The sequence below is a fragment of the Podarcis filfolensis genome (assembly GCF_964270895.1).
Source record: "Podarcis filfolensis genome assembly, chromosome: Z".
NCBI lineage: Eukaryota > Metazoa > Chordata > Lepidosauria > Squamata > Lacertidae > Podarcis > Podarcis filfolensis.
In genome coordinates, this window is record NC_139617.1 from 38,022,824 (window position 1) to 38,163,848 (window position 141,025).

The following is a 141,025-nucleotide window of genomic DNA, read 5'->3' on the forward strand; positions in this document are numbered from 1 at the left end:
TAAGGATCTACCTTTGGGAGAGGGCTTTTTTCATCATCCACCTGCCCTGCTTTCTCTTTTTCTTTTCTTTCTCTCTTTTTTGTTTTTTGCTTTTACTTTTATTTAGATTAGTTTGATTACTTTGTTTTTTATTATAGTGTATGTTGAAAAATTTCAATGATGATGATGATGTAGCACAGCTTACTAGGAGGCGGAAATGTGCCAACCAGCGTGGATGTGGCCGTGCACCATGGATCCTCGCTTCCTCACCTCTAGTTTACTGCTGTTACTGCTTCCCTGAACACTCTAAACAAATTTTTTTGAGCATTGCCACATGTTTGCTTACTTACTGCACATGCCTACTCACAAAATTTAATCAAGTTAGCCCCCCGCCCAAAGCAGCACTAAATCATCTCATTTGTTGCTCTCTGTGCTTTCTAGGAATTGTCAGATGAGATTGAAGACTACACCCACCGCTTCAACACAGAAGACCAAGTGGAGTGGAATCTGGTTCTCCAAGAGGTGGCTGCATTTGTCGAGGTGAGGACTTAAAAGTGAATCGCTGCATTTTCCTTTCTTTCTGAAAGAGCGCAGTGTCTTCCCAGATCTTGACTCATATCCTACATCTTCTGCGATAATCCTCAGGCAAAAGGGGCATTTAGCTCAGTGTTCTATCTTCTACAGTAGCTAGGCAAATCCCCTAAGAAATTGGCAAGCAAAGGATGATGGAGGGTTCCCATTTGTTCCCAACATTGGATAGTTAAAGGCTGCTGCGGAATATGTAGACCCTTAATTCTTACAACTAATACCTCTTGTCTTCTCTGTTAATTGGTATTTTTAGCAAGCCATCTGAGCTAGTTACCATTATTGTAGTTTGCTATTCTGGGAAGCAGAGTTTTTGTTTAAAAGGCAAACCACACACCCATGCTTCTAGTTCTCATTATTTTAGTGAGAAGCTTTTAAACACTGAAAGAAACGGGAGGGCATCGTCTTCCTTCTGTGGCTTCAAGTCATCTCCTACTACTCATTCCCCCTCCTAGTAACTCACCCCCTGCTTCTATATTGTCCTTTGCCTTTTCCAAATAGGAACAATTGCTTTCATAGTGTTAGAAAAAGTAAATTGAGCAACATTATACAAGGGAAGCAACATCACTCAGTGGTAGAAGATCTGCTTTGCATGCAAAACATCCCAGATTCAATCCCCAATATGGCATTTCCAGGGATGTCCCCTGTCTGAGACCATAGGGAGTCATGACCAAAGAGTGTTGGCAATACTGAGTTTGATGAGCTAATGGTCTGACTTGGTATAAGGTAGCTTCCAGTGTTCCTAAGATAATATAAATTTTGCCAGCATGTATGTGTATATATACAAAAAGCAGAATTATTTATTCCTAAGTGGGAAGGAATAGAATGCAAGAGCCGTACTCATAAGCCAAATCTTGTGAGGGAAATATGTATAATTAAGACTAGAATCTTGCAGGGAGCATTCCTTTGATCACAGCTGCTCTTATTACTCCTGGACTTTCCAAAGCTCGCAGTAATACATCAGAGGCTGATTTGCAGTTCACCTGGTGCTGCTCCATCCTCATGGTAAAGCGAGTCTTCTCCAAAAGAAACAAGCTTAGTACAGGATAATTGGCAAACAGAATCCCAAATCACAGTGGCAGTTAGCATTAGTGTTAACCTGCTCCATTGCCCCTTTCATCCAGCTTAATGTAGTTGGCTTTATGGGAAAGAGCTTCTGAATTTCTGCACACCCACACTCACACACTCAGCAGCAGAATATTTGGGAAAATACGAGGCTTGCTAATTGCTTGTTCTTTTGTTGCTGTGTTTTTATTACTTCCAGCAAGGCTTAACCTGAGTCCAGATAATTCATGCCAGGGACCCTCATTCTCATGCCTGTCTCCCTTTCTTTCCAGGCAGACCCTGTGATGGTGTTGAATGATGACAACACCCTTGTGATCCTCTCCAACCGCCTCTCTGAAACGGGAGCTCCTCTGCTGGAGCAGGGGATGATCGTAGGGCAGCTGACTCTCGCAGACGCGCTTATTATTGGCAACTGCAACAATCAGGTGGGATCCTGTACACAAGCCTTTCGTCCCATGTCACAAGTGGGGTCATTTTATATCAAGCAATCCAACTTTTTTACCTCATGTCATCCAGTTTTCTTAATACTTTGTACTCTTGTTGAATGATCAAAACTAAATTTAAATCCAAAATTTTAGCTTTTTATTTCATCCCTTTTTTGAGTTATGAGGGTTTGAAATTAAAAAAATAAATGACAATTTTGGCTTTGTCGGACTACACAAAAACCTTAAAAGCTCAGTCCAGCATTGAGAAACTGAAAACACCAATCTCTTCAGAACTTCATATGAAAGGTCACAAGATGGACTTATTTTAAATTTAAGTTACAGAATTTAAAATTTTAAAAAGTGATTGAAAAAATTAATGTGCATCACACCTGGCACACACTCACCAGATCTTGTGGAGAACATGCACATAAGCTGTCTGTGAAGAGGGAGTTGTGCATATTTCCCAGTCAGTATACATAATCTCCAGCAGGACTTGGGAAATGTATATATATCGCCTAACTGTGTGTGCGTGTGTGCGCACACACATGTGTGCGCATGCATACACACACATACACACTATAGGAGATTTATCAAACTGGAAAACTTTGGCCACTGAGAGTACTTCTACTCTTGCCAGCTTGGACATCATGCTGAATCGTGGTTCATTTTCCATAAGCATGGCTCAGTGTTAGGTCTGAATTGAACCAATCTTTGTCCCCAGGGATGAACGTGGTCATCCAGGCTGCACAGAGTGTAGAGCACAGGTGCATAAAGCAGCCCTTGACACTTCCTACCACCCACATTTCTTTTAAACAAACTAGGAGGAAAATCTCTGCTCAAGGCCCTGGAGAGAGTCATTGCAGGTCAGAAACGGATGGCACCGGGCTGAAAGAACCATTGATCAGGCTCTGTAAAGAGATGCTGATTAATTTATAAAAGTCACACATGTCAAAATCACAACTTGAGCTTTAAAAAGCCTGTTGCCATGTTGCAAGCTGCATTATCCATATGAACAGGCTTTAAAAAATAATGAGACAAAGGTTATACCTATTTGACAAACATAATTGGCTTTCTAATATAGCAGAGGTAGCCAACAAGGCACTCTCCATATGTTGCTGGACCCCAACTCCCATCATCCCCAACCAGCATGGCCAGTGGTAAGGGATGATGGGAGTTGGGGTCCAGCAACATATGGAGAGTGCCTTGTTGGCTACCCCTGTACTATAGCATAAAGTATCTATGGCTCCCCCAAAGAATTCTGGGAATAGTAGTTTCATGAGGGTGCTATGAAGTATACTGAAGATCCCTAACACACACACACACACACACACACACACACACACACACTTATAATTTTTAGAATTATCTATGAAGAGAGAGTGGTAATGATATAGGCCCTCAACAGTAATTTTAAGCATAATTTTTGAAAAGGGCTCTGGGCTTCTCCCTGCATTACCTTTATGACTGTGTTCTGCAAGTTTTCTAGACTTTTTAGAGGGTGAATGTTTTGCTCCTTTATATGGCTTTATGATTTGACTTTTAAATACGTATATTCTAGTACTATTTTTAGTATTTTGCACTGCATTGTGTTTCTATTGTAATAATTGTAAAGTGGTATGCAAGGTTTCATTTTTTGTTTTTTGTTTTTTTTTTGTTTTTAAAAGCTGGTACAGACACATACTTACTTGGTAGCTCAAAAGACTTTCATTTCCAGCACTAATGGATGAAATTACACATAATTTGAGCTTTCAACAAGGACTAGAAGTTCCAGACCTTTTTTTATATACGACTTGACATTTCTTGATTACATATACAGCAGAGCCATCATTTTCAAGGCAGCCATTGTCACAAGCCTGACCCATCTGGAACTATACTTGACAGTCAAATAATGCTTAATATTCTTTCTTTATGTGAGGACACATTTTATTCTTACTCCCCACCCCCACTCCAATGACCTGGACCTCATTACTTAAAAAACCTATATGTAACTGTACTTATTCTATGTGCTTATTTTATGGTTTGGCTTTTTATGTTTTAATTTCCGTCTGTTATGTAATTATTCTTGCCTATTTATATACAATAAAAAAATCAAAAAAATCTTTACCCACCAGAAATGGCTTTCATTATCCTAAAAACCTTTAATTTGCAACTGTGTCTCTGGTAGGTGAAGTTCAGCGAGCTGACAATCGACATGTTCCGGATGCTGCAAGCTCTGGAGAGGGAACCTATGAACTTGGCATCACAAATGAGCAAGCCAGGGCTGCAGGCAAGTCCCCTCGTCTTTCAGCCCTGCACTCACCAGGCGAGGCAGTAGAAATTTATTTTAACTTTGGTTTGAGATCAGTTGGAATTCCATGTTGAGCTAATTGTATAGATCTGAGGAGCAGCTGTGCTGAGATGAAAAATCTATAACCTCCTTTCTTTTAGTGACATGCGCTGCTTGTTTCTTTCTTTTTTTATATAGGAGACAACCGAAAAGCCAGCAAGAAGGGAAAACCCTCACAAGTACTTGCTGTACAAGCCAACCTTCAGTCAGCTGTACACCTTCTTGGCTGCGTCGTTTAAGGTTTGTGCCAAAGGAGGAGGTGCCTCTTTCTAGTGATAGAATATCCCAAATAGTGAAGGCTCATCCAATAGGTTGCCCCAACAACCTCAGTCTGCCATGAGTCAGCCAGCATCTTCCTGTCTTCTTACTTGCAACCACTCGGGGGGGGGGGGGGGCTGTCAGCTCCTTCATCTGTCTCAGTGTAGTCACTTGTATAACTCAGCAGGGATGAGAATGGGAGCGAAACTAGGATTAGGAGGTTCTACCTATTGTTGGCTCTGGCACTATCTACTGTTGGCTTCCATGCCTTCCGCCCCGCCAGCCACCACTGCTCCTAAAATACCATTTTGCCGAGTCAAAATGCAAGTGAGCAGGTGTGTCTCCTGAGAACAAAAGGTGTTTATGGAGCGCAATTGAAATGAATAATGACAAATTTAAAAAATACCATCATTGCTGTGAATTGAATTTTATTCATCTGTTTAAACTGTTTTATACACCTTTGCTTTGGAGAGCTCAAGGCAGCAAGCAACAGCAATTTAATTTTCAAATTACCCTGCAGTGAACGCTTAAAGCAGCAGTGGAAGACAATTGAATACAGCAGCAATAAAAAATTAGGCAGTTTCAAATTGGGGGGGGGGGGAGACAACCACTACCACCACCACCATTAGATAAGGGAGCAGTTTCCAGTCCAAAGAGAGATTTTTTTTATACCAGCCTATTGAAGGCTGCTGCAAGAGGAGCTGAGGTAGGTTTCCCTCAGAGTTTGTACAGTTGGACACAAATTTAGAATTAGGAAGAGGAGAGAGAAAGAGAGGCTGTTTTGCCTCTTCCAGAGATGGGTGGGTTGGTTTATATACAGTCATCCTGACTTGAACAGGTTCTTGTAATAATTTTAAAAAGACTGTCAAACCTATTTGAACAGAAGCAACAGCAAGACAAAAGAGGTTTCTTTGTGCATTGCCTGGAGGTTGGCAATGATTTTTTTAAATAAAAAAGTTGAAAGCGGCATATGACTGCGTCACTTCTGTGTTGCTCTGCCCCCTCCCAAGCATTCATTCATTCATTTAGCAGTATATGCCGCTTGGTTGTAACGAAACCTCTGTTTACAGGAACCATTAAAAAGACCGATAGGAAACCCAACTGTTTTGTGTTGATCATTTTAATGGAAAAACATCAAGACTTACTGCCCCTGGGGTTTGCCAACACTACTCCAGCGCCCCTCCTGGACAGCACGGATGGGGTGCTGCTGTGTAACGGGGTGGACAATAGACCACAGCATCCCCTGTCTGTCTCTCTGGCCCATCACCAGATGCTGATCTCCTAATCCCATTCCAAGATCAATAGGTTTTCTGGTAAAGGAGATAGTATTTTTACAGACAATAGCAACACCTGCCCTTTGTCCTCCTCCGCCCAAGTCTAACCTAGCGCTGTAACAAGTACCCAGAGGGACACGGCTGAGTTAGGTCAGGCCCACCCAACTCACCCATCCAAGTCTTGGTAATGCGTACCACATCTGCCCTTTTATCCACCACCAGTTTGTGGGTGAGCATGGTCTTATTGTGGACTGACCTGGCATTCAATAACAGCACCATTGGACCAGAGGGCTAAGAAGTAAGCTATCAGCAACTTCCAGATGGGTGAAAGGCGGACAAGAGCCTCTGCCCCAGTTGTGTGGAAACAGGAGAGGAGTCTCAATGGAGCTAGCAGTGGGAAGGACACTAGAACTCAAAGATATCCAGTGAAGCTGAATGTTGGAAGATTCAGGACAAATAAAAGGAAGTGTTTCTACACCACATAGTTAAACTATGGAACTCACTCCTGCAGGAGGCAACAATGGCCCACCAATTTGGATGGCTTTGAAAGAGTATTAGAGAAGTTCATGGAGGATAAGACCATTGAGGTCTCCTAGCCACAAAAGCTATGCTGTTTCTTGATGGTCAGAGGCAGTAAATGCTTCTGAATAAAAAGGTAAAGGACCCCTGGACAGTTAAGTCCAGCCAAAGGCGACTATGGGGTTGCAGCACTCACCTCGCTTTCAGGCCAAGGGAGCCGGCATTTGTCTACAGACAGCTTTCCGGGTCATGTGACCAGCACGACTAAACCGCTTCTGGTGCAACAGAACACCGTGCTGGAAACCAGAGCGCATGGAAATGCCGTTTACCTTCCCACCGCAGTGGTATACCTATTTATCTACTCACACTGGTGTGCTTTTGAACTGCTAGGTTGGCAGAAGCTGGGACAGAGCAATGGGAGCTCACCCCGTCGCGGGGATTTGAATTGCCAACCTTCTGATCAGCAACCTTCTGCATACTAGTTGCTGGAAGCCACATGAGGGGCGAGTGCTTCTAGCAGGGCTCTTATTATCTTATTAAGGATGGAATATTCCTTCAATCCAGTGCAAGTCCTACTGCTACATTTATTTTAAAAAACATTTTTAATATTCATATTGGGTTATCCTTGATACAGACAGCTTAAAATAAATGATATGTATCTGTATTGTGCATTAATAAACAAATGCCTACCTCCCCCCTCTCCAATATTCCCTCACCAACTCCCCTCCCCCCCCCTTCTCCTGTCAAACTTTCAGGAGCTGCCTGCAAATAGTGTCCTGCTCATCTACCTGTCAGCCACTGGCGTGTTTCCTTCAGGTCGTTCGGATAGTGAAGGTACAAATAAAGGAATGCTCCCTGTCATGAGCAGGGCCTGAATTCTCTTTATGATCCACAATCTGACGGGGGAAGCCTCCAAATGCTTTTTCTCTTGGAGAATAAGCTATGGGCCAGCATTGTCTTTGCTGGGTATGGCTGCCCAACAGGAAGTGGCGTTTGGATTTTCTTCTCATGTGCCACACCTTAAGATTTTTCAGGTGTTGGAAGGGTTAGCACCTGGTTCAGGTGCTTTACTGGGCTGGAAGATCTTCTTTGTGTGGTGAAGAAGTGGGGTGTACGGACCCCTATGCCATGCACACTGCGTGATGCTCAGCAGATGTGTATCCCATACATCTCCATTAGTTTCTCTCTCACCTTTTTCTCCAAGGAGCTCAAGGTGGTTTACATGGTTCTCCCTCTCATCATTTTATCCTCACAGCAACCCTGTGAGGTAGGTTAAGCTTAGTGGGGATTTGAGCCCTGGCCTCCCAGGTCCTAGTCTGACAAACGCTCTAGCCACTACACTACACTGGTTCTCCTTTCATGCCCCAGGGAGAAAAGAGTGGACAACAAAGACATTTTTCAGCCTGAGGGCCACATTCCCTTCTTTGAAGGCTTCAAGGGGCCACATGCCATTGGTGGGTGGAACAATGATTGTGAATTTTTACCTTTGTGCAGTAGACTAGTTTCTATGAATAAATGATACACACAAACACCCAGCCTCCATCCACACAAGCAAGAGGCATTATCAGGGTTTAAGGACACATTCCAGCCAGCCAAAACCATTCACAGTGTGAAGTAGAGCCAGTGAGGGTGAGGGTTATGGCCTGGAGAGAGGGAGAAAGTCTTAAGGGCCAGATAAAGAGCCCTGGAGGGTTCCCCACCTCTGCTGTCCAACCAGGTCTTAAAAGTGTTACGAGGCTCCATATGGAGCACATCACAGTACTGGGGAGTGGCGTGTGCTTGATCTTCACTACACGAAGATGATAACCAGCCTTGTAAGTGTTTGGTAAATGGTGTCTCCTGAATGCTTCTGGGGCTCATTGTCCCTTTTATTTAAAAAACAAAACAAAGCAGTATGAACACAAAGCCGTCTTGATAGTACTCAAGTGCAGCCAAAGGATGACTGCTGGGGGAGGGGGGGGCGTGCTGTAGAGATGGTGGATATTTCCTCACAATTCAAGCCCTTGTCATGACTTTGGTAATTTCCCTCCACCCCACCTCCACCCCACCTATCCGACCCGTAAGAATATTGGGATGCAGCTGCCATCTGTGCTTTGTTTGTTGTTTTGTTTTTTAAGACAACTCCCCACCCCCCTCAAAAAATACAATCATGAAGATGATCCATTCCAAAAATTGGCTGAAGCTGAATGAATGGATCATACAAAGTGAAAGAATTTGGTTCTCATGGTACCATGTTTGCATTCAACAACAACAAAAATTCCTCCTAGTAGATGTTGTATTAAATCTGCTCCATTCACTTAAAAGACTTGCATTCCTTTATAAAATGCATGCTTGTTTCATCTTTCCTTGCATGATTCATAAACCTTTCCAGATACTTATATTTAAAAAAACCCACAAAAACACCTGTAACAAAAAGTTTACAGGGTCTTTTTTGCTGTGTACTTTGGTGCCAAATCTTTGTCCTCTCGCTTGACTCTGGTTTTTGTGGGTGGGTGGGTCTTATGCCTGCTGCATGAGCTTTTGTTGTTCCCAACATACGGTAGGACAAATGTCCATCTCCACCCTTTGTAGAGCTTTCTAGATTTTCTGTTAACGCTTCTGGCTCAAAGTGGGAGGTGAGCCTTGGGGACCATCTGTGCAAAATGTCAACCTCCTCCATTCTGCCCCAGAGATGACATTAATGCAGCTGGGACTCTAGAAGGGAAAGAGAGCTGGCCTGATTAAGTCATTGACATGGGGGGAAAGCAGAAGGGGTAAAAATAATTAGGGATAATTTGAGGACGGGGTAAATTGATAGTTGGTAAGAATAGGTTTGTCTTCTGTAATTGAACAGAGTTTGAGGAATGGGACCTGCCTCTTGAGGCACAACAAGGCAGATAATCTTAGAGCGCTTGAACCATGGAAGGATGGAGTATCAGACAAAGAGAAAGGGAGCATAGGTCTAAGGAAAAAGAGAAGGAGGATAGGCTCTGCCTCACCCATGAAACTGCCCTGTAATCTTCTGAGCTCAGTAAGGCCAAGTTGCAATGGCAATATTCCTGATACTTGCTTTTGCACAACAAATTATTATTTTTTAATCAATGTTTCCTTTTGTTAGCTGCTTTGGTCTTTCCTTGGGAAGCTAAAACTGGTTATTAATCAGCAAGTGAAATTTGGGAAGTAAATGAAGAACCAGGATTGTTGTCTCAGCCTTTCCAATTGTTTCCAATATTGGACTTGCACATAGCTACCTGCAGTCCACATGATTGGCTTTCTGAGCTGAACGTACAGGGAAGGGCAAACAGTATCACTTGTTCCCTAGAATGTTACAGCTTCAGGAGCATGGGAAGCAGCATTTGAGGGAGGCACCATCTGCATTGTATCTTTAAAGCAGTACCATACCACTTTAATAACTCATGGCTTCCCCACCAAGCATCCTGGGAGCTGCAATTTATTAAAGGTTGTGAGACTTGCTAGGAGACCCCCCCCCTATTCTTCGCACAGAACTTCCATTCCGAGAGTACCCCAGGTAGAGGAAACTGTTAAACCACTCTGGGAATGGTAGCTTTGTGAGGGGAATAGGGGGTCTCCTAACAAGTCTCATCACCTTAACAAACGGCAGTTCCCAGGATCCTTTGGGGGAGCCCTGAGTGTTTAAAGTGGTTTGATGCTGCTTTAAATGTATAGTGCAGATGGAGCCTGATTCTAAAGACCGCATTTGACACCTGTCGAGTTTGCTATGTGAAATGAGTAACTGCGTCTCCAGGAGAAGGAGTAAAATCTTAGGGCCAAACTAGACAAATTATACTGTCTCCACTGGGAAGAGATGGTTAAGCGCAAAGACCATTTGGAAAATCCCATTGTCTTGTTGTGGAAAATGCTTGAATTCCCACTAGGCAGTTGTGAAGCTGGTAGTGAAGCATGTTGTGTAAGTGGCTGTTGCCCAGAGTTTGGTAAAAAAACCAGCTTTTCCTTTTTTAAGCTACCCTTGGCATTCTCCCATCAGCGTTCTCTCTCTCTCTCTCTCTCTCTCTCTCTCTCTCTCTCTTTATCACTATGCTGGTGGCTGGTATCCACAGCAAATCTGGAAAGGTTCTTCCTGACCTACTAAGGTGGAAGGATGGATTTCTAGTTCTTGGTTGTATTGATTTTGATTGTGGTGTGTGGGTTTAAACATGGCGTATATTGATCCTTCCTGTATATATGTGAAATAAACACGGTTTTAGTTAGAGAGGTCTCTAATGAAAAGGGCACAATACTTTTGGCCCTACACAATCTAAAACAGGGATAGTCAGCTGGCAGCCCTCAATTCCACCTATGGCAGCTGTACCAAATTCTAATCAAGATCATAGTAAGTTATATTGGGACGAAATGAATCTGTGTTGTGTTTTGAATTCATAGGCTAAAATGAATCAAAAGCTAAAGGACATCTTGTATTGTCAAGATGGGGGGCAGACATTGGCCAAGTGAACTTCCAAACCCATAATCCATTAGTAATCTGCAAGCTCTCCCAGATTCTCCTTTTTCTCCCAAATGGGGGCTGCTGTCCATATCCCGTGTTTGTTTCATTGCCAACATGTAGCTGTGTAGCTGCTGTTCATTCTGGCCTCCTGTTTGCATTTTCTGCAGGTCCCTATGATTTTGGGGGTGTCCTGACAAACAGCAACCGGGACATCATAAATGGGGATGGCATCCACAAGCGGAACCAGTCGTACAAAGAGATGCACTGGTGAGTACCATGTACCTGGAAGAGCAGGTGGCAGGAGCCCTCAGCCCTTGGAATTTAGTTTTGCTGCCCCATGGTTTCAGTATTTGTACTGGCTTCTTCCAAGTGGCATTTTGAGGCTGATGCTTCTCCCACAACTCATACACATTTCCTATAAAGCCCTAACCTCAAGGGCAGGGTTGGGGGGTATTTTTCAACCTGCGCATCACATTCCTTCAATAGTAACATTTTTGGGTGGCTGCATGCTGGTGGTGAGTGGGCCCAAAGGCAGTAGGGGGAGCAGTGGAGATGACACCTTCGTGCTGTAGGCACACACCTTCATCACTCCATCCAGGCAAGCAAGAAGCATTATCTAGCAGCTCTTCTTATGTTCTTGTGACCATGAACTCAGGCCTCTCTGTTTAAACTGGTGGGTGGAGGGTCCTGTTTAGGTTTGCTTAGTTTCCCTTAAGCGCTTTTATAAATAAGTACAGTAAATGGAAGGTTGTGACGGGAGGTGGGGAGACCCCTGGAATGATGTTATATTACTGAGGAAGCAACAATCTCTTCCCAGGTTCCAAGCGTACTTTTGAACCATTTCTGTTCTCTCTTTTAGTCTACACCCTGGTGATCTCTATCCTTTCACGAGGAAGCCTCTGTTTATCATAGTGGACTCCTCTAACAGCGTTGCCTACAAGGTAACAACTTTTCTCCATCATTATCACCATCGTTATTTATTTATATGCCTCCTTTCCATAGTTAAGGTGTGCTCTAGATGACTTACAACCCCAGAAAATTGACATAATTTGCTCTAGTAGGTACAAAAATGCAACCAAATCTTAAATGATAAAAAATGAAAACCTCTCAGTAAGTATACAGCAAAATTTAACAATTGTTAGTAGATCATAAGATCTGAGAATAAAAACTAAGCAATTTAATCCCAATAACAGGTAAAAATAATGTATGTCAGAATTAAATCTTGACTCCAGCATTAACTCCTAAACAACACCCCCCCATGCCAATAGTTTCTAGACATACTGGACAGCAGGACTTACTGGCCTCACAGGTCAGATAGTCTCTGGCCTCTCCAGCACCAGCTGGTTTTGCAGCTGGAATCAGGGTGCTGGCCCCCACCCCACCCCAGCCCAGCAAAGCAGGGAGGAGGCTCTTGCAGGACTCACAGATAAGATGATTTTTAAGATGTCTGTGTTTTGAGTGCTTCTAAAGTCAGCCCCTCTCCCTACACCAAAGTAATTTTTTAAAATGCATTTTACGTGTGCCATTTGTTGTAAATAGAACATTCTTGTAATGTGTATACACAAAATTTATTTAAGGGAACAAAGCAAAAAACCAAACAAAATTTTAAAAAACATAATGCCTTGGTAGTAATAACTGACTTTTATAAAACACTAAAATGTCCTCTATGAAACAGTGAAATACCCAACACATTTGGGATTTTGTACTGAGCTTACTTCTGAGATTTAAAGCACAATTGCAACTGGCCTTTTTAGAGTTCTCTAAGGTGGTGTGATGTGTTAACCCATGGATAACTGCAGCCCCTTTGGAGAGACATAGCCATGTTCATGTGCCAGCAGCTGTGCTGTAACTTCCTTCCTTCCTTGTTTTGACTATTTCAGTTGTATTTTGCTCTTGCTAATTCTAGTTACCTTATTGCACATAATATATATATGAGTGTCTGTATCGCATGCCCTGTGTAGAGTAGCACAGAGCTCTGTGCTTAATCATCACTTTGACATTGAGAGGGAGAGAAGGGGGGTGACTATTACTCTGATTAGACCCAGCTGCTCTTTAATATGTTAACAAGCTTAGTAGGAATTAACTTAATGAATTTTAGTGGAATTAACACATTTAGAAGAGCGCTTGCTGTCTTAACAGGCTGAGTCCTGGATAGAAACTAGAAGGATGCTTTCCTTCCTTTCCCTGCCTAAATTTCCAACTTTCCCCAGCATCTCTTTTCTACCACGTGTTAGAAAATACTCATTTGGCTGGAAAAACTGAGCAGTCATCCGCCTCAAAAAAAACATTTGCTTTGTCTCATTAGCTGTTGCATACAGAAAGTTAAATTTCATGTTGGGTTGTCCACATGACATCCCCTGGTGCACTGCATAGACTTCTGTTACTTATTTAGAACATTTGTAGTCCACTCTTCTGCCAAAAAGGCTCTCACAGTGGCTTACGGACAAAAACATGACACACAAGGGGAAAGTGACAGGGAAGTGAAAGAGGTGGGTGGGGAATCAAACTCAGGCATTAATTCTTAATGTTGACATCCTTCTGTCTCTTGAAACATTGGAGGAGTTCGCCTTTGAGGGTGAAGTCAAGCTGTTGGAAGGTTACAGTATCTGCTGTGGCTGTAGAGACTGAGATGGGAGAGACATGTTTTGTTGCATCTGGAGCAGATAAAGGCGTCCAGTTGTGCTGCTGCAGACGTGCCATGGCTCTTTTTTTATCTCTGTGCTTCTCCCAGTAGTCATTCCACCTCTGGTCACTGCTAGGGATACACAACTTGACTTTCTGCAGGCACTGCAGTCATCTGTAACTGATTCCCACTCCAAGGGGTTGATGTTGCCAGCCTTCATGTCTCATTTGCAGACATCTTTGAAATGCAGATTTGGTCTGCCAATAGGCCTAGTGCCTGAAACCAGGTCCCCATAGAGCACGTTCTTGGGGATCCTGCCATCTTCCATTCTGTGGACGTGGCCAAAGCAGCATAGATGTCTGAGACAGGAGTGTGAACATGCTGGGAATGTGGATTTGGGAGAGCATGTCTTTGTTTGAAACTTTGTCCTCCCATGTGATAACCAAAGTCTTTCTGACACAGCACATGTGGAAGGCATTGAGGTGTTGCTCCTGGTGGATGTAAGTTGCCCACGTCTCAAAATTATGCAGCAATCCCTTCCACCCAATTAAGTTCTTGCCTTGTTATCCTTAGACTCAAGTTTAAATAATAACTTTAAATACGGAGACTTAGTAATTTTTCTATTATCAGCAGCCTGATTAACAGTAGCTGACAATACTGGAAACCTATTGAAATCTCGGTAAATAATATTTGGAATGTGGCTCTGTCGGGACACCTTACTCATCATAGAAGGGTAATTAAAGGCATTTCGAAGATAGACACTTTTGGCGAGACTTGGCTTCCATTCTTTTCCTTTGTAAATGAGAAAGAAGATACTTTTATTCCACACACAACACAAGAATCTCTGTGGAGAGGATACTTGAATGGACAGTGCATATATAAACGTATTGCCTGTGTACTGTGTACTGCCTATGAAACTTAATAAGAAGGTACCACTGGACAAAGTTACTGTATTTATATGCTGTTCTTGTATTTACCTGAAAACCAATAAAAATATTTGGATATTTTAAAAAAAGAGGGAAGCGTTCACAAAGTTCAGGTATGACTGTTCTGGTGGTGTTGATTCAAGGCCACTCTTTCTGCTTTGTACTATGGGCCCTTTTTGACTAGAGATGGATCTTGCTCGCCACCAGGGAGTAATCCAGGTTGCAAGCAGCACTGTGGTAGTTCTGAGTGACGCAAACACATTTTAGTGCTGATCGCCTGGTGACAGTCAAGTCCCTCTGGTGCCAGTGGCCTGACCTTGGGTGTCTCCAGAACACCCTGTGTTTAGCCATGGCAGAGAAGAACATGTTTGTGATGCAGAGGCGTAGACATATTGCTAGGGAATTTTCCTTTTATACTGAACATCCCACTCTTTCTTTTGAAAGAAAGGGGTTTGTATGGGGCTCCCAGTGGCCCTCCTCTTCAACCAACTGATCGGGTTTACCTTTCCGTTAGCTTTCTATTGCTGTATGTGTTCTCAAACCAAACTGCTGAGATCTCTCTCTTTCTCTCACTCCTCTTCCAGAATTTCACAAACTTATTCGGACAACCACTGGTGTGCCTACTTTCACCAACAGCATATCCAAAAGCATTGCAAGGTATGAAGGTGTTTTTCCTCTGTAACAGGAGTTGAGGTGTTGCACTGTGTTCCTGTATTTTACAGCAACAACAAAAGTCAGTGGAAAGGGGGTATTAGCTTCCCAGCTTAAAAAGCTGCAGTGACACCTCCCCATCTCCCGACCCTCATTTGATCCCCTGAACCACAGTGAGCAGTTCTTTCTTTTTTTGCAAGAACAGGGCATTTGTCGTCTGGAAGTTTACAGTAAATATTTCACTAACATACTTGTTGAGCCTTGAAATTGGCTGTCCTGGATGCTTGGAGAAGCTCTGGTGCTTAGTCCTGTTGTTGCTGTTGCATTGTTCATTCCACTGCTGGGTAAACAAAAAGCTCTTAGCCTGGTGCCTAGGGATTGATAAGAATGGCACCAGGCATGAGTCTGGGGAGAGCATTCCACAGGTGGTACTACTGAAAAGTGTTGCCAGCCTCCTCACTTCTCTCAGATGCTCAGGTGGGGCACATTGAAAGGGACTTCAAATGAACACTGCAGGGACTGGGCTGGTTTGTATGAGGAGAGGCAGTCCCTGAATTATTGTGCTCCTGAGCCTTGTAGGGCTTTAAAGGTCAAGGTGCAATCAGGCTCTTTATTTTCTAGGGGGATAGGACCATAGTCCAGCGGGTTGAGCACTTTCTTTGCATGCACAAAGTTCCAGATTCAATCCCTGGCATCTCTAGGTACAGCTGGGAGAGACTCCAGCCTGACTCCCTAGAGAGCTGCTGTCAGTCGATGTCTACAGTACCAATCTAGATGGACCAGTAAGGACCCCTCTGCACTATACATTTACAGCAGTAGTATATTGCTTCAAACAATCAGTTTCCCCCAGAGAATTCTGGGAACTGTAGTTTGTTACTGGTGCTGACAGTTGCTAGGAGATTCCTATTCATGTCACAAATCTACAATTCCTAGAGTTACTGTTTTTATTTATTATATTTATTAGTCACTTTTCGCAAAATAAATAAATAAAGTGAGTTCCCTGGGAAGAATAATTGATTGTTAAACCACACTGAGAATTGTATCTCTGTGAGGGGAATAAGTCCAATGACTTTCAACACCCTAAGAAACTGCAGTTCCCAGGATGCTTTGGGGGAAGCCATGATTGTTTATAGTGGTATGATACCGATTTAAATATATAGTGCAAACAGAGCATATGACAGCTCCTTTTCTCCTTAACGTCTGCTGTCCTTTTGCTTCGTGCAGATAAAATGTGGGGCGGGGGGGCGGTATTATCTCCTCTTCCTTTGCAGCGGTAACTGTGGTGGGCACTCTCTCTTAGGGTTTCTTCCTTGCCTGGACTAACGTTAACGGAAGTCTTTTTGGAGTGCCTTGTAATCTAATTAGGGAGCGAAATATTTGATCAATTCGAAAGCTCTCTATTAACTTTCCAACCCATTTTTCCAGTCCCCATAACTGTAAGTGGTTCTCTGGTGTGTCGCTCTCTGAGAGAGCAGCCCCTTTACTGCTACTGGTTCCCAGCATGAAGTCCAGTCTGGTGACATAATTTGTGGCACAGGAAGGTGGTGGTCAGCAGTGAATGCATGAAAGGAGCTGGAGACTTCACCCTTTGGCCTTGTTGAGGTAAGTTCTATTATGTGCCAAGAGGTTTTGAGTAAAAATAAATAAATATTGTTCCTGTGAAAAGAACACTAAATGAGGCTGAGTACACATCATACATTTTTTTAAAAACAACAACAACATTAAATCTCCCCCCAAAAGAAACCTGGGAACTGTAGTTCGCTGTGGGTACTTGAAATTTTAGCCCCTGGATACTTTTTCTTTCTTCCCAGAGAAGGGTGTGCTTTAAGTGTATAATATGTACATAGCCTCAGTCAAAGGAATGATGAAAATAATAGAACTTACCCTTTTTCAAGCAGAAAACACCTACCAACTGGTGAATGTCTCCAGCGGGAGAGGGGAGGATAATCGTATCTTGTTTAGTGTAATGTTCCTGCTGATCAAAACCTTAAATCTCTCCTTTTTCTCATTTTACTTAGTTGTACAAATTTGAAACAGAGCTAAGAGCTAGTCAAGTTTGAAGGATCAGCTTTCATTCTGGTGAATAATTGGGATGGTGATTGCTGGCAAAATAATTCTTCATATGTGTGTTTTGGGGATTGGGTTGGGGATAGTTTTTTTCAAGGTATTGTACTTCCTCTCCCCACTGGGGTAATAGTGCCTCTTTGTATTGGATGACGCTTTGGAGAAACGTTTTGCATTGGGTAACAGATAATCAAATAATATAGTTATCAGTGGGTACATCATAATTAGGAAACACTCCTTGATCGCCACAGCCAGGGTGTCTGCAGTGCTTAGTAGGATAGAATAGAAATGGGGAACCTTTTTGCAGCCCAAGGACCACATTCCCTTCTGAGAAATCTTCTAGGGTCCATATGCCAGTGGCAGTGGCAACAAATGTAAACTTTACCTTTGTACAGCAGAACATTTTCCTGACATGCTCACACACACCCCTTCTTTTTCCTCCATCCATACAAGCAAAAGGTGGTGTCAGAAATCAAGGGCATATTCCAGCAAGGCATATTGAGATGCGAAGCAGGGTCACTGAGGGTTGTGAATTAGGGAGATTTCCCTAAGCCAGGTATATTTGGCTCCTGGGCCTAAGGTTCCATATCTTTGGATAGACAGATTTCTGCTGGTACCTTGCAGAATGATAGTTCACATCATAGAATGGCTTTTGGTCCCCCACCCCCCTTCCATTTGTCAACAGTCGAAGCCTGAACACCTTTCGGCAGTGTAAAATCTACCTTGAAATAAATCTGAGGGTTGTAGCCAATCCTACTCAGATTAGGTAAATTGAAATTTATGAGCATCGTTAATTTAGGCATGTTCATTTCAGTGGGTCTGCTCTGAGTACAACTTCTTTTGATACAACCTTGGGTTTATCGGGAACCTGTTAGACCCTTGACATAAATTTGCTGCTGCTCACTGCTAAGCAAAGTTTGTGAGACTTGAATAGGAGGGCATCTTTGGTGCATTTATAATAGTGCCTCCCTATTTATGTGTCATGGTAGAGGGTTGTATGGCTGTTAACAGTGGGCAACCACCTCTCCTGTTTCGTATGCTAAGTGCATTTTGTGTTCATTTCCTTCCAGATCAGTCTCAGCGAGGCAGCCTCTTCACCTTCTTCCTGAACAATCCTTTAATGGCATTCCTATTTGTCTCTGGATTATCAAGCATGCGCAAAGGATTGTGGGACAAGTGTCATGATTACCTTCGCAAAATCAACCGGGATATTGCACAATTGCTGACTCATTCCCGTTCCATAGGTATGTACTGTAGGTATGCTTAGACCAAGGGAACCATGCAGCTGAAAATGAACAAAGAGGATGTGTTTGTTATTTTTACTATAAAGGGCCGCATCTGAGGTTGTATCCTCAGATGAGTAGACAGATTGATGTTACGGAGCCTGACTAGCATTAGATGCAACTCAGAGTCTCCTTTCCACTCCAGAAATTTAAAAAATAACTTTCTGAATTCAGCTTTTCTTTAAGAGCTGCCTTCTTACTTTCTGCAGATCAGGCCTTTCTCCAGTTTTTTGGAGATGAATTCCTTCGCTTACTTCTAACAAGATTCATCTTTTGCTCAGCTACCATGAGGATGCACAAAATATTCCGGGTATTTATCTATTATTTATTTTATTAAAAAAATCATACTGCTTGAAAATCTCAAAGCAGCATTGAACTCTTCCCTTCTTGTTGTCGAAACAGCTCTTTGATAGATGCTGACTGTGGATTGTATCCAACCAAGCTCTACTTTGAGTAGACCCAGTGAAATCAAAGCAGCCGTCAAGTTTTTAGCAACGTTGGGCCCAGTCCTGTAGGAATGCTCTCCCTAAGGAGGCTCAGCAGGCACCTTCTATTTTAACCTTTCAAAATTTGCCATAAACTTTTCTATGCCACCAAGCACAGACAGTTAAGAAAACATCTATGATAGTTATGCTGATTATTATATTAATTTTTTACACAGCTTTCTTCATACGTGTGTGTGTGTGTGTGTGTGTGTGTGTTTAAAAAAAATAAGGCAAAATTTAAAATCACAGATCATCAGCATAAATATATCTTGTTTGTCCCTCTCTTCCTCCCAAAGGAGCTCAGGGGTAGCAAACAATAAAACAATAATAATACATTTAAAACAATTCCAGATACAAACTGGAAAAGAATTTCTACTTAAAAGGCTTCTTGGAAGAAGGAGGTCTTCAGTAGAAGCTGAAAAGAGGACCACTTAGATATTTTTATGAAATTGCAATGATTACTGTACTGGAAAATTAAAATTCTATTTTTTCTCTCCTCCTCTTCCCCACTTCCTATAGCAGGAAACTAGAAATTATCCAGAATCCTACCCCCAGTTGCCAAGGGACGAAACTGTGGAGAATCCACACCTCCAAAAGCATATTTTGGAGTTGGCTTCCATGCTGGATGTTCGAAATGTGTTCCTGGAAACCACGCTTGATGATTATTAAAATGGAAATACACATTCTGGCTTTCTTACTGCAATGGGGTGTTTCCCAGCCACAGATTTTTGAAATGGTGCAGTTTTCTAATGTGAAGATCCACAAAAGGAATTTACTTGATTTTTATTTTTAAACTTAATGATTATTTTTTTAAACAAATGGAATGGCTGTGGGCACGGCTGTTCCATTCTGTATGGGGTCAATTTTATAAACTAATCCCTCCTGCATCTTTTTAAAAAAATTAAAGACTTAAAGGAATCCCTTGGGTTTAAAATTTTGGTTTGTGGTGGTTGAAAACCAGCGACACATCATAAATGAGCCTAAGTATTTAGGGAAAAAATGCTATTGGTTACTTTTCGCCCTTGTATGTGGAAATTCTTTATTTTTGTACGATTTTTAAAAATTTGGAAGCAAAAACAAAACACAAACAAACCAAGAAGAAGACCTCTTCTGTCCCCAAAGATTCTGGATTTGAAATGTGAAACATGGGATCACTCATTGCAAAGGAGCAATAGCAATAATAAAGTCTTTCAAAACAAGATATGTATGGCCAACTCAAGAAGGAGCATCACTTTTGAAGGGATCGCAGAAAATGTAGTGTTCCCTACTCCCATAAATCCCCTTATCCAGATGTTAAAGCTATGTTGCATGTTGATTAAGAATGCAGGACTTTTACCCCATCTCAGCCTGTGAAGGAATCGCCTCCTGACATAGGAATCACATCAAGAGACTGGCCCCCATCTCTTTATTGGACCACCCTCCGTGCCTCTTGCAGAGCCATGACGAACTTCCTGCCCTGGGAGGAAGGTCAGAACCAGTCAGTTTTTGGGTTCTGAAACCTCAGAAGGAGACAATCTGCCTTCCTCCACCACACAATGAAGTATCATTCCTCAGCTTCTGCCCAGAGACTTGTATCTAGGGATGGAAAATGCCAGCCTCTCTCTCTGCACATGAACACATGGCAAGGAACTGCTTCAAACTACCACTGCCACACTTGGACTGTGAATAAACCCTTAACCTGTTTGTGGTGTTCCCCAGATCCAAGAGAGCCACTTTTCTTACCCCCCACTCCTACCCTGTCTTTTGTGATTTGACAACACGTTGATGCTGTGTAGTGGGGGAAAGATCACTGCCTTGCCTCTGTGGCTGAGCTGCTCAAAATAAAACCTTGTTTATAGTTGTGGGAAAGGCACGTCCCTCCCCTCACTGCCTGTGTAAAACATGAATCTTCCCTACCATAGCTGTGTTTAGATGAGAAGGTGTGGGGGAACATACTGACTTTTCATTTGAGCCCTTAAGTATTTATTCTGTCTACAGCAGGTGCAGGGGACCTTTAGCCCACCAGGTGTTGCTGGATACAACTCCCATCAGCCTTGGCAAGCATATGGCCTTTGGCCAAGGATGATGGGAGTTGTAGTCCAGCAGCAATCTAGTGGGCCAATCTACAGGAATCTGAAGGCTGCTGCCAGAGGGTTTTTGTTGGGGTGTCAAGGGGAGGGGAGCAATGCAAGGGAAGCTAAACTGCCTGAAGGCAGCCTGTCTGTTTTCAACATAGGAAGATACTAGTATATAATTATAATCAAATAGGAATGCTGCAGCAGAAGGAAAGGGTTGCTGGGGAAGGGTGCTGCTCTCAAATTGTCCTCAGCACCCAGCTTTTTAAGGCAAGTTGTGGCTCAAGAGGTCTACCCCCACTCCTATACAACCATCTTGGAAAAGACCTCAGTGGGGTTTTTTTGCCCACCAAGGAATATGTTCATCTTTGAGTACAGCAACAGGCTTTGAAAGACTTAGAATGTAAAGAACACATTCCGTTTCATTTGAAAATGGATAGGAAGTCCTGGCAAAATTACACAGCATAGGTTTGTGTGTTAAGTGTCTTCCAGATGGTCCTGGAAGGGCTGCTGATAAAGACTCCTTTGGTGGTCATCTTGCAAATGGGGGCGTATTGTGGGGAGTTGTTGGCCAGTACATTCAGGATTTACCCACCAAACACAGCACACATTTCAGGCTTTATTTTTTTAAGCTTATTGAGTGTTTTCTGTAATTCTGCAGTTGTGGGGTATCTTTGAGTTGTCAGATAGGAAAAACAAGAGTTTTGTTGTTGCAGCTTGGGTTTCATGGAGGCCAAGGAGAGAACAATGGAGTAAGTGTTTCTTTTTCATCTTTTTCTTCCTGAATCTGTTTTGTCCGCATAAAATATTGCTTCCTTCGTATCTCTTCCAGCAGGCTGCCATGTACGCCGCTGCCCAAAGTATGATGCAATAGCCAACAAGCTGGGCACAACAGCAGAACTGAGATGCATTCCAGACTCTGAGAAGGCAATGCTTGGGAGGTGTAGCGAGAGGTGCCTTAGGTCGGGCAAAAAAAGTGCAATGGGGCATGGGCAAATAGATACAGAGTTTTTGCAGAGATGTTGTTCTCTTCCCTGCTCCCCAGTGAGCTTGCTTCTAAAATGCCTTCACTTTTGACAGGCAATTGGAAAGAACAGTTTAATTGCCAAGTTGTTTCCATCAAGTTAGGTTTGGTAACTGGCACTGTTGCATTTTTTTCCCTGGGGTGCTCCCATTTTCCTGATTTTTTAAAAAGTAAAATAACAACGGTGTAGGTGAAAGGTGTTTGTTATATGTATTATATGCACAGTCTGCTAGCTTGTGGAGGGTGCTTCTTGTAAATTGTGTGTGTGTGTGTGTGTGTGTGTGTGTGTGTGTGTGATAGTTTGAGAACCATGTGAATACGGAATTTTTTAAAAAAAAAATCTAAGCATAGGTGCTGAGCAGAATTTGTTCTATTGCAAGAGAGCATAATTAAGAGTGCCGTTGCTCAAGACGGTGGTTTCATGGGTCCATAATTCAGAAGCATAGTTTCAGCAATGTGAATTTCTTCTTGGAGGACTTCACTGTCCAAAAACAGATTAGGGATTTGTGTAGGCCTTAAACTTGGGACAAGTATTTCATCTAATTCTTACTGAACTGTGACCTTGTAATGTTTGCAAACCAAAGGTTTGTGATGATGGACACACACTGACGTCCCTGAAACATTCTGGTGCCAATACGTCTCCCTGTACCGCCGATGTACCTCTGAGTAGTCTTTAAATGGCAAATGGTTCTTAGGGGAAATTTACTAAGAATATGGAACACTTGTGTTCATTTTGGAAGCCAAGGTTTCCATCAAGGAGATTCTTCCTTTTCAAGGTCCAAAGGTTTCTCTGGTCACCTGTGGTGATCATACGTCAGTTTCCACAGTTGGCTCTGACTTACCTTACTCCATGTTGCCTCATTTTAGCTGAAATAGCTTGTGTCCACAAGCTTGGAAATGAGATTTCTGTTTTAGAGTTTGCATTTTGTATTCTGTTCAAGTTTTGCTTTAACTGTAGATTTAGGTTAAAACTGGATCCCAGCCATACATAGTCCAGCATAACAGATATGCAAAGTTCAAATAATTAAAGGACTATATTTTTAAAAGCAAATAAGGACAGATACTACAATTTTGTTTTAAGAATATCCAGTCTACCACATTGATGTAATCTTATCTTGATATTTTCTGCTGCAGCTTCTTTTCTGTAACAAGCCTGATGGTTTGCCTGCAAAGATCTGCAGGCTTGATATAGAATCAAACCAAATTAAGAGTTGAGGAAAGTATTTTCTGGCCCTGTTACGTATAGGACAATCAAATGAATAGTGAGGAACACCCTTCACTGTACCAACTACACAAATACAGGATATTCCTATCATTGTGGCCACAAGGATGTGGCAAGGAATGTTTACTGAAATCAAAGGCAGGCAACCATTCTCCTTTTCCATACCACATATTGCTCAAGGAAATGCTCAAGTGATCATGTGGTACTATTTGGGCTGATCTCCACATCAAGCAAAGGGAACAAATCTGCTGGATGAAGACATTATCCATTTTTGAAATTATGCTACTAGCTTTAAATTTAGAAAAATATGATGGAGAGATACTGAAAGACCTTACCAGATGAATTGGTCTTTGTATCCAGATCCCCCCTTTCATATATTCTACAAAAGTACTACATTCTATTTGAACAGCTTCTTTTTTAAAAACAACAACCAACAACTTAGATTTAAGTGCATAAGTAAGTCTGGCATTGTAGTTTATGTTTCTAGCTGAAATTGGGTAAAGAAAAGTTGGCTTCTCTAATGCCTACATAAGGCACAGGTTGTAAACAGGAACATTTTGTCTCAGTTTTGCTTGTACAATCGACTCTCAACTTATGTAGAGATTATGTTGCGGGTATAGCACACAAAGCCAAAATCATTTATAGTAAAAAAAAAACAACAACCCTCCACACACAACCCATTCCTCCTGTACCTCCAAATGCCATCCCAAGGCCACCTGTACTCTCCCAAGGCCTCTGAAAACTCTCCCTGCCCCTCTGACCACTCTCTCAAGGTGAGTGCAATGGCAGGTGGGATTGCCAACATATTTTCCCCAAAACACCTGCCCCCTTTATAATTTATTTTTGGGGTTTTTTGGCCAAGTGCTTAAAACTCTGTGTGCGTAAGTTGTGAGTCAACTGTTTATTATGTTGGTGCAGTCAACTTTAAAATCCAGAAAGACAAATTAAGGCAGTGAAAATGCTTTGTCAGAGATGGGGAAGGTGTGGGAATCCAGTTGTTGTTGTTGGGCTCCAACTTCCATCAGCCCCAGCCAACCTGGCCAGTGATCATCTGAAGGGCGAAATGATCACAGTCAAATAGTTTCAAGGATTTAAAAGACTCTGGAGACTTATCTGCTGATTTTCAATATGGGCCAATACACTAGTTGTTTTTGAGCCAGCATTGTTGGGTTGAAGTTTCCAGCAACACCTTGTCTAGGAGGAGTATGTTCTCAGCACATGGTACAGCTCTTTATGGACATGAAGTATAGAATCAGTATTACATAAACCACCAATATTTCCCTCCCATGGTGTGTTTGCACATACACGAAATACACCACAGAGCAAAAAATGTAGGTAGTTCATGTAATACTAAACAAGCCCTGATACCGGAGAGGCGAAACAGTACTGTTGGCCAAAGCAGAGATGTAAGAATGAAGAGTCTAGTAATAAGTCTTCCTTATCCTGCAGCCTAAGTCTTGGCACTTCTTGATATCTCTCTGCCTCTCCTTGACGTCCTTGATGATATTGCTCTGCATATGCAGAGCCCACCCTGCATAGGCATAGCCAAGGGGGGCAGTGAGGGGCAGCTGCCCCCCAATCAATAACAATAAAAATACATAGCTGCCCCCCAACAAAAGGTCTGCCCCCCAAAAAAATTCCTGCTACGCCCATGCAACCCTACTTTCAAATATGCAAACCTGACTAGCACCTGTTACATAGATTTTTTGCTTCCAGTGTGGGAATAGCCTTTGGTCAAGTGAGCTTTTCCTTCAACATAGATTGATATTGTAATACTTCACAGATTTGAACCCAGGAAAAAGGGAAGCTCTCCCACCTTCTTGCTTTAGTGGTTCTGGTGGAAAGTGAGCAGTAGGTTTTAGAGTTTGTTGGGGCTTCAAGCACTTAACTGTATTGTTCTGAATATATTACAGCACTGCTATATGCTGGCATGGCAATAATAAATTAGCTCTGGTTGAGACCCTTAAAGCCATAACTTGCTTTTTGCAGTGTATTTTAGTAATGGTTTCCAAATAGAAAAACTGCTCTTTTGTGAGTGTGGAGAGAAATGATATTTTGATCTGAAATGGCTGCTTGGACACGTCTTGGAGACTAGAAAGGCAAAAGGAAAAGCTGAGAGTAGTCTTGAATTTAGGTGGATCTCCAAAAATAGAAATTGATGTTCATGTCCCCCTGTGAACTTGCTTTGAATCCAGGTTGTTGTCTTATGCTTAGTGGAAGGGGGGGGGGGAATTAGGGATTGGACAAGACTTCCTGCTGTGTTAGGGTTTGATTCCCTTTTTCATTTAATGAGCTTCACATTAAAAAAAAAAAAGTAGGCACTTCCAAAGCATACTCTCTTATGCATACTGTTTCAAAGTCTGCTTTTTCCTCTTAGGTCTTTTCATCATATAATACTCAGTGGTCTTGCCACATAAATTTATGCAGCTGGGTGAACCCTTGTATTGTAATTCGATCACCAGACACAGGCAGCCTTTCTGTGCTGCATCTCCTGCAGTGCCATCATCCAGAGAGGAGTGGAGGGCATTCAGTTAATAGGATGGCTCCAAGGCATTTCAAGTCTTTCAAGTCTTTTGCCTCCTCTTCCAGAGTGAAGGACCCTCTCACCCTCCAGTCCTGCGCTGCTTCTGTCAGGTTTCTTTTCTTTTGGAGGAATTTATTGGGACTGGTAAAAGAGTTACTGTCTCTTTAAGAACTCAGTTGCAGAGGGAATTCTAGGAAATTGGGGGGGGGGAGTGGACTACAACGGGGACCCACCATTTTTGTTTTGTTGCTTCTGCCAATTGTGACAGAAATGAAATCCTTTAAAGGGCCCCTAAAGAGGGTGGCGCTGTGGTCTAAACCACAGAGCCTAGGACTTGCCAATCAGAAGTTGTTTGGTCCCGGCTCCTGCCCACCTAGCAGTTTGAAAGCATGTCAAAGTGCAAGTAGATAAAGAGGTACCGCTCTGGCGGGAAGGTAAACGGCGTTTCCGTGCACTGCTCTGGTTCACCAGAAGCAGCTTAGTCGTGCTGGCCACATGACCCGGAAGCTGTACGCCGGCTCCCTTGGCCAATAAAGCGAGATGAGGGCCTCAACCCCAGAGTCATCCGCAACTCGAGCTAACAGTCAGGGGTCCCTTTACCTTTTAATGAGCTGCCAAAACCATCTCTTGATGGTGTTATACAGTGGTACCTCAGGTTAAGAACTTAATTCGTTCCGGAGGTCTGTTCTTAACCTAAAGCACCACTGTAGCTAATGGGGCCTCCCACTGCCGCCACACCGCCGCACAATTCTCATCCTGAAGCAAAGTTCTTAACCCGAGGTACTGTTTCTGGGTTAGCAGAGTCTGTAACCTGAAGTGTCTGTAACCCGAGGTACCAGTGTATAAGTCGTTTTGGTCTGGAGAAGAACTTCTGCAGGGCCTGTTGGGCTCCTCACACAGTAACAGAGGGGAAAAATCAGGCAAGTAAATGCTGGATATGCAGGCCCAGTACTTGCCAGTACATCCCTACTCCTCAGGACTTAAGGCAAAGTGGCCCTTTCTCTCCACAGACTTCCTGGTGACCACGCTAGTCCAAAATACACACTCTCCCCTCCCCCACTTCCTACATGTCTTCCCAGAAATGGCTGTCTTCATGGTTGAATCTCTCTGGATTTTGGGCAGGGCTTGAGGTTTGTCTCCTCACACTTTTCTCAGACAGAAGGAGCCTGGGATGGGCTGTGTCTGGATCCACAGTGACATTTGCTGTCTGAAGATTTCTGAATTAACATATCTTCCTGAAAATTTTACATTCACTTCCTGCTTTAGCATCTCTCTCTCTCTCTCTCCCCTTTCCTCTCTAATCCCAGTTTATTATATTTGTATTAATAAAAGTATTGTTACTTTATTATTATTGCCAGTGTCCATCTAGCCCAAAGGCTACTGCATTACTGGCGGTGGGGGAGGTGGGATGCTGACGCCCACTGGCAGTCCCTTGACCGTTTGCAAAGCTATTGCTGGTAGCAAAATCTCTACAATGAAGGATGAGGCTAAGTGCTCTGGACACCCAAACTGGGCCGACTTGTGACCACAACATGCAATCAACTTAAGTGGTTATTGCTGTTGGTGTTGCTGAATATGCTAGTGGTTCAGGAAACTTCAAGGTACAGATCATTTAACTCTAATCAGTTTTAAATCTTCCACTTGCTGATCGTCTTACCTATCAGACAAAGTTAATTTTCAGCCTTGCCTTGTGATCCTCTGGAATACAAATCTCTACACTTCCTATGTTAAAGAGAATCCTGAACGAATGCTTTGAGAATAAGGCTGACTTTCATTCACTCTTTCTGCTCTGCTGTGCTAGCACCCAATGATATGTAAATGTAATGCACTAAGGTACCCATTTAATCTTATTTGTTAGAATAGTTCTCGCATCTAAAGTGGGTCTTCGTTTTCTTCCAAGGGTAACCTAGCCAGCACTTCACTCTGAAGTTTCAGAAACAAAGTTTGTCCTGGAATCTGTGTGGTTTCTCATTTAGAATCTATTTTGTATTTAGCCATGTCTAAAGTTTCAGCCTATGCTTCCTTGGAAGCAAATTCCAATGAAACAGTAGAGCATATGCAAGAAGTAAATGTGAGATGTACACTAAGTAGAAAATATGCATCTGCTGCCAAGTGAGAAGCTCCCAGCATTCAGTGTGCAGGCTTCTTTAGCCCTTTTATCATTGTTGTTAAGCCATGCTTAAGCTGGGCAGCAGAAGCAGAACATGGACTAACCTTCCTTAGATAGAATTGCTCATATCTAGGCCAGGATCAGCTAAGCTGTGATCCTTCACATATTGCCGGACTCCCGTCTTCCATCACTCCTGACCATTGGCTATGCTGCCTGTGGCTGATGGGAGTTTGAGTCCAACAAGATCTGGAGGGCCACAAGAAGTTAGGGCCCCCCCACCACTATGCCATAGCCTAAAGCACAACAACCAACTCTCCTTCCTCCACCTTCTTGTCCTGTTGGGCTGCCAAATGAGGATGAGTAAAGGGATAAGGAGATAATTAAAAACAATAAACATTCTACTGCTTCCTCTAAGAATAGAGCACATTTTTGCATTTCTCTGGAAAAACTGAAAATTACTTAGGAGGAAGTGTGCCTTTTAGGTAAATGCATCTGTAATCAGCAGGCTGGTTTTAAGCTAGGAACTGCTTACTATTTCAGTTTTTTCTGGCTGAGCTGACAGTGATGAACAAGCAACAGTTGGACATCTTGTAATGATGCTACAAGCAACGATTCCTTGAACAATGCATTGAAATTAGATGTCAGATTCTATCTTTATTTTTTTTAACTGGTGGCTTTTGAATTTTAAATACCACTAAGGCCTGATTACTGATTCTATTGTGGATCTTTAAGCCTCCGATTTCTGTGTCATTTTTGCATGTTGATGCATCTTTCGTTTGCTTATGTGTGCCTTGTAAGCTTCTAGATCTGCAGATGCTCGGTTTGACTATAGAAAAATGGTAGTATGTTCTCTGCTATGGTGATTCTGCTCATCTTTTGCTCATGCAGGCATGTTTTGGATAATGCAGCAGGAAGCCTATGTACAATAGATTAAGAATAGCACTGAACCCTGCCGCACAATTGAAGGAAAGGATTAAACTAATATGCATCAGCAAGCTTTTTAAAAAATAAAATATTGGACAACACCAACAGCTTTTAAATTGGGAAGGGCTATGAATACACAGAAATCAAGTTTCAGACTCCAGTGCTAGTCTTAGTGAGATTGGATCCCTGCTGAAATTCTAGCAAACATTAAATTGAAGTCAAGCGATGTGGTGTAACATTTTACTTAGAATGGCACATTCCCCACATTGCTAACAAACTTGCAATTAAAAAACACACCAAATAAATAAGCTTGTAATAGAAAATAACATGCCTACTTTTTTCTTTTTTAAAAACAACAACACTTCATTTGGAAACTAATAACATGACTTCTTAGTGGTAAAAACAAGATAAATTTTTAATCTGTGGCAAATGCTTGTCTGTGGTTGAAATGTTTATTGAACTGTGATGCCAGTTGTAGGGAATATACAGCTGTATCTCTTAGAATCTCTTTCTCAAAGGGATTGAAGCACAAGCGTTTTACATGTACCTAACCTGTTCTCAGTGCTGCTAGTTCATAGTGCATGTGATGATGCTGTAGGGGAACCCCTGTAACGGTTCACAAAGCCACTGTTACAGTACATTTATTACATAACCACGTCTTTGGTGCCAGTCTATCTATGTTATGACTTGAGATTTTTACAACATTCCTGATCTGACCAGTGTGATGTGATGCTTTTGTTTTCTGATGCTGAGAAGATCAGGGGTCATTCTTGTTTACAAGGTTCTAAATGGCTTCCCTCCCCCCTTTGCCAAGTTAACACACCATTACACACACCCCATCCGTGTGGAAACCCAATCTTTTTCTTTCTCTTTCCTTTCTCTCTCTCCCTTTTCTCGTACAAAGCTTGTGTGTCTAATGCATCTGAATTACCAAGCCATACGCCCAACCATGGATGTTTTCCTTTCTTGTCCCATCTGACATTTCTCTGTTGCCTGATATTTATAATCCGCGCTGTGGTTTGTACAGATGTGTTTTCCCAAGGGTTCAATGAAAGCTATCTCCGCAAGATAGTAACAGCTGGGCATGTGGCAACCTTTTGTAAATTTGGCGCGTCTGCCACTCCCTTCTGTTTACTGCTTTTGGGAAGACAATTCCACTAAATAAAATTTGCAATCTAACACTGTGACTCTCTACAGACCTAACATAGCATCAAGGGAACAAAATACTGTAAAAAAATGCTTTTTATGTTGTGTTTAAGTAACAAGGATATGACATTTCTGGGGTTTTGCTGTCAGTGTATTTAAGGCTTTCACATTGGTTAATGTTTGCTTGAAATGTGAGTACACTCATTGGTTGTGAATTATTGTACATGAATTTTGTATCTGAGACCCACTCAAATTATATGTACTACCAATATACAATAAACATATTTGCTTAAAAGTGTGCATTTCAGCCTTCAGGAATAGGTGGGCTACACATTTAAATGAATGAAACTCAATCATTACTGTTTATCATTATAATTCTCAACCACATTGATGAATAATAATGTTATTTTCAATCATCTTTAAAAGCAGGAAGGCCCTCTTACACAGCCACTCTTCCAGTTTTCATGAAAATCTCATTACATTCTGGCTTTAAAGAAAGAAAATATAAGAGCCTGCTGGATCAAACTCAAAGCCTACATCTAGCATTCTGTTCTCACAGTGGCTAACAAGATGCCTATGGAACATCCATAAACAGGACATATGAACTAAAACTCTCTCCTCCTGTTCCCCAGAAACTGGTTTTGGGGGGCATACTACCAATATATAGAAATTATTGAAAATCAAGGCAGTTAATTCTTGTGAAAAATAGGTAGGAGATGCCAGCCTTGGTGGATTTTTTTTAAGTCTTGGATTAGAGACTGAAGAACCCACCTGCATTAGCAGTACATTGTGCTGTTTTTTCTTCCTGTGATGTCACACACTGATCAATGACAGCAGATATCTTAAATTTGGTTCTAGAAATGAAAATAACCTGGAAATTTCTATCGAGAAGTGGGCTAAACATGAAACTATATGAGGGAAGCAATCAAAAAGGCTTTTGGGGGTGGGGAATCAACCCCTCCCCACCCACTACCAGCAGAAATGCATTTTCTTCTTGCATGGCCATCTTGGGGCCAGAGTCACATATCATTCTCGGCCCCGCCGGCTGGGGCTGATGGGCTTTGGAGCTGAGCAACATTTGGAGGGCCCAATGTTCCTGCCACCCCGGGGTAGACAACAGCCGACCCCTCTAGTGCCCCAATGTCCCGGGACATCGCGAATTCACAGATCCGGGAATGTCCCGCTTTCGCTTAGCTGGCAAGGAGACGGAGAGCGGCCGCCGCTTTTCAAAGTGCGCGGGCAAATGCCGCTGCCCTGCCCTTGCCTAGCGCGGCGGAAGGGCTTCAATGCTGCAGCTTCCTCGGGGGAGGGGGGCGGACCTTTCAACAAGGGGCCGGGCTCGAAGCTGCGCTCTTGGCCGGCGATGAGCAGCGCCCCGTTGCGGGCGGAGTCCGGCGCGCTCAGCTCCATGCCGTTCATGTGTACCATCCTTCTGTTGGGAGGCAGGGGGCGGTGGGGTCTTGGAGGGACTGCCTTGGCTGGGGGGCGGGCGACGAGGAAGGAGAGCGGCCGAGGCAGAGACTGCTGCACTAGAACAGAGGAGGGAGATGATGGTGGGGGGAGCAGGGGGGGAGCAGCGGGGCAGAATCCGGCGGGGCGCCCTTGCCCGGCAGCAGGAGGGGAGGAAGGAGCCGAGTGGTGGTGGGCAGCTGCGTCCACGCCCCCTTCTTCACCTGCTGCTTCCCGGCGGCCGGATCTAGCCGCGGGATCCAGCCGAGGGTGGCAAGCGGCTTTGCGGGGAAGCGATGATCTGCAGGGGCGTCTCCTGCTCCCGGGTTGCGCGCGAGCTTTCTCTGCGGGCTTCAGCGGGGCGCCTTGTGCTCGGCTTGCCTGCCCGCCCGCCCGCCCGCCTGGCTGCTTGGAAGTCAGCGCCTTTCAGCTAGGGGCACATCGACATCAAGGCAGCAGCTCCCACTTACTCAGGCGGGGTGGGGGATAACAAAGGAGGGGCCGATTGTGACATAAGGCACCGTAATGATGCTACAGGGGGCGTTTTCCCCCTGCACGTGGAGACAGGCTCCCAGCACAATGACAGCGCTGCCTAGCGGGGTTTTGAAGTGACAGTAAAACATCAAGATTCAATATTGTCTCCCGAAGCAGACGGATTCCAACACCAACTTTTGGAAGAATATTTAGCAGCTTTGCAGAGAGACTGGGTCTAAAAAGGTTAAGTATGGATTGGACCCTGGCTGGGACCTTCTGCCTGTGTAACTGCCCCTGAGCCCCTAGTTGGCGGGACCTCTGTCCCAGCCCTTCTTGACAGGTGGAAGAGCTTGAAACTTGGGGAATGATTTGGAAGGGATGCTAACTCATGAGAGAAAGAGGTAGTTATCCCTTTTACATCATATGTTAGACTTGGGGTGGGGAGGGAGGTGGTTTTCTTTCTTTGTATAGATCAGCACTTTTTTAAAGTATTAACTGTGGGTTACAAATTTCAAAAAAGCTAATGAGTTTGGCAAACTGTAATACTGTTAACGTTTCTCTTTTATTTAGTTAGTTGTACTGTAATTATATAGTAAATAGACATAAAATAATCAAAACATTAACAAAATCAGAAGTTAAAATATACATATTTAAAAAACACATACAGTATTGAATACATTGAGGCTTGCATTGCAGGGGGTTGGACTAGATGACACTCTGGGTCTCTTCCAACCAAAATGCAAAACTCCGTGTATCTGAAGAAAGAGCAAAGCTTGATGGCAGAACACCTGCTTTGCATGCAGAAAGTCCCACGTTTGATCCATGGCACCGTATCGGTCTCCTTTTTGTGCTGCTTTCATGTTTGCCTCAAACACTGCAGAACACTGCAGCTTCCTATACTCCTCCTTGAACTCCAAGGAACTCAGGGGGCCATCTATAGCTTCCTCCTGCCCTGAGCGGGAAATTGAGCCCTGCTCTCCCAGGTCCAAGCCCAGCACTCTAACCACTCGGCCACATGGACTCTCCTGGAATCTTGGCATGGTGGCCGTGCGTTCCATGTCACCAAGCAACGGAAGCTGTGACTGTTTGAACTGAGGTTCTGGCATCCTCAGCGTCGAGAGGTTGGCAGAGGTTTGCTGTAGTGACCCTTGCTTATTTGGATTAGAATATGGCATCTCAGAGACTCCTGGAGGTAAGTGAAAGTTGGCATTTCCAGGGGACTTAGCTTTAGGACGTAGAATAATGGTATGATCAAGTTTGGCAAAGAGCTATCAAAGGTCAAAGGAAGCTTCTGTTTGTGTTTGTTGGTTTGTTTATTCGAATGTAAGCCTGTGACTAGGGAGTGTCTTTTTTTTATTTTGTATAAGCCTCTCTGGGAGCCTTTTTGGCTGAAAAGAGGAGTACAAATGCTCTGAATGAATGAATGAATGTGTTTTCCTTGTGGACATCTCTGACCTTCATCTCTTGTTTCAGGTCACCTTCCTTCCTGCGGAGCAGCTCTTGGAGGCCAAGTGCTTCCTGGCCAGTGACCTTGCTGTAGAGAGCATCTTCGAGCCCTTGGACAGCTCCTACTTGCTGCAAAGAGTTCAGCGGCAAAGCAGTGGAGGTAGGATGCTGTCAGGGCAGGAGAGAAGAATCTCCACCTTGAAGTAGGGGAGTCCACCCCATGCCATTGGGTGGCCATGACACACGTTTGTTGGGAGGGGCCTCACAATGTCAGAACAAGAACCTCAGCCCAAGGGTCCTGAGACAGCCCCACTTCATGGTACCATCTGAGTGACCCTCTTCTTCATCTCTGACAGGTGGAGGTGCTGCTGGAGGCCTTCCATAATGCTGTGAAAATGGAGATGAAATTAACACCAATCGGTTCCTTCAGATGGAGGATGAATGACACCTTGTTTAGAGATCAAGAGGTTATCAAGAAGGCCCAAAAAACCTTGAGAGACTATTTTGAGATAAATTTGAACACCAATATTGAAAAAAGAGTAATCTGGGACGCAAGTAAAGCAGTTATGAGGGGGTTTCTGATTCAACAGAATGCAATAAAGAAGAGAGTTCAAAATGAGAAAAAAGACAAAATTTTGGAAAAAATAAAAGAGGGCGAGAAGAAACTGAGAGCGAAACCAAAGTCACAAGCGATTCTGAGAGATATAAAGTTATACCAAGTGCAATACTGTATATGAAGATGATGAATAAGGAAATTGAATGGAAAATTAAACAAATGAGACAAAGGACATTCGAATCGGCTAATAAATGTGGAAAATTGTTAGCCTGGCAAATGAAAAAAAGACAAAAGCTCAATACTATTACCAATTTGGAAGTGGAAGGAAAGAACATTCAGAATCCAGTGGAAATTAGAAAATGCTTCCAGAGGTATTTTAAACAGCTATATACACAAGGGCCACAGAAAGAGTTTGATATAGACCAATTTTTAAAAACAAATGGATTACAAAAAATCTCTCAAGAAAACAAGTTAATGTTGAACTATAAAATTACAGAACAGGAGGTAGAAGGTGCCATCCAGAATATGCAGTTGGGCAAATCTCCAGGGCCGGATGGCCTAACCTCAAAATATTATAGATCCTTGAAGGATTGGATAATTCAACCACTAAAGGAGGTTTGTAATGAAATTTTGGAGGGGAAAAAAGCGCCAGAGTCGTGGAAGGAAGCCTATATTACGCTTATACCGAAAACTGAGTCTGAAAAGACACAACTTAAGAACTACCGCCCCATATCCCTGCTTAATGTGGATTACAAAATATTTGCTGACATTTTGGCTAAAAGATTAAAAAAAGTACTAGTGGAAGAGATACATAAGGACCAAGTCGGCTTTCTCCCAGGTAGACACTTGTCTGACAACATGAGGAACATAATTAATATTTTGGAGAAGTTGCAAGTGAACATCAATACTAAAGCAGTTTTAATCTTTGTAGATGCGGAGAAAGCCTTTGATAATATTTATTGGAGTTTTATGATGAAAAATCTTCAGGGGATGGGGGTTGGTCAAGGGTTTGAAAATGGTATAAGTGCAATTTACTCAGAACAAAAGGCTAAACTAATAGTTAATAATGTGGTGACAGAGGAATTCAAGATAGAGAAAGGTACACGAGAAGGCTGCCCAATTTCCCCATTGCTTTTTATTTTGGTCCTGGAGGTTTTGCTAAATATGATTAGAAGGGACCGTCTGATTAAAGGTATACAGGTCGGAGCCAAACAATATAAACTGAAAGCTTTTGCAGATGACTTAGTATTGACGTTACAGGAGCCAGAATCTAGTACTAAAAGAGTATTAGAACTGATTCAAGAATTTGGTCATGTGGCAGGATTTAAGTTGAACAAGTTAAAAACTAAAGTTCTTGAGAAAAATTTAACACCGATTGAGAAAGAGAGGTTTCAGAAGGAGACAGGTTTAACATTGGTCAAGAAAGTAAAATACCTGGGGGTTAATATGACTGCTAAGAACTTAAACCTATTTAAAGACAACTATGAGAAATGTTGGTTAGAAGTGAAAAAGGACTTAGAAATATGGTCAAATTTGAAGCTTTCCTTGTTGGGTCGAATTGCTGCTATAAAGATGAATGTATTGCCAAGAATGTTATTTTTGTTTCAATCATTGCAAATTTTGGACAAAATGGACTGTTTCAAGAAGTGGCAGAGAGACATTTCTAGATTTGTCTGGCAGGGCAAGAAGCCCAGAATAAAATTTAAAATACTAACTGATGCAAAGGAAAGAGGTGGATTTGCCCTGCCAGACCTTAAACTTTATTATGAATCAGCAGCATTCTGCTGGTTGAAAGAATGGCTGCTTCTTGAGAACACAGACATTTTGGATCTAGAAGATTTTAATAACGTTTTTGGGTGGCATGCATATCTGTGGTACGACAAGGTTAAAGCACGTAAAGCATTTAAAAACCATACTGTCAGGAAAGCATTGTTTAATGTCTGGATAAGATATAAAGACTTACTTGAAAATAAAACCCCACGGTGGTTGTCACCGATGGAAGCAAAGGCTCAGAAAAAGCTCAATATGGAGGCCAAATGGCCGAAATACTGGGAAATTTTGGAACAAGAAGGAGAAAAATTGAAATTGCAGAGTTTTGAGAAATTAAAAGACAAAGTGCAAGACTGGCTTCACTATTATCAAATAAGGGAGGCTTATAATTTGGACAAAAAAAATGGCTTCCAGGTGGAAAAATCAAAATTGGAAACAGAACTGTTAGACCCCAAAACTAAGATACTTTCAAGAATGTATAACTTGCTGTTGAAATGGAATACGCAGGATGAAACTGTTAAATCTGCTATGATTAAATGGGCACAAGATGGGCACATTATGTTTGCTGACTAGGAACAGTTGTGGACCACAGGTATGAAATTTACGGCATGTAATGCCCTAAGAGAGAATATTATGAAAATGATATACAGGTGGTACATGACACCAGTCAAGCTTGCGAAAATTTATCATTTGCCCGATAATAAATGTTGGAAATGTAAAGAAAATGAAGGTACATTCTTTCACCTTTGGTGGACGTGCCCAAAGATTAAGGCTTTCTGGGAGATGATCTATAATGAAATGATAAAGGTATTTAAATATATCTTCTTGAAGAAACCAGAGGCCTTTCTCCTGGGCATAGTAGGCCAACTGGTGCCAAAGAAGGATAGAACTTTCTTTATGTATGCTACAACAGCAGCAAGAATACTCATTGCAAAGTATTGGAAGACACAAGATCTACCCACCCTGGAAGAGTGGCAGATGAAGGTGATGGACTATATGGAACTGGCGGAAATGACTGGCAGAATCCGAGACCAGGGAGAAGAGTTGGTGGAAGAAGATTGGAAGAAATTTAAAGACTATTTGCAGAAATATTGTAAAATTTATGAATGTTAAAATGATGTTGGATTGAAATTAAGTGGCATTAGCAAAAAGGCTAATAAGAAAATGTAAAAATGGATTGATAATGGATGGAAATATATAGTTATAATATGTTAAGATATAGAGTTAAGATAAATGAAAGAGGGTAAGGATTTGCTGAACTGACTACGTGAACGGGAATACAAAAAAGGGAGGTGTGAGGAGGTCAAGGAAACAAGCAAACGAGCTTAAAGATATCAGAGAAATGGAGTTGTTTTTAACTTTTTCTATTTATTTGTTTTTTGTATTTTGTATTTTTTTTTCTTTCTATGTATTTTTGTACTTCTTGTATTTCTCCTTTTTTTTCTTTTTCTTGTTCTGTTTTTTACTCTAAATTTCTGTTTTTTGTAAAACCCTAATAAATATTTTATTAAAAAAAGCATAAGATCACTCCAAGGTCTACAATGGAGTGCAGAGAAGTGGCCATCTTAGCTTATCATCACCTGGAGAAAGTGGTTGAAGACCTCCTCCAATTTCCTTTCACGTGTGGGGCACTCAAGCTTCTACCTGCCTAAGAGAGATGTTGGGAATCTGCAGGGCTTGCTCAGAAAGTAACTCTCTCCCTGAGGGGGGAGGCCAGGCAGCTGGAGAACCCGCTCCCCACAGTGTCAGCAGCCAGTCTCCAAATCTCTTCCTCCCTCTGATTTGCAGCCTCATGGCAACAGACAGAGGATTTGGAGGGCTCACGTTGTGGTACTGAAATATACTCAGAGTCGCAAAGTGATTTCATGCTCTTTATTCAGCTCATAGTGGTGAGGAGGAATGAATGAATGTCCCCTCAAAGTATCTGCTTTATATACATTATTTACACAATGGGCTGTACATGATTGGCTAATTCCGGAATTCTACTGTAAGCCAATCAGGTTGTGGATTCACTTCTATCTAGAGCATGATTGGGTGGTTCCTGCCAACCAATCATACTGCTGCATTGTTCTAGGACCAATCAGACTGCTGCATTCTGAATCCTATTGTTCTAGGACCAATCAGACTGCTGCCTTTTGGATCCTATTGTTCAAGGACCAATCAGACTGCTGCAGTTTGGATCCTATTCAACTCAGTACATAACACCCCTCCCCTCTAAGTTCCAGTCCTGCCCGGGAGGTCGCATTCATAGTCCTCGAGGTACGCCGGCGGCCTACGTGTGCGTTGCGGCCTGGGGTGTTCCCTGGTCCAGGGTTCAGGTTCTGGCTCGTGTTCCAAGGATGCTGGCTGTGATGGGGCTGTTTGGTCTGGGGCAACCGGCTCGCTCAGTCGTGGTTCTGGTTCCGGTGTCCTTTCGGTCTCACGGGTCCCCTCTGTATTTACTGATTCTGCCTCTCCTGCTTGCCCCTGCTGCTCTATGGGCCTCCCTGCCCCACTGTTCCCTGACCTGTCCTCCTCCTCCTGGTCTTCTCCCGGGAATCGTCGCCGTATCTGGTCGCAGTGGCGGCGCCAGCATTGCCCCCCATCTGTTAGCACCTCGTACGACACGGGCCCAGTGACCCTGGTGACTGTGGCGGGTACCCATGCAGGGCCTGCCCCAAAATTCTTTGCGTACACTGGGTCCTGGGCCTCGAAGGTCCGGGGGTTCCTGCCTTCCCCCACCACTACCTCATCCTGAGCTCTATCGGGGTGAAGGCGGTCCAATCTGATTGCAAGGCGCCGACCCATTAGTAGTTCAGCGGGGCTCTGGCCAGTCGTTGAGCTGGGGGTGCTGTGCTGTGCTAGAAGGAATGTGGCAAGGCGGTACTCCCAATCCCCTTGCGTCATGCGGCGAAGGGTGTCCTTGGTGGTCCGCACCATGCGTTCTGCTTGGCCATTGGTGGCAGGGTGGAATGGCGCCGAACGGATGTGGCGGATGGCATTCTGCGCTGTGAAGGTTTGGAATTCTCCTGACGTAAATGCAGTCCCGTTGTCTGAGACGAGAGTGTCAGGGAGCCCATGGGTTGCAAACAGCCTGCGTAGTACCCGGATGGCTGCGGACGTAGAAGTGGACGGTACCAGTGCGACTTCCAGCCATTTGGTGTAGGAGTCCACCACTATGAAGAATGTTTTCCCCTGAAAGGGGCCAGCGAAGTCCACATGCAGGCGTGACCATGGTGCTCGGGCGGACTCCCAGGACTGGGCTGGGGCCCTTGGGGGATCTGGGCGGGATTCTTGGCAGGCCTGGCAGTGTTTGACCCAGGCTTCTATCTCTCCGTCGATCCCCGGCCACCACACATAACTCCTGGCAAGGGCCTTCATTCTTACTACCCCTGGGTGTGTCTCGTGTAGGGCTGTGAGGACCCTTTTGCGGAGGGGCTGGGGAACAACGACCCTGCTTCCCCATAACAGGCACCCCTTGTGGGCCGACAGTTCATGTTTGCGGGTTGTGTAGCCGGCAAATTCTGGCCCGGGGCTGCTGCTGGGCCATCCCCTCCACACCCAGTCCAGGACCCGGGAGATGACCCTATCTTTCTTGGAATGGTGTGCAACTTCTTGTGCCTGAATGGGGCGGTCAGGAAGCAGCTCCAGGCTCATAACCTCTTGTGCAGGTGCTGGGTCAGGGCCTGTTTCCGGTAGTGGTAGCCTGCTGAGGGCATCTGCATGGCCCATCGCCTTCCCAGGGCGGTGAATCAGTGCATACTGGTAGCTGGCAAGGAAAATTGACCACCTGAGGACGCGAGGAGACAGCACTTGGGGGGTCTGCTTTTCGGGGGCAAACAAGCCAAGCAACGGCTTGTGGTCAGTCACCACGGTGAAGGGCCGCCCGTACAAGAAATCATGGAATTTTTTACTCCCTTCACGATTGCCAGACCCTCCTTGTCGATTTGCGAGTAGTTCCGCTCGGTTGCGTTGAGTGTCTGGGAAAAGTATGCCACCGGTACCTCTCTTCCATCCGGGAGTTGGTGTCCCAGGACAGCGCCAATGCCATAGGGCGAGGCGTCGCATGCTACCACCACTGGCAGCCTCTCGTCGAAGTGTGCCAAGACCGAGTTTGAGACCAGCAAGTCCTTGACTGCCTGGAGTGCGGCCTCCTGGCGCTGGCCCCACACCCAAGGGGCCCGCTTGTCCAGGAGTCTGTGTAGGGGCTCCGCTACCGCCACCTTGTGGGGAAGGAAGGAATGGTAAAAGTTCAATAGTCCCAAGAAGGCCTGAAGTTCAGTCTTGTTCTTGGGCGCTGGGGCATCACAAATGGCCCGTACCTTGTCCCCAGTTGGGTGGACCCCTTCTGCGTCCACCATAAATCCCAGAAAGTCCACCTGAGGCACTCCTAGTAGACATTTTTCCCGCTTCACCTTGAGACCCGCCGTCTGGAAACGGTGCAGAACGGTGCGGAGGCGGTCCTCAAACTCATCTGGTGTGGGCCCGGCAATCAACACATCATCGAAGAAGGGGGTGACACCAGGAATCCCTTTAAGGAGAGAGTCCATTAGATTCTGGAATATGCCTGGTGCCACGCTGACACCGAATTGCAGCCGCTTTACCCTGAACGCTCCTCTGTGCGTCACAATCGTCTGTGCCTCTGCTGTGGCCTCATCTACTGGCAGCTGTTGATATGCTTGGGCCAAGTCCAGCTTGCCAAAAATTTTCGACCCAGCCAGGGTGGCAAGGACATGGCTGACCACTGGCACTGGGTATGCATGGGCCGTGAGGGCCTTGTTTATGGTACATTTGTAGTCTGCGCAGATGCGGACCGAACCATTAGGCTTGACAGGTGTGACGATTGGGGTTTCCCAGGGTGCATTAGGCACCGGCTCCAGCACTCCTTGCTCCACAAGTCGGTCCAATTCCTCGTCTATACGGGGTTTCAGAGCGAACGGGACCCGGCGGGCCTTGAGCCTGACTGGTCGTACTGCGGGGTCAAGCTGTAGAGCAATGGGGGGGCCCGTATACTGTCCCAATTTCCCATCGAAAACCCCCGGAAATTCCTTGCATATGGCGTCCACGTCCACTTGTAAGCTTGTGTGGTTCACCCCGGTGACGGCTAGCCCCAGTGGTCCAAACCATGCCAATCCCAGTAAGCTAATGTAGGGGCCCTTGACCACAAGCAAGTCCAGTTGCCGCGTCCGCCCTCGGTATTGCACCCTGAAGGTCCCCACCCCCATTGTGGGGACCTTACGTTTCTGGAAGTCCCGGAGGGTGAATGGGGCCGGCCTGAGTTTGGGACCCCCAGTAGGACACAGTTTCCTTAAGGTCCTTGCCAAGATTATGGATAGAGTTGAACCCGTGTCAAGCTCCATGCGGCATGGGGCCCCCTCTATCTGTACCTCTACATAAATTTTCTCTACGTTGGGGTGGGGCAATTGGTATACCTGGAAGTCCGTGAGCTCCGTCGAGTTGCCTTGGTGTGTTGGGCCCCGGGACCTGGGGCTCTTGGATTGGTCATCTGATGCCTGGCGTCGGGTGGGCCGAGCTCGACACACCCGGGCGATGTGTCCCAATTTTCTGCACTGCCTGCACTCTGCGTTGCGGAAACGGCAGGTCCTCCTCTCGTGACTTTCCCCGCAGCTTGCGCAGTTCCCTCCTTCTCGTCGAGGCAGCTGTGGTATGTGGGCTGCTTGAGTGCGCTGCTGTACTCGGTGCACCTCCTCCTTGTCAGATCCTGAGTCGTCGGTGAGGTCTTTGTGGTGGACCCTCGGTTGGGACGGCTGGCTCGGCCGTGCCTCTTGCGTCGACCTCTCGGCAGCTTCCGTTGCCAGGGCCTCCTCCAGAGCGACCTGGAACGTTAGGTCCTTCTTAGCGTAGAGGCGTCGTTGCAGCTTCTCATCCTTCAGGCCACCGACGAGGCGGTCACGAAGCATGTTCTCCAGCTCTGAGAAGTTGCAGAACCGGGCAGCTTGGCGGAGAGAGGTACAAACCCAGTTATGGTTTCCCCAGGGGCTTGCCGCTTTGAGTAGAAGGCATTTCGACGAGCCACCATTGAGGGCTGTGGCGAAAAGTGCCCCTTCAGCTGTTCCATTATTGTTTTGTATGGAACAGTAGCAACGTCTTCAGGCGCAAGGAGAGCCCGGGCGATTTCAAACGTCTCCTCTCCGCAGACGCTGAAGAATATTGCCCTCTTCTTGGCGTCTTCTTCATCGGTGACCCCTTTGGCTTCTAGGAGGAAGGTGAAACGGGAGGCGTACGCTTCCCAGTCTCCAGATGCTGGGTTGAATGGCGAGAAGCTGCTGTCAGTTGCCATTCTGAGTTCCTTGTGTCCCGGAGCTGAAGCCTGGATACACGGTGCGAGGCAGCGGTGCGGCAGGTGGCGGTGCTGCGGTGCTGTGTGTGGCAGTCAGCTCAGCGGGATCCCATCCTCGTCGCCAGTGAAATATACTCAGAGTCGCAAAGTGATTTCATGCTCTTTATTCAGCTCATAGTGGTGAGGAGGAATGAATGAATGTCCCCTCAAAGTATCTGCTTTATATACATTATTTACACAATGGGCTGTACATGATTGGCTAATTCCGGAATTCTACTGTAAGCCAATCAGGTTGTGGATTCACTTCTATCTGGAGCATGATTGGGTGGTTCCTGCCAACCAATCATACTGCTGCATTGTTCTAGGACCAATCAGACTGCTGCATTCTGAATCCTATTGTTCTAGGACCAATCAGACTGCTGCCTTTTGGATCCTATTGTTCAAGGACCAATCAGACTGCTGCAGTTTGGATCCTATTCAACTCAGTACATAACAGGTACCATAGACAGGATTAGGTCCTTTAACAGGAAGAGCAACAGAGCAGAAACCGAGAAGGCAGGGACAGGTCTCTGTCCTCCAGGCGAGGCAGCAAGGGGTGAGATTGGTGCAGGTTCCCCCTCTCTTTTTGCCATCTGCAGAGATGCAGCAGCATAGAGGGGCTGATCCAGATCACTGAGGGATCGTTCTGGAGTGCAGGAGACCAGGGAAGACCAAGCCATTTCCTCTCTGTGACATGGCAGCAAGCAGTAGAGATCCTGATGGAGCCGGACCACCTGTGGAGGGGTCAGGTTTTGAGGCAAAGCGCCTTTCTGGCCCCCGCCCAGAGAACCAAATGGTCCCCTCCGTGCAATAATGTGCCATCCCTGAGCCAAGAGATCTGACTGTTGCTGTGCCTGCAAGAGAATATGGCAGGAGGTTTTGGCTGACCAACAACAACTACTCCATCTGAAGGCTGAGCAGCTGCATCAGAGCCCCTTGGCAGAGTCTGCCACCACTGTGGTAAGGAGGAATCCCCTGCTTTCTGGCTTCTTCTCCCCAGAGTAATATCAAGGGGTTTCTGTATTCTGCAGAAAAGCAGGGAAAGTGACTTGCACTTCTCTCTCTCCCAGCAGGGGCTCCGCTATTGATGCCTTATGGGGAAGAAAGGAGTGGTAGTAGTTCAGCAAGCCCAGGAAGGACTGCAGCACTTGATTCGAGCATGGTGGTGCAGCACTTTGGATGGCCTTGACCTTTGCCAGTGTGGGGTGGATGCTGTCAGCATCAATCAGGAACCCAAGGAACTCAACCGTGGGCACTCCTGGCATTTTTCTTTCTTCACCTTAAGGCTGGCGTCTTGGAAATGGTGCAGGACTTCTCAAAGATGGGCCGCAAGTTCTTCCTCGGACTCCCCTGTGATGAGGACGGCATCAAAATAAGGAATGACATCCAGGAGGTCTTTCAGGACTCTTCCATGAGGTTTTGGAAGAGGTCTGGGACCACACTGACACCAAACTCTTGATGCGGAAAGCCCCATGGTGGGTCATGATTGTCTGTGCCTCAGAAGTAGCTTCAACGACCAGAAGTTGTTGGCATGCCTAGGCCAAGTCAAGCTTTACAAAGACTTTTCTACTGGCCAGCGATGCAAGGAGATGACTCACAACTGGAACAGGATAACATGCTGCTGCAGGGCCTTGATGAGGGTGCTCTTGTAGTCAGCGCAGATTCTCACATCCCCATTTGCCTTAAGAGGAGTGACAATTGGTGCCTCCTATTGAACATGCAGGACTGGGTCAAGAGGTGATCTAGCTCTGCATCAAACTTGGGTTTCAGGGCGAATGGCAGTCGCTGAAGTTGCAGTGGCAGGTAGTCTGCCACAAAGGTAGCAATGGATTCACCTGAGGCCTGGTCTTATTTGTAGAAGGCATGCTGGCAGGCAATCTCTGATGACTGGGGAGCGAAGAGGGTCCTTAGCTTCAGCATTATTGCATCGAACGTTGTATCGCTCAGTTTGGCTGGGGCCACTGGAGCCTAGGCAATCTCAAACGTAGCAGGCCCACACACACTGAACAGCGTAGCCCACTTCAGTTTGGAGTCAGTCACGTTATTGGTTGCAAGGAATAACTCAAGCTGGGTGGCATAGGAATCCCATTTCCCTGGAACCATGGTGTCAAATTCCTCAATGTGGCCCTGGGTGGCCATGACATCCGCCCTGTATGATCTGCCTTGTGGATGCAGTCAGTGATTTCAGCTCAGTTGAGGCGACAGCTTTTCAGCAGTGCTTTCAGCTTGTGGGAGCTAGCCAAGGCTGCATACCTAGCCTTACATCCCACCTTTGTCACCAGTGAAGTACAGGTGAGTTCCCACGAGGCAAGACACAGTGATAATAGCAAGAACCTTTATTGAATTACATAACAGTGAAACAGGGGCAAAGAAACTGCTTATATACATTTCTGAAAGCGTGGGCCATTTCCACTCCCAACATGATTGGCTCTTTAAACTCCCAAACTATGAATCACGACTCAGAGTTCAAGGGCCAATGGCAGAGGCCCAAATCCTGAAATGTTCTGTGATTGGACATCATGTATCGAATCAGAACACAGGAGCTCAGAATCCTTAGTCCAGACTCAAGCTCAGGCAAACCCAGACCACTGAATACATAGCATCCGCCCTCCCCAATTTAGACAGCAACCCCAATAGGGGCTCCCCAACATGCATCCTTCGGAATTTGGACCCCACCCCTACTATGTACTCTGAGTAATCATTTACCTTAAATATTCTGTGGCTCATGTCAAGGCTCCAGATTGTCTCCAGTTTTAGTTCTCTTCAGAGTAGACCAGTTGGATTTGATGTACATGATGAACTTAGGTCCATTCATTTCAGTGGGTTTGCTCAGCACAGAACATAGTTGGATCCAACTCTCCATCTGTAAGTAAGACTACAGATGGTGGATAAAATGAGAACCCGTCTAAACCTCCATCAGAAAAGTGCTTTGTGGGGACAAGGAAAGTATCCCATCCCATCCCAACTCTGAAACATCAGAGTTTCTTTCTCTTTGGGTCTCTTGAGCTGCTTATCTACAATATGCTGGTCTATCCCTGTAAGGAAGCACTGGACCACCTGCTTACCTGGCTGCAACATGATCACCTACAAATCCGGAAGCTCAGACTCAAAGGGATATCCCTGCTTTTGGACTCTGACATGGCAAGTGATGCTTAGAGGGAGGGTGCAAGAAGAATTTAGATTCGAATCACAGCCAAGCACAAGTCTGTGCTAAAATTAAAACTGTTGGGCCTTTCAGATCTTTTAAAATAGTATTTCTTTCGTGTAGTACCCTGAAGATGCTGGCTGTAAGCTACTGCAGTCTGGCTGCCCATGTGAGTATTATGGAACAACTGCTTTCTGGATTGCACATTACATAATACACTGTTAAGGAGGAACGGTCCTAGGCATTCTTTATTCTGAATAGGATCTTTAAACCACGAAATAATTTGGTTGAAAGATGAACAGTCCCTCTGTTCATGGGGTTCTGCATGACAATGTCTCAATACATTGTTTACTGCTATGAGAGCTGGGTTGGTTTTTAGCATCAGGCAGTATATGAATTCTGTGAAACCATTAAAAGCATTCTGCTAAAGCAATTAAAAAGCCCTTTCCAGCCTCACCAGAAGGCTTTCTGCAATTCCGTCCTGATCTGGTGAATCTGGCTTGCCACACTCCTCAGGGTCCATTTATTGTTTTGGAAAAGGAAGGGTGGTGTTGTGACTGGCATGCAAGGAAAATGTTCTGGCATGTGGGGTGTTCCTCTGGAGCACCTGTTCTTGGAAGCTTGCATGGAAAACAGATGCCCAGGCACCGCCTTGGAGGAGAGTCATGTTTGCCCCCCAATGCTGCACCAGAGGGAGGATAGGGGGCTGGCCAGCCTCAAAAGACCCCAGTGGACAGGGGCCCTGATCTCACCTTTTCTGCTGGGGAAATTAAACAGCTCTGATGAGAGACACAATCTCTTTTGCTTTTTGCCTGTGTGAGGAAAATTTCATCTGGGCAGCAGCCATTGAACTTCTGGGGCTGCTTTGGGCTAGGGCTAGAGACCAACTGCTTCCCAGAACAACTACAGGAGCCATTCGAGAACTGGTCATTGTCATTCACTTCAAAGATGAGGACGAGGTGGCCAAGGTGAGGGCCAACAAGGTGAGGAAGCGGTTGTTCTCAGGAGCTTCAGAGATTGTCTAGCTTTTGGAGGACAATTAATTTGTACTGTGTTCCTCCTCCATCATCCCATTTTCCATTTCCATCTTGCAGCCAAACCATTTTGGATTATTGGTCCAACTCCAGCTCTCAGGCATGGCTCACTGAGCTTCTCGCAAGCATTTGCAATCCAAATTAATGGCTTACTGGCTGTCAAACAGAGGTGAAACCAAAGGAAAAAGGAACAGGAGAAGAGGATAAGGAGCAAACTCAGAGAATTGCAGAAATCGGAAGGGGCTGATCACTTTCACCCTAGGGCTACCACTGGAAGGTGAAATCTGTTGAAAAGCTCATTTCTGAGTTCTCCTTGACTTCTAACCCTCTTCTCTTCTCGAGGCCACAATGAGGGCTCTTTGCCATCTAGCCCCACAAGTCAAGTGGTGGGTACATCCCAAAAGCTTTGGCCTCCACTTTGTACTCCACCTGGCAGCTAAGCATCTGGTAAGGTCACTTTGCTTTCTTTGCAGCTTTGCACAGGGTTATCCCATTTCATCTTCCCACCAATCCAGTAGAGGTTAGTTATGTACGCCTAGCTGGGGCAGCAGGTGTCGCCAATGCTGCCTGCCTGCACAGGTTCCTGGTCCTTGCAGGACTCTGCAATCCTCTTGAGTGGGGGGAGCAGGCAACCCCCCAGCAGCAGTATGGTTCCATTTCTCCGTTATAAAAGCCTCCTTTTTTATAATTTATTCACCAACGGTGATAATTTCTGGGGCAACAAGAGGGTCTAACATTACTGATACTCAGTACCCTTCTAACAGAACCTCCTTTCTGTCTTTCCTGCATGAAATGATGAATCCACGCTGGAAAATGGCAGCCTATCAACTGGAGCCTGAGAGGAGGCCTCTGGAAGCAAGAAGATCCACACAAGAATGTCATCTGCTGGGAAAGGAGGCTCAGCAAAGACACAGTCTGCAACCTTGATCCACACCCTTATGGTGACTTTGGGGATTAGAGACTTTTTGCTGAGTATAAAGAGTTGCTACAGCGAGGTGCAAACGCAAGCAGGACTTGAAGTATGAGCAACAGCTTCCTCAACCACGTTCTACAGAAGAACTTATATAGTTTAGGGGAGTTTATAATAACTGACATTTTAACGTATTTTTAATCTTTTGTTGGAAGCCACCCAGAGTGGCTGGGGAAACCCAGCCAGCTGGGCGGGGTACAAATAATAAATTGTTGTTGTTGTTGTGTTTGGGCAAGACTGAAAAATGTCCTAGAAAGAAAGTCCTCATGATCCCCCATTGAAGCAGGGCCAGTCAAGAAATTAAATGTGAACAAGAACTGGGGCACATATAAGGAACTCCTTGATCTTAGAGAAGGTACTATCAGGCTTAAAAAAGAGAGGTTAAAATGGATATATTGAATAGTATGGGTGAAATATGCCGCATTCAAGGGTAAATAACACTTTATCAATTTATGTAAGAATGTATGAGAGTATATTATACTGCATTTTAAAATATTGTTTTCTTCCTTTTTTAAATGCATCATTGTTCTTTCCTCCCCTCATTCCCACCTTTTTCCTTGGTATCACTTTATTTCTTTATAATTGCAATCCTTTCATCAATTTTTTTATTTATTGAAAAATGGAAACCATGGAAGGGGAGGACGGGAAGAAAATGCATAAAGTAACTTACAGTTTATGTTAACATTTGTTAAGTTTTTTTTTGTAAAAAATAAATAAATAATATTTTTTTAAAAAGAAAAAGAGATGCTTGGTTGAGAACTCTTCCTTGAGACTCCTCCCCAGCACATTGTTTCTGACCTAGTCCTGGGGTCCCCACCTTCTTCTTCTTTGGTGATCACTCATAGCCAAGTAAGATTCTTCCATGAATACAGTCCGTAAGTGACTATGGAGGCCAGTTCTGGATTCACATGTCCTTCCACAGTGGGGACATAGGTTTCCCGGTGGGAGTTTATTACGGTGAGGATTCGCCAAATGTTCCTTCCTCTTAGCAAGTTTCTACCTTTCGTCCTGAGTTTGAGCATCTTCAAAGTCTATGACACCTTTGGTAAAGGCTGTTCCCCAACTGGAGCGCTCACAGGCCAGTGTTTCCCAGTTGTTGGTGTTTATACAACTTTTTTTAGATTTGCCTTGAGAGAGTCTTTAAACCTCTTTTGTTGAGCACCAGTATTACGCTTTCTATTTTTAAATTCAGAATAGAGAGTTGCTTTGGAAGACAATAATCGAGCATCTACACAACATGACCATTCCAACGAAGTTGATTTTGAAGAATCATTGCTTCGGCACAGGTGATCTTTGCTTCTTCCAGTACACTGGCATTAGTTTGCCTGTCTTCCCAAGTAAGATGTAAAATTTTTCAGAGACACGGTTGACGGAATCTTTTAAGGAGCTGGAGATGGCATTTATAAGTGGTCCATGTTTCACAAGCATACAGTAGGGTTGGTAGTACAACAGCTTTATAAACAAGCATTTTTGTTTCCCTGCAAATGTCCTGGTCCTCAAACTCTGCACTTCAATCAGGAGAAGTTGGAAGCTCTCCAAGTTGGTTGCCATCACGGCCTCCTGTGGCAGTGAGTTCCACAGTTTTAACTATGTGCTGCATGAATAAGAGTTCTGGTGTTATGAGAGAAATGTTTTGTTATTTATTTATTTATTTTATTTTATTTATATTCCACCCTATCCCCAGAGGTTTCAGAGCAGCTCACAGAACAAAACTAGAACACAAAATCAAAAAATATATAATTATCCATCTGCAAGGATCTTCTGATGAGCAATTGTAACAAGTATGGCTATGGATCTTTGCCAAGGGTTTCATAAGAAACACCCCTTCTGTTGTTTTTTTTAAAGCAGGCAAATTGACTCTGCCACTGAATAGAAGATTAATATGTAAGGCAAAGCATCCCATGAACCAGCACAAAAGAGGCAGTTTTATTGATTTTAGAAAGATTGGAGGTGGTGGTGGGAGGGGGGAGGGAGACATGAGACTTTTGCAACTGCTGATCTATAAAAAGCAGCTCAGCCAGCAAAAGAAGCTGGAAATCATGTTGATGAGTGCCTGAGATCCTGATGAGGTTGCTAAAACCCAGCTCTGGAGCTTGCATTTCTGCAGCTGAGCAGCTGAAAGCAGATGCATAAAGCATCAGATTATAAAACACACTGTTCATCTGAAATGTGGACATTTAAAGAGCACCTTTGACTGAAGAAAAATATATCTCTTTAGTCTCACTGAAGAGGATGTCCCTATTTTCACTGGAGAAATGTTGGAAGGTATGCAATAAATTAGATGGGCCACGGCATCTGACTTGGTATAAGGCAGCCTCCTAGGGGACGTGGGTGGTGCTGTGGTCTAAACCACTGAGCCTCTTGGGGTTGCTGATCAGAAGGCCCGCTGTTCAAATCCCCACGATGGGATGAACTCACATTGCTCTGTCCTAGCTCCTGCCAACCTAGCAGTTTGAAAGCACACCAGTGTAAGTAGATAAATAGGTACCGCTCCGGCGGGAAGGTAAACGGTGTTTCCGTGCGCTCTGCCACTCGTCACGGTCCTCTGTGCTCCAGTAGCGGTTTAGTCCTGCTGGCCACATGACCCGGAAAGCTGTCTGTGGACAAATGTTGGCTCCTTCGGCCTGAAAGCGAGATGAGCGCCACAACCCCATAGCCACCTTTGACTGGACTTAACCATCCAGGGGTCTTTTACCTTTTACCTTAAGGCAGCCTCCTGCGTTACTATGTGATGTACATTTAAAGCATATGGATTCTCTTAAAGAACTCGTTTGTTAGGGGTGCTGGGAATGGTAGCTCTGTGATAGGTAAACCACAGTTTCCAGGATTATTGGGTTGGGGGGAGCTATGTGATTTAAATCTATGGTGTAATGCCCTCAGCAGTGAATTTTATATTTAGAAATAGGAAAGACACCTAGTGTTACATGGGGAAAGTGTTGAGGTGTGAGGGATAATCAACCTGTAGCCCTCCAGATGTTGCATGTAGTCCTTGGGGATTATGGGAGTTGGGACCCCAGCGACAGCAGCTGGAAAGCCACAGGTTGACTACCCCTTTGGGGTAATTTTATTTTATTTATCTGGAGTGTTTATAACCTGATGCCCATTGAATATTTTGAATCCAAGTTGGGAACAACAAAATTGACATATACAGGTGAGAGAGATAATAACCATATAAAAATTTATTAGCCTTTTCACAAAAACAAATCAGCACTTTCCTCACAAAGCAAAGGACAGCAATAAAAAAAAAAGTCACAGTCTGCTTTGGCAGAGACTTGAAGCGAGTTTACTTAAGTGTAAACAGCTACCTCTTTATTAAAAAGGAAAAATATTTTTTATATAACAGCAAAGAACAAAATGGTGTTTCTTTCATTTTCTGTACAGGCTGCATACACGCCTCCCATTTAAATCACCTTTATTGGGAACAGTAGTTTGCTAAGGGTGCTATTGGAATTGTAGGTCTGTGAGGGCAAACCACAGTTCCCAGAATACTGTGCGGGGTGAGCGTTAAGCGTGTGCTTTAAATGCACGGTGAGCGTCCGTACGCAGTCCTTTGAGCGCCTGCCTCCCGCTCTGTCCCGCCTCCTCGAACGTCGTCCTGAGGCGAAAGTGGGAGGGGCGCGACGTGTGACGCAAGTACCGCCTCCTTTTTTTCATATCCGCCCTTTTTCAGTCACGCGAGGGGTGGGGCCTCTTCTTTAGCCACGCCTCCGAAGTGGCCACACCCTCCAACCTTATATCGTCTCCTTCGCTACACACACTTACACACAAAGAAACAAACAAATAAACAGCACCTCTCTCTGCGCACGCGTCCCTAGTCCCTTTCTGCCACGTCACTTCCGCCAGCCGGTGGTGACACTGTTTCCGGGTCCGGCTGAGTGGTTGAGGCGTCCGTTCTGTCAGGAACCAGCCGGTGAGTTAAGAGAAAGGGTTTTATGTTCCGCCTTTTCTTTTCCTTGGCGTTTAGAGGGTGCGTGAAATGTCAGTGTATTGCGGTCGTTGGTGGTGGGTTTCTGTTTTGCTTTCTGGAGGGTGGTAGTAGTGTTGGAAAGAAAGGTGAGACGGTAAATACGGTAAATAGGGAAGGTTTGGCGCGGCTCTTAAGAGCCTCCGTCTTCCCCGCTCATTTACCATATTTATTGCCTATAAAAGGACCAAGCAAAAGATGCGAGACAGTGTTCGGGTTCCCCAACGCTGTTCTTCAGGCGGCATGTAAAAGGAAAAGGGTTCGAGGAGGGAAGAGGGGAAGATTCAGGCATCGTTATTCATTATTTATTTATGAATTATTCTTACACTTACGTCCCACTTTTTCTCCAAGGAGGTCAAGGTGGTGTGCACACTTCTCCTTCGCGTTTTATCTTCACAGCATTTCAGGCTGAGAGATAGTGATTGACCCAGTGAGCTTTAATGGCTTTAACAGAGATTTGAACCTGGGTCTTGCCGCTCTTCATTGGCTTTCACAGTAATGAGGGGAGAGAAATACCTACTTCTCTTTTTCCCTCTTTCCAAGCCTTGCCCCACCAAAGCCTGATTTTGTACAGTAAGTCTGAAGAAGACTTCTACGTAACTCAAAACCACACCACTGTTTTGCAGCATTTTAGTTGACCCAAATAAAGGTATGACTCCAGTGACTTTTTGTTTTCCTGTTTTATGTTGTGACTTTTGTATCATTATTGTTAGTGTTAACCTTGAGTCCTTCTAGATGGGGCTTAATTTACAAACAGGGTTTTGGTAACATGTGCATTGTAATTTCCCCTGAAAAGAATAAATCCAGATTTAATTATGGGGTGAGTGATGGGATACACGCTAGCATTTTGATGCTAGCAACATTGTTTGGGCACTGCAGAAAAAGGAAAACACCTGGCATGCCTCAGAAGCTCTGATCAAGTAATAAAACTATATTTGGAATCACCTACTTGATTTTTTTTATTGTACTTTATTCAAGAGCAGGCACATCAAGTCTTTCCATGTCTCCATATTTTGCTCACACAACAAAGCTGGTCCAAAGGTTATCCACTGAGGTTTGTGACCAAGTGGGAATTTCAGACAAGATCTTTCCTGGCTGAAACATCCATATCATAATGCCCTTTGCAATCCTAAATGTACTTATAGCACAAGAAGAGCCTTTTAAGGTCAGACCCCAAAAGACGCATCTAGTCCAGCATTCTGTTTTCATAGTGGCCAGCCAGATGCCCATTATGGGAAACTTGCTAGCAAGACCTGAGAGTACTTGCTAGACAGTAAGCCCTGGAATACAGGTGGGGCAGGATTGCAATGTGGATCTGGTTGCATTGAACATAGGTATTATAGTAGCAATGTAAACAATGAGGGGTTTGCTATTCAAAGGTAAAATGATTAAAGATAATGTTATGCAATTTTTGGAAGGCAAGAATCAAATTTATTTAAGATGCTTAAAGCAGCTTCAGATGTGTGTATTGACTCGTGCTCACTGCTTCGTGAGATGGTTGCTTTTATTTTTAAGCTTTCTGTTCTTGCTGTCTTCTACCCAAAGGGTTCCAAAATAACTAATGGTAGTTTAAGGACAGTAAATAAGGCAGAGAAGCAGCCTTTGCCAAACTGGTGCTCTCTAGATGTTTTGGACTGCTATTCCCATACAGCAATGCTGTGCTGGTGTGGTCTGAAGGAGTTGTAGCCCAGCACATCTGGACAGCACCAGGTTGGCAAAACAGTAGTTACGATAAAGTATGGAGTAGAGCAGCGCACCAGTACTAAACCAGGTTTTTAAAAGCCAGCTTAAGGCTTTGTTTTAAAGAAACCTAAAAGTCTCCACCTGTCACTGAAAGGACGTTGAATTGCCACAGCTGAAAAGGCCTTTTTGGGTCACAGCCCAGCTCACTTCTAACAAGTGGAATCCAAAGAAAGTCTTCTTAATATTACCTTAGTGTCTGGACAGGTCCATATATAGGAGAAAATAATCATTAAGGTAGCTGTGTTAGAATTTTAAACTAACACCAGCACATTGAGTTGTGTCTGAAAGATTGTCAAAAGATGTCTCATATAACCAATCCCAGACAGCAGTCTTTTCTGTAGGAAGAATATAAGACAGAAGTGCAGCTCACCATAGCTGCTCCTAAGGGGGTTTGCCTCTACTGCAATAAGCAACTGATAAGGGGTAAATACAGTAATAATTACTGTAGTGCTTAGCACTAGGATCAGTGATAAGAGATCCCTTATCTCCTGTCTTAGCACTTAGTGCTTACACTGGAGATAACAGATCTGTGTGCCTGATATATAGCGTGAGCATCACTTGTCTTAAAATGATCCCACAGGCCAAATTTGACTTTCCCCACCCCTTCAGTAACAGGTGATGGTGGGGAGTGCATTGACATTACTGTAGTCTAATGTGAGTTGGTGGGAAACTGAATATGGCAAGAAATTCAAAGAGCATCATACCGGGGGCCAAATATGATCTCTCGGAGCCAGAATGTATAAATAAAGAGTGCCTCTGGCTATATTCTCAACTATATGTAAATAACAGGCATGTGTAAGTTAAAAATGCTTTTCAAACATTAACTTAGAAATTGTATTAGAAAAGCTAAGAAGTCTAGGCATAATTTATTAATGTTGCCTGCCATTAGTCATTTGCTGCCACCATTCCACCTGCTTCTAGAACTAGAGAAGAGTGCTTCCTGGTTGGCGATAGTGATTTCTGGGCACACAAGCTGTGGCACCTCTTGCTAAGTGTTGGTTCAGAGTGGATCCTGTAAGTCATCCTTTTGGTTCAAGCTGAGGGTGTCATCATGAGGTTTGGTAGTGAGAGGCAGAGTTAAATATGTGGGGAAGCTGAAGTTGCTATCACAAATCAGCCTGCAATGTTCATGAAGTACTTTCAAGGTCAGCATGTTGGACAGGTGGTGTCAGGTGTCCTATAGCTCCTGCAGGGTTGTCAGGAAATCCAGTGAATAATTCATGGTTGCTCAGGGAGATGGTGTTAGGTAGACAGAGAGGCTGAGCCAGGAGATGGTAATTCCCCTTCATGTGGCTTCAGTGAGACCTCTTCTTGAGTTCTTTTATCTTGCATTGGGGGCCCTGCTTTGATGTTGCAAGCTGTGTTCTGCCTCTTGCATATGGCGCATGTCACTGGTAGGGTCCCTGTGACTTCCAACATACTTGAAGCCAACAAAATCAGAAGAGCCAAGTATTGGTATGGGCCGGAATTTCTAATGATGTTTTTAGTGTTGTGTCTCATTCTGTCTTGATAGCTTGAGCCCATCAATCAAGGGCACATCTTGTGGTTTAAATTTTACAGTCAATTTTAAAGCCTTATGGAGTTTATTTTTATTGGGATACTTGTAAATATTGTAAAACATGACTCAGAAGTACATAATCTTATGTATTGGTTTTAAGAAAAAGATGAAGGAACTGAAGACTGTTAAAAGGTCTGAAACCTGAGTGCGAATGTGGTTCCCAGTGACAGTAGCTTCAAAAAACATTAGTTACGATTTTGTTTTTAGATTTGACTAGTATTGTATCTGTTCCAGTACTTTGGCTTGCATTGAGGTTGGGGAGGGTGGACAGAAGAAAGTTGGAGAGCAATGTAGGTTTAGAATTCAAGGAGTTCAAAATTGTTCCAAACATAGATTTTGATTTTGAACTAATTCTTGCAGATTGCCTGAACTGTATTGTCAGATTTGGTCATTACAAATGCACCCCCTTAATTTTGAAACAGCACTGGGCAATGAGCCCCTTGAGGGAGAGGAACTGATTGGATGGAAGATAAATCAGGCACAGACTGCTGTGTGCTTGTGCCTTGACTGTCTGAACTGCAGTGATCCTGCCTTTGAGGGCCTGTCTGGCTGTTGAAGATGTTTGCAAAACTAAAGAAGAAGATTGCGGAAGAGGCAGCTACTTCTCCGCGGCCAGGAGGGGTGGCTAGAATGCCCAGATCGGTCAGCAAGGAGTCCATCACATCTGTAGGAGCAGATTCCGGGGATGACTTTGTAAGTGCCAAATGCTACGTTTTGCTATCTAGTTTTTTAAAACAACTATGTATTGATTTGCTCAATTTTATGTTGAAGTCTACAGAATACAAAAGTGAACCTAAAAATGTTATGAATCTTTCTCTGGTGTGGTTTGGTCCTCTTGAATGTCGTAGTACCAATTCCTTTTGTCCAGGAGAAGAAATGGGGGAAGTGCGCCAGGTGGTAGCACTGATAGTTTGGGCTGAATCCAGCACTTCATTATCAAGCCAAATTTTCAATAAAGCAGTATGTTCACCTGTCAGTCACCTGATGTAACTCTGACAAGTGAGTGATGTTGACTGGTGAGCAGTGCGGGGTTCACTTCTGTGTTGGCAAGGGTATCAAGCAGCCAGTATGACAACTTCTATGCAATTTAGCATAAAAAGGCAAAATTCACTAGCACCTCATGAAGGTGGAGTAAGACCAATGCTGAGTTGAGAGGAATGAGCCTATCCAGCTAGTGTGACATTATCTAATCATAAGAGAAGAATTGAGAGCACCATTTTTGCTAGTGGAAGGGATAAAACACTGCCAATGCTTTAAAAACTGTAGCATGATGTAAAAACTGCAGCAAAGTGCCATTCTCCTCTCATCTCTCCCCCTGCTCCCCATGGGCAGGCTCTTTTTTTGTTGCTGTTGCTGAAATGGACAAGTGTGTTGGACTGTTCATTTCTGAATTTTTAAAAGTGAGTATCCCTACTATATATCTCTTAATTCACTAAGCCCTCAGATGGAAGCAGCTCCAGGGAGGACCTCTCGTCTCAGCTCTTCCGGAGGAATGAACAAATCCGGAAGCTGGAAGTCAAGCTGTCTGGTAGGTGCCATGTTGGGGGTGAGGGGTTAGCCTAAGAACACAGGTGCTCCCTGTTGTATAGACAACATTCAGAAGTCATACCTGTTCAAAGCACAGGGTGAGCCAAAAGTAGCCTTCTAGGCCTTCTAGACTGTGTCCAGGCCATGCCTCTCAATGGCCTGCTCCACACTGTCCTCTGGCAAGGCCCAAATGTGTCCTTGGATGTGATCATGCCTCTTGCTTGTGTAAATAGAGGGTGGAAAGGGATTTATGTATTTGCAGAGACCCTCTGATATTTATGTGGCCAAAAAGTAACCTGCTATACAAAAGAGTCACATCCATTGCTTTCCCCCACTTTTGCTTCTAGCCCTGCCCACCACTGGCATGTCTCTCCCCCCACCCCCCAACATAGGTTGTCTACAAAGGAATGCAGCCCTCAAGCTAAAAATGTCCCTTATCCATTGCTAGAGTGGGCAGCACTCCCACCCTGCCAAAAAAAGCCCTTCCTGTTTTTAATTACACTTCTGTAGTCCACTGCTGTAAGACTCCATTAATCCTTCCATTGTCTGCACTTGGATAGGCAGTCAAAAATGACGCATTGTTCTTCTAACATATGATGATAAAACTGCTTCCATTCTTTGAGCCAGCGGGGATGGTGTATGTGTGATTTTATAGAGCATCAAGGTCTGAGTTTACACATACTCTGTGCAACTATACTATGGGCTACCGAGAAAGGAATGGCCTGCTGGAGCCACTCTGCTGGTCTTGGTAACTTGCCCTGCCCTTTCAGCAATGTTTGATTCTCTGTTCCTAGCAAAATTCCTTCTGTCTGTACCTCTTCTTCATAATTCATGTGCAGTAGCAGTATTTTGTTTTGCCTGGTGTTGAGGTGTGGCCGTTTGCCTCACCTTCCTTAACAGAAATGATTTTCAAACAAAGGAAATCATTATTCCTCTTCACTCACCAGGTTTTTTTCCTCCCCTCCTCCCGGTTTTTTCCCTCCTGTCTGCCCATCTCTGGTTGGTGCTGCTGCCTCCTTCCCCCAAGATTACGCCGAGCAGGTCCGAAACTTGCAGAAGATTAAGGAGAAGCTTGAGAACGCATTAGAGACCCATCAGGATTGTACGTACCCATCTTCTTTCCATTTCCCTTTAAAAAAGGGCTTAGAAGCCTCAGGAAGTAAAACTGTTTTTTGAACTTGAGCCAGGCAAGAAAATTATTATTTGTGCTTGCTTGCAAATGAGGATGAAGGCACAGTTTGTAGGCCAGCATAGACTTTAGTCTGGCTGTTCGAAACAGGTTTATCACTAGCAAAATCCTGAGGGGAGGAGGCAGCATGTGAGCCTGAATCTCATTCTTGAAATGGTAAGCTGTGGTTTGGCATACACTTGAGCAGGCCCTTTATTTACTTCCTCATTTGTGGGAAAGCAGATGAGGGGTGAGATTTGGGCCTAGGAGAGAGTCAGAACTTAATGTTGCTCAGTATAGTGCTGCCTGAAGTGTAGCTGGGACACTGAAAGAAGAGAAAGTGAAATGAGCAGAGAACTGTGAATGGTTCTTTATTCTGAGAAATATAACACATACAAAACATAGGCATCTCTCATACAAAGTTCTCAGCTGCTATCTGCTGCTTCTGAAGGACCTGTGCAAGGTTCAGAGGTTTTTGAATAAGCAGGGGAGTATCCGCCCCAAACCCCAGCTTGGGTCCTGTCGAAGAGTTACCTCATTCTGTGGAGTAATGTTCTGCTGATGGGGCAGTACCAAGGGGCGGTGCCAGAACACATGCTTTCCATATGGAAGGTCCTGGTGTGATTTTCCCCCACCCCTGCCCCAAAAATCTCCAGTTAAAACAATTTCAGGCAGTAGTGGGACTGCCCCACTAACCTCAGTCTACCCACAGCCAATATCTGCCTGCCTGTTTTCTGACTCACAACAGTCCAGGGGATGGCACTGCCTGTCAGCTTGCTGCTCCTTCATCTCAGTGTTGCCCTTGCAGAACTGTGCAGGAAGGGGGAAGAGGACAAAACTAGAATTGGTTAGCTCCACCTGTCACTGGCTGTGCCTCCACCTACCATTGGACTCCTTGCCTTCTGCCCTACCAACCCCATTGGGCACCAGCCACTACTGATTTCGGGTAGCAGTCATTAGCAATTAACACTTTGCTGAGGGACTTGGGGACCTACTGCCAGTCAGAGCAGGCAGCATTGGAGTAGCCTTGGCTCACTGTTAGGCAGTAACTTGCATTCCTAAGATGGAATGAGTCTGGGCCTTGGGCACAGTAGCACCCAGGTGTTTCTCCGGCTCATGTGTTGTCACCCGCAGCCTTTGTGAAGAAGCTCCAAGAGCAGAATGAGGCTCATCAAGCCAGCACGGCCAAGATGGCAGAAGGCACGGTTTTGGCTCTCGAGAAGAAGGACCAGGTCAGTCAGGCTCGTGAAGCCTTTGTTGCCATGCTTCCAGAAGTTCTGAGATGGGTGAGGAGAGGGACAAGCCTTCTGGACAGCCCCACTCTGCCAGGTCCTCACTTTTTTCAGGCTTAGCATGGTCATTGCAGGGAATGATGGGGTTTGTAGTCCCAACAAACATTGAGGGGGCACTTTCCCCTCCCATTCCTACTCCCAGAAATAGTCTCTCAAGATTGTTATTATTTGTTAAATTTATTAGTAACTTTTTTTGCCCTGGCAACTCAGAGCCACTTACGATTACAGTGGTATCTCGGTTTTTGAGTGTCTCAGAAGCTGAACGTTTTGGTTTTCAAAAGCCGAAAACCTGGAAGTAATTGCTTCCATTTTCAAACGCGCCTTGGAAATCGAATGAATTCTGCTGCATGTTTTTCAGTTTTCTCCATTGAACTTGCAGCCAGCCCTTTGCTGGCTTTTGAACATTGCGGAACTCGAACAGTCTTCCGGACTGTTTTTGTCTGGTGCCTAAAGATATGTAACGATGGTGCCAGGTGAGCCTCCCTGTGGGGAGAGCTTTCCACAAGCGAGGAGCCACCACTGAAGATTGATTGATTGTGTTTCTGTGCTGCGTTTCATTTAAATGAATCCCAAAGTGACTTACAAACAATAAATAACAGTAACATAATAAAACACATTAAAACATTATAGCATAAATCATATAAAATAACAAACAGTCATGCTCCTTCTCTCTGAGACTGTCCCTTTAAGGAAGGGAGCCTCTCTGTGATGCAATAACAGCACCAGTTGCTGTTGCTCCTTTGAACTGTGCAGGACAGATGGTGTAGGCTCTGAACTTTTCTGCTCCCTGGTTTGTTGCCAGCTTCTCCCTCATTATAGCCCCTTTGGCATGCAAATGTTGACCTGTCCTTTTCTTCCTTCCCAGGAATGGAGGGAGAAGCTGTCACACCTTGAAAAGGCAAGTAGCTTACTTAGAGCTGGGCCCTAAAATGTGCAAACAGACAGGATCTCATTTTTGGAGGTTGTAATCTTCTCTTCCTCCCCTTCCCAAATAGACTTCAAATTTAGTTCCCAGCTGTGCTGCAGACATCATAAGCAGCTTAGTCTCGGTGCCTCATGTCCCTCAGTCTTCCATGACAGTCTAGACTGTTGAATCCTATAGACATTTCTTGATAGCAAAAGCATTATGTGGTCTTGCAGGGTTACCAGCAGAATGATGTAAGTTCTATATTCTTGAGGCCTAGAATCTTGAACAAAAAAGACCTCTATTTACTTGAGCACCTATACTACTTATGGAGAACAAGCAGTAGAATAATTACCGGATTAGAAGAATATTCTGAATACTTAGGTACAATTGTCAAACTTTAAAATGCCGTCCCTGCTGAATGAAAGACAGAGACTCTGCTTGTAACAAACCTCGACAATAGAGAGTGTGGCAATGCCCAGATGCCTTGAAAACAAGGTCAGCCTGCGACACCCCAACTTACACTTGGCAGTACCTCTCAGTTTATCCTTACCCCTGAGCAAGAGAACTCCCAAAGCTGATGCTTCATTTTCTGCTGCAAGGGATGTGGCTTTAAGGGTCTCTTGTTCCCAAGGGTTGCATCCAACTAAGTTCTAATCAGAGTAAACCCATTGAAAATAATGGACTAGCACTGGATGCAGCCTCCAGTTGAGTGGAGGGGTGTTCTGTTTGCCATCCTTGAGGGGACCCCTGGGAAACTAACCAAGCCAAACCTCCTGTCACCTGGAACTGGTGTGTATGCAGTACAATGGATCTGAGTGCTGGATGTGACACAGAGGAATCTCCATCAGACTGGGTGTCTGTTCATAAACCCTCACCTGAGAAATTAGGGTGGTGCCAGTGGGTCCCAGAAAAGCTCTTCATTGTGAGATTTCTGGGGCAATTTGTGGGTTGTTTGGGTCCTGGGTGAGAACCAGGAGGATGAGAGCTTTTTTCTATAAATATTAGTAATTTGTACACATGGTTTTATTGCGTATTTTGTAGCATTTGTTGTTGCTCTTTCAGTTTTCTTTACACAGAATAGAGATAATTTCTATGACAGACCTTAGCTAGATTGCGTATGAACATCAAGACCCACCCAAAAATCCTTGTTGTGAGTACTTTTTGATATATAGGGCCTTTGCAGATGGGCCTTCCTCCCACCAAGCAGAACACTGGACGATCTCCCCCTTTTCAGATCTTAATTGGCTTTTACACTGAAGCTGGGAAATCCCCCTAATCTTCTTTTCTATGTGTGGGCTGCTCAACAGGAGAAGAAGCTCCTTTCGGCACAGCTACAAGAGATGAAAGAGCAGAGCTTGAACCTCTTCCAGAAAAGGGATGAGATTGATGAGTTGGAGGGCTTCCAGCAGCAGGAGCTGGCTAAAGTCAAGCACATGGTGAGTGATCCCAAGGGAGACTCATTTGGGGTAGGGCAACTAGACCCAGCCTAGACCTCTGGGACATAATCCAGGAAGCCCTTGCCTTTATATTCCACTGACCGCCCCCCCCTCCTCACAGCTGGCTTTCCTCTTTTTCTCTCTTATCTACCCTTGGGCTTATTGGACTCTGCCTTCACCCTTTAGTTTATTTACTACATTTATGTTCTACCTCTTTTTCACCGTGGGAATCAAAGGGGAGTACATGGGCAATCTCAAAGTAGGAACATCAGAAGCTTCTCCTGTTTAGCTCAGTATTGTCTACACTTGCCATCAGCAGCTCTCCTGGGTTTTAGGCAGGAGACATTATCAGCCTGTCCTGGAGATGTCAAGGATTGAACATGGGACCTTCTGCATGCAAAACAAATGCTTTTCCACTGATCTATAGTCCTTCCCTTAAGACACAGGGGCATAGGAAGCCATCCTACAACTCCCACCAGCCCCAGCAAGCAGGGCTCAGAGGTCAGGCATGGTGGGAATTACAGTGCAACTACATCTGGATGGCATTAAACTGGCCACCCCTGCCATACTCCAAGGTAGCACTGTACTGAGAAGTTCCCTCTGCCTCTGAGAGCTAGCTGATTGATATGTGGTTTTGTTGTTTGTTTTCTTTAAAACATGCAGCTTTTGAAGAAGGAAGAGTCACTGGCCCAGATGGAGCAGGAATTGGGATCCTCCACACAAGAGCTGCAGCGCACTCGAGAGGAGCTGCAGACCTTTCGCACTTTGTCCTCCCACCAGGCAGCAGAGTTACAGCAATTACGACAGCAGCATGCAGAGCTGGAAGCAGAGAGGTTGGGAAAAGGATGTTCTGTTTAGACCCTCTGGGTGTCTTGTCCTGGACAGGCTTTGTGTGCCTGTAAATTCTTATTTATTTAAAAGCATCTCCTCTTGGCTGCACGAGTTTGGCAATGTGCCCTTTTAGAGAAAACACAAAAACTCAGGGCAGCCAGGGGATAGTAGGTGAAAGACCCATTTGAGAAAATATGGGTACCATTTATTGAGCCATCATGGTGTTATAGTTAGAGTGTTGGACTACAGCCTGGAAAAGCAGGGATCAAATCCCCATTTGGCCCTGAAGTTCAGTGGGCCAGTCAATCACTCTCAGCCTCACCTACCTCACAGGGTTGTAAGGATAAAGTGGGAAGAAGAAGCATGTGACCACCTTGAGCTTCTTTTAGGAAAGGCAGAATCTTTATGTGATAATTTTAAGATATGCCAGCATAAAGGATAATGTTTTCTCCTTGTCCTTCATATATTCTAGACCAGTACTACTCAAAAGTGGTGGTCCAAGGACTAGTGCTGGTCCACGAGCCGTTGGCTGCTGGCCAGTGGCAGCCCCATCACAGCCCAGGTTGGATGGGATGCTTCCGGGACCAAATATGGCACCAGACTCTGGCATGTTAGGAGGGAAAAAATAGCTGGTCCACCACATCAGAGTACTACTCTAGACTATGGACCTTTTGCGTTGAAACCCTGTAGAAGAAATATAAACATAAGCTGATGAGTTTGCATTGTTACTGAGCTATCTTAAGCGTGTTATGTTAATGGCTCACTCTTTGCATCGGTATTGTTTGTTTCATTTTTTAATCTGTATCTTCGAAACAGTTTAATGAACAATTTTTAAAAAGCATTTCTAAAGTGCTTAATGTTTTAAAGATTTCAAAGCGGTGTACAATAGAAAACCAAACAATATCATCAAAACGATGGGGCTGATGGAAGTTGGCATGCCCAGGTTTCTCATGCCTACTCTAAAGGGCAGACCTAAAACCACTTCCATCTCCATAAGACAGGTCATGGGGGCACCATTTCAGAGCAAATGAAATAAAGCTTCCTGTGGTTGCATATGAAACCATTATCTCAGCTTAGACCTAACACACAGAATTGAACTTCTTGCTCAGGGAACCTATGGCCGTCCAGATATTATTGGACTTCCCAAATCTTTTGTTCCTGACCACTAGCCCACTTGGCTAGGCTGATAGAAGTTGGAGTCATAACAATATATGGAGGGCACTGTGTTGGCTATCCCTGATCTCTGGCCTTCAAGTTAAATTTCTCTTCCTCCTTTCATTTCCTCCCCTCACAGGGATGAGCTCATCGATGCAGAGGAGAATGCAGAAAGCAAGATCACAACCCTAGAGCAGCGGAGCCAGGAGCTCCAAGCGTACATTCAGCAACTGTCAGTAGATCTACAAAATGTAAGTGGGAGATTCTCTTCTCTTACCCACATACATCAGATGCTTCTCTTGCAAGCAGAGTGTGTAGTTAAAAGCCTTCCTTTTCCCTTCGAATGAATTGAAGGGTAGTAGAGAAATTAAATAATATTTTTTATTATTTAATTTACATTATCATTAGTTCCGGTAGTAGTACTGTTGTTGTTGTTGTTATTATTATTATTATATCATTTCTATACCACTTTATATTTTTAAGGGGAAAAAATCTCAAAGCAGTTTACAACATGCACTGGAACTACATTAAAACAAGCAATTAAAAACGTAGCAATTAAAACAGTGAAAAGACAGTGAAAACAATAAAATCACAAGTTCAATTCAGGAGAAGTCTTGCCCAAGCAGGTGTGTCTTCAGGAGCCAGCAGAATGCCAACGCTGATGGGAGCATCTCCTATTTCAGCAGCAGGGAGGGCACCTACTAAAAATGTTTTTGTTTCAGCAAACCTACACTGATACATAGAATGTTGACATGTGTTTTAATATGTTTTTTAGCTCATTGTTAATTTTAATTATCTTTAAAATGTTTTTAAACACTGTTCTTAACTTCATTATTGATATCTTATTGTTTAATTATCTTTGTATACCACTTTGAGGGTTGTTTTCTTTAAGCAATCAAGTGGTTTATAACTTTTATGGGGGGAATTCAGTAGGTGTCCAACTAAACTCTACTTAGAGTAGGCCTATTGAAACGAATGACTCTAAGTTAGCCGTGTCCTTTAATTTCAGTTGGCCCACCCTTGAGTAGGACTAAAGTTGTGTACAATCCATTGAAATTGCTTTTTATTTCAATAACTTTTTTCTTTGTTCTTGGGTTTCTTTGCTTTTTCTTTGCATGGCTGCTCTAATTGTTTTTTCCTCCATATTGTCATTGTTAATCTTCTTGAGTCCCATTTGGTAGAAAAGTGGGAAAACCCAATAACTAATAAAGCATATATTTTAGGCTCAAGTATCTGCCACCAGTTGTGAAAAGCGATTGGAAGCACTGCAGCGAGAACACGACTCTCTGAAACAGGAGTGTGAACAGAATAAGCAAAAGGTATGGCCTGGATGTTATCACACTGAGAAAAGGGATAAGCAGACCCCCAGGGTTTGGACATTTCTTCAATGAAGAAGATAATGCTATGTGATGATACAGATATTTCAGCAACCAGAAAAACTGGAATTGATGTGCAGAGATTGTGGGGTCAGCAACCTGGTGCCCAGGGGTGCACAAATCAGTACCTCCTATGGCTCCTGTGAAAGGTCTTAGTAAATATGCCCATCAGAAATCCTCATTGCACAAAAGTGAGAGACTGATTCCTCTCCCTGCTCAGTGCCTGGTTGCAAATGCGCAGCCTCTCCTACATTGATGGGTATGCCCGCTTCAATGTGCCCATGTTTATTTAGAATTCATTGCAGAGCAAACGTATGTCTCTCGACAGATGATTGTTGAGGTGGAGGAGAAAAGCCAACTTGTGGGCCACTTGCAGGAGAAAGTGACCATCCTGGAGAAGCACTTTGAAGGGAATCTCTCTGGTGACGAGCATGTCCAGGAGCTGCTCAGGGAGGTAAATGTGGGGCATTTAGAAGGGGTTGCAAGAGTGCTGTACTGAGGGCATCAGATCTTTTCATGCAGTCCATTGTTTCATCATCCATGAAGATGTTCTTTAGGGCTGGGTACCGGCCTTGTTCCTGCCAACCTAGCAGTTCGAAAGCATGTCAAAGTGCAAGTAGATAAATAGGTACCGCTCTGGTGGGAAGGTAAACAGCGTTTCCGTACGCTGCTCTGGTTCTCCAGAAGCAGCTTAGTCATGCTGGCCACATGACCCGGAAGCTGTACGCCGGCTCCCTCAGCCAATAAAGCGAGATGAGCGCCGCAACCCCAAAGTCGGTCATGACTGGACCTAATGGTCAGGGCTCCCTTTAAATTTATCTTACCAGCCTTGTGGAAGCTGCTGAGCTTTCACACTTCCAGTAAAATGCTGTTTGTAGAGACAAGTGGAACTGGCCACAGATGTTGGCAGTGTGGAGTGCTCCTTTGTAGTGTCTCAGTCAGCTGTGCTCTCCTCTACAGTACTCCCTTCCACCCACTGCTGTCAACCAGTATTCTATTCTTACTGAGCTTGCTCAGTATTCACTGGACCTTTTTGAGGGGTTTGTTTTTCTCCCCATTAGGGTTCCCCCTGCTAAAGATTTTGTTGATGTTCCCCCGAGCCTACTGATACAACTCCCCTTTCACTGAACAAGCAACAACACTCACCACTTGAAAATAATGGAAAGATAATGGAAGGATGGATCTTTTAGATCCTTCCTGCTGCATCATGGGCTAATGATGCTTTCTGGTCAGAGCCTGGCTTTAAGGATTTTGATAGCATGGGCTCAGTTCATTCTGGATGTAGAGCATGGTCTTCTTGCAAATGGGTAACTGAAAGGGTGGGGCTGCCCATTCTGATGGGTCTTAAAACATCAGTCAGATGTGAATTCAGCTTAGCAATGTCATTGTCCTCACTTGGTTTAGGTTTGGCATGGCCCTAATTTTTCTCTTGAGTGAGTAGTGAGTATTTACATGCCACCCAGGAATACTAAATACTGTGAGAAGTTTGGCTGGCATTAGACCAGATTTTTGTTTTATGTCCAAGAGTTGGGAACCTTCAGCTCTCCAGGCGTTTTCTGAACTACAACTCCCATCATCCACAGCCACCGGCTGGGGTTGATGGGCATTATAGTTGACCACTCTGGAGGGCCCAAGGTTTTCTACCACTGTTTTATTTCTTTGCAGTCTTTGCACCCGCCCTTTAGAAAAGTCAGTACTAAGACAGGCTCTGCCCTCAAGGCTCACAATAAAAAAAAGAGACTGCACATGAGAAAAAATGAATGGGAAGGTGGAGGAAGCAAACAAGCTCAAGCACAAGTTATTCAGGTTATTCTTCAGCTTACAGTCAGTGTCAATGGAGGTTCTGCTTGTCTTGCCCTTCGTAAAGAGTAGACCCTTCCTTGAAGCTTTCTCCACCCACGTCACTCAGAACCAGGGGCAGATCTGGTGACAGCATCAAGGCCACGAAGACAGGACAGTTCCTGCTGCACAGTTCTTCCCTCACATAGCTGCCTACTTGACTCAAAAAGAGGCACAAGAACCTGCCTCTTTTTGAGTGAGACTGTTGGTCCATCTGGCTCAGTGCTGTCTACACTGACTGGCAGAGGCTTTCCAGGATTTCCAGCAGGAGTATTTCCCAGCCCTAGCTGGAGATACAATTTGGGATTGAACCTGGGACCTTCTGCAAGGCAGATGCTCTGCCACTAAGCTATGACCCTTTCCCTACTTTTCTGCAGCATTTTCCAATTCTATTACAGTTTTGGCTGCAGACTTTTAATGATGCCATGTAGAAAGCTCTTGCTTAATGATTCTCTGTTTTATTTGCATGGTTGCTCTGTACTTTTATTAATTTATTTGCATTTTTGTCTGTTCTTTTTTCCATTGTATTTTGTTGACTGTTTGGAGGGCCACCAAGTTGTGAGACATCAACACATAAAAGCCATAGTAACAATAATATTAGTAGTCATTGAATTTTCTCCCCTTTCTAGAAAAGTGCTCTGGAACAGAGACTGGAGGAGGCCAGGCAGCAGCTTTCAGCTGCACGGACAAGCCATGCAGAGAGTTTAAGTCTTCTGGAGACTCAGGTACACAGGGCAGGATTGCTTTCTGAAGCCTGGGGTGGTGCTTAGTGGTTGTTGAATTACAGCCCTAATTACTTTCTAGGGTGGGGGGATTCCTCTTGGCTTGGTCAAGCCAGGTACTCAGTTTGGAGGGGCTCTCTTCTCATGGTTTTCAGGACCATTGCTCTGCCCTGGAACGTGTGATGTAGTAGGAATAGAGTTTCTCTGAGCATGTGCTGAGTGCTTTTCCTTGGCTGCTGAGTATCTGCAACCAACCTTTTATATATTTGGAGGAGATGGTTTTCAGGGCAAGCGGCAGCCTTTCCAGGCCACAGCACCTGTTTAATAAAAATAATAATAAATATTTCTGATCTAGGACTTGGTTTCAGGAGGAAGGTGTGAGTGAAGCACATGTTCAGGAAAGGCATGAAGTGCTGTGTGCCCTGGGCTGTACCACTTTGGACTGGTTGAGGGGGCAGGAATCACATCTTTTGAGCGATCCCTCACATAATCACCCCTAAGAACGGGCTGTAGCTCAACAGGAGTGCATCTACATTGAATTTAGAGGGCCCCCAGTTCAGTCCCCAATATCTCCAGGTAAGGCTGGGAAAGCCCCAGTCCTGAAATCCTTGAGACAGAGGCGTAGCAAGGTCAGATGGTACCCAATGCGGAATTTTTTTTGTCATGCCCTCTCCCCACATGGACAGCTCGAGGTAGACTTGGGAGGCTTGGGAGTCAGTGATGATACCTGGGGCAGTCCACCCCCTTGCCCCTGCCCCCCTGCCTAGCCCTGCCTACACCCCTGACTGTAAGGCTCATTGGACGCAGTTGGACTTACTTCTGAGTGAACATATAGGATGGCGCTTGCAAGCTGACCCAAGGGACGTGTTCCTGTAGATCACTCACATCAAGTAAAATGGATGTCTAAGGAACTTACTCCTGAGTAAGGAGTCGACCTTGAAAGCAGCCCAGCTGCCATCCCCAAATCATCCCCCTCCCCCGGCATTTCCCACAAAATTCAGAAATTGAGGGCTTCCACTGAATTGGGTTGGGCCAATTCTGGACCTGAGAGGGTGCAGCCCCAAGTGTGCTTACTCAGAAGTATCCAGCTCGGCTAGCAAGCGTCCTCGCAGTGGGATCCCATGCATGTTTCCTTCCTCACTGAGCATGGCGAGGGTTACTCCCTAGCAAGGCTGCTTGCAGCCACATTCCATATCTTAAGTACACTCGAAACCCTCATGCTAAAACAAGAAATCAGGACTTCGAACCAGACGAGATTACTCAAAAGTTGTTGTTATTATTATTATTATTATTGGCCTGAACGCAATGGGATTTCCTTCCTTGGAAAGAGGCTTGGGGTTGTGGTTGTGGTCATTTGAATGGGACTTGCCCCTAAGAAGGGTTTGAGTATGGGAGAAGGTGGGTTACTCGTGCGTAAAGCCCTTAGTATGACTACTTATGGCCTGAGCCCAAGAGTGTTTATTCTGAAGTAAACCCTGTGTGGATTGGGACTGTCTCCCACATAAATTGGCTGGAAATGGAAGCCATAGGCTGCAATCCGCTCAGATCAATGGTGGGAGGAGAACCGAGGCTCATTCGGCACCAGCGAGTTGGGGACAGGAGACTGTAGGGAAGCTGTTGTAGATATTATCATTATTATTATTTGTAGAAAGTAGTGCTTCTTTGCTGCTCTTTTCGCGCTGCCTGCTCACTCCTGTTTGGAGCAGCCGCCTTCTGCCGGAGCTGCTGCCTGGAACCCCACCAGCTGAAAGTAATTACTGGCCGGTTGGCACCTTGAGTAGCAGACAGAGAAGGCAGCAGTAGCGGCAGCTGTCAATGGCAAGAAATGCCTTCCCGTCCCAAGGATTATCTAGGACTAGGGACGGACGGATACTCAGTTTCTCAAAGTGAGCGCTTTCCTTTTTTAACGAAACAGACCAGGAGACCCCAGTGAAACGGAGCTGCGTGCTGCCTTCACCCCAGTTTATCCAACCATCTCACCCCACCCCTCACCCCATGCAGCTTCCTGGTGCCATTCATAGGTTCATGCTGAGGACTCCCACGCGCGGGAGAAAACTACTTATCCAATAGCAAGCCAACCCACACCTGCCGCTGCATTCCATTTTGAGCCCTTTTGCTCGTGGCTTACTAGACGTGGCGGCGCCTCCACCCCTCTTCTCGTCCTGCAGTCAGTCACTGGAGGAAGCAAAGGGAGTGTTCCCCCTCTCTCTCTCGCACGCACCTCCTCTCGCTCCTTCCCTTCTGGGAGATGCTGTAGCTTCACGCTCATTCACCCAGCTGCGCCGAGAGGAGCCTTTCTGGCGCCATTTCTCGCGCGTGCACATCTACTCGCAAGGTCCTGGTGACAAACAGGGGGTGACATTCGGCACCCTCCGCCTGCCCACGACTCCCAAGCCTACAGCAAGTGGCAAAGCAGCAGCAAAGCACCCCCGCTTTGCCGCTCGCTTTAGGCTTGGGAGCCATGGGGGGGGGGGCGCTGAATGTTGCCCCCCTTCAGGATGGTACCCGGGGTGGTCCGCCTGCCCCCGCGCCCCTTTGCAACACCACTGCCTTGAACACTGCTGCAGTCAGTGCAGATAATGCTGCAGTTGGTAGACTTAGCTTGTTATTTAATTCAGCCATTTATACAGAACTGTGAGGACTAGAACCTTCTTTATTTTCAAGGGAAAGGCCTTAGCTTTGTGGTAGAGTACCTGCCTTGCATGCTGAAGGTCGCAGGTGGTTCAATCCCCATCATCCTCCAGGTAGGGCAGGAAGAAACACTCTTCCTGAAACCCTGGAGAGCCAATCAGGGTAGATGGTACTTAACTAGATGGACCAATGGTCTGATTCTGTATAGGGCACTTCCCATCTCTCTTCTTCTTTTTCTCCTTCTTCTCCTCCTCCTTCTTCATATACTGCCCTATACCTGCAGGTCTTAGGGCAGTTTACAAAATAAAAGCAGAATATAAAACCACAAAATATGTAATCAAAATAAAAACAACAATCCAGTAACACCCCCAACACTTTTTAAAAGGGCATATGATGTCAATCAAATCAACCAAAGGCTTGGTTTAAAAGGAACGTTGTTGCCTGGTGCCTAAAGGTGTATAATGAAGGCATCAGGCATTTTATTTATTTTTATATCTATCTCTATATCTTTACGTAATTTTATACTGGATTTTGTGGTTTTATGGGGGTGAGGGGAGAGGGCTGTTTAGGTCATAATAAACATTACTTCACTTGCTTCAAAATGTGGCCCCTCTGGATTTGGGGTCCCCTCCTGCTTGTGCTGCTGAGTGAGGGCTTGGACCTCCACCCCAAAGTCCCACTGTACCACTGTAGCAGCGCTGCTGGCCCTATATTCTGTTGTGGTCCTTGGTGGAGGGCGGGAGACCCACAACATTCAAGCGTGGGCTCCTTCATGGTACAGCCAGTGAAAGCTGCACCCTGCAGTTCTCCTGGCTTTGAGTCATTGGTCCTGTCTGTTGCCTCCTAGATTGACAAACTGAACTGCCAGTTGGCTGAAAGGCAGGTGTGCCTAAGAGTAAGAGAGGAACTTGTGCAGAGCCTCCAGGAAAGTAGTTCATCACAGGTAGGGGCCATCATGCCAGCTGGTCTATATCTCTTTCCTCTTCCCCAAATTGGGAGGCAGGCTGGCTGGGGTGGTGTGTGCATAGAATCATAGAACTGTAGAGTCAGAAGGGATCCAGATGGTCATCTGCTCCAACCTTTTGCAAAGCAAGAATCTCAACCAAAGCATCCATGACAGATGACTGTCCATCCTTTGCTTTAAAACCTCCAAGGAAGAAGAATCCACCACCTTCCAAAGGAGTTCGTTCTGCTGCTGAACGGCTCTTACTGTCAGAAAGTTCTTCCTGACGTTTAGTTGGAAACTCCTTTATTGAATCCATTGGTTCAGATCCTACATTCCAGAGCAGGAGAAAACAAGTTTGCTCTGTCTTCCATGTGATAGCCCTTTAGATATTTGAAGATGTCTATCATATCGCCTCTCAGGTCTCCTCTTAGCCAGGCTAAATATACCCAACTTCCTCAACCATTCCTCATAAGGCTTGGTTTCCAAACCTTAGATCATCTTGGTCACCCTCCTCTACACACGTTCCAGTTTGTCAATATCCTTCTTAAATTATGGTACACAGAAACTGGACACAGCACTTCAGGTGTGGTTTGACCCAGACAAAATAGAGCAGTACTATGACTTCCCTTGACCTGGACACTATACTTCTGCTGATGCAGCCTAGAATAGCATTAGCTTTTTCCCCTGCTGCATCTCACTGCTGACTCAAGTTGAGCTTGTGCTCCGATAAGACCCTTAGGGCCTTTTCATACATACTTCTAGTAAGCCAGGTGTCTCCCTAATTTTTTTATTTAAAGATTTTCTTGCTTTACAAAAGTACATGCATTCTCTCTTTTTTTCAGGTTGTACAAGTCTTTCTTACAAATCAGTTACATTTGTTGTGAGACATTTGTGTTGAGTACAGTATAAGGTTGGGGAAGAAGAGGGGAGAGAGGAGGGCTAGGGTGGTGAGGCTTATATTATTTTGTATAGTGTTTGTGTGGGGGTTTGTGTCAGTGTCAACTGGGTAGGTTCTCTTTCTATTTGTTTATTACATTTCCTTGGTAGTGAGTGGTATTGGGGGGCAGGGTGTGGTTGGTTGTCTGTGGTTGTCTGCAGTGGGGTTTGTTGGCATTTATGGGGAGGGGAGGGTTTGTTGGGTCAGATAAGCCATATTGATTCATATGTTATCAGTGGATTCTTGTCGTTGTCTCATTGGGCTGTGTATGTGATAAAGGGGAGCCATACTGGGGTGAAGGTGTCCTCTTCCATATGCCCCCATGTCAGTTTCAGTTTATTGGATAGCTTTTCTAGTAAGGCCATTTCCCATACAATTTGATACTATTGGCCCATGTTTACTCCTGACAGGTCTCTCCAGTGTCTGGCTATGAGGCTTCTGGCTGCTGAGAGTAGGTGGGTTATAAGTTCGGCATAATGTGAGTGGACATTATGATCTTAGAAGATGTTCAGTAGGGCCAGTTCTTGGGTGAGTTCTAATACCTGTTTAGTTATTTTGCATATCTCTTGTAGGACTGCTGTCCAGAAGGGTTGGATTTTAGGGCATTCCCACCACATGTGGAGGTATGTGCCTGTGAAGGTGCAGCTTCTTCAGCATCTTGCTGAGGTTCCTGGGTGTATCAGCACTAGTTTCCATGGTGTTAAGTACCACCTGTAGGTGAGTTTCAGAGTGAGTTTCATTCTTTTGGCTGGTATGGACTTAAAGGGAAGTTTAGACTACAGTCTAGTCCATTGGGTGAGGTTAATTTCATAGCCTGTGTTGAGCTCCCATTGTTCTTTGATTGTGCCAAGAGGGGTTGTGGGATTTTGGACCAGTATTTTGTATATTGTGGATACCATCCCATTGCCGTGTCCCTCTGCTGTTGGGAGAAGGTTTTCGAAGGTGGTCAAGGGCCTAGTGGCTGCTTATTTTACTGCTGGATTGTTTAAGAGGGCAAGTAATTGGTGGTGTGTTAGCCAAGGTATTTGGGTGTCTCCTAGTTTGTCTTGTATTTCTTGTGTTGGTATGGGTTTGTTGTTTTTGTAGAAGTCTTTTAAACAGTGTAGGCCTTTGGCTTGCCAAGTTTTTATCTGGATGTTTTGTGCTGCATGTTGGAATAGTAGGTGAGTGCAGATGGGGATAATCTGCCTAGTTCGTTTTAGAGATATGGGTACGCTGTTGCAAGGATGTTTTTGATTGAGTCTCTCTCCAAGTGAACCCATTTTTTTTGTCTTGTCTTCTAGAATATGCAGGATTATGTGGCATACATGGTTGGTGATGTAATTTGATTCTGTGTTGGGGATTCCCCATCCTCCTCCTGAGGAGGGGAGGTTCAGGTATTTGGGGCTTATTCTTGGCTATTTGTGTGAGAAAATAAACAAGTGTAGTTTTTTCTGCCACTTCTGAAGATGGGTTGGGGGAATCCAGATTGGGAGGGTTTGGAATAAATAGGTTAGTTTTGGGAAGGTGATCATTTTGATCGGGGGTAGGCAACCTAAGACCCGGGGGCCGGATGTGGCCCAATCGCCTTCTCAATCCGGCCCATGGACGGTCCAGGAATCAACGTATTTTTACATGAGTAGAATGCGTCCTTTTATTTAAAATTCATCTCTGGGTTATTTGTGGGGCATAGGAATTCATTTTGTTTTGTTTTTCAAAATATAGTCCGGCCCACCACATGGTCTGATGGACGGTGGACCGGCCCACGGCTGAAAAAGGTTGCTGACCCCTGATTTTGATCATTGCTATTTTGTCTGAGAGGGTGAAACTGGTGTTGTTCCATTTCCTCAATTCTCTGTTGATTTGTCGCCACAGCTGCTTGTAATTGTAGAGGTATAGTTTGTTGAGGTCTTTGGTTATTTGAACCCCTAGGTACCTGAATTTGATGCAGCAGAATTTTATCTTTGTAATGTTGGTGAATTCCTTTTGGGTATGCGGGTGGGAGGTGGTAGTGTTGAAGCACATAGCCTCAGATTTTGCAAAGTTTACTTGTAGGGCCAACACCATTGTGAATGTGTTGAGTTCTTTACTTAGGGTGGTTGTTGTGTTTATGGGGTCTGGTGTTATGACCATCAGGTCGTCTGCTAAGAGCCTTAGTTTGTAGGTTTTACCTTTTATTTCCATACCCTTGGCACCTGGGGCTGCTCGCAGTAGGATTGTTAGGGTTTCCAGGACCAGGATGAATAGGAAGGGAGACAGTGGGAGTCCTTCTTTAATGCGTCTTTAGATTGCTTTAGTATTGGAGTCCATATTGTTAATTCTGCATTTTGCTGAGGTTTGGGAGTACATTTGTTTGAGGGGTTGTAGGAAGTTGGGGCCAAATTTCATGTTAGTTAATACTGCTAATATCTATTTCCATTCTAAGCAATCAAAGGCTTTAAGAATGTCTAGGGACATGTCTAGGGATGTCAGTGGGAGTTTGGTTGTTTTGCTGTGTTCTATCAGATTCAGTAGTTCAGTAATTTCCTAATGGGGTTTGTTATGTTGTGACTAGGGGCAAAACCTGCTTGGTCCAGGACGATAAGTTTGCATAGGAAGATTTTCAGGCTTTTAGCCAGGATTGATGTGAATATCTTGTAGTCTTGGTTTATCAATGAGATTGGGTGGTATGATTCTATTTTGAGGCTATCTTTGAGTGGTTTTGGGATAGAGACTATTTTCGAAGAGGTCCAGGTTTTGAGGATGGGGGCTCCTTTTATGATTTCGCTAAATGTTGGTGGCTGTGTGCTGTGTTGTGTCAGTTGTTACAATGAGGTGAAAGGGGAAGCCCCATTGGTACTTGATTCCTGCTTGTTTGGATACATGGTTGTAGGTTTTTTCTTCGGTTTAGGGTCTCTTGCAATATATTCTGAAAGGCCAGGATGGGGTCTTCTCCATATCAGAGATTGGTTGTGTTTCTGAGATTGTTCCATGTTTCTTCTTTCTTTTTGTAGCAGGTAAAGCACGCAATGATGTCTCATGGAGGGGTGTTGGCTTTCGGCATGGGTCTTAGAGCTCTGTGTGCCCTTTCCAGATCATCTACTTTGAGATTCAGGTTTGGGATTGTGGTTTTTAGCCAGCGTACAATGAGATTGGCCGGGTTTTTGTCCTTCATTTTCTCTGGGAAATTGCAGAAGTGGCTATTGCAGCGTCTACTGCAATCTTCAAGGGCTGCTAGTTTAATTCTCACTTCCATGCTTTCTCTTTCTTGGCGACGATCCGTATCAGCTAATTTACTTTTCAGACATGTGTTTTCCTCTCAGAATTGCTCTACAGTGGTACCTGGGGTTACATACGCTTCAGGTTACACCCTCCGCTAACCCAGAAATAGTACCTCGGGTTAAGAACTTTGCTTCAGGATGAGAACAGAAATTGTGCTCCGGCAGCACGGTGGCAGCAGGAGGCCCCATTATCTAAAGTGGTACTTCAGGTTAAGAACAGTTTCAGGTTAAGAACAGTTTCAGGTTAAGAACAGTCCTCCGGAACAAATTAAATACTTAACCCGAGGTACCACTGTACTTGTTTTCGTTGCATCTGGTTTGCCTTTTCTAGAATGGAGATGGTGCCAGTGGGGGTCTCCACTTTAGAGGTCAGGTCTTCAGGGGAGTAACTGTGTTCTGTTCTTCAACAGTTCTGCTAGATTCAGTTCCATTTCCCTCAGGTCCCTTTTGTTGTTGGGCAGTTGTCATCATGGGGGGGGGGGGTTGCGACTTCCTTGTCATTCGGCATCTCCTTGGTTAGTGCCATCTTGATTGTCTTGGTGGCCTTCGTCTGGGATGTGCGCTGTGTTCTGTTGAAGTGGGGGGATGTTGTGGTTTGGTGTTTTGGTGGTAGTGGTTGTTGGCTGTTGTGGAATTATAGAGTTGTACAGGCGTTGTTGATTGGTGGCTTTCTTCCCTAGTTGTTGCGTTGGGCACCCCTGGTCCCCCCCCCCCCGATTGTGGAGGTAGCGGTGGCGTGGCGACCAGCCAGGCAGCGTAGATGGTGCTGGTGGCCCTCAAGAGCTCTGTGTGGCCTTGGCGCTTGCCATCTTGTCTCGACAGAAGTCCCAGGTGTCTCCCGTCTTATACTTGTGCATCTGGTTATTTCCGCCTAAGTGCAGAAGCTTCCACTTGTACTTATCGAAATTCATTTTGTTAGTTTGGTCCCAGTTCCCCAATCTGTTAAAGTCATTTTGAATCCTGTCTTCTGTGGCATTAGCTACCCCTCACAGTTTAGTGTGATGAGCATCCCCTCAATTCCTTCATCCAAGTCATTTATAAAGACACTGAACAACAACAACAGGTCCAGGACAGAACACTGCTGCACCCTACTTGTCACTTTTTTCCAGCGTATTGAAGAACCATTAGGGAACACTCATTGTGTTCAGTAATTTGTTTATGCATTTGAGGTGTCAGAAACCCAAGGAAAGAATTATTTATTTTATTTATTTACTGCCTTAATATCCCACCTTTTCTCCAGGGAGCTCAAGGTGGCGTACATGATTCTCCCCCTCCTTGTTTCATCTCCATAAGAACCCTGTGAGGTAGATTATTTTGAGAGGCAGTGACTGGCCCAAGATGACCTAGCAAGCTTCATGGCCAAGTGAGGATTTGAACCCTAGTCTCACAGGTCCAAGACCAACACTCTACCTGCTGCACCACATTGGCTTTCAAAGAAGGTTCTCTGTGTTTTTTTATAGGTGAAAGATCTAGAACAGGCACTACAGCTTGCTAACGAGACAGCTGCAAAAAGCAAAGAAGAGATGGAAGAGAGAGAGCTGCAGATCCAAAAGCTGGTGAGTTTAGGGTGGCCTGGCTTTTGGCAGAGCTTTTCAGGATGTGAGGGCAAGGAAAATACTTACAATAGCCCAACGTTCCTACGTGACTTGAGAGCTTCAGTAGAGACACGTGAGCAAGGCATGCCTGGGGTCACTATAATGCATCCTTAGGCAACTCCAAGATCTTGTTCCCCCTATATGCCCACCCACCCACTCTGATCTGTGGAACTGGAACTGTTAGCAGCACCACATGATCTGCACTTGAAGGAAAACGATCTCGTAGTGTGGCAGCGCCCACACTTTTGAACTCCCTGCCCACTGATGTCAGACAGGTGCCTTCATTCAAATCTTTTTGATACCTGCTAAAAACCGTTTTGTCAAGGTAAACCTATCCTAGACATGTAGTATATTGATATGTGTTTTAATCTGCTTTTTAGCTTATTGCTGATTTTGTTTGTCTTTTGGAGGTTTTAATTCTCCCGGCCTGATGATTTCATTGTTTTATTCTTATTGTAAATTGTTTTGAGCATTGCTTTTTTACAATCAAATGGTATAAATTTTGTGAAATAATAAATAAACTACCAGGACCCCCATCAGATGTCTGCCCTAGATTCCCCGTTTAGATTATTTTCACCAGCACTTTCATATTCCACCATGCCCAGAGTGATGCATTGTGGGAAATGAAAATGGCACCTCCTGCTGTCATGCGAGGATTTTTAATACAACAGAATGCTATAAAAAGGAAGAGACAGAATGAGAAGAAGGATAAGATTTTGGAAAGGATAAAAGAAGGAGAAAGAAAATTGAGATCTAAACCAAAGTCACATGAAATTTTGAGAGAAATCAAGTTTTATCAGAGACAATATATGGAACTGATGAATCAGGAGATAGAATGGAAAATAAAACAAATGAGACAAAAGACATTTGAATCAGCAGACAAATGTGGGAAACTTCTGGCATGGCAATTGAAGAAGAGACAAAAACTGAATACGGTTACAAGCCTAGAAGTTGAAGGAAAGAACATTTATAAACCAAACGAGATTAGAAAATGTTTTCAGAGTTATTTCAGGAGACTTTATGCACAAGGGCCGGTGAATGAAAAAGAGATAGAAGAATTTCTTAAAAAATATGGATTACAAAAAATTTCTGAACAAAGTAAAGTGATTTTGAACCAGAAGATAACTGAGCAAGAAATTGAGGGAGCCATTCAAAATATGCAATTGGGAAAATCTCCAGGACCAGATGGATTGACCTCCAGATATTACAAAGCTTTGAAAGAATGGCTTATACAACCGTTGAAGGAGGTCTGTAACGAAATTTTAGAGGGGAAGAAGGCACCTGACTCGTGGAAAGAAGCGTATATTACACTTATACCAAAATCAGAGACTGAGAAGAATCAGATTAAGAACTACCGCCCTATATCATTACTCAATGTGGATTACAAAATTTTTGCAGACATTTTGGCAAAAAGATTGAAAAGAGTTTTGGTGGGAGAGATTCATAAAGACCAGGCGGGCTTTCTTCCAGGAAGACATCTATCTGACAATGTGAGAAACATAATAGACATTATGGAATTATTAGAAGCCAATATTAATACTAAGGCAGTATTAATATTTGTGGATGCGGAGAAAGCCTTTGACAATATTTCTTGGAGCTTTATGAAAAAGAATCTTGAAGGGATGGGGGTAGGCCAAGGTTTTGAGAATGGTATAGGTGCAATTTACTCTGAACAAAAAGCAAAATTGATTGTAAATAATGTGGTTACTGAAGAATTTGCTATTAAAAAAGGGACACGACAGGGGTGCCCAATGTCCCCATTACTTTTTATATCTGTCTTGGAGGTTCTATTAAACATGATCAGAGGGGACCAGCTGGTTAAAGGGATTCAGGTCAGAGCTAAACAATACAAATTGAGAGCGTTCGCAGATGATCTAGTATTAACTTTACAAGAGCCAGACACTAGTACGAGAAGAGTTTTAGAGCTAATACAAGTATTTGGTCAAGTAGCAGGTTTCAAGTTGAACAAACAGAAAACGAAAGTACTGGACCAAAATTTAACAGTTGCTGAAAGAGAGAAGTTTCATAGTGAGACTGGTTTAATGGTAGCAAAGAAAGTGAAATACCTGGGGATTAATTTGACATCTAAGAATGTGAACTTATTTAAAGATAATTATGAGAAATGTTGGACAGAAGTTAAGAAAGATTTAGAAATATGGTCAAATTTGAGACTTTCCTTGTTAGGCCGAATTGCTGTTATTAAGATGAATGTTTTGCCGAGAATGTTGTTTTTGTTTCAAACATTGCAGATTGTGGACAAAATGGATTGTTTCAAGAGGTGGCAGAAAGACATATCTAGATTTGTCTGGCAGGGCAAAAAGCCCAGAATAAAATTTAAGATATTAACTGATGCAAAAGGAAGAGGGGGGTTTGCCCTGCCGGACTTAAAATTGTATTATGAATCAGCGGCTTTTTGGATTTGGAAGGGTTCAATAACAGGTTTGGCTGGCATGCATATATATGGTATGACAAGGTTAAAATTCACCAAGGTTTCAAAAACCATATTGTCAGGAAAGCACTGTATAATGTTTGGATTCGGTACAAAGATTTGTTGGAAAACAAAACCCCTAGGTGGTTGTCACCAATGGAAGCTAAGGAAGTGAAAAAACTTAACATGGAATCAAAATGGCCAAAATATTGGGAAATTATAGAACAAGAGGAGGGAAAAGTGAAATTGCAGAGCTATGAGAAACTGAAGTCAAAAGTAAGAGACTGGCTTCATTATTACCAGATAAATGAAGTTTTCAAACAGGACAGGAAAATTGGTTTCCAGGTGGAGAGATCAAAACTAGAAACAGAATTGTTGGAACCCAATACTAAGAATTTGTCAAGAATGTATAACTTGCTGTTGAAATGGAATACACAGGATGAGATGGTTAAATCAGCTATGATTAAATGGGCACAAGACATCGGTCATGACATTGTGTTTACTGACTGGGAACAGTTATGGACTACCGGTATAAAGTTTACGGCATGTAATGCCTTAAGAGAGAACATTATGAAAATGATTTATAGGTGGTACATGACCCCAGTCAAGCTTGCAAAAATCTATCATACGCCCAATAATAAATGCTGGAAATGTAAGGAAACTGAAGGTACTTTCTATCACCTTTGGTGGACGTGCCCAAGGATCAAGGCCTTCTGGGAAATGATCTATAATGAAATTAAGAAGGTACTTAAGTGTACCTTTCATAAGAAACCAGAGGCCTTTCTCCTGGGCATGGTAGGCCAATTGGTGTCAAGGAAAGATAGGACGTTCTTTATGTATGCTACAACAGCAGCAAGAGTTCTTTTAGCAAAGTATTGGAAGACACAAGAACTACCCACGCTGGAAGAGTGGCAGACGAAGGTGATTGACTATATGGGACTGGCTGAGATGACTGGCAGAATCCGTGACCAAGGGAAAGAGACGGTGGAAGAAGATTGGAAGAAATTTAAAGTTTATCTTAAGAACTGTTGTAAAATTAATGAGTGCTAAAATGTCATGGGTAATGTAAAACAGAATTGCAGTGATAAATAATTGGGTAAGAGGAAAAAGACTAGAAACTGAATTATAAGTATGGGAATTAGGGGTTGCTGGAAAAGTTTAAAACAGGGATGCAGAAAAGGGAGGTATGGGGAAGTCGTTGAAACAAGGTTCAAGAAAGAGAGGTCAAGAAATTATATGTGTTTATATGTTTGTTTATGTGTTGTTAATTGTTAATTGTATTGTGTTTTAATATATGTTGTAAAATCAATAAAAATTTATTAAAAAAAAAAGAAAAGAAAATGGCACCTCCTGGATTGCAGTGCTGCTGCTACTACTGCTGGCTCCCAGTTTGTATGTGCTCCAGGCCCACTCATGTAAGAAGAGGCCCATCAGAGGGTTGGGGTTTTTTGTTTTGTTTTTGCCCTTCCTGCATCCTGTTTGAGTTGCAGAGAAAGGCATTGTGGGTTTTTTAGTTTGCTTGTTTTTCCTAAGGTCCTAGCCCTGAAGAATATAGGGGAGAATTGCAGGCTTTTCTCATCCCAAGTTTTCTAGGAGAATGGTTTTCTATTTATTTCTCAAGCCTCACAATAACATTCCCCTCACCCAGGGAACCTGTGGCCCTCCATATTTTAGATCACAAATCCCATCATTCCTGACTATTGGCTGAGCCGGCCCATGACTGATGAGTGTTGGGAGTCTGACAACATCTGGAAAACCACAGGCTTCACACCCATTCCCTCCATTCCTCACTCTCTGCCTTATTGGTTCTGACCAAAACAATTTACAGATCTAAAAACAGACCTGGAAATAATTTCAGAATCAAGCATGTGAATGGGAGTAAGCCAATTGAATTAACATATATAGATATATGTTAAGACATATTCATATAATTTTATTTCATCACACTTTCCTCTGCTTAACCTGTTCTGAGCACATGCAGAGTTGATGGAGTTTCAATACTAGATTCTTCCCCCACCCCAGCCCACTCTCTCACTCTGTCCTTTCTTAGCAGCAAACAGATCTGCAGCTGGAGAGAATCCAAGCACAGGAAGGCCTCTACGCTGTGCAGCACCAGTGCACAGAGCAAGTTGGGAGGCTGCTGGAGCAGATGGCAACCCTGGAAGCTGCCCAGAAGACAGAAAGGATGGCTGAGCATCAGACGATGGTGAGTCCTGCTCTCCTTTTCAGAGCAACTGTCCACCTTCTCTAGCCACTTCTGTTCTTTTCTTTAATAAGATTTTATTAAAGCTTTTCATAATACAATACAATAAAAAAAACAGAAAGAGAAAGAAAGATGCAAATCCATCTTTCAAAGGTAGATCTTAACCCTTGTCTCACACAAAAAGGGGCAGACCCTCACCTAGGAGCTTCCTTTTCTTCTCCCAACCTCCCTCCCTGGGAGATGTTCCTTTCCTTTCCTCACACACAGGGTCCATCAGCTTCATGTGTGTACAGTAGAGGACATTAAAAAAAAAAAACAACAACCCAGAAGCAAGAGGAAAGGAAAGAAAAAGAAACAGAAACAGGAATATAAAAATAACAAAAGAATGAAAAAAGTTTTTTTTAAAAGGAAAGAAAGAAATAAAAAGGGCTTCCAATTCTCCATCTGTTTCTTTCTCTCTCTCTCTCTCTCTCTATATATATATATATAACAAAATATTCCAAGTATTCATTCCAGGTTGGTACCCAGCTGTTTCTCCTCCTGCTAGGCGATATTTTCCGAGTCTGGATCAACAGTAGTCTTCCTCCAGTCCAGCATAACTTTACCTCCAGTGCTGAGAAAGAATAAATGTCTGATCTTTATTCCTACATGAGTCCAATGTTTTGTTCTGTTTTTCATTTAGAGCCAACTGGAAAAAGAAAACGAAGAACTGAAAGGCAGATGCAAAGACTTGGAAAGCTCCTTAAGGAAGCAAGAATCTGAATTGGAAAGGCTAAAGGTATCTGTGCTCTTAACAGTCACATCCATCCAGCCTGTTGGAAACTGGTATCCTGCCTTTTTTGGGTTAAGCAAAAGCTATGCTGCCAAGTGCAGCAGAGAAGAGAGGGACCCCGAACTTAACGTGCTAGCTTTGACAGCCAGTTCAGTCAACTTGCAGGTGTTTTAATGGGTTTTGTTTTGCAAATGTTGCTAGCAGATTGTTGCAAAGGCTGCCTCTGTGGGCCGGCATCCTTATAAACCTGGGGTGGGGAGCTGTGGAGCATGGGTCTGAAAGCTGAATGCAGCCCTCAAGTCTGCTCTGTCTGGCCCTCAGGACTGATCCCAGGCCTCACTCCTCACTGCCCCACTTTGCCCCCTTTCAAATATTATTGCTGTGTAAGTGAGGGGGTTTTGTTTGTTGATATAGCAGCTCAGGAGTAAAGGGTTAACTTCCCTCTCCCCAGCAGCATTGCCTATCGATACCAGTTCCTTGGAAAAACTAAAATACTTTTTTCAAGCATTTGAAGGGATGAGGGGGAGAAAGAGGTGTGTGTGTTTTAAGTGTGGCTACACCTACTGGTGATTTTGGCCCTGCCCACCACTGGCATGCAGCCCTCAGAGGGTGGGCAAAAGGTAATGTGACCTTGAAGGTCAGAATAGTAGTCCACCTTGAACTGAGATTTCTTCTTTCTGTTTCTATCGTCTTCCTTTGATTAAAATGGACTTTGATTGCATGCAGTTACTTAGAGCAGGCCCATTGAAATTGATGGACATGACTTAACTGGGGTCTATTCTAGACCCCGCGGGTGGCGCCGTAGTCTAAACCACTGAGCTTCTTGGGCTTGCCGATCAGAAGGTCTTACAGTTTGAATCTGTGTGACGGAGCTCCTATTGCTCTGCCCCTGTTTCTGCCAACCTAGCAATTTGAAAGCATACCAGTGCAGGTAGATAAATAGGTACCACTATGGTGGGAAGGTAAACAGTGTTTCCATGCACTCTGGCACTCGTCATGGTGTTCTGTGCACCAGTAGCGGTAAAGTCATACTGGCCACATGACCCGGAAAGCTGTCAGGCTTCCTTGGCCTGAAAGGCAAAATGAGCGCCACACCCCATAGTCACCTTTGACTGGACTTAACTGTCAAGGGGTCATTTACCTTTACCTTTTTTTGAGTTTAACTTGGCTGGATACAACTCTTTGCCTTCCCTTCGTTTGGGATTTGGTAGTTTGCCAAGGTAAAGTAGGCTAGAATTGTGGTTGGGAAGATGGCCTTTTCCACACTACAGTGCATGGGTTTAGGGAGTTTACTCTCATTCTGAGTCCTCCATTCTCTAACCCCAGGATTCTTACTGCTTTGTAGGCAGAATTGAGCAGTAGTGCTGAAACCACCCAAGCCCTGGAGGAGACGCGAGGGCAAAGGGAGCATCAACTGCAGCAGGAGGTGGGCTCACCCCTTTGGCACCCACTGTGGGTGTAGTTGGCTTTGTCTTCAGGATTGGCCACGGCGGGAGGCTGCACCTGAGCCATTCATTGTGTTGGTATTGACAGGTCAAATCAGAGCCAATGCAAATAACTTAGTTCTAGCCCAGCACGAATGACTGCAAATCAGGCAGTGATAGGGGATCATTTTGGAGATGGGCAGGTGGTCTCCATAATAGCTGAGAATCTAAAACGGATGCCTCTGTCTTGACTTTACTGCCTGGGTAAAAGCTGTCTGTCATTACTTAACTGTTCATGGTAACCAGTCATTTCAGTGGCTAGGAAAAATCCCCTTCTGATAGAGTCCTCCCCCGTTTCCTTGTCCTCCCCCACCTGCTCCCTGCTGTTTATGAAGTGGGAATTGTGTTTGGGCAGAGCTTTTATCCAGAGCAGTGGCTTTGGGGACCAGAGCTTGTTCTGCTATGAAGCCAGAACTTTTCACCATAGAAATCTGTCACACTTCTTCACGGAGGCTCTGGAGCGTTTTTAGCCTTTGATCCTTCTTCACCTGTTACATATTCCTCTAGCTCCAGCAGGGCGCTGGGTGCTGTAGAAATTAAGTCTGGAAATGGTGGGTTCTTAACCCGCAAATTTAGGAAGATACTGAAGAGGTTTGGAGGTCCAGCAAAGTTAATCAGGATTAATCAAGACAAATAGGATTTTGAGGAGAAACAGTTTAGAGAGGGGGAAAGGTGTTCCAGATATTTGGGGGTGGGGGGCAGTGTAAGGGGAAGAGAGACTTGAGTGAGCTTGTGAGAGGAGTGGGGGGAAACAGAAGAACAACCTGCTGGATCAGGCCAGTGGCCCTTCTGGTCCAGCATCCTGTTCCCTTAGTGGCCAACAGATGCCTATGGGAAATCCACAAGCAGGACCCCAGCATGAGAGACCTCCCGTGGCTTCCAGCAACTGGTATTCAGGGGCATTACTCCCTCTGGCTGTAGAGTCAGAGCACAGCCATCAGGGCCAGTAGTTAGCCCTCTCCACAGGTGTCCTTTGTTGCTTGCATCTCGCCCTTGAAAGTGTGAACAGCCATTTGTCAAAAAGCATCATGTGTTGAGGTGAGGTCAGGGGAGGAGGGAAAGTTAGCTGTTTTAGATCTGAAAGCAAAGACAGGAAATAGCCACAAAAGCTCATTGTGCAAATGTTTCAGCCAGCCTGGTGCCCTCCAGATGTTTTGGACCACAACTTCCATCAGCTCAACCAGCACATTGGAGTTGAAATCCAGAACATCTGGAGGGCCCCAGGTTGGCAAGGGCTGACATTTGTCCAGTATTGTAATAGGTAGCATATGTTGTCTGGACACTTCTGCTTGTACATGCTGTTACACCAGATTTTGCACAAAAAGGACACCATCTTTGGCTGCCATCCTCCTTTTCTGATATAGCATTCCAACGCCTAGTGTAAAATAGCCCTCGAGTGGGTCCAGTCTTACAGTGATGTTGGATTATGATAAACATTCATTTTGGAATGTCTGAAAAGCAAGGACTGGAAGCAACATCATACCTGTCCATGGCCTTTCTTTTTCCCCCTGGTGGCTTAGCTTGTGGATCTGACTGTGCTGTTGAATGAGAAGGACCTGCTGATTGCAGAGAAAGCAGAGGCACTTCTGAAAGCGGAGGAAGAGCTGAAGCACTTAAGGCAAGGTAAGACCCAGCAAAGCTTAATTTACTAGTAGCAAGGAGGGTGATGTGGCTCTCCAAGTTCTGTTGGACTCCAACTGTCGTCAGCAGCTGCCAGTAGCTCAGGATGAATTGTAGTTCAATGGCATCTGGAGCACCACAGGTTAGAACAGTGGTCCAAAGTGGATGGAATGACTGGATCAAGTTCATCAGTTTTGTTGAATTAATTAAACTAAATAGGTTTACTTGCATTTTGAATAAATGTGCAATTAATTGTTACTGTTTTGAATTTTATTATGTTGGAATGGCAGACTAGGACCTGGGAGGCTCAGGATCAAACCCCCATTTGGCCATGAATCTTTTGCTAGGTGATGTTGGGCTAGTCGTTTCCTCTCTCAGCCTAGCCTACCTTGCAGGGCTGTTGTGAGGATAAAATTGGGGGAACAGGCTGAATGCTTCTTGGACTGTGAATGCTTATTGATTAATGACTGCATCCTACCCTCTCTTCCCTGCCTCTAAACTGGTTTCCCTTTCCTTCTAGACCACGATGCACTTCTGCCGCAGATGGACCAGTTGAAGTCCAACCTTGAGTTGTGCCAGCACCAGGCCATGGAGGCAGAAGCTGCGGCAGAGAAACGGATGAGTGCTTTGCAAGAGCAGCTACAGTTCCAGCAGGAGCGCCTCTTAGCCAGCGAGAAGCAAGTAAGCAGCTTCCCCCTCCTTGGGCAACACTGTGGCTTCTCCTCTGGAATGTTCCTCTCTTCAGTGCTAGAACACTGCAGCAGTGGGGAACCTCCAGACCATGCACCTCCCCATTTAGTCCACTGGGCAATTTCAGCCAAACCATAATGTCATTAGGGGGGAAATGGGGCACCCCCCCCCCAGTCTTGGTCTGCTGTCATCCACCCTCCTACATACCTCCTTACAGTTGGGGACAGGAAGGGTGGGAACAACTCAGTGTTGGCTCCTTAGTTTTTGTGTTGCCCTGGCAGAACTCAACAAGGGTAAAGGTGGAGCCAAAACTGGAATGCATTGACTGTGGCTCCACCTACTGTGACAGATTTTTAAATCCCAACAATTTTGTTTTCTTTCTTTTTTTAAAACTGACAAGTTTCCAGCCTTATGGATGCAGAGATGCACTTGAGTTTGTGGGCAATGCCTGATGAAATCTCATCAGTCAGAAGGGTTGCTATGTAAGATTTCCATGTCCTTTATAATTCCTTAACACTTCCCATGATTGTGGAAGCAAAACACATATATGCAAAATAAACACAACTTACAGGTTTTCAGAATTGGGTTACCTCATCACAGATGTGCTGCTTCTACCTTAAGCTTTCTTTGATGTGTTTTGGAGGTGCCAGCACAGCCTTTTGACCCATATTGGCTGGTCTGCTTGTAGCTTGGTGCAGCCATTATTCCTGTGATTTTGGTGCTTGCTTATCTCTTTCCACCCACCCTGCCCCTTCATATGTGGCCAGGAGAAACCTACTTGTCCCAAATCTTTTCAGGATGTACATAAGCTCTCTTTTTGCTGCCTCTCTGATTTTGCTAAATCCAGCCCGTTTTTACCTCCTGCTAGGCTGCTACGTTAGAACTGACTTCTGCAGCCCTGAAAAAGCATCTGTGTCCCTCTGAAGATGGGGGAACAGAGCCAAACGGGGAGGTGGCTGCCACTGATATTGTCCAGCTCCAGAAGGAAAACAGAGACTTGGAGCAGCAAATCGCAGAGAAGAACAAGGTGTGGGTTCAACTGTTCATAAGCCTTTCTCCTACTTTCCCCCTCCTTCCAATTGTTTCTGATATGATACCTTGGTTGTTGAACAGCTTGGCTCCTGAACAAATTGGCTCCTGAACGCCACAAACCCGGAAGTAAGTGTTCCGGTTTATGAACTTTTTTTGGAAGCTGAACATCTGATGTGGCTTCCACGGCTTCCAATTGAGTGCATGAAGCTCCTGCAGCCAATCGGAAGTCGTGCCTTGGTTTTTGAACAGTTCCAGGAGTCTAAGTGAAACAATACCACCACCACCCAGTTTAAAAGGCCATAGGTTGTTTAATTAGCCAAAAGTTTGGGAGAAGAAGGGTGTTTTTGCCTGGCACCTAAAGATATGTAATGAAAGTGCCAGGCAAGCCTCCCTGGGGAGAGCATCCCAAAAGTGGGGAGCCACTGTGGAAAAGGCTTGATAGTTGAGGTGAAGTGGCTTTTATTGATGGCCAGACTTGTGAACTGATGTTCTCTCCCTACCCTTTCTCCTCTGGTAGACAATAAAGCAGCTGCAGCAGAGGATGGCAGAGCTGAAGAAAACCTTGCAGAAAGAATTGGTGAGTTCAGCTTGTGCTGAATGGCAGTCTCTGTCATTATCATAGGGACTAGTTTGGTGTATGTCACTGTGTGTGTGTGTGTGCATGCCATGATTTTAGCATGCAAAGGGGGGAAAGTGCAGAATTTGGTGGCAGAAGCAGAATTCAGTTTCTTGAGGATGTCAGCTCTTGAATTTTATTGTAAAGACAAATTTCTAGCACTTATGGGGATGAATATATGCATGGGTAATACTACTGATGTTTTGGAAGCCTGAGTGGTGACTTGAATTTTCTCAAGTGTTGTTTGGGACTAGCTAGCATAACTGGAACAAATGATCCAAATTAGTGAGCGCTTGCTGTGAATGAGCTGCCCAGTTTGCATAATTTATGTAGGTTGCCTTTGGAGGGGGGGCAGAATTTGATAGTGTGGCATATATGCAGACCCAGCTGGGTCCGTTTGTTTCTTGCTCTCCAGAATGGCTTAGGAGGACGTGAGTGTTGGATGTGGCTGCTTTGCCTGTCCCTTAAAACTAGCACTGGTTTTTACCCTTTTTAGAAAATGCGACCCGATGGTGAGGTCCCTGAGGTCCCCACTGCTGCCTTGACTGTAACAAACAACTCCGATCTGAATGACTCCCGAGAGATAAACTTTGAATACCTTAAGCACGTGGTGCTAAAATTTATGTCCTGCCGGGAATCAGAGGTAAGAAAAACATGTTTTACTGACGGTGCCATTTTAACTTGTCCTCATCCTCCTGCCTTGCCCTCCAGTTTCCTCCCTCTTTATTTTGCTTTTGGCTGTGAATCAACATGCCTCAGGTGATAAGTTCCATGTGACATACCATAAGTTCAAATTCAGAATATTTTTGAATTTTTGCCTGCCACCTTGATGAAGCATACGTACAAAGTTAACCACAGTAAGCTAGTACCTCAGGGATCCCAGCTTGAAACACAGAAGTCTAATCCACTATTTTCTACTTTATATTTTAGAATGTGGTTTGTCCATTTGTTCTCTATGCATTCAACCACCTCTCAAGATACTGTATTTTTCTGTGTATAAGATACCCCCATGTTTAGCTTGGGGGGGGGGGTCACTTCCAACAATCGCTCACCTGCCTGCCTGCCACTGCTAATTGCTTGCCACAGCCACTGCCGATCGCACATCTCACCGCAGCCAATTGTCTGCCCGCTCACCGCCACCAACAGCCCACCTGCCCACTTGCTGCAGCCACCAATCACCTGCCCGCCTCTCCACAGCTGCCAATCGCCTGCCCAATTGCTGCAGCCACAGCCAATCGCCAGCAGGCCTTGCTGCAGCCACCAATCACCTGCCGCCAACCTCCTTCTTGCTGCTGCCATTAATCGCACGTCCCCCTTCTGCATTCATTATCCATGTATAAGACAACACCCAATTTTTGCCTATTTTTTTTACCAAAAATCATTGCCTTATACACAGAAAAATACAGTACTATCTCCAAACGCAGTACAAGGGTTACTGAGGTGGAGGCAGCAGTCCTTGTCAGTGTTTGGATGCCAAATGCCATTTCGAACCAAGATGAAGGGTTGAAACATTACTTTGGTGTGACTCTGTCCATTCTTTGGCATAGATTCAGCTGCCTAACTCAGGCAATGGACTTTTTCACCACTTAGATGCCATTTTGACTCAAGATGGCAGATCAGATTAAACCTTAATAAGCATTAGCTTCCACCGCCACACACACAAATTGATTTGGGACCAGGTCATTGTTCTCCAGGTCAGGTCAGAGCCCTGGGTTGCGGGTATGTTTTTGTGTGTGCACATAGCCCCCAAACTCATAAATTACACTTTGTTTAAAAATCACATTATTTGTTGGTTTCTTCAAACTGCCCAGCAGCACCAGGCATTTCCCACTAGCAGACACCAAGAGCGACAAGCATTTTTCTCTAGCTAGTTGGCTGTACCTCTGTGATCAAATCTGTAAGGGTTATACATAAAAATCAATTGTAACTCACCGGCTATTGCATTTCAGGCATTCCACCTGATAAAAGCCATGTCTGTGTTGCTAAACTTCTCTCAAGAGGAAGAAAACATGCTCAAGGAAACCTTGGAGTATAAGGTAAGACTTTGCTTGAACTCTTACAAGTTCACTTGGGCATCTTCCGTCACTTGATGACCCCTATATCAAGGGATAGCTTGCATGTGTGAAGCAGGCATTGTGGGTCTGTGTGCCAGAAATGGAGCTTTTGTTCCAGTCCTTCCATCACATGTGCTTTGGGAATCTTCCTTTTCAATTTGGGTCTCAGCCACATTGCCATTAGCATTACAGGGTGCATGCATCAAGTATATTTATTTAAGCTCAGTATATATTTAAGTATATTTAAGCTCAGGCCTTTTTCTAATTTGCTTGCGAATTGCTGCTTCTACATGCCAATGGGTCACCTAGTCCTAGGCCATATCAAGGGAATGCAGCTCTTCTTTGTACTTCTATCAACTCCAAAGTTGTCTTCTTTCCACATATACATACATACATACATACATACATACATACATACATACTGTTCAGAAGTCCATGTCCTGGTGGCTCCTCTGTTCTTCCTGGCTGCTGATGGATTCTTGCATCTGTCCTCAAAGCCCTGTGCTTAATTATGCTTGTCTGTTTTGCATTATACTGAGATTGCCTCCCTATCACTTTTCTGCATTAGCTTCACACCCCAGCCTGGCCTAGTGATGGCTTTTCAACCTATATATCTTTGTGGAAGCTTTCAGGGTATTGACTTATTGCTCCCCATTTTTGTTCTGCTGGGACTTTACAGATTTTCCACCTTCCTTTGCCCATAATGTTTAGCTGCTCAGTTAATGGTGTGCCTTTTTTTTGTCTTGTTGTTTTCCTTCTGCCAGATGTCGTGGTTTGGGTCAAAACCATCTCCCAGGGGCAGCATCCGACCCTCCATCTCAAGTCCAAGGACTCCGTGGTCGTGAGTGCCCCCCCTCAACCCAAGGATGTGCTGCCTGCCTCCAGCTGCTTTTTTTTTCTGTGAAAAGGATCCTGCACCCACCAACTGAGGTGGTGTCTTTATTGCTGTCACCACAGTATTTTTGTACAAGAACTTTGAAAAATTGTTTACAAAGCTGTATTGTAAAAGGAGTGTCCTTTGCTGCAGCCTGACACCCCCTCTCCCTATTCCATCATTTAGTGATAACAAATGGCCCTGGCTTCCGAGGCCTTGTGGAACCCAAGCGGTTGTGATTCTGGTGGCAGGAATTAGCAGCATGGGGCAACTTCTGTCACAAACAGAAATCCCGAGTGTTGTATATTGAGGAACAAGTGCATGTGTCTGTGCTGCACTTACATCATTCCAGACAGTGTAGAAAACCTTGTCGGGGTGGGGAGCAATTCTGCTTTCTCAGATAATACCTCCCTTTCGTCTCAGCACTGCTTCACCAAGGCTGACTGAAACTGCTGGTGCATTCACACCTATGCTGCAAACAGCCCCATCTGCTTCAGCCAGGGCCAGATTTATTTTTCTTAAAGAAAAATGATTAAGTGGTCTTCACACAGCTTCATGTACTTGCCTTACCTTTCTAGATGAACATAGCAAGTTGCAGAGAGGAAGGAGGGTGGCGGCCTCTCATTTTTAAAGTGAAAACATTAAGGTGACAGGGTTGCTTTGAGAGAACATGTTCTGTTTCACCTCTAGCTGAATTTGCTTGCAGGGAAGGGGGCAGCTGAGAGCTGCAGGTGCATCAGCCTCTGACAACATATCCTAGCTCCGTTTCAGCCGCAACACTAGCAATCCATGTTGCTTTACTTAACAGATGGGGAGCTCCTCACATAATCACAGTTAATTTTTTTACACTACTTGAAAGTAACAGTCAGTTTGGCTCATTAGAAAGAAGAAACAAAGTACATGACCTTGCTTAAGAATTCTTTTTTCTTTAGTTATAAACCAAACAAAAAAGCCCCCCACCCCTATATTTTTATTAACCAGTCTATGTAAAGATACTGTCTATTCTGTACAGAACATCAACCATGTTAAGAGAGCAGGTTGCAATTTTAATATTGCCACTGCATATTGCTAAGCTACAGTATATTTTTGTTTACAAAGTGCTTATTAAGAAGAAAAAATCAGCCATGGTGGAGTTGGTTTTTCTTACCAAGAGCACAGCGTAAAATTTCTACTGGTTGATACTTTATTGTATTTTCCCAGAGTCACCTTTTTAAAGGTATTGTATGGAAACCCTCTTGGGCAGGACTCTATAGTAGCCTTAGTGTTGAATTCTTGTAAGGTATCAGAGCACGAATGAGGTGTGTATATTCATTCAACGGTAGCAACCAATGCACTTTTTCTCCTTGTACAAAGAAAACACAAACCACCTTTGGAGTGTATGTAGAAAAAAGCCTTTATGGACACTTGGGAAGTCCATTCATTCTGTGTACATATGGACTGTATTATGTAATGGCTTGTAGAGTCCTAATTTGTGGTGCAATACATTTTTGATTAAAACTTGAGGCTACTTAATTATCTTCATGCTTCATGGTATATACTTAACTGGTAGCACTGGAGGTTCCAAGCTTTGCCTACGGTTGCTTAATGGAAAAGTTTTGCACTGGGCATGTGGAATTAGTTCTCTCTTCTCTTTTTAAACACAGAAGAGGCAGACTCTGTCTTCCTGAGAATGTGAACAGCCCTTCTGTCATCTGTCTCCCCATTCAGGGTTAAAAACGCCACATCACCTTTCCTGCTGTGACTGCAAAGGTGCCTATTTCAACTGCACTGCTTTACTTATTACCCCTATAGTCCACTTGCAAGTCTACTGTGCAGGTTCCTGAAAAGAATGGACTCCATTCTCAGCTTCACAGTCGATACAGCACTTCACCTTCTCAATTTCAAATTAAGAATGTACTATACTGTGTTTTCTCTAGGCTGTAATACTTTACAATACAGCAACAGGGCAAGCTTAAAGCAGGATAAAATCAACCTGTCTTTCAGAAGTACTCTTGTCTTTAACCAACCTCTAATGGCTACATACTACCCTGCAAGAACAACGGGTCCTACTTGTGGGCTTCCTAAAGGCAACTTAGCAGCTGCTATTATGGAAACTAGCCTTTGATCTGCGCTAGGAAGAATTGTACAATGTGTTATTTTGACAAAAGACTCATCTGTCTACCACCATCGTTTGGGGGGAGATGGGCAACTAGTTAGCAGTGTGAGATTAGTGTCTGAATGTGGAAAATCTGGATTTTCAAACATATAAAGCAGACTACTGCTGCCTTCCACCATATCAAAATCAATTTCAGCTTCCTCAAACCCAAATGGTACATGATTTAAATATAAAAGCTAAGCTTCCTAGGCAGGAATGTATGGACAACTAAGTGACATCCATGGGGAAAAAATGAAAGCTCTACCACATAGTAGCAGTAGGTTATTTTTATAAAAAAACAACAACACCTGGCAGAGAGAATGTGTGTGGGTGTGCATAATGTATGTGTTTGGATGTATAGGCAGAAGAGGGTGCAGCCCACTCCCATTAAAATCCATTGCTAATTATTCTAACCATCCAAGAACTTTATTTTGAAAGAGCAGCAGGCACTTTACATGAAACCAACTTCATACTCAGCCCACTTAGTCTCAACTATGTACAAAAAGCTCTCTTGCATAATAAAACCCTTTTCCAACCCCCAAAACAAGGTATTCTCATTTTGCATCTGACATAAAAGCTCCCCACCCCGCTCCATCCCAAAATCCCAAATAATTGTTAAATTTAAATTAATGTCTCACTCACCCACACACACTTGGCTAGAGCAATAGCTGTTCTGGAAGCAGGTGCTTGCACATAAACGGGCTGCCCCCACTTCCCTTCACAACACAGACTCCCCTCCCAGCTCCTGCCTTGATAGTCAGAAAACAAGAATACATAAAACTGCCCCACCACCACCACCTCTGTTAAAGGACACTGTTCCAAGAGAGGAAGGAGGGACACACCCGCCTGCCACATACACACACAGTATTTCAGTAGATTGTGGTTCCTAGAAGAGTGGACCAAAGTATCGGTGTAGCCAGTACTTCTTCCTGACTCCAACAGAGTTCTTGGTGTCTCAATTCCAGAGAACATAAAGTCTTTCAAACAGTTTTTCGTGCAGTCAGGACTCTGACTATGGAGCCTAGGCCACCTACTGCTAATGCCTGCGACAGGAAGAGAAAGAAAAGTTAGTTTATGGGCCAGTTCAAGCCCACCCCAGCAAATGAGGCAGTGAATGATAAGCATTTGTGCTCACCCAATCTGCAGAACCTCTAAAAAAGGTACACCACCTCTTCATGTAAAAGCAGTTAATTTTATGGGCTGACTAACCAGGCTGTATCAATCTCTCTCACTATTTCTTTTTTGAGGTGGGGGGGAGAGAAGAACCCATCAGTTTTCTGCTGACTTTAATGTTGCTTTTTTTATGTGGAGTTCACTGATTCCCCCCTATTGTTAGCCCTTTGGCTCTATGAATCCCTTTACCCCAGGCCAGGCAATAAGATAGGGAGAATGCTGTGCTGGGAGCTTCTGCTAGTCTTCATTCCGAGTCTTCTGTGCACATGGGATGGGGAAACCATAAGCAAGGCTAGCCTCCATAACCCTACAGTTGTAATGGCTTTGGGCAGGTGCAGCTTCTTACCCTCAGGTGACTGAATTTGCTCTTGGAAGCTGTGAGAAACCGCAGCACAAGGCAGGCTTCTTTTCTTTGCACTTACAGCCCTGCAGAGTGGTGCAAACAATGGTGCCCAAGCTAGGCACTGTACCAAACCTCTCTTGGAAACACCTTGCTGCTCTGAGCCTGGCAGGCCACACAGAAACTCTTCTTTCTAAGTTATCTGATTTCACAAACTCCACACTCCCCATCCCCGCCACATCAGCCCACTTTGGGCATAAGCTGTCGTTTCCATTGGAAACGAAAGCAAGCAGAAACAGGATTCATGTTGTCATGAGAACACAAAAGTCGTCCGTCCCCAACCCGCCCACTGGTACATCTGCACCTCTTGAGAGGCAAGTATTGAGTATCGCTGCACTGCCAACCCTGGAAAAGTCACTAACAGAAAGGCTGGTACAACATTTATGTCTTTCTTGCCATCAGCTCTAATTTTGTATGTTGCATTTTCATCCCTCCATAGATTACACTTCTCAAGAGCCCCTCCCCTGCCTCACCCCAATCCTCATCCTCTTGCAGGCAAGAGTGTTTTGTACAGGTGGGCAGTGGCAGGTCACTGGCCCTTCAAAAATAGACCTGACCTGCTGAACCACATGGATTAGGACCTCCAAGCTGGGAGAGAAATCACCTACCTTTTCATGCCACTGGAGTAGTATTGCACTGCTATTTTCTGTTGGCTTTTCAAATCCTTTATAAATGTACTTCATTAACAAGTCAATGCCGTTGCTGTCTAAGGAGTTCACAGCCTGCTCAATCTCGCTGCCTCTAAAGGAGGTCAGAACCTTCAGCACCACTTCCTGGGCCCGCTCCTGGAGAGACAGGCAACAAGAGAAGCATAAGACCACAAATATAACCCAACCGACACCAGCTGTTTCCCAGGAACTCACTTAACAGCAAAGACAGGATCCGGAAACAAGTCTTTTCATATTACCAAAAACACACTAGATCAGTCTTTCCCAAAGGGGTCACTATTGACCTTATGGGGTCAACAGGGCAGTGAATGAAGATCTAGAGATAAAAAAAAGGCGGAAGGGTGGAAAAGAAGTTTAGGAGGTAGAGTTGGGCAGATTTAATTAGGAACTATGAACCTCAGAAATAAAACACAGAGTGCATCTCCTTTGTCAATGTTTTATAAGATTGTTCAACAGTACTGTACTACAGTACTATTTTTTACATTTTATGATACCTAGTAATGGTGATTAATGACTAATAAATGTTGATTAAAGGAGGAATGCTCAGAACCTTCTCTGCCGGAAAAGATACCCTTAGCTTGGTGAGCTTTTGGTTGACTGCTGTTATATTGGTGGTAGCCACTGCTATTTTTCTAGCAAAACGGGGGCTGGAACTCACCTTGAACTTATAATGGCAATAGTGCCTACCTGAGAGGTGCCAGAATTGAGTTCTGGCGAGGTCTGGCTGAAAAAAAAGCCCTGGTAGTAGCAGGACATTGGGAAGAACCATGCTCCCAATATGTTGGAGCTGTGGCATCAAGAAGCGGTGGAAGATGGCATTTATGAAGATATACGGAGTAGCTTCATTACTTACACTACCACATATAAGCGTAACTGTAACACAATCTCTGGAAAGATGTTCTTGAAGGATTTAAGATGACTCTTGTTCTTCCTCTTCAAGGCAATGTGGAATTTGTTTATGTAATACATTTTTGATGGCTTGTGTTTTTATTAAAAAAGAGCAATACAAAAAATGGGGTGCCCCCAGCCAGGCACTGGTGAGCAATTAGGGAGACAGGCACTTATATTCTAGTGTTTGTAACCAGAAGGTCTCCAGATTCTAAGCATTTCTGATTATCAAAACAATGACTTTCTCCAGGATTCAACTTACCTTTGCTGCATGGTTCTTTGTGTTGACAGGAGAATTCTGTAAAGCCGCATGGAAAGCTCTGAGCATATCACCTGTGCAGCCACATAAGTCAAGGAACTAAAGCAACTGAGCTGACCCACACAACACACACAAAACCAGCACCCTGTACCAGGCCTGGAAATTTAACCAGGGTCTCTCAGCACTCGCTGCACAGTGACACATTAGCTAGACCCAAGGACATCAATTTGGGCACTGACGAACCCTGAGGAAACCCAACCATAGCCAGGCAGTCTACAATTCCCTCTAGTAAAGGAAATACTGACGACCTGGCTTCTGCCACCACAATCCCTAATTCACCAGTTACAGAAACGGGATTCTGTTGAGTGTGTGTGAGGCAGGCAAAGATGCCCCACAAGGCACTTCATTTATCAAGCAAATAAAGGAAAAACATTGACGCTGGAACCAGTCTTCCAAAATTAGAACTTGCTCCCCTCTCCCATGCGATGAACATTATTTAGTGCCTTTCATTTTTTGTTGCCCTGAAATTACTCCACAAGGAGTCCATTAGAATCTCCATCACACAAAGCGTCACTGATTGCAAGGAAGGCCTCCTTCCGTGCCAAGGTCAATCTCCTCTACACTTATTAAAAGAAACTTCACATTATAGTTGACAGGAAACCCTTTATCATCCAAAGCAGAAGCGACAGAGCCATCAGATCAAGGAAACCTGATGTCTCAGACATCCTTGGAACTTACCAGTATAACTCTCCCATTATTACAACAAATCTGATTTTGTTAATCTTTCTCCTCAAAGCTTCTTTAAAATGATAATAATATTATGTTCTACTTACGCGGCTGCCAGGATACCAAGGAATCAGGAAAGACACCAAGGGAACAGTAGACAAAAAGGCTGCATTTATTATTAAATCTCCACAAACACACAAAAGATTAAAAGCGCCCCTTATTTTTTATGGTTGTCTTTACTTAGCTGAAATGAGTAAGACTGAACTCACAGCAGCAGTGAGCTAGTGTTACCAGTGGCTGCAAGGAATTTAAACCCATACAAAGTTCAAACCTTTCACTAAAATGAATTAGGGCTGCTAAACTTGCAAAGACCCATCTGCACACACAAACACATGTTTCCACCACATACACACACACAAAAAAAGAAAACTAAACAGCCTGCAACCAGTCTCATGGATGGCACACATATAAGAGGACTTCCAGCCGTGAAACCAGTGAGCAAGTAGCAGCCTACACAGCAACTAAGGCTATTTTTTTTTTTTGCCTTTCAGGGAAGCAGTCTCAAATGTCCATTCAGCTGAATGGTGGTGGGTGATGGACTAGGGCACACACTCACTTTCCTCAAATATACCCAGCACCCCACATGAACATCACAACTCCAAATTTAAAAGTAGCTACAAGAAACTGAAGACTGCTCAACCTTCTTAGTTGGTCTTAGGCGTCTAACTAGAACATTTGCAGCTAGACAGTGGCAAGAAGGTAAGTGATTTCCTCAATATGCATGAGGCAGTTGCTAAGGGGAGTCCCACTGCCTAACTATGCAATCTTCTCAACTACCTGATACCTGTTTCTTCTCAACACTCTTTTAACCAATACAGGATCTTTCAAATTTTCTTGTACTGTTGTCTCTCACAAAACAAGTAAAGCTACCATAGAAACATTTTGAGCAAGGTGCTAAAGGTCAGGTTTCAGAACACCAGTTTGGAAGATTAAACTCGAGGTTTTAAAATAGCAAATACACAACCCTACTTCTCAGCACCACAGTTCTAATTCACTGTCACATCCCAGTACACAGACCAGTTTTGCTGGGAGACCAGGAATTCCTTCAATCTAATCACCAAAGTTATACACTGCAAATGAATTTGCAGGCAAGGGTGGAAGCGAAAACCTCTGGTTACAGTAAGCGGTAAAGAATTTTTTGTACAGACTAAATGAGACAAGACATCCAAATATGCTAGCAGCACAGAAAAAGCCTGTGTGACCTATGCATGTTACAGAATTCAAATTTAAAAGGCACTGACCTCTTAATAAAAGGAACAATCTGGGTTATGTCCCTTGGTGGTTGGCAGCAGAGTTATTCTGATCATCTTTATACCAGTTTAACACTATTCATTCATTGAAAAGTTGCAGAAAACAGCAGGGAGTGGAATATTCTTTTCCTTCATATGAACTCTCAATGGTTTGATTTAATTCACCAGTAATGGTGATTTCACAACTTGGCAAATCCTGGAAGAACAGCACCCAAAATGTCTTGTTTCATTCACTAAGGGATGAAGAATAGACCCTAAAGCACCCACAACACTCACCTAGTGTTAGAAACTCAGATCTATAAACTAGGCACCAAATGGCTCCTTAAACCAAGGTTTCCGTCTCCAAAACGGAATGTCTAGTTGCCATTTTGGGGCAAGATATCTCGAAAGTCTTATTTTTCAGTTTTGGACTGACTATGATTGATTGATTATCAGTTAAATATCTGGCTAGTTTAGAGGACAACCTTGAGCTAGGTTAAAAGCTTTGAGAACTTAAAGAAGAAAAGTCACTTGATCCAGGGACTGTCCACATATGTATTGGCCTATTCCTATCTCTTTTCTTAATGGTGATATGGACCATTCATAACGTAAGAATATTCTTCACAACTGTGAGCAGGGCAGTGGGGTGGGCTAAGTGAAGACAAGCTACAAATAATTATAACATTGTTCACTGCTTCAGCTCAGGCTGCACAGAAAAAGCATTTTAATTCCTGAAATTCATTCTGATTGTGCAGATAAAATATAACTGATAGAATTATACAGGATGTGGTACTGGAGTGTGAAAATAGTCAAGAGCCAATGATCCCCAGACGTGCACCTCCAGATGGTGAAGATGTCAGGTAGCAAGTGGCCAACAGGCAGGTGCAAAATGCAGCTGGCTAATTTCAAACACTACAACACTACCCCCACCGGCAGCAAACCCATGTTTTTCAAACTTCACACCTCTACAGGGAATACCTTCTATGCAGATCTGTCTGCAAAAGAACCCCATTCATATCTGGTGCAGAATACATTTGCATTGCAGATAATCCTAAAGGTTACTGCACTGTAACCATGCACTGCATCACTGTAGCCCCACAAAAACCTAAGGCTGTACATTGCAGGGGAAGATAGTTTGTTAGTTAACCAATCTTTCAGGAAGCACCCCCACCCCCAAATTACTAATCTTGTGGAGGGGCTCCTGGAACCCCAGAAATAAGAGTTTGTAAACCACAGCTTTAAACAGCAAAATGAGAAGGAGTGAAAAAACAATCATGTTGATTTGTCATTCTTGTTATCTACAAGGATGCAGTTAACTTTGGATTTCAGACTCTGGCATAATTAACAGCTACCTAAAAATTAAAGACACCTATCCAAAGCAGGAACCCAAGCTTTGGAAATTGCTTTCATACGGAGTTCACAGGACTTCCTTCAGCCAAGCAGAAATATGCTTCTACCAACTGCACAGCCTACTCTCAGCAAAGAATAACAATATTTAAGTGCAGAGACTAGTGTGTTCCATTTAACCAGGAGAACAACTTATGGAAATCCAATGGCAAAGGAGATGAAAGGTAGAGAAAGCCAAGAGGTGCCACACCTGGGAGAGTCATCATTAGAAGCATGAACAATACTGTTTCAAAGCATCTCATCTTGAGAATCTCAAAGCATTTAACACTTCTGTTCATAATTCTGCCATTGTGAGTCACATCCCCTTCATCTCATAAAGCTTATACTTCTGAATCTATGGGGTTATTCTTGCTGGAAAGATACACATGCCAACTACTGAGAGCGAGCAAGCAAGCAGCTAGGACAAACCCAGCAGCAAATATACTGCTTGAACCCACGAAAGAGCTGATAATACTATTGATTCTGTAACATGCTGGCCTTTCCTGTCTTTTGTAGTGCGTCAGCTGTCACTGGCCTCCTTGGAATATTACAGACGGTACAAGGTCACACTTTAAATACATTATTTCAGTCTCTCAGCAAGCACTGTCCAAGACAGAGCTGCATCAATTCAGCTCTGGTTACATTTCAACATCTTTTTTTTGGAGCAAAAGCACACACTCATATTTTAACATCTTTCTTTCTCTCCTGGAAATGGCAGAAGCAATAGCTTTCTGACCTGTTGGTCTCTGAACTGGACTTTCTGCTCCTCATTCCAGAAAGCACAGGCTCCCATTTCACCATTAGGCACAGGCAGGGCCACATTTGCCAATTCCGGCTGGCACGAACAAGCCCGCCCCTGTCACCAGCACCCTTCAGAGATCCAGTAAGGCAAGTGCCTTCTTGCCAAACCTGATTCCATGCATGACGGAAGCATGCCTCACGACCCTTACGCATGTTTTTAATTGCTTACACACTGTGGAAAGCCGCGGGGTAGGGCTAACCTCATACCATGGTGGCCTGCCCTGCAACATCACCTGGTCTCGCTACACACTCATAACCCTTCCCCAACAGAGCCTGTTCAGATGCACACACACCCATTTTTCAGACAGTGTTTCTGCAGGTATCTGAAGCTCCTCAGATCATTCACATAATTTTCCAGACCCAAGCTGCCTCTCCTTGTAATGACTAGACACGAATGGCTACAATCAGCAACCACTACAAGTAAAGCAACTTCCAGAAGGCTACAGGCACTAAGGACCAACCCTTAAGACAGTTCCTTCACTAGAGGCTGCTTCACCCTACCCCTGGCAATTTTCAAATGCCAGCTCCATCCATACCCCTCCCTTTTCAACCTCTGCCTTCTTAAAAAAGGATAAGCACCCTGAGGACTACCCAGACCCTCTGATGGAAGAAAAACATGGTTATTATTAAGTCCATTACTGTGTTACCTCGGTTTAAGAACTTAATTCGTTCTGGAGGTCTGTTCTTAACCTGAAACTGTTCTTAACCTGAGGTACCACTTTAGCTAATGGGGCCTCGCGCCGCCACTGCACGATTTCTGTTCTCATCCTGAAGCAAAGTTCTTAACTCGAGGTACTATTTCTGGGTTGGCGGAGTCTGTAACCCGAAGTGTCTGTAACCTGAGGTACCATTGTACTAGGTAAAGGAGGACTCCCTCCCCCCACTAAATGAAATCATAGGAAGCTAAGGGTTGTGCACAACTAAGTTCTGCTCAGAGCAGACCCACTGAAATGAATGAACTAAGAGTGACATGCACATCAATTTCGAGGGGTGCAGGACTAACACTGGATAGAACTCTAGCTATCTTATTGGACAAAAGGAGAGACACCCGTGTTTGGATGTGAAGCAAATTCTGACAGGATAGGCCAATGCCAAAAGGGGAAAGTCAGAGATGAGGTGTTTAGGAGAATGAATATGTTCTCAAGGCTTTCCAGAGTTTCACAGTAGGGTAAATGGCTAACTACGCACTTGCCTGATCTTGCAAAGTCTACATTCCTCCTCAGTGACAGTTGCTCGAAGAGAGAGAATGATAAGCAGTGAAGTGGACAGAAATATTCCAGGGAGGGGGGAGAAATAAAAGAATGGTGCCTTCTCCATAAAAGCAGCTACAACAAGAGATACAACCAACTCCTTAGAATCTATCAGGGAAGGAAAAATCAGGCAGAGGAGGACAATCTAGCACAGTGGCCTTTAAACAGTCAGTACCCATTACTGAGTCCATTATTCTCTGTACTGTCCACACTGACTTGCAGCAGATATCCAGGATTTCAAACTGGGTTCCATCCTAGTCCTACCTAGAGATGTCAGGGGGGAAATATCAGACACTTTGCATGCAAACCAAAGACTACCACTGAGCTACATTCCTTCCCCTATATGGTAAAAAACATTATGAGGTGACCCCCTCAGTTCACATTGCGCTTAAAGGAGAATCCCTGTTCTGGATAAAATTAATGTTTTTTCACAGATTAATACAAAGACATTGGGAAGGAGGAAGAGAAGAAGTGGGAAAGATGAAAGCACCCAGGCACATGGGGAGAAAAGGGTTTAAAAAGAATGCCCCACGAAATAGAGCAGGGAAGAGAATAGAGATGAGAAGTAATGGCCCATACGGGAGAAGAGGGGGAAAGGTGGTCAGCAGAGAAATGCCCCAAAGCACACTGGGGAGAGAGTAGCAGGAAATGAAGGCACTGAGGCACACAGAGACAAAAGTGGGCAAAAACAAAGGGATCTCCAAAAGAGTACAGGTGTGTGGGGGGAAATAGAGGGAGGCTAAAGAGAAGCAATGCCCAAGGCACACAGGGAAAAAAGAATAAGGCAGCTTCCTACGTTCCTTTTTTATTTAGCAGTCCTTGCTCAAACAACAGAACATTAGCTTTGCATGCAGAAGGGCCCTAGCTGGATCTTCAACAGCATCCCCAAGTAAGGATGGGAGAGATCCCCCTGCCTCAAACCCTATTAGAGAGCTGCTGCCAGTCCGTGCGGACAACACTGAACTAGGCGGGCTGACTCTGTATTAGGCAGCTTCCTGGGCTCCTATTTAAAAGCACATCTTTATTCAGCACTAGCATTTCACTTTATCTCTAACGGGGGTGGACCACAGCTGAGTGGCACAGCACATGCTTTGCACGCGAAAGGTCTCCAGTTCAATCCCCAACGGCATCTCTAGGGAGGGTTGGAAGACTGACAGACAGACAGACAGAGACACCCCCCCACACACACCCCACCCCGCTGCCTGAAACCCTGAAACCTTGCCAGTCAAGGGTGGGCGACATCGAGGGGCCTCCGGGGTCGCTCGCTCAGGCCGAGAAAGGATATTGCCGCAGCGCCGCCTCCACCTCCGGGCCGGCTCCTCCCTCCGCCTCCGCCGCGCCGGCCCCGCTCCCCGCATCGGCGCCGTCGGGCTCTTCCACGAAGCGGTTCTCGTCGAACTGATCGATGTCGAGGCGGCGGAAGCGCGAGGAGAGCGAGCTCCGCGCCATAGCTGAGCCGGACGGCAGCCGGGCGCTCTCCCGAGGCGCCACAGCCACGCACGCCGCCGCCGCCGCCGAGGCTACACTTCCCTCCTCAGGATAGCACTGCTCGGAAAAGGAAACCCCGCCCGCCCGCCTGCCAGAGCGAGGGCGGGGCCGACTGACAGGCGCGCCCAATCCACCCCCTGGGCGGGGCCTGGCCTGCGGCGAGGGCGGAGGGCGAGAAAGAGCGAGGAGGAGAAGCTCCGGTTCGCTCTGCGTCACTCCGCCTCGAGCCGGTCCTACCCACGTGACCTCAAAACGCAGCTTTTTTTCGTTCTCGCCCCCTTTCATAGCTGTCAACCTTCCCTTTTTTGCGGGAAATTCCCGTATTCCAGCACCGTTTCCCGCTGCTATCCCGGATTGTTAGATATCCCGTAGACTGTCCCCGGGATAGGTGAGGCTACTGATCCCTTATTTTCAAATCCGAAAGTTGACAGCTATGCCCCCTTCCCTTCGGTGCCACTTCGATTTGGGATTCGAATTAAAAGTGCACCTTTTAAATAAAGATGCATATGCGTGTCCGCGGCCTCAATTCATATACCACAATGCGGTTTTGTTAATCTGCCTAATCTCTTAATATAAACAGTTGCGAGAACCTGATTCACTTTCACCTCAATTCACTCCGGTTTCTCTCTTGAACTTTGGCCCTTTTCAAAATGGCCAACACCCAGGTCAATTTACCTCGGTCCAATTCAACTTCAATTCATTTCACATTTTGCTTGTTTCAATTTCCCTCCAATCAGCTTCATTTTTTTAAAAAAAATCCAGCCAGTCTGCTTTGTTTTCAGTGCATCATATTGCAAATCCCTGGGCAGGAGGCTGGGGAGGGTGGGAGGCAGGGGAATTACTGCAGGTCTAGGAAGCTGGTCAAGTCAGTTTCATTTCAAAGGGCCTACAAAACAAGTACAGTGGACGCTCCGGTTGCGAACGTGATCCGTGCGGGAGGCACGTTCGCAACCCGCAGCGCCACATCTGTGCATGCGCGGGTTGTGATTTGGCACTTATGTGCAAAGTGTGATTTAGTGTTCCTGCACATGCGTGAGCGCCGAAACCTGGATGTAACCCGTTCCGGTACTTCCGGGGTTCGGCACGTCCATAACCTGAAAACGCACAACCTGAAGCGTCTGTAACCTGAGGTATGACTGTATTGTTACACTTCAGTCTCTCAAATCACTCAGTGTACATCTACATTTAAAAAAATTATAATCAAGCTTGGCAAATTATTTACAACAAATGCCAGATTATGGTTGCTTCCAGACAAGGGGAGTTATTGCACAAATAACTCCTATTTGGATCCTCCTTGGATCCTATTTTTGTGTGCATGTGACTGGGACAATAGTGTCCTCACATTCCAGTTTCTAAGTCATTCATATTCATTGCTATTCTGCTATTTGGCATCCACACCAGTAGCAAGAGCTTGACAGAATATATTCATGCTGTTTGGGATTACTTCCCATCTTAATCACTCCTCCGCTATATTTTTCCATTCTTGGAGCATGGGCAGGTATTACTGCATCTGCGTGTGTGTGCACTCTTTAAATCCACAGGAAGAAGAGCAAACATTGCTAGTCCATAGTTATGTTTCAGAATGGGGGGAAATTAAGGCACATTTTTTTGTAGGCAGTGTGAGGGCAATATCCATTTCCACTGTGTTTTTCAAAAGAAATATTCAGGTCATGAACAAGAGTGCTCTCAATATGCTGCTTAGCGGGCATAGATTGCAATATCCAAAAAATATTAAGAAGCTGTAGGTTTCCATTAAAGTACAATCTCAGATTCCACCCCACACCTTTAAAACAATCAACAAAACAGCAATAAAATACTTAAATTATCATAAAGAAGTATTGTGCAAAACATCCCTATTAAAAACACACACACATTAGTCATTATGTACTGTAATTACAGTTTGTGTACACCCACACACATTTACACTGTGAAGATCTTGAGAAAACAGCTGCTTCAAACTGGGTTGTCCATAGGATCCTAATGACAATAACTCGGTAGCTATAATTTTAAAAGTTATTATTGTGGCGTTTGCCCGTTCGTTTGAAAATGTCTGTATGGGGGAGAGAAAGGGTTAACAGGCAGACCAATAGAAAAGTGAGAGGTGGACCTATCTGTTTATAAAAGGGCTCAGCCTGAGGTTTGGGTTAGTTTTGGTTGGTTGGGAAAGGCAGTTGGGAAAGCAGTTGGCAGACAGTTGGAAATAGACAGTTAGTGCAGTTGGTTCTTGTGTGAGGGAAGGTAGAAGAGTTAGAGACAGGATAAAATAAGACTAAGAAGGTAAAGAGTAACAACGTTTTGAATGCAGTTAAAGTTTTTTTGTGTTTGCAATAAACTACTCTTCTTTGTTAACTTAAGAACCTGACTGAGACTAAGTGATTTACCGGGGAGGACCTGGTTGGTGGCAGCGGATTAGTAGTGTACGGGTCAATAGTCCGTGAGACGACTGGGGGCTCCGTACGAACGCCACAATTATAAAGGACACTACAAGTGTCACAGGAGATATAAAGTAAAGGTAAAGGTACCCCTGCCCTTGACAGACTCTAGGGTTGTGCGCTCATCTCACTCTATAGGCCGGGAGCCAGCGCTGTCCGCAGACACTTCCGGGTCACGTGGCCAGCATGACGAAGCTGCATCTGGCGAGCCAGCGGAGCACACGGAACGCCGTTTACCTTCCTGCTGGTAAGCGGTCCCTATTTATCTACTTGCACCCGGGGGTGCTTTCGAACTGCTAGGTTGGCAGGCGCTGGGACCGAACGACGGGAGCGCACCCCGCCGCGGGGATTCGAACCGCCGACCATGCGATCAGCAAGTCCTAGGCACTGAAGTTTTACCCACAGCACCACCCGCGTCCCGCACAGGAGATATACAGCAACATAAAGCATTTGCAGTATTGTAGAAGTGAAAATGGAAGTTAGTAATTGACTTCAATCCAGAAAGCCCCAGAAAATACTCCAACCTACCCCAAACTTCTGCATATTTTATTTTATATTCTTTCTGCACAGGCTTTCCTTGAACCATAAGCTCACTCTTATTACTGAATTTCTGTTTTCATAATACTGTTTATATCCAACTAAGTTCTACTTAGAGTAGAAGCAGCAAGTAGTAGGACCATTGCGTGGAGATGGAAAATTCTTTGGGTGACAGAGAGAAGGTGGAACTACTCAACACTTACTTTGCCTCCATCTTCACCCAAAAGGAAAACAGTGCCCAACCTGGTGATAAAAAAATAAACAATGCAAGGAGAGAGCTGCAGCCCAATATAGGAGGAAATGTGGTAAGGGAACACCTAATTTAAATGAATTCCGATCTTCAGGGTTTGAGGAGCTGCATCCAAGGGTACTAAAAGAGCTTGCGGATGTAATCTCAGTGTCTATAACAGGTGCCTGGTGGCCAGATCCAGCCCAATCGCCTTCTCAATATGGCCCACGGACGGTCTGGGTATCAGCATGTATTTACATGAGTAGAATGTGTCCTTTTATTTAAATCTCTGGGTTATTTGTGGGGCATAGGAATTCGTTCATTCCCCCCCCCCCAATATAGCCTGGCCCACCACATGGTCTGAGGAATGGTGGGTCAGCCCACGGCTGAAAAAGGTTGTTGACCCCTGATCTATAATCTTGGAGAACTCTTGGAGAACAGGTGAGGTCCCTGCAGACTGGAGGGCAAATGTTGTCTCAATCTTCAAAAAGGGGAGAAATAAGTCCCTGGTACAGTAATTGCCAACCGGTCAGCTTGACGTCAATACCAGGAAAGGTCCTACAACAGATAATTAATTATACAGTGGTACAGGTATGACTGTATGGTCAATCTGTGAGCACCTAGAAAAGGGTGCTGTTATTACTAAGACCCAGCTTGAGTTTCTCAAAACAACTCATGCGATACAAATCTGTTTTTTATATATCGAGTGGACCCTTTAGTTCCATACCGCTCGGGATACGTTAACTTTCGTGTTACGAACATGGCAAACGCGGAAGTGCATACTTCCAGGTTTCGCCCCGTGCATTTGTGCAGAAGCGCTCTGCGTGCCGCACATGTGTGCAGAAGCACTCAATCATGCTGCTTGCAGAAGCGGTGCCTCTGCCTACAGACTTTTTGGGTTGCAGACGGACCCCTGAATCAAATTTAATTTGTATCTGGAGGGTCCACTGTAGTTATAAGCTTGGTGGTTCATGGGGATGTTGTGAACATAGCTTATCTTGATTTCAGTAAGTGTTTTGACAAAGTCCACATGATATTCTTGTGAAGCTGGTAAAATGTGGACTGTACAAGGTAACTGTTAGGTGTATTTGTAGCTGTTTGATTGACGGAAACCAAAGAATGCTCACTGACATTTCCTCATCATCCTGGAAAAAATGTTAAATGGGGTACTGCAGGGTTCTGTCCTGGGCCCATTCTTTTTCAACATCGTTACAGTCATACCTCGGGTTACGAATGCTGCGGGTTGCGCATTTTCGGGTTGCTGACCATGTCAAACCCAAAAGTACCGGAACGGGTTACTTCCAGGTTTCGGCGCTCGCGCAGAAGCACAAAATGACATCACGCACATGCGCAGAAGCGCGTCACACGCAGACGCGGTGCTGTGGGTTGCAAACATGCCTCCTGCACAAATCACGTTTGCAACCTGAGGTATGACTGTGTAAACAACCGTAACAGACTGGAGAACTGGGCCCAAATTAACAAATCAGTTTCAATAGGAACAAATGTAAGGTTCTAAACTTAGGCAGGAAGAACCAACTGCACAAATATATGATGGAAGACACCTGGCTTACTAGCAGTATCTGTGAATAGGATCTAGGGGTCTTAGTAGACCACAAGTTTAACATGAGTCAGCAGTGTAGTGTGTTGCAGCAGCAAATCAAGCTAATGCGATTCTAGGCTGCATCAACAGTAGTGTCCCAATCAACAGAAATCAGACCACACCTGCAGTACTGTGACCAGTTCTGGGAACCACAAGTAAAAAAGGATATTAACAATCTGAGCATGTGCGGGGGACGATGAACCAAACCTTATGAGGAATAGATGAGAGAATTGGGTATGTTTTGCCTGGTAAAGAGGAAACTGAGAAGAGATATGATAGCCATCTTCAAATAGCTGAAGGATTGTCATATAGAGGAAGCTTGTTTTATCCTGCTTGTGTCTAGGGCATGAACCAATGGATTCAAGTTGCAAGAAAGGAGATTTCAACTGAACATCAGGAAGAACCTTCTGAGAGTAAGAGCTAATGAACAGTGGAACAGACTCCCATGAGAAGTGGTGAACTCTCCTTCCTTAAAGGTTTCTAAGAGTTTGGATGGTGATCTGCCAAGTATAATCTTGCTGAGATTCCTGCATTGCAGAGAGTTGGACTACATGACCGTCAGGGTCCCTTCTATTCTGATTCTACAATTTTATGATTCTAAGACACATTGAAATTAAGGAACCCACATTGATTAAGAGAGCTAACTTTGGATACATCTGTTTTTAGGATACTGTTTATTGTTGTACTTTTGTATACCACTTAAAGAGATGTTTAAATATTTAGCAGTTTAAGAAAGGCTTTTAAATAAATTTTAAAATATATTGACACAGGGAATAAGATTAAAACAGCAGTCCACAATGCAGAGCAGGGCTCTACTGTTAAGAAGCCATGTATATTATGTGGAGTTGGCAAAGCTGACAGATAAACTTCAGGAAAAGGACAATAAGGATTTTGAAAAAGAGTGGGAACCCTTTATATTATATTTGCAGAAACAAAGAAAGACTATTGACTTGATGGTAGGACTTTCACAATTTTATGGATGGAGAACAAATAATGTAATAAAAGGAAAAATATATTTGTAGATGCGGGAGGGAATGGAAGACAGGAGTGCCTGGCGTGCTCTGGTCCATGGGGTCACAAAGAGTCGGACACGACTAAACAACAACATTTGTAGAAAATAGCAGAATATAATGAGGATAATAAATCAGAAATGGAAGTTGAGGGAAATCCAAAGGGAGGGAGGGAGAGATGTCATGTAAACTGTATGTTATAAGTATATTTGTAAAGAGAAAAAAGAAAATTAATTATTTTTTTTTTAAAAAAAGAAGCTATGTATAGGTCCTGTAAGCACATAGCCATGCATCCTTGTTACCAGGATCAATATCTCATCTCTATCTCATATACTGAATTGTTCACTTAAGCGGAAGTCATAGATATTTTCCACAGCTGTTAGCTCATCAGTGTTGATGAGAGGCAAGCTGCGAAGTACAGCAGAGAAGCAAAAGGTCACACACATAAATAGGCAGTGGTCAAGGTAACCATAAAAACCAACTTATGAAAGAGGAGTTGGTCCATCTGCAAAAACAACTTGACCACATTTGTGAATTAGTGGATTTGGTGTAGCTAAGGTAACTTTGTCATTTGAAAAATATTTGTAAAAGCAATATAAAGTGAATATTTATACTGTGTGCTTGAATACTTGTATCTTGGTTGAATTTGAACATCTACTGATGTGATACCAGGAAAGGCTATTAACAAGGAGGAAATTGGAAATCGAAAGTGTGGGCATTCTCCAGTGAGAGCAAAAAGCACACGATTGAAACAAAAGCAAACTCCGGCATACAAGTATTTCTACCAAATGTTTTAGACAAGCTCTCCAGATGAAAGCAACCCAGTTGTATTCTGGTGCTTGGAAGCAAACATTTCGGTGTATCAGAAATACCTGATTAAAAGGCAGTGTCAAGGGAACAGTTTATGTACTAGATAACAATACCAGCCACACTCCAAAGCTGAAATTTACATCAGGTGACAAAAGGGCCCCGCACTTAGTTGGGACAGGTGAACTGAGATTAATGCATCTAATGCTTGTATTAAGCACGCATGGTGCGAGTCTCATTGCTTTTCAGTAGTTCAACTCATTCAACTATATCACAACTTACAGTTTTATAACTCCTAAATGTTTTAAATTATATGGCCCACAGAAGGGTCTGTCTTGGTTGCATAATGTTACTACTGTACATAATATGCAACCAAGTCAGATCCTTCTGTGGGCCATATAATTTAAAACATCTAGGAACACAAATGCCTAGGTATCACTTTTTCTTATTAAAAGTTGTTTACTTCCTTGTACAACTGATAGCTCTGACACACCTGAAAATCAGGGGCTGCTATGTGGAAATTTAGCTAAGGAAAAGGAAGTCCTGTATTAGCAGAATCCAAACATTCTATCAATCATACCATCACCACACATGTGAGATTTCTTTGTGAAAAGAGGGTGGGGAGAATGAAAAGACATGAATTCACATCAACAATGTAGGGCTTTATTTTGAATGCTTAACCTAGAGACTGAGTTATGACTTTATTAAAAAGACAAAGTATCTGAGAAAAATCAGAACAATTATTTCGTTGTACAAATTCGTTTACCTGTACGAGGTTTTGCATTTTAGTTTAAATCCTAAAAAAATAAAGCAACGGGTGGAGGGAGATCAGGGGCAGCCATTAACACCATTTATTTATGCTGACGAAGCAAAATATAAACCAGGATGTTTTTTTTACATCTTGGAAATGCACTCACTAGCAGGGCTCGGACAGTCCCATCATGCACACCAAATACAACTTTGCTGCTGAAATTTTTAAAAGCTTATTAAAAACAATAGCCTCCCCAAAGTCAACCCCTTGAATGAAAGATCAGACTAGTTCTGATGTTTTGCTGTTCAGATTTATTTCGTTAAAGGGAAAATGCATGTTCCTATTTTTTGAAAAGGAAAAAAAAGAACTGAACTAAAAAAAATAAATCACAAGTACTACAAAACAGGTAGGTAGGTAGGTGGGTGCTCAGAGACATTTCAAAAGCTGGCAAGTAAGGTAAGGTAGGGATAAGAGGAGGGAGAGAGATTTAAATATGCACCCCTATTGACAATATACAACACATTTAGATAATTTAAGTATATAAAAGGCAAGAGGCAGCATTTCAGCAGCAAAGTGCTAAAAGGGTATGTCACAAAAGAAAAGGGCAAAGCCACATCTCAGAGGAAATACGGTGTGGTTGTTCTTGGGGGGATCACACGTTCTGAGTCTGGAACTGCACGGAAGAGCTTTGGTTCCCTTGTATTTACATCTTTAAATACCATGATTGAGGCAATATTTCCACAGCGATAGCAGTAGTTCGGAGCAGACCACACTGTGACCAACTTCTCATCAAACATAAATTTATAACCTTCGTGCACCAGCTGGTGGGCTCGGCAGATGAGCTTTAAGTTGTTGATATGGACAAACTAAGGTGTAAACAAAAAAATAAGGAAGGAAGTTAAGGAAAATATTTACAGTAAAAATGTTGGAGGCAGTGTACGCGCGCACACACATGCGCGGATGCACACGCATTCTATTCCACTGACAAGGAGCCATGGCAACACTACAGAAGCCCAGCACAAAGACACAGAGCAGGAGGCGGCGATGTTCTTTCTCTCATACTAAAGTCTCCTTTCAAATACTCTCTTGTTCTCTCCCCTTAAACTCTCAGTTTCTCCTTAAGAGTTGATGCTTTTAAAATGTGATCCTGAAAGCCGAACGTATCCAGACATCCTACACCAGTGTTGTATTTTCCAATAAAATATCCCCGAACACAAGATTTATACTATATAGCAGTGTGTTGGAAAAGAACCTAGAAGATGGGAGTTTGAATACGCACTCAGCCATGAAGCTCACTGGGTGCCTTTGGGTGGGTCACAGCCTCTCACCTTAACCTACCTCATAGGGCTGTAAAGGTAAAAGTAAAGGGACCCCTGACCATTAGGTTCAGTCGTGGCCGACTCTGGGGTTGCGGCGCTCATCTCGCTTTATTGGCCAAGGGAGCTGGCGTACAGCTTCTGGGTCATGTGGCCAGCATGACTAAGCTGCTTCTGGCGAACCAGAGCAGCGCACGAAAATGCCATTTACCTTTCCACCGGAGCAGTACCTATTTATCTACTTGCACTTTGACGTGCTTTCGAACTGCTAGGTTGGCAGGAGGTGGGACCAAGCAATGGGAGCTCACCCCGTCGCAGGGATTTGAACCGCCAACCTCCTGATTGGCAAGTCCTAGGGTCTGTGGTTTAACCCACAGCGCCACCCACATCCCTTTATAGGGCTGTGGTGGGGATTAAATCAGGAGGGGGAGAACCACATATGTCAGTAACCTTGACCTCTTTGGAGAACAGGTGGGATATAATAAAAATAATAGTACTATTAGCACTTGTACCCCCAGCAACATGCATAAGATGGAATGGGCACGCCCAATCTTAACTTGCCTCGTGCAAGTAACAGGATATCAAATGCAACAGTTGTGTGAAGCAAAAACAGAATCATAAAATGAAACTGTTCCCAAAACGCAGACCTGTTCTCTGAGGCAAACACCGTCTTAAACTCCCCATCATTTCTCTTTCTCAGGCAATACTTTCTGATTGCAGGCCAGGGTCACTGCCAGAGACATGGTTGGGAAACTGGGTTTTCTTACCTCATTTGTGACTTTTGCCCCAAACAGCCAGCCTGCACCTCGGGGACTTATGGCCCAGGTGTCCACATCTTCTGGGTCAGACCAAACAAGGTCACAAAAAGCTCCTTTGTGTGGGATCTCTTGGTTGCGCTCGATAGTCCGAATCTGGTCCAGTGTTTTTATGTCTGGAGACAGGCCCCCATGTACACAGAGGATTTGCTCATCTATTAACTTGAAGGGAAAAAAGACAGAAGGCGGAGATGTTATTAGGACCACAATCCTGAAATTTAAAAAAAAAAAACACCTTTGGTAAATGTATAATTAGAGAAACAGAGACAGAAAGTCACTTGTTATTCTCTTAAAAGAAACCCTTACCGCTGCTACTGTGAGCATGTCAAAAACTTTGGTGCAGTATCTCCAGGCATTAGCATTACCATATTTGGTTTGGCATTCATCTATTGGAGAAAGAAGTAGGGGAAAGAGGTGAAGAGAATAATGCTTTAGTGATCATAATTTCTCAGACTAAACTAGACGGGTTGTAGGAACAACAGCGGAGATAGAAGCTCCCATGTTGACTGAAAACCCAGCATTATCTGTTCACCTAATCACTCATTTAATTTGGGTTGCATCCAAAATTCATTATATTCACAACAACCTTATAAAACAGATTTAGCTACTTTAAAAGTTTTATCCTAACTGGTTCACATTTCTTGAATAACTTGAAAAAATGTGTAATCATTTAAATCTATCATGAAGAAAGATATGCTCAATGAGCAGATGAACATGATTTTTACATCAAATGTGAGACTTTGACAGATATTTCTTTTTCAAAAAGTAAATTAAATAGTATTGCATGCCCAGCATCACTCAGCATGCCCACAAACAACCTGCTCCATTTCAAATCCAATACTCCATTAGACAAATCTAATTAAGCCATATTCTTCCTTAACGCACAGTTGCAGATACAGGTCCAATCAGTCGTCCATATTACAACATATTTTCAAAGCACTGTTCATTCCGTGGTGTCCCCGCCAGAATCCTGGGAACTATAGTTTACTCCTCAGAACAGCAATTCCCAGCAGCCTTAACAAACAACAATTCCCAGGATTCTTTGGGTGGGTGGGTACACTTCAAAATATATTGTGAGGAAAACTAACACAGAATCTCTATTTCTAGATCTTAGCACTACGCATCACTCTAAGATTCTAAGGACAGCTTCCTACATTATAAAGCAGAAGCTTATGCTTGTTTTAACAACAAACCCCTTGTTCACAATCCTTCTAAAAATGTTCCAAACTCTACAGGAAGGGCCAGGGACTTTTTCAGCCCAAGGATCACATTCACATCTGGCAAAGTTGCAGCGGCCACAGCCAGTGATGGGTGGAATCAAGAGGCAAAAGAAGGTGGAGCAATTAAGGTTGTTTGTTTGTTTACTTTTGTACAGGAGGCTAGTTTCTGCACACATTAACATACCCCTCTCTATCCTCCATCCAGACAAGCAAGAGTTATTGTTAGTGTTAAAAGGACAGGCAAGAAGGCTCAATAAGGATGTGAAGCAGGGAAGGTTAGCTGGATGCCCTGGGGTGAGTCTTAAGGTCCAAACATGAGAGGCTTGGAGGCCACATCTGGTCCCTGAGCCAGAGGCTTCACCACCCTTGTTCTACAGCTTCTAAGAGGACAAGCCAACTCATCACGGGCTTATGTTGATTATAACTATGAAACTGAAGGTAGGGTAGGAAGAGAACTTACCATAAAATCCATACACTTGAGTTATCTGTCTGCTCTCATGATTCCCACGTAAAAGTGTGATGCGATCAGGCCATTTTGCTTTTAGGGCAAGAAGATAGGTAAACGTCTCAAGGCTATAATAGCCTCTGTCTACAAAGTCACCCTGAAAAGTTAAACAACATTTTACTATACTGCATGACATGAGACACTCAGGCTGCAATGTTACATGCACTTGAACTCTGAGGCACTTGTATCAGACTAAATATGCATAGGACTGGGCTGCTAGCCTCTGCTTCCAGAAGTATATGCTTGCTTGCTTGCTTGCTTATTTATTTATTTATTTATAAGACTGTTTATCCACACTTTGCCTTTAAGGTCCCAGGGCACAACACAGCGACATAATTATACAATTAAAGAAAAAAGAAAAAGAGGGATAGTAAAACAGCTTACATACTATTATAAAAACAAGCAATCCCCTTCAGAGGAGTCAGTAGACCAGGTACTTTTTTTTAACTGGGGCAGCCCCCAAATTGTGGAATTTCCTCCCCAATAGGGCTGGGCAATATCTGGTTTTCAGCATTGTGATGCATCAGCAGCTAAATACTGTGATATAATAATATATCATAATATCTGAAATGTATCTTGGCTGCTTCTTCCCACCCAAGGGCTGAGATACCTTGCCCAGCCCTACAGATGAGCAAGCCCCCATACCACTTCAGCTCATGTGGGGCGTAGGGGCTTCCTCGAAGGCACACGCAGGCAGGCAGAACAAGGGGGGAGACACAAGCAAGCACACAGAGAAAGAGAGAATGGGAAAGCAGACACACACGGGTGGTGTGTGGAGAAAGAAAAATACAGTGGTACCTCAGGTTAAGTACTTAATTCGTTCCGGAGTTCCGTACTTAACCTGAAACTGTTCTTCACCTGGAGCACTACTTTAGCTAATGGGGCCTCCTGCTGCTGTCGCGCCGCCGGAGCACGATTTCTGTTCTCATCCTGAAGCAAAGTTCTTAACCTGAAGCACTATTTCTGGGTTAGCGGAGTCTGTAACTTGAAGCGTATGTAACCTGAAGCACACCGTATTTTTCGCCCTATAGGACGCACCTAGATTTGGGGGGGGGGGGGAATAAAGGGGGAAAAAATATTCCCCCCCTCAGGCGCTCCAGAACAGGAAGCTCTCCGCAACCCCGAGCTTCCCCCTCCCCCAGCCCCCAGAACGGGACCCAAAGCCATGCCGAAGCTGCGTGCAGCTTTGGCATCGCTCTGGGAGCTTGAGGGGCTGGGGGAGGGGGAAGCCCTCCGCCAGCCTCCAAACCAGATCCAAACCGAGTTTGCGGGGCTGGCGACGGGAAGGAGCAGGCTTCTCCCCCCCGCCAGCCTTCTAACCAAGTCGGGGGACAGCGGGAAAAGCGCGCTGCGCGTCTCCCACTGTCCCCTGAGTTTGTGAGGCTGGCGACGGGGAGGAGCAGGCTTCTCCCCCCCGCCAGCCTTCTAACCAAGTCGGGGGACAGCGGGATGGCGGCGTTCCGCCTCCCCGCTGTCCCCCGAGCTTGTGAGGCTGGCAGTGGGGCTCTCCAGGCTTCAGCGAAAACCTGCATTCGCCCCATAGGATGCACACACATTTCCCCTTCATTTTTGGAGGGGGAAAAGTGCGTCCTATAGGGCGAAAAATACGGTATGTAACCCAAGGTACCACTGTAGCAGGAAACTTGGGAAAGAAGAGGCTTAAGTGGTGCAAGGTTTATTTATTTATTTTCTAAACACGGAATAACCCCATGGCAGAATGCCAATCAGAGCACCTACCAGCATGCCTAGAAGCGGAAATTAATGGCGTCGGAACAACAGACAAAAGCATTCTGGCTTGGCTTCATAAGTTTTATCATCAGGGCAAATATTTTGAACCAGTTGTTATTAAACTGGTTTTCAACTATCTATCACAAAATCGCCCAGGCCTATTCCCCAGAGAGATGCATTTGGCTTCTTCACCATACAGTTTTCAGTGACTGATGAACACTTCTTTACCTTGGTGTTTGACAACTGAAATGTGCATTTTTGGGAATTGTTCTATTTCTGTGACCCCAATCTGTTTTAACTGTTTTTAATTCTGAATTTTAACTTGCTGTCCTGGGACCTGCTGGTGAAGGGTGGGCAATGAATTTAAATAATGAATGATAACAGGGGGTGACAATGATTGAATCTAGGACAGTAGTTCTGAAAGGGTGTAGTATACCTTTAGGTAGACTAAAGGACAATCAAAGAAACACCTAAACATTTCAGTGTTGTGCAGCATAGTATAGTTAGTATAGTATGGAAATATTTTATTTTAGTTGAAGGATATGGAAAGATATCTTTTCAAAGCAAGAGCATCAAGTGCTACTGAGGACAACCCTAACTGAGATCCATAATTGTGCAGGAGAATAGTATTGACTATTCTTTTACAGTTCTCCTTGACATATTGTTGGGAACAGCGAGTTTCAACTCTGACAAATACGAAAGATCATAAAAGAGAAAGGATTCTCTGTGCTGTTAAGAAGAGGAAGAGTTTGGATTTGATATCTCGCATTATTACTACCCGAAGTGGAGTCTCAAAGAGGCTAACATTCTCCTTTCCCTTCCTTCTCCACAACAAACACTCTGTGAGACTGAGAGACTCCAAAGCAGTGAGACTAGCCCAAGGTCACCCAGAAACCGCATGTGGAGGAGCGGAGACGGACACCTGATTACGAGTCTATTGCTCTTAACCACTATACCACACTACTGATAAAATGAGCGTGCCTCAAATTAGGCCTAATATAAATAAGATTACCCAGCAAAAGAAAGCTCATACCGATGACTTTGTATACATACTTAAGGTACTATGAGGCTCGTTTATAATTATATTTTGGGAATGATTCATGTTCTTATGTAGCTGTGTTGTTTTATACTTTCTGGATATCCTGTGATCATATTATAAAGTAGTTGTGTTCTATGTTATAAAACCGGCACTGCTAGGAGTTATTTCTTTTTGTTTTGCAATATATTTCTTATCAATAAAAAAGATCTGTGTGGCATGAGCAAATTTTAATTCTGATGTAGGACCTTTGATGTATTAAGCATGTGCTCTGACACTGAGCTATGGCCCCTCGCAAGTTCTAGGATCATGACTGTTAAAAAAAACTGTACTTGCAGAAAACCACAACCTCTGCCCTTCTACTATGGCTCATATAAAATACATTTCAAATGTTCTGTTCAGATTCAGAACCTCTCCTATCTCAAGTAACTGATTCATGCAAAGTAGGAATTCCCACAATAATGAAAGTTGCATCAATAATAATAAGATACCCCCTCACAAACAAACAAATCTCTTCCTCATTGCCCTGAAAAGAATTTCAACCATTTTCTACTTCTACCAGTTTTGCACAGCGCTGAGCAAAGGTTTGAAATTTCAGGAACATGAGCAATCAAGCACTTCAGTCCAAGCCTTCATTAATTAGATTATATTTTCTGAGATGGTAAAGAGAGAAAAAAAGCAGAGGCAAGACACAGCAAGCAAGGAAACAGGACCCAAATTAAAACATATACAGAACCCCCTGCTTTACCAAGTCATGGATGCACTACATTTAAAAACATGCTAGTTATTTTTAGAATTTAATTTGTACATACCATAAATATATAGTTTGTGTCAGGAACCTGACCTCCAGTTCTGAACAATTCACATAAATCATAAAACTGGAACACAAAAACAAAAGGAGGGAAGGCTTGTATCATTAACATTCTGTGATAAACCAAGAGGATAACAAATTCAACAAAAAATGGCATAACTTTATAGAATACAGCATATTAAAGAACACTGGAAAATTTGTAAAATTGTAAAAACTCTAGCACTTGTAATTTAAAATGACAAAGGATAAAAATGAAGTACAGTATAATAATTTGGATAAATGTCATTAGATGCAGTTTAAAAAGGAAGATAAATTTTGGAAGCCAAGAGAGGGGTGGGGGAAATCAGGGGGTTCAGGGAACCCCATAAAGGTACTGATATGGACTATGGTTTAATGTAAACAAGTGTGTGTGTAAAAAAATTGTTTTTTTGAAACGCTGAAAATATTTTTTTTAAAAAAACATTCTGTGTTAAACCCAAATGACTTAAAACGCCCCAAAAGTTATGAACTTTCGGTTTTTTAAAAAACAGGTGGCTCTGAAAGGCATCTGAAGAAAAGGCACAGACTGGACAGACATAGGTGTGTTAGGGGATGTTCAAGTGTTAGAATCCCACATTCAAACAGCTAAAATGCTACTACTAGCTTGATCCTGGGGTTTACCAAAACTGTTTGATGCTGAATCAGTGCAAGGCAGACAACACCTGAACTATTCCTGATAAATATTCTGTGTTTAATTATGGGCCTTGGTACTCCTTTCAAAAACTAATGTTAACACTTGTTTTATGGTTTCAATGGTGCATTGGGAGGAAATAAGTATTCCACGCATCACTAAGTGATGCTCTCTCTACCACGCCCAACCTCTTGACCAACATTTAGTTCTTGCAAAGTACACCTAGACTATCACTTCTAAACCACTGCAAATGCACCACCCACAACGAAATACTGCCATAACTTTGTAACATGGCATCACTGCAAGAACTCTGTTTCTCTATTTTTTAAATCTTGCAATGCAAATCATAAGCAGCACCATTGGTTTTACTACAAAAGTGCTGATCTAAAGGAAGCCTTTGATTTAATCCTGCCAGCTTCCTCTGGGCACAATATCTATAACCTTTGAACAGAATTACTTCTGTATTAGAGGCTTCAGGGATAATACTCCTGTTAATGTTAAGCAGTTCAATTAACTGCAGTCTAAAGGCCAAGAACCAAAACTATGTAGCCTGGTTATTCAGAAAATGATTCAAGGAGTCAACTCAGGTGGAATCTACACACATATAAAAAAACGCTGTGAAAATGCATTTAAAAAAAAAAGTTTTGAAAAATATATTGAATTTGCCATAGCTCACCCATTGCCATCTAATGTCTTTACAACACACTTAAAATATTTCATTTGCAGCTATGCAGCTGAGTCCCCATTCTGTAAAGCTGGCTTACTTGTTTGGAGGGAGAAAGAAATGAATAGATCATGCTTCCTTCCAGAAAATTAACACACTTTGCTCTTGAGTACACTCAACCAATTGTCACTTCTGAATTTTGTGGAATGTATAGTATTATCATTATGAACAAATGACAACAAAAACATTTTCTTTCAAGGTATAAAAAAGGGAGGGATATTATGTTGCATTGCTGTCTCCATGACCCCCTAGTGAATACTTGCACATTCTTTTACAATGCAAAAGATTGTTTGCAAGTGTCAATCCTTTATTCTTGGAGGGTATAGCATCAAAGGAACAATCCATATAAAACTCCACCTGTCCATGTATGTCACCGCAGACTGTAACTGGTGTAGACACTGGCTGCACATTAGATTCTTCTAGAAGAAGGTCACAGACGTAGTCACACAAGCGCTACAAAGAGAGAGTGCATTTTGGTCATTAATACAGGATTTCTCTGCATTATGGTCATCACAATGGCACATAGCCAGCTAACAAGGTTATGACCATGTCAAACCAGAAACTTGTGAAAGGGTCAGCTTTGTAAACATGTACATTGAAGTTACTAACCCACAGGAACTTTAAGCAGCTGTCTATAGAGAACTGTGTTGTTGTTGTTGTTGTTGTTGTTGTTGTTGTTGTCGTCGTTTAGTCATGTCCGACTCTTCATGACCCCATGGACCAGTGCACACCAGGCACTCCTGTCTTCCACTGCCTCCCTCAGTTTGGTCAAACTCATGTTAGTAGCTTGGAGAACACTGTCCAACCATCTAGACAACTGTAGTTTGTAAATAAAAATCCTCTACAAAACTGTCCTTCCAGTTTACCTGGTGCAAACTCTTACTTCCTCTAGAAAATTAGGTCACACATCTCAGCAGTTAACCCAACTGTGATTTTATTTCCTGTTAATTAAAGGCTTCTGATCTGTGAAAGAGCCAGTTATCCCAGATTTTATCTACTTTTCTCAGAACTCTCAAATTTCAATAGGTGGCAAAAGAAAGATAACAGCAGATCAAACATAAATTGACCTCTCGAAAACAATGGCTTCACAATGAGGATTCACAATGTGCGCGGGTCATGATTCACCGCTTCTGCGCATGACGTCATTTTGCGCGTCTGCGCATGCGGCAAAACCCGGAAGTAACCCTTTCCGGTACTTCCGGGTTACCACGGGGCCAGTGGAAAAGTACAAGCTAAGCTTCCTTCCAAACCAAGGCCTCACCTGAGACAGAGAGATTTACAAGACAAAAGGTGTTGATGGCCCATCTAGGAGGTATTTTGGACCTGGGCAGACTGAAGGTTCCCAGGGTAACTGGGCATGAGGTGACAGGAACAGGTGTTCTGGGAAGAAAGAGCCATCTTGGGAAGACTGGCTCAGCAGAGAGTGGGTGGCACCCAGCTTTTGTAACAATATGTTTTGTGTAATTTTTTACAGAAAAACAACCAGTAAAAACAAATTCATGATAAAGATGGGATCTTTGAAAAGACCAAGGAGTACTACAGAGCAGGAAACAAAAGACTCTCAGGTGGTGCCACCCATTAGTACTGTTAATTCTGTGGATACTTCCTAGTTTGCTTAGTGTCAGTGCGTCTACTAGTGTTATATCTCATATCTCAATCACAGGAAAAAACAAAAATCCGTAAGTACAATGATGACGATCTTCTGGCTAATGAATCTATGACGCCTGCTACGCTTCAATGCCATTTGGAGACAAAACACAACCACTACAAAAAACAAACCAATAGATTTTTTTCAAGATCAAACTTGCAGTTGAAGAAGGGGCAAAAAGCCATAGGAAAAGCTCTGGTGTGACCACTCAGGAGAATCAACCTTAGCTTCTTGATATGACAAGAATCATTGCCAAAGCAGGAAAGGCTCATACTATAGGGCCAGCTATATGCAAATGAGTACTTAGTGAGTCTGCAGCTAAGGAAATCAACACAGTACAGTGGTATCTCAGTTTACAAACTTAATCCGTTCCGGAACTCCGTTCTTAAACCAAAACTGTTCTTAAAGTGAGGCGTGCTTTCCCTAATGAGGCCTCCCGCCGCCGGTGCCCTTCCACCATTCAGATTCCATTCTTAGACCGAGGTAAAGTTTGCAAACCGGGACACTACTTCCGGTTTTGCGGAGTTTTGTAAACCAAATTGTTCGTAAACAGGACTGTTCTTAAACCGAGGTACCACTGTACCTCTTTTGAACAACACTGTGAAATGAAGCATATATGATATGTCTGATTATATAAAACAGACTCTCATTTGAAGGGTCCAGACTTACAGCGATTCTTTGAATTATGTGATGCAGTATGACTTTTTCTGACAGACTCAAAATTTCCATGTGATCAGTTTAACAACTTTGCGCAGTTGTGTATGGTAGACTACTTAGCAGACGGTTTCACGTAAACACTCTCAACACAAGCTTCCAGGGTAGTGATGTGAATATTTTTTACGTTGAAGATAAGATTGAGGCAATGATTTAAAAATTATGGTTATGGGCAAGCTGAGAAGATGGTAGCCTCACTAATTTTCCAACACTGGAGACATTTCTGGAGGCTACCGACGAAAAATTGATACCAGAAGTAAATATTACACCACTGAACACCTGCATGATTTAGTGACTAGCTTCAGAGATTACTTCTCTGTATCAAATCCTGAAAACTCATGGCTATAGAAACCTTTTGAATGTGATGTACACCTACTTCTTCTTCGCCAAATCTTTATTAGGCATTACAAGTATAGGTAAAGGGACCCCTGACCATTAGGTCCAGCCGTCGCCAACTCTGGGGTTGCGGCGCTCATCTGGCCGAGGGAGCCAGCGTACAGCTTCCAGATCATGTGGCCAGCATGACTAAGCTGCTTCTGGCGAACCAGAGCAGCGCACAGAAACGCCATTTACCTTCGTGCTGGAGCGGTACCTATATATCTACTTGCACTTTGACGTGCTTTCGAACTGCTAGGTTGGCAGGAGTAGGGACCGAGCAACGGGAGCTCACCCCGTAGCGGGGATTTGAACCACCGACCTTCTGATCGGCAAGTCCTAGGCTGTATCAGCAGAAGAGCAAGATGCACTTGTTGACGTGACTAGTGATGATTCATTACAATCATTTTTCAAAGAATGTAAACTGAACCAATTCTGGGTGAAGGTTTTTGCTAATTATAAGAAGTTAGTTGAAAAAGCTTTGAAATATCTAGAAATTGGCTTGATGTTGAACCAGATTTGAGAATAAAAGTAGGCAATATTGAACTGAACGTGGAAGGAAATTTGGGGGGGCCAAAAGAGACATGATTTCTCCCATCACATTTAGGTTTAGTGTTTTGTTGGGAGCCACCCCAAGTGGCTGGGGCAACCAAGCCAGATGAGTGGCAAGGAAGCAAGCAAGCAAACAAATAAATAAAATTAAGGTTTAGTAGCTGCTAGACATGTCATAATTTGTTTACTTGTACTAAACATGAATAAAATTAAATTTCTCTCTCCCCCCCCCACAACTGTCTTTGCCATTTTTTGTTGTAATATTACAAATTTTACGGTTATTTTTAAGTATCCCTAAAATGATTTGCTTATTAGGGATTCAAAAGTAGGGGGTCCATGGCTTGGCTTTTAAAAAATAGGGGTGCCCAGTAATTAGCTAATTGTGGGACCACTGATTAAAGCGTTTCAGCGGGTGCCCGTGTTGCCGCTACGCGCTGGGGCGGCTTCCGTAAAAGCGGAAGCTCGAGGAGAGCCCTACGTGGAAAGAGAGGGGAGATGGGGTCCCCACTCGCCCCCTGCCCCTCCTAAGACCCAGCCTCCCCATCTCCTCTTACCTTGAGGTCGTTCTCGGGCAGGTACTTGCAAAGCCGCGCAATCTCCACATACTTGTCCAAGTCCAAAGGCGCCATTTTGGGAGGGCAGCTTTCTCGGGGGAGAAGGTGGGAGGTAGGAAAAGAGGGGAAAAAGAGAGAAAGAGAGAGAAGAGGAGGAGGAGGAGGAGGAGGAGGGTGCGAGGTAAGAAGAGAGAGAGGACTGGAAGCGAGGACACGGCAATTCCTGATGGTGAAGCGGGAAACCCACTCCCTCGAATTTCCGGATGAAAAAAAGGCGAATGTCCCTTAAAATAAATAAATAAATAAGCGAAAGCAAAAAGTAAGGAATACGCAAGAACGCCTCCTTTTCTCTTCCTCTCGCTCCCTCCCCTCCCACGGCGGGAGGGAAGCCAGACCGGAAACGAGGGGACCCACTTCCGCTGGAGGTTCGAAACTCGACGTCGGGAGACTGATTTCCGATAAGATTGAAGACGACTACCGGCTTCTTCCTCCTACAGCGCTCTGAGGTGAATCCCAACCCCATTGCATTCTGGGATTCGTAGTCTGGCGCAAAACCTATAGCTCAACGCCACAGGGAGGTCGGGATGTAAAGTGGGTGTCAGACGGTGCTCTTTTGCCTTTGTTTACCTCCCCCACCCAGCAATTCTTTGTTATATTTATAAAAAACCAGAATAAAAGGTAAAGGTACCCCTGCCCGTACGGGCCAGTCATGACCGACTCTGGGGTTGCGTGCTCATCTCGCTTAAGAGGCTGGGAGCCAGAATACAAGAACACAATACAGGAGACACACACGCAAATTCATCTAAAGGTTGATTCACATTTCATCAGTCCAATATAAAAATGTGCCTAGTACATTAGTTAAATGAGATCTGCAGTATGTATGTGTTTGTGTGCATGTATGAATATTGTACATAAAATGCAGTTTACACCAGGTAATAACCTCCACAGGGTTACATGTGTGTTGTGAGCAGGTTCCAGTCATGTTTTCTCTGGGGTGTATATGGGCAGTTATCCCTTACAAGAGCCAACATAGATGCCGAAATCCAGCATCACTTGAGCTCTGCGAGTCCAGCTTTCTACCAATTGAAGTGCAGTGTTTGAGGACCAGGAAATTTGCAGGGAAACCAAAATGCTTGTTTACAAAGCTACTGTACTACCAACCTTACTGTATGCTTGTGAAACATGGACCACTTAGAAACGCCATCTCCAACTCCTTGAAAGATTCCATCAACCATGTGTCCGGGGATGAACTGCACATCACTTGGGGAGACAGGTGAACTAATGCCAGTGTAGTGGAAGAAGCAAAGAGCACCAGTGCCGAAGCAATGATTCTTCAGCATCAACTTCGTTGGACAGCTCATGTTGTTCTGATGCCTGATTATCGTCTTCCAAAGCAACTACTCTATTCTGAACTTTAAAATGGAAAGAGGAATGCTGGTGGTCAACAAAAAAGTTTTAAAGACTCTCTCAAGGCAAATCTTTAAAAATGTAGTATAGACACCAACAACTGGGAAACACTAGCCTGCAAGTGCTGCAATTGGAGAACAGCCTTTACCAAAGGTGTCATGGGCTTTGAAGAGACTCAGACTCAGGATGAAAGGGAGAAATGTGCTAAGAGGAAGGAATGCTTGGCAAACCCTCACTGTGATCAACTCCCGCCCAGAAACCTATGTCCCCACTGTGGAAGGATGTGTGGATCCAGAATTGGCCTCCATAGTCACTTACGGACTCACTGTTAAAATCATGTTCATGGAAAACAATCTTACTCGGCTACGAGTGATCGCCAAAGAATAAAATATGAAATAAAACTGTTCTTGGCAACTGGTGTTCCTATTCTTCTAATCTTTTTTGTTATTTCTTTTTGTAAGTGCAGTGTTCCAGAACTGGCTATGCCACAGATTAATCATATCTGAGGATGGGCTAAACTAACTTATAGGTGCTGAGAGGAAAAAGTGAGGCTTTTCCTAGACTGCAGCAAAGAGGACTTAACTGGATGAAAGAAACAAATATTTTTAAACAAGGGATGGTGGCTGATGTGCCACAAATCATTTGTAACCCAATAGATCCTGAGAGCTGTCAACCAATTCTGTCAAGACCAGATAACTACAATGCACTCTATATGGGGCTTCCCTCATGTTTCATCCAGAAACTGCAGTCATTAAAGTATCTTTTACACTGGTACCTCGGGTTACAGACGCTTCAGGTTACAGACGCTTCAGGTTACAGACTCCGCTAACCCAGAAATATTACCTCAGGTTAAGAACTTTGCTTCAGGAGAACAGAAATTGCAGGGGAGCAGCGCAGCAGCAGCAGCGGGAGGCCCCATTAGCTAAAGTGGTGCTTCAGGTTAAGAACAGTTTCAGGTTAAGAACGGACCTCCAGAACAAATTAAGTTCTTAACCCGAGGTACCACTGTAGTTGACTCCTCTCTTTGGATTAATCTGTATTTGTGCTGCTTTTGTCTGGAATTCTGTTGTTTTTGTTGTAATTTTATATTTATTAAGCAGTTGTTGTGTAACCCACATGGGGACCACATGGTGGAGGGCAGGTAAAAAATGTTGGTCTGTATCTAATGTTAGCTATACACAGAGCATAGACCCATTGTAATTAATGGACAGGCCCATTGATTTCAGTAGGCCTGCTCTCAGTTGGATGCAACTCCTTGTAAGGCATTTTAAATAAACAGATATAAATAAGAAATATTTTATATAAATATACATGATACACCTTATAAACATATTAATAGCAGCCTGGCCACCAGCAATCCCACATATCTGAAGCAAGAGGAAGTAAAGGCTTGTGTGATGAAATGGGAAGAGATCGGCACATGCTCAGAAACGCTCTCACGTGGCCCTCTTTCTTTAAAAAAAAAATAAGCGGGGAGAAAAGTATGCTGCACCTTAGAATGAACTGAGGAGAAAGAATATGCAATTTAAAAGTGTGCAGCGGCGGGGTGGTTTTACCGTGAAGCGCTGTCCGCTTGCACAGTAGCCACGCTGAGGGCGGAGCTGCTGGTCGTCTAGCAACGGACCCGGGGGCGGGGCGTCGGTTTTTTTTTTATCTCACTCCTCTCCCTCGGCCTGCATCCATGGGGCCGGAGCCGGGCTCGCGGACGGCGCTGCTGGAGCTGAAGCCTGGAGGAAACCCGGAGGAAGGCAACTGGTGCGTTCTCGAGGCGGGGCATCAGTGCACGTGGGATGCAATTTGAGGGAGTTGACGTGCAAAGAGAAACAGGGTGCGGGGAGGTCGGTTCTGAACTGAGGCATGGGCCCCCTGGATCCGCTTCAGCCTACCTGGAAGGGGTAGCCATCGATCAGGGAGTTCTCTCTCCTGTGCCCTCCAGCAGAGGGGAATAGCCTTTCAAAGGGAGTATTAACTTGCGGAAGATGACGTGCAATATGCAGTCAAACTCTGCTTGCGGCCAGAGGCTTAAATTAATAATAGCCCTTCCTTTACAAGATTCTGCCTCCGATATTTACTCCTGCCTCCGATTTTATAGCGGATTTCTTGCGCGCCATTCATTTCTGCTGTTGCTTTCCTAGGTTGAATTTTAGACCGTAGGCTCCGCGAGGCAGGGCCCTGATCTCCTGCAGCCCTGTCAAATGGTCTGCACGCATCAGTGAGAATTCTTGCATTACTGTACTAATGAAAATACATAAGTAAATACTTAAAGAAAGAATTACAGTATTGTGTTTTGTAAAAAAATCCAATAAAAAGGGGAATACAACACCTACAATGTTCTAATGCTGCTTTTGACAGGTTTTTATATTAATTGTATTGCCATGTTTATTTTATAGCCCATCTTTTATTCAAAGCTGCTCATGGTAGCCCTTATAGTTCTCTTTCTTCCCGCTTTATGCTCAAAACAACCCTGTGAGGTAGGTTAGGCTGAGAGTGAAGGGGCTGACTCTAGGACACCCAGTGAGCGTCATGGCTAAGTGCAGACTTGGATTTTTGTTTCCCAGACCCCTAGTCCAACACTCTAACACCACACTTACTGTACATTTTGAATTGTAGTGTGGGGTATGGATCTTGTTTATCGCTGTAGGGGGTGGCGACTTTGGTAATTTATTTATTGGTAGTATTACCTTATGATTGTGTTGTGGCTCTTTCTTTTGAAATATGCAAACCTCAGTTAAAAACTAAATTTTAAAAATGTTGTGCACATCAACCTCCCCCAACCCTGGTGCCCTCCAGATGGTTTAAAGAACAATTCTCGTTATCCTCAAAAGAACATGACTGTACATCATGTTGCAGAAATCTGGTGTACCAGGGGGTGAGGATGCTATCCTGTATATTACTGTGTATTGTTTATTCGTTTGCCTATTATATTTATATCCCAGCTTTCTCCCAAGTTGGGATTCAAGGTTTTGAAGCAGCATTATAAAGTACAAAGTAATAAAAACAAACTAGTTAGGAACAATAGTTTAAAATACATCAGAACACATTTGGAACCAGTAATTGAAATCCTGTTTGTCTTGACAGCAGCCCAGTAGTCAGCATCGCCTGTACCTTAAGTTCCCAAAGGCCTGTCTGAACAGGAAGGCCTTAGCCTGCTGGTGGAAGGATAACAAGGAGGGAGCTCATCTAACCTCTCTTGTGAGGGAATCCTATCTAGGGGAGCAGCCACAGAAGGGGCTCTCTCTCCTCTCACCACCTAATGGGCTTCTGGTGTTGATGGGACAGAGAGAAGACAGTCTTTGCCAAGAAGGTGCATTTCAGATCTTCTGGATGACAACAACCCTGTTGGCTGGAGCTGATGGGAGTTGTAGTCCCAAATACCTGGAGGGCATCCATTTGGCAAACGCTGCATAGCATCTTCTGGTATGTGATCTCATGTAGGTAAAACAGCCCCACCCACAACAGGCTTGGAAGAGCTTGAAGTTTTTCAAAAGTTTAAAACTAACTTTTTTTGGTGGGGGAGTGATTGGACCCAGAGAGGGCAAAACAGCTCACTTAGGGTGAAATGTACACACTGAGCAAGGAATAATGACTGGCTTCTGAGAAGCAGGGAAGAGAAAATTTGGTGGTGGAATGGAGTATCCTGGAAGAGAGGCTGTCTGGCAGAGTCCATACTGCAACAGTTTGTTTCACTCTTGTATGAATAATAAGATTGGGGTATTCACAGAATTTTGCACATACGCCCTCAATAATCCATAGAACAGCCCAGCAAGGTTACCCAGCCTTGTTTTATCCCCATGTTGTAGATGGAGAGGCTGAGAGTGACTTCCCTGACACTCTCTGACTGAGTTCATAGCCCAGGGTTACCCTGGTTCCCCGCTCATCCTAGTAGCTGCTACACCATTTATGCATGTTTGTTCGGTGGTGTTTACTCCTGGGTAAGTGTTCATAGATAGCACTGCAGGCTTAAAGAGACACACTTCATCTTCTGCTCCACATGGAACAGCAGCCTTGCTGAGATCCCTTTTGCTTATTTCTCCATGCCAGGTATGCCCTTCTCCTACCTGGGGACAGTCCCTGTGCCCGTGTGGGGCAGAACTCCTTGTACCTACCTCCTGCAGAGCCAGGCAGCAGGAAAGGGAAAGTCATCCTTGTTGGGGGAGCAGACCCGAGTGGCAGTTTTGCCGACTCCTACGTCATGGATCTTGGTAAGGGCTAGAGTGTCATTAGAGCAGGAAGGAAGCAATTCAGCTTCTCAAGCAAACTGCTTTTGTTTTTTGTTTGTAAAAAAAAAACAAGTTCCTGGTCCTCATGGCTGCAATGCAGTAATTTTAGACCCTGGATTCATGGGGTTCTTTCTCCTTCTTTAGATGACGATCTGTATTTCTTCACCAGGTTTCCAAATGTGGTAAATCTGCTCCACTTCCCAGTGGGGAGGAGTTACGGTGGAGCGTGTGGCCACCCACTCCCCACCGGGGGCAGGGGACTTTGTCTCCCGTTGTGCCTGGGGGGATCCCGGCCACGTCAGAGCCCGGCCAGCCAATCCGCTGGCCGGTGGGGTGTGGCCGGGGACAGTTTAAACTGAGGAGTGAGCCGGAGGACTTCCTCTTGCATGGACAGGGCTCCCCCTACTGGTGGTTTACCCTTACTGGACTTCCTGCACAGCGGGCAGGAGTCAGATATAGTCAGGTCCCATCAATGCCTAAGCCAATACCTCTCACATTCTGTAATTCAATAACGTTGTGGCCAAATTTGCCCAATAACATAAACTTAATATCTGTGTCCTTGTGTGAGTTATTTTCCAACGAGGGGGTGGCTGCAGGGTCTCGACACTCAAAGGAGCCCTGTGGCATTTTGGTGCCCTGGACTTCTTCCAAAAAGCTCTGCCCTGATGGTGCCATTGCCATAGGGGCCAAACTTGGCTCACCAGTCCACTCCATTTGGCCCACTAGGCCATTTTGGGAAAGTCCTGCCCATCTACCCTTTAGGTAAAGGTAAAGGGACCCCTGACCATTAGGTCCAGTCGTGACCGAATCTGGGGTTGCAGTGCTCATCTCACTTTATTGGCCGAGGGAGCCGGCGTACAGCTTCCAGGTCATGTGACCAGCATGACTAAGCCACTTCTAGCGAACCAGAGCAGCGCACGGAAACGCCGTTTACCTTCCCGCCGGAGCGGTACCTATTTATCTACTTGCACTTTGACGTGCTTTCGAACTGCTAGGTTGGCAGGAGCAGGGACCAAGCAACGGGAGCTCACCCCGTCGCGGGGATTCGAACCGCCGACCTTCTGATCGGCAAGTTCTAGGCTCTGTGGTTTAACCCACAGCGCCACCCGCGTCCCACCCTTTACCTGATAGCAATTGCAGAGAGTACTGCTGCTTTTAGGTCCTGCTTGTGGGCTTTTCATTGGGGCATCTGGCTGGCCCCTGAGCAGGGGCACACTTTGGTAATCTTTGGTAATAAGGTGCGCTGAGTTATGACAAAATTTGGCACACCGAAATGGACCATCTGAATTTGGCTCTCCCTTTTTTGGTGCCCTATGTATGGAAAGCACCTACACTGCCCGAAATCAGGCACTGCTGTGAGAACAGGATGCTGGACTAGATGAGCCCCCTTTGGCCTGATCCCACTACCAGCTCTTACGTGTCTTTCTGGCTCCCAGATGCACACTGCTGGACGGCACCTGCCTGGCGGGGTCTCTTGCCGCGGTATGAGCATGCCACCTTCATTCCCACAAGCTGGCCCACGAGCCTCTGGGTGTTTGGAGGAGCCAGTGAAACTGGGAACAGGAATTGTGTGCAAGTTCTGGACCTCCGTGAGTATTAGTTCTTTCCTTTTCATTTTATTTCTTCTTGGAGTATTTTTTTTTTTAAGATTTCAAACATGCAGCTGTCCAGTTTCTAAATTTATTCATATCCAATATTTGCATCCCACTATCCCACCAAGGAGCTCAGAGCAGCAAATATAGCTCTCCTGAGAATGGTTATCCTTACAACAACCCATTGAGGTAGGTTAAGCTAGGAGAGAGTGATTGGTCCAAGTTCACTTGGCCTTAGTCAGGGGGTTGAAGCCTAGTTTCTCAGGACTTAGTCCAACAATCTTACCACTACACCACACTGCCTATCTGTTAGATGATGAAAATAACAATAAAACTTATTTCAGAGTGGTAGCTGGGTTATTGTACTGCAGCAAAAACAACAGTGTCTTGTGTCACCGTCTATATCTAATAAATTTATTATGGCATCAGCCTATGCACACTACAGTCTGGCTTCTTTAGATGTATGAAGTATTATCCTGAGTTACTGCACTGGTGGCTCAGAAGGTGGAATTGTGAGATCAGAAGGAAGTAATATGTAGAGCTGGTGATAATTGTGTTTTAACAGTGGCCATTGACATACACACAAAATAGTTGTTTATAACATCCTAACATCCAAGCCGTTGGTCAGCAAACTGGCACATGTAATTTGATTTAAAACCCGCAAAATGTTTCAATTCAGTCCCTAACTTACAGCACTAAATCTCTTGAGGAACTACAGTTCAGTAGTTTCAAGTTTTAGTTTCTCTTTGACATTCCTTTGAATCAAAGTACCATTAAATTAGCCTTGCATTTAAGCACTTGCCTGATAACCAAAGGGACTAGGAATTCCATTTCTTTCTTCCACATGTGACATGTAATTTGCACCCACCCTCATTTTCTGTGCCTATAACTTACTTGTGTGCAATCCCCAATTTTTCAATATTGTAGCTTAGCTTACAAATATTTTTGTTTTCCATGTTAGAAGCTGGAACGTGGATGAGCCCTAAGGTGAGCGGCACTCCACCATCCCCTCGGACTTATCATACATCCTCAGCAGTGATTGGGGACCGTTTATATGTATTTGGAGGAGGTGATAAAGGGGTGGATCCAGTCAAAGACCAGCAGCTTCACATCTTTGACTCTGGTAAGCTTCCTCTGCTCCTGTGCAGATATTTCCCAAACCAAATGTTTAGCTGATTCCCCTGGGCCTGGCAGCAGATGGAGCAAAGTAGGAGTTGAATCCTGTTAGTCCTACTTAGAGAAAACCCGTTGAAATGGATAAACATGACTAATGTAGGCCTTTTAACCCTGTGTGTGGGAAGCAGGGAGCAAGGCCCTTGAGGTAGCTGTTGCTTCATCTTAATACATTTCTCTCTTGCCACTTGTAGCCACTCTGACATGGCTGCAACCAGAAGTTCGGGGCGACCCTCCTGCTCCTCGACATGGCCATGCCGTGGTGGCTGTCGAGAACAGGCTCTACATACATGGCGGATTGGCTGGTGATACCTTTTTTGATGATCTCTTCTGCTTTGATACAAGTAAGTACTCAGTGGTGCAAACTTTGTGGAAAGGGATTCTTATCTTCCCACCTTGCCTTAAAAAAACAACCCATAGATCTTTAGCTTTTAGAAGCCACACATTATAAAACCTTAAAGGCTAAGAATGTGGGAAATACCGGTACTGTAGTAACCTGCAGGCTGTGTTACTACAGAATTGTGGTACAGCCTTAAGAGGTAGTATGGGGTAGTGGGTAGTGTTTGACATGATCCAGGAAGACGAGGAATCAGATCCCCACACAGATCTCTCTGGGTGACCTTAGGTTAGGCATAATCTCTCAGTCTAACCTACTGTGCAGGGTTGTGAGGATACAAGGGAGGAAAGGGGAGGATAACCGTGTATGCTGCCATAAGTTCCTTTATGGAAAGGCAGACATTAATGTGGAAAATAAATTCTAAATACCATTTAGCCTTCCTTTGATTCCTATTTTACAGGCATTTCCCATCTGTTTAAGCCACCGCCCCCAATCTTTGCTGTCATTAACAGCTAGAAACTTAACACTGAAGTAACTGTCCCAAACTCTTTACCAAATTCATTTTCCTGTTGCAGAATCGCTGAATGTGCATGCAGCCCTCTTATGTGTGTTTCAAGCTCAATTTGCTTAAGCTTTGCACCTGATGAGCACTGATGTGGATTGGTTTAATGTGCTTGCAGCTGAAATGAAGTGGGAGACCCTGTCAGCTACTGGATCTGTACCAGCAGGGCGGGCAGCCCACTCAGCAGTTGTGTTTCAGGGCCATTTGTATATATTTGGTGGAATGGACCCAACAGGAGCACTGGACACAATGTATAAATATCACATAGGTGGGTGTTTCTTATGATATCTTTGCTTAGCTTCCATTGGAAACATTATACTGGGGAGTCCTCTTTGTGTATGTGCCATTGCCAGCAATTTTGAGATGGCAGCCCCAGCCATGTAACCTCCCCACATGACAACCTTATCTGAAGCTAGTAGTGGCTGAAGCTGATGGGAGCTGTAATCCAAACAGAGAGTGCTTATGTGGCCTCTGATTATGCAGTGTGACCCCCCCCCCCGCCCCCGATTATAAACACTGTCACCACATACTAAAGGGAGTGGGAGTAGTAGATCGGAGGTCGTGCTCACCTGTTGCATGAAAAAGGTCCCAGGCTCAGTCCCTTGAGTCTGCAATTTTTAACAAGATGGAGGAGGAGCATCAGGGAACAAGGGATATTGAAACAGATTTGCTTGCAACCCTGGAAAGTTGTGGTCAATTCAGAGTAAGCACACCTGGGCTCCGTGTGCAAAAGAAATCTGATATGGAATAAGGCAGCTTCATGTTTATCAAAAGCATCTATAGCTCAGTGAAAGAGGTGTTTTGCATGCAGAAAGGTCCCAGGTTTAATCCCAAATATTCTCCAGTTAAAAGCATCTTTTGCAGCAGGTGATGGGAAAGGGGCTTCTCTCTCTCCTATCTCACTAGTGGAAACCTTGAGGAGCTGCTCTCAGTGTTAGGCAGCAGTGGGCTAGATCAGGAATAATAGTACGAAATTTATTATTTTTACCCAACCCATCTGAACTTGTGGCTCTGCAATATGTTGCTGAACCCTCGCCCTTGGCCATGCCGGTTGGAGCTGATGGAAGTTAGGAATCCAACAGCATCTGGCAGGCCATGAGTTTCTTACTCTTGGTCTAGATAGGAATAGTTTGAAAGGTGCCTAAGAGCCGCTCAGTGTTTCAGTGTTCCATAACACCCACAAGAGCCCTTCTGGTCTAAATAGCCCCACATACTGTTCTCAGTCAGGAGCCTGCAAGCAGGAATTGTGCGAAACTGCAGTCTCCCCTTTTTGATTCCAAACAACTGGTTTCCCATATCCTCCAAAAATCTTTCTTTGCTGCTTTTAAAACCATACAGCTGGCAGCCGTCACTATTCACATGTATGTCACTTAAAATGTTAAGAGGTAAAAGAGATCCCCAATATTTCCACCCCCTGTAGAAGCTTCAGGTCTAATTTTCCAGCTCTCTTCAAGATTGACAAATAATGTTTTAATTTACAAGATTCCCCCCCCCCCTTTTTGCATAGTTTTCTATTTATTTTTATCTGCAGAAAAGGGACATTGGACAAAGTTGGAGTTTAAAACTCCTGTGCCTTCTGCTCGTCTGGACCAGTCTATGTGTGTGGTTCCATGGAAAGTGTCTTCCAGTGAGGACAGCAACAGGAAGGAAGGAGCTGGAGGCTCTAACGGAGACAATCTATCTCAAGGCTGCCCAGATGAACACTTGTGCTTAGTGTTTGGTGGAATGGATATTAAAGGGGAAATCTACAAAGACAGTGCTGTAACTCTTCTTAAGTAAAATGTTTTAAATAAATGTTTAATAATCTAAATCTGCCTCCCTCCATGAAATGCAAGACAATCCACATTTTGTGCCGGAGGACTACAAATTAAGTGTGTGCGCATATTTCTGCCTCTTGAAAGTTTCAGCGTGTCCAGTGGCTGGAATGGCTGGGAAAGGAAGGGGAGTGTTTAATAAAATACAAGTGAGTTGCCCTCCTTTAATCAAATTTGGGTGGTTGACTGCTTCATATTACTACCATGGAAGTGAAATAAGACCCTCAGAAAATGAAATGTGTAGTTTCTACAGGCACTGAACCCCAAATGGTGCTCTCTTGCCAACAATGGGATGAATCAGGATGTGTAAGAAGAAGCTAATAAGAATTAGTGCTTGAGGGTTCAGGATTGGACAATTTCCCATATAACAGATTTACTGCACTGAAACAGTTCAGTACAGATAGGAAAGTACCATTAACTCCTAAGGGCACACAGCTTTTGCCAACAATGGGTAGCAGATTGTAATTAACACAGGTTATTGGCCAAGTGGTTTCATTGCATTAGCTTATGTTGATTAAAGAGCCAGACAGCTTGAAAATTAAATAAGCAACACATCATGGCTCTCAGAGTTAGTTATGGTTAACTAAAATAGTAGATGGGCTGCTTCTTGTGTGATCAAGCAAACAAACTGCAGAGTTGAGCAGCTGATAAAGCTAGGGATTAAGTTGTCCAAAATCATCTCCCTTGTGTGCTTGGTCCAGCCCTTAGCTTCTCTCTTGTATATTTCTGGGCCTGAAATTCCTTAAATTATTCAGAGATCCAGCTTGAGGTATTCTGACCTGGCACAATAATGCATACTTACTCATTTACACATCACTTTTCATCTAAAAACAAAAAATGTAAACATTAAGGACCACTAGATGACCCTGAGGGCATCTTGCAACTGTACAATTCTGATTCTAATGTTTCTGTGGCTTGTCCACATACGCCAAGTCATCACCCAATGGCCTACTACCACCTAGCAGACATGCATGGGAATAATTCTTCGTCCAATTGTATTCTGCTCTGAGGAAGGTGGTGTCTGAGGGGGTCAGACCAAGAAGCATGCAGACAGAACTATAGCTCTGGTCCTGGTATGTTCTTAGTTCCTATAAGCATTTGTGTTACAAAGATCAAATAGACCCAGATCCAGTGTAAGTAACAAATTTATTGTTGTCACTTGTGGAGGGTAGAAAAGTTCTCCACATAACACACACAACCCAACTTGTTAAATAGAATGGTTTCAATACTTCACCCGCTCCCCGTGTCAGGTTACCCACCCCCCTGCTGGACATTTATCAACTGCTAATGAAAAGCAGTATACAGCCACTTTTGGGCTAGCATTTCCAACTCCACCCAATGTGAAGATTCAGATCACATTCCAAATCTAGAGTTCAAATAGTTTAAACAAAAGTTCAAAGTCCAATATTTACAGCATCAACATCTAGGAAATTGATGTCTACAATTCATCCTTGTCTCCTCCTGCTGCTTCTTCCTCGGTAGGGGGTGGACCTGCGCTACCATACAACTTGCCCACAATTGGTTGCACCACCTCTTCCAGTTCCTTCTTTTGGGCTTTGAATTCCTCGATGTCACTATCTTGGTGACTCTCTAGCCACTCAATCTTTTCCTCTACAGCCTTCTCTATTGTTTCTTTGTCTTCAGATGACAACTTGCCACCGAGCTTCTCCTTATCTCCAATCTGATTTTTCAGTGAGTAGGCATAACTTTCCAGCTCATTCCTAGCATCAATCCGCTCTTTCAGCTTTTTGTCTTCCTCAGCAAACTTCTCTGCATCATTGACCATCCTCTCAATTTCTTCTGGAGTAAGACGATTCTGGTCATTGGTGATGGTGATCTTATTTTTGTTGCCTGTGCCCTTGTCCTCAGCCGTAACACGAAGGATTCCGTTCACATCTATTTCAAAGGTAACTTCAATCTGAGGGACGCCACGGGGAGCAGGAGGGATTCCAGTCAGATCGAAAGTTCCCAAGAGATGATTATCCTTTGTAAGAGGACGTTCTCCTACAGGGGGAAAATTTCATTTCACATGAAATCACTCAGATTATACTCTGGTAATCATGCAAGTACAAGATTATCATTTTTTTAAAGGCATCTCACTTGTGTGTCTATTAATAATCAACAGCTAGTGATACTCAAAGCATGTTAAGGAACCTCACAAATGTGGAAACATGCATTGCAAAATTAAGCTGTGTTGGAGTCACCTTTTACTCTTTACTGCCCAGAAGACAAAAAACTCTAAAAGTTTCCAAACCAAATGATGTTGGTCGACCACTTACCTTCATAAACCTTAATTGTCACAGTTGGCTGGTTATCTGAAGCTGTGGAGAAGATCTGTGATTTCTTGGTGGGGACAACAGTGTTCCTTGGGATAAGTTTGGTCATTACTCCACCAACAGTCTCAATGCCCAAGGTCAGAGGACACACGTCAAGCAGCACCAGATCCCCTAAGAATGAAAAGTAGGTTATAAGCGATGAAGCATCACCATAATTTATCTAGCTGTAGTGACAAACTTGACAGCCAGCAAAGACAAAGATCTTCCATTCCAAACAGTTATGAGGCTGACTGGAAGCTTTTCACTTGTACAGGCTACTCTGCCCAACACCTCATGCAACATTTAAGTCACTCAGACTTACCAGTATCTTGATCCCCAGAGAGTACACCAGCCTGCACAGCAGCACCATAAGCTACAGCTTCATCAGGATTGATTCCACGAGAGGGTTCCTTGCCATTGAAAAATTCTTTCACAAGCTGCTGTATCTTGGGGATGCGAGTAGAGCCACCAACAAGCACAATTTCATCAATGTCAGACTTCTTTAGGTCTGCATCCTCTAGGACTTTCTGGACAGGTTTCATGGTGGAACGGAAGAGATCCTACAAGCAGAATTTAAAATCACTTAATTGATGTGGAAAGGCAATCACAGAAAAAGGCCACAAGATGATACAGTCACCAAATTATCAGATACACCGCCCCCCCAAGATGCCCATGTATGATGCTATTTGAGATCAGATGGGCCTACTCTTAATATCTCATTTTTCTTTAACAGGAGAATCTACAAAGATCAGTCATTGCTATCTTTTAGAGGGCAAGCAATTTTGACTCAAGCCATTGGGGAACCAATTTATTCTCTGCTGTTGGTGCAGTTTGACCAGCAGAGTGTCTTGGGAGTGGCACCACCTTATTTTTCCCTTATAACTTGGGAGTTTCACACAGGAGGGCACCACCTTATTTTTCCCATGACGCGCATGTACTACATGTTATTACGTTACTATAATCTTACTTCTCTCCCAATTTTATGTTTTGTGAACAGCAATTGCTCCAAATAGTAGAGCCATTTTATTAGAAACAACCTATTTTAAAATTAAAGATACCTACCATGTTCAGTTCTTCAAATTTTGCTCTTGTCAAGGTTTCAGAGAAGTCTTCTCCTTCAAAGAAGGATTCAATCTCAATTCTAGATTGGTGTTGAGAAGAAAGCGCTCTTTTGGCCTTTTCAACTTCTCGACGAAGCTTCTGAACAGCTCTGTTGTCCTTCCGAACATCCTTTCCAGTTTTCTTCTTGTAGAGCTTGATGAAGTGTTCCATTACACGCTGGTCAAAGTCTTCCCCACCCAGGTGAGTGTCTCCATTGGTTGCCACAACTTCAAAGACACCATTATCAATTGTGAGGAGGGAGACATCAAAGGTTCCACCACCCAAGTCAAAGACAAGGATGTTCTTCTCGCCCTCCCTCTTGTCTAGGCCATAAGCAATAGCAGCAGCAGTCCTGTAAGAAAGAGCAACTTGTTAGTTTGGTAAATGTGAGAAAAGCCCACACAAACTCCAAATACTGGCAGAAGACTATTAAAACCCTACTTACGGCTCATTGATTATTCTCATGACATTCAGCCCTGCAATAGTACCAGCATCCTTTGTAGCCTGACGCTGGGCATCGTTGAAGTAAGCTGGCACAGTGACAACAGCATGGGTGACCTAGAGAAGAATGAGAGTAATTCTGATTGCCATTTCCAAATTAACATCTAATAAAGGGGTTTTTTGGGGGGTGGGGAGCCCGATTGTCTAGAATGCACCTTTCAAGACTATTTAGAGGAGTGGATTGCCTGTTGCCCTCTAGATGCTGCAGGGCTCTCATCAGCCCCATCCAGCATTGTCAACTGTCAGGGATATTGGAAATTGGAATTAAAACACATCCAGAAGGCTACAGATTGGCCTTCTCAGCTTGGAGAACAATTCTACCACCCCCATCCATTTTATGTCCTGGGGAACCAAAAAAGCAGGCAGCCAGGCCTGTTAGGAGGCATCAAAGCTCAGTGGCAGAGCACTTACATTGTAAGTAGAATATTACATGTTCAAGCCAGTTTAGAATGATCTCTAGACCAGAAAGGCATCGAGACCTGCTGCTAACTAGAGTAAGCAGTAAAAGATTAGACCAACCACTGGCCAATCTCCATACATGGTAGATTCACGAAGGCTCCCCTCAGTGCCTATTCTTTTTGCTTGTGTGCTCCAGCGGAAACATCATCTTACCTTCTTTCCCAAGTAGGCCTCAGCAGTCTCCTTCATTTTAGTCAGAACCATTGCTGAAATTTCTTCTGGGGCAAAGGTCTTCATTTGGCCACCTCCAATATCAACCTGAATATGGGGCTTCGACTTCTTTTCAATGACCTGTAAAGACAAGTACAAGTGGACATGGTTACAAACCAAAAGCACACCATCTACAATATTAATATTGTGGTGGACTTAAAGAGGTTCCATTGAAGAAGTGGCAGGACCAAACAACCTGCCCATCGGGTTGCCAGATGCAGAATGACCCATGCTTGGATGCTGGTATCTTAAGCAGAGTGAAAGCAGTGCCATAAGTTGTGTGGACTGGAAAAACACTTCATACATTGCTTAGTAACCTAGTGTCTCTAAGACAGTGCTATGATTGGGGACACGCTGGGTTCAAATTTCACACCAAAAGGTGTTCAATGTACTTTATATATACCATAACATAAAAGGCACAAAATGAGTACCTTGAAAGGTAGATATTTTATATCCTGCTGCACAGAAGGATCATTCCATGTTCTACCAATGAGGCGTTTGGCATCAAATACAGTATTCTCAGGGTTTGAAGTCAGCTGGTTCTTTGCTGCATCACCTATAAGACGTTCCCCCTCTGGTGTGAAGGCCACATAGGAGGGTGTGATTCTGTTACCCTGGTCATTAGCAATTATCTCCACACGCCCATTCTTGAAAACACCAACACTGTAAAAGACAATGGAAGTTACTTTTTAAAATATATGTATTATTTAAAACCTTCTGGGTGGTTCACAAAATATAATACACCTAAGATACAGTACATTAAAATGCATTAACACAACCAAGAAAAAATGAACACCAACAAAAAAAAACCCCAGAATTCACATAAAACCAACAGCAAACAGGGGAAAATCAAGCACATCAAGCCAAAAATCTGAGACCTGTGAAGAGGTGCAACAAGTAAGCTAGTTGTATCCTCTGGGCTAAACAGGTTAATACTAATGTTTCTGGCCAGTACTCAAGCTTTTAGCTGTAAGACTACAGTGGTGCCTCGCAAGACGAAATTAATTCGTTCCGCAAGTTTTTTCTTCTTGCGAAGCACGGTTTCCCATAGGAATGCATTGAAAATCAATTAATGCGTTCCTATGGAGACCGCTTGCCAGGCTGGCGGTGCGGAGAAGGGCTTTTCTCCCCACCGCAAGCCTTCAGGACAGGTTCGGGAACAGAGGGGAAGGCTCCTCTGTTCCCGGGGCTTGCGGTGGGAGGAGGGTTTTTCCTCCCCACCGCCAACATTCAGAACAGCATTCTGAATGTTGGCGGTGGGAAGGAAAACCCTCCTCCCACCGCAAGTCTTCAGGACAGCCATCCGAAGGCTGGCGCGGGGAGAAGGTCTCTCCGCCCCACCGCCAGCCTTCGGAGGAGCCTTCCGAAGGCTGGCGGCGGGAGGAGGTCTCTCCGCCCCACCGCCAGCCTTCGGAGCAGCCTTCCAAAGGCTGCCGGTGGGAGGAGGTCTCTCCGCCCCACCGCCAGCCTTCGGAGGAGGTCCGAGGACAGTGGGGAAGACGCGCTGCGCTTCCCCGCTGTCCTGGAGATTTCCCTATGGGCTTTCGTCTTGCGAAGGAAGCCCATAGGGAAATTCGTTTTGCGAAGCGCCTCCAAAATGGAAAACCCTTTCGTCTAGCGGGTTTTTCGTCTTGTGGGGCACCACTGTACACTGAATCAAAATAGTTTGAGCTGAATAGCTATCATATTGTTACTCCCCTCACTTGTACCAAGTGCATTAAAATAGTAGTACAGTACAATTAATTTGGATACACTAGTGCAGAATGACGGTTCACAACACTGCATCAAATCTTGGCCATATTTTGGTGCAGTGGCCATAACCTATTCAAGACACCCAGAAGCCACTCAATCAAATAGGCACCCTTCTTTTACTTACCAGGAATATGTGGTTCCCAGATCAATGCCAACCACAGTCCCCACATCTTCCTTTTTGTCGTCGTCATCAGCAGCAAATACACTGCCAATGAGCAACAGGCAGACAAGCGCATACTTCATTTTGCCCTTGTACCAAGTATTCACAATCAGGGAGAAAAAAACCCTGTAATAAGTAAAATCAATCATCAGTGGCAATACTATGAGCAAAAAGACAATACCATGATGCCCATTTAACAGAAATGGGGGCAGATTTACAGAGTAAGCATTACTGGTCCCACATATCATTAGCAAAGGCTGGGCGGGCCAATCAGGACTAGAGGCTACCAAGACCCACAGCCTGCAAACATGAAGGCAGCTCAAAGAAAACACCCTAAATCCTATACAAAGGAAACTTTTCTGTTCGAGGAAAAGGCAGCCAAGGGGTTAAGAAAATATGTAGTTGTCATGATACTTAAACATGAATGTGAACCCACACACTGTGCTAAATTCTACAGACATTCATTGAGAAAAATCATGTGGAAAGGCAGTGTGTAAAAGCTGCAAAACGTAACACATCAAAAAAGGGCTACCAACCTCTTAACTTTAGTTCAGACAATCCCAACATTAAAGGCAAAGAGTAAATTGGTAATCCAGTGCTAGAGATAGCCTGCTCCCCCCTCCCAATTTTGGTATACGGAACCATTGTAAAACGAGTAGCAGCCTCAAATCAAATAATTAACATTGTTCACTACAACCACAGCTGTTTTGCCTTCACCCATTCTCATAAGAAAACCATCGTAAAAAGTGGGAGAAGGGAGTAGTCGCTGTACTCACCACCAGAAACCCAGCCGTTACTATTTACCCCAAACCGGTAAAGGTTATCAATATACAAAACAAACACCATACAGAGACGTCTAGCAAGTCCTGCTTTTTGCATAAATCCCCTCTCCCCGATAAGGAGCAAGGGGAACGAAAAAGAATACCCCGCACAAACCTCTGTTCCTATTCTGCGATATTAACCCCTTTTATTCATTCATGCATGCCAAATACTGTAACCATTGCAATCGCCACCCCATCACGACCAAGGGAATATGGAACTGGCAGGAAATGGGAATAAAAATGGCGCGCTTTGGACCGTGAGCCGCAATAGGATTTTTCTCAATGGGAACCTGGATAACTGAGAACGAAGTGGCATTTTGAGGGCAAGGGGGACCCCACAAGGCCCGATAGATTTGGAGATGCCGCCCTCCCCTTCTCGTTAGGCCCTGGCCCCC

General features: G+C 44.2%; 6 protein-coding genes and 3 long non-coding RNA genes across 24 annotated transcripts in view; 6 read left to right on the forward strand and 3 right to left on the reverse strand.

The window, feature by feature from the left end:
• The window catches only part of SCAI (suppressor of cancer cell invasion), an 81,080-nt gene extending 60,328 nt beyond the window's left edge, over window positions 1–20,752 (forward strand). For all 5 annotated transcript variants that reach the window (XM_083596980.1, XM_083596981.1, XM_083596978.1 and 2 more), the window contains 11 exons: window positions 421–519; window positions 1,902–2,054; window positions 4,219–4,320; window positions 4,519–4,620; window positions 7,187–7,265; window positions 11,040–11,139; window positions 11,732–11,813; window positions 15,006–15,078; window positions 18,207–18,380; window positions 18,629–18,729; window positions 19,424–20,752. In XM_083596980.1, the coding sequence (XP_083453106.1) occupies window positions 421–519; window positions 1,902–2,054; window positions 4,219–4,320; window positions 4,519–4,620; window positions 7,187–7,265; window positions 11,040–11,139; window positions 11,732–11,813; window positions 15,006–15,078; window positions 18,207–18,380; window positions 18,629–18,729; window positions 19,424–19,573 (1,215 nt within the window). In that variant the 3' untranslated portion in view covers window positions 19,574–20,752. The remainder of the gene's footprint in view (window positions 1–420; window positions 520–1,901; window positions 2,055–4,218; window positions 4,321–4,518; window positions 4,621–7,186; window positions 7,266–11,039; window positions 11,140–11,731; window positions 11,814–15,005; window positions 15,079–18,206; window positions 18,381–18,628; window positions 18,730–19,423) is intronic.
• A 10,747-nt stretch (window positions 20,753–31,499) lies between these two features.
• Window positions 31,500–33,666, forward strand: LOC310754798. Its single transcript, XR_014544028.1, has 4 exons — window positions 31,500–32,232; window positions 32,528–33,023; window positions 33,305–33,437; window positions 33,634–33,666. It is a non-coding gene; the product is annotated as an uncharacterized lncRNA (long non-coding RNA).
• Window positions 33,667–44,905: 11,239 nt separating this feature from the next.
• LOC310754797 lies at window positions 44,906–47,176 on the forward strand. Its single transcript, XR_014544027.1, has 2 exons — window positions 44,906–46,035; window positions 46,162–47,176. It is a non-coding gene; the product is annotated as an uncharacterized lncRNA (long non-coding RNA).
• Window positions 47,177–50,659: 3,483 nt separating this feature from the next.
• Window positions 50,660–91,222, forward strand: GOLGA1 (golgin A1). Of its 11 annotated transcripts, none has more exons than XM_083596661.1 (24): window positions 50,660–50,981; window positions 54,759–55,029; window positions 55,774–55,864; window positions 56,891–56,965; window positions 58,166–58,263; window positions 59,189–59,221; window positions 60,538–60,666; window positions 61,330–61,499; window positions 62,792–62,903; window positions 63,876–63,971; window positions 64,357–64,482; window positions 66,497–66,592; window positions 70,068–70,163; window positions 75,803–75,898; window positions 80,416–80,571; window positions 81,251–81,346; window positions 82,686–82,766; window positions 84,345–84,447; window positions 84,965–85,125; window positions 86,003–86,161; window positions 86,684–86,743; window positions 87,279–87,425; window positions 88,732–88,818; window positions 89,601–91,222. In XM_083596661.1, the coding sequence occupies exons 2-24, from the start codon at window positions 54,895–54,897 to the stop codon at window positions 89,679–89,681; spliced, it is 2,484 nt and encodes an 827-aa protein (XP_083452787.1). In that variant the 5' UTR covers window positions 50,660–50,981; window positions 54,759–54,894; the 3' UTR covers window positions 89,682–91,222. The 11 variants fall into 11 exon arrangements, with proteins under 11 accessions (XP_083452787.1, XP_083452790.1, XP_083452791.1 ...); XM_083596664.1 differs by having other exon boundaries at window positions 80,419–80,571; XM_083596667.1 differs by lacking the exon at window positions 70,068–70,163 and adding an exon at window positions 51,579–51,684 and having other exon boundaries at window positions 50,926–50,981; window positions 80,419–80,571.
• A 1,026-nt stretch (window positions 91,223–92,248) lies between these two features.
• Window positions 92,249–102,217, reverse strand: ARPC5L (actin related protein 2/3 complex subunit 5 like). The gene is made up of 4 exons (XM_083596672.1): window positions 101,969–102,217; window positions 95,236–95,307; window positions 94,026–94,202; window positions 92,249–92,887 (listed from the first exon to the last, which is right to left on the reverse strand). Exons 1-4 carry the CDS (start codon window positions 102,131–102,133, stop codon window positions 92,825–92,827), a joined length of 477 nt encoding a protein of 158 aa, XP_083452798.1. The 5' UTR covers window positions 102,134–102,217; the 3' UTR covers window positions 92,249–92,824.
• A 7,211-nt stretch (window positions 102,218–109,428) lies between these two features.
• PPP6C (protein phosphatase 6 catalytic subunit) lies at window positions 109,429–122,727 on the reverse strand. The gene is made up of 7 exons (XM_083597070.1): window positions 122,207–122,727; window positions 118,721–118,816; window positions 116,971–117,036; window positions 113,350–113,491; window positions 111,976–112,055; window positions 111,622–111,831; window positions 109,429–110,404 (listed from the first exon to the last, which is right to left on the reverse strand). The coding sequence occupies exons 1-7, from the start codon at window positions 122,279–122,281 to the stop codon at window positions 110,156–110,158; spliced, it is 918 nt and encodes a 305-aa protein (XP_083453196.1). The 5' UTR covers window positions 122,282–122,727; the 3' UTR covers window positions 109,429–110,155.
• A 2,333-nt stretch (window positions 122,728–125,060) lies between these two features.
• Window positions 125,061–133,307, forward strand: RABEPK (Rab9 effector protein with kelch motifs). Of its 2 annotated transcripts, XM_083597062.1 has the most exons (8): window positions 125,061–125,368; window positions 127,414–127,545; window positions 127,655–127,815; window positions 129,270–129,422; window positions 130,387–130,548; window positions 130,793–130,942; window positions 131,616–131,765; window positions 133,029–133,307. In XM_083597062.1, exons 2-8 carry the CDS (start codon window positions 127,514–127,516, stop codon window positions 133,274–133,276), a joined length of 1,056 nt encoding a protein of 351 aa, XP_083453188.1. In that variant the 5' UTR covers window positions 125,061–125,368; window positions 127,414–127,513; the 3' UTR covers window positions 133,277–133,307. The 2 variants fall into 2 exon arrangements, with proteins under 2 accessions (XP_083453188.1, XP_083453187.1); XM_083597061.1 differs by lacking the exon at window positions 127,414–127,545.
• Window positions 133,308–134,438: 1,131 nt separating this feature from the next.
• On the reverse strand, window positions 134,439–139,909 carry HSPA5 (heat shock protein family A (Hsp70) member 5). Its single transcript, XM_083596977.1, has 8 exons — window positions 139,774–139,909; window positions 138,329–138,560; window positions 137,841–137,978; window positions 137,173–137,285; window positions 136,689–137,079; window positions 135,949–136,186; window positions 135,591–135,758; window positions 134,439–135,315 (listed from the first exon to the last, which is right to left on the reverse strand). The coding sequence occupies exons 1-8, from the start codon at window positions 139,890–139,892 to the stop codon at window positions 134,750–134,752; spliced, it is 1,965 nt and encodes a 654-aa protein (XP_083453103.1). The 5' UTR covers window positions 139,893–139,909; the 3' UTR covers window positions 134,439–134,749.
• The window catches only part of LOC310754796, a 2,077-nt gene continuing 908 nt past the window's right edge, over window positions 139,857–141,025 (forward strand). Inside the window, exon 1 of the long non-coding RNA XR_014544026.1 lies at window positions 139,857–139,944. This is a non-coding gene — a long non-coding RNA (uncharacterized lncRNA). The remainder of the gene's footprint in view (window positions 139,945–141,025) is intronic.

What these genes read in the sequence shown, in the direction of transcription:
- RABEPK (XM_083597061.1), top strand. Translation starts at nt 125,295, where the DNA reads ATGGGGCCGGAGCCGGGCTCGCGGACGGCGCTGCTGGAGCTGAAGCCT. An exon ending in TGTGCAAGTTCTGGACCTCC is followed by an intron (nt 129,423 to 130,386) that starts GTGAGTATTAGT and finishes TTTCCATGTTAG; the next exon opens with AAGCTGGAACGTGGATGAGC. An exon ending in GCTTCACATCTTTGACTCTG is followed by an intron (nt 130,549 to 130,792) that starts GTAAGCTTCCTC and finishes TGCCACTTGTAG; the next exon opens with CCACTCTGACATGGCTGCAA.
- GOLGA1 (XM_083596661.1), top strand. Translation starts at nt 54,895, where the DNA reads ATGTTTGCAAAACTAAAGAAGAAGATTGCGGAAGAGGCAGCTACTTCT. An exon ending in AAACCTTGCAGAAAGAATTG is followed by an intron (nt 86,744 to 87,278) that starts GTGAGTTCAGCT and finishes TACCCTTTTTAG; the next exon opens with AAAATGCGACCCGATGGTGA. An exon ending in TGTCCTGCCGGGAATCAGAG is followed by an intron (nt 87,426 to 88,731) that starts GTAAGAAAAACA and finishes ATTGCATTTCAG; the next exon opens with GCATTCCACCTGATAAAAGC.
- ARPC5L (XM_083596672.1), bottom strand. Translation starts at nt 102,133, where the DNA reads ATGGCGCGGAGCTCGCTCTCCTCGCGCTTCCGCCGCCTCGACATCGAT. An exon ending in TGGAGGCGGCGCTGCGGCAA is followed by an intron (nt 95,308 to 101,968) that starts TATCCTTTCTCG and finishes TGTGGCTGCACA; the next exon opens with GGTGATATGCTCAGAGCTTT. An exon ending in TACTCCAGTGGCATGAAAAG is followed by an intron (nt 92,888 to 94,025) that starts GTAGGTGATTTC and finishes TTCCTGTCGCAG; the next exon opens with GCATTAGCAGTAGGTGGCCT.
- HSPA5 (XM_083596977.1), bottom strand. Translation starts at nt 139,892, where the DNA reads ATGAAGTATGCGCTTGTCTGCCTGTTGCTCATTGGCAGTGTATTTGCT. An exon ending in AATTTGAAGAACTGAACATG is followed by an intron (nt 136,187 to 136,688) that starts GTAGGTATCTTT and finishes TTCTGCTTGTAG; the next exon opens with GATCTCTTCCGTTCCACCAT. An exon ending in CTCTGGGGATCAAGATACTG is followed by an intron (nt 135,759 to 135,948) that starts GTAAGTCTGAGT and finishes TTTCATTCTTAG; the next exon opens with GGGATCTGGTGCTGCTTGAC.
- PPP6C (XM_083597070.1), bottom strand. Translation starts at nt 122,281, where the DNA reads ATGGCGCCTTTGGACTTGGACAAGTATGTGGAGATTGCGCGGCTTTGC. An exon ending in TCAAGTGTATGGATTTTATG is followed by an intron (nt 112,056 to 113,349) that starts GTAAGTTCTCTT and finishes TTTCTCCAATAG; the next exon opens with ATGAATGCCAAACCAAATAT. An exon ending in GGGCAAAAGTCACAAATGAG is followed by an intron (nt 110,405 to 111,621) that starts GTAAGAAAACCC and finishes TTTACACCTTAG; the next exon opens with TTTGTCCATATCAACAACTT.